Source organism: Strigops habroptila, chromosome Z, assembly GCF_004027225.2.
Source record: "Strigops habroptila isolate Jane chromosome Z, bStrHab1.2.pri, whole genome shotgun sequence".
NCBI classification, from domain to species: Eukaryota; Metazoa; Chordata; class Aves; order Psittaciformes; family Psittacidae; genus Strigops; species Strigops habroptila.
The window spans coordinates 49,616,497-49,760,675 of record NC_044302.2 but is presented as its reverse complement, the minus strand read 5'-3'; the positions used below and the strand labels follow the sequence as shown (position 1 = coordinate 49,760,675).

At 44.0% G+C, this 144,179-nt stretch overlaps 1 protein-coding gene across 3 annotated transcripts; it reads left to right on the top strand.

Annotated features, from left to right (window-relative positions):
- The first annotated feature begins 66,188 nt into the window (after positions 1–66,188).
- Positions 66,189–138,939, top strand: LOC115619837 (metalloprotease TIKI1-like). Of its 3 annotated transcripts, none has more exons than XM_030512736.1 (7): positions 66,189–66,372; positions 74,246–74,806; positions 110,456–110,602; positions 112,793–112,967; positions 126,745–126,835; positions 132,091–132,351; positions 135,653–138,939. In XM_030512736.1, the coding sequence occupies exons 1-7, from the start codon at positions 66,271–66,273 to the stop codon at positions 135,831–135,833; spliced, it is 1,518 nt and encodes a 505-aa protein (XP_030368596.1). In that variant the 5' UTR covers positions 66,189–66,270; the 3' UTR covers positions 135,834–138,939. The 3 variants fall into 3 exon arrangements, with proteins under 3 accessions (XP_030368596.1, XP_030368595.1, XP_030368597.1); XM_030512735.1 differs by having other exon boundaries at positions 132,088–132,351; XM_030512737.1 differs by lacking the exon at positions 66,189–66,372 and adding an exon at positions 71,329–71,446 and having other exon boundaries at positions 132,088–132,351.
- Positions 138,940–144,179: the final 5,240 nt, after the last annotated feature.

Below are 144,179 nucleotides of genomic sequence, written 5' to 3'. Positions count from 1 at the left end.
AGCTTTCAAAGCTGTACAGTTTTCTGATATTTCCACTAATTTCGGTTTCAACAGACATTTGGCCACACCAGCTTCCTTCGGTACTGGTGGAAGCACAGGTGAAGACCTGCATTTCTTCTCATCAGGCTTTTAAACAGAGAATGTCACTGGCATTGGAAGACAACGGTGTCTCCTCCTGCATGTCCTCAGTTCCTGCAGGCAGCACTGTTGAGATCAGGAGGATGGCCTGTGTGATTGGCAACAGCAGAGAAGAGTGGGAGTAAGTCTGAGGGTGTCCTCAGAGCAAGGCCTGTTTGAAGAGCCTTGCGAAGTCTGCAATATCATCCATATGCAGCCAGCCCCATATCGGAGCACCCACCCTCCCCTCTCCCTGATGGCACCAGAAGGTTGATGCAACGCAAGCCCTCTCTATATTCCTTCCAGATGATGCCTCCGTTTCTTGGCAGCCTTTCACCCATTTGGAAGTTTTGGAAATTTTGTTCTGGATGTTGGGGTTTTTTATTTGTTTGGGGTTCTTTGTGTTGGGTTAATTTCGGGTTTGGTTTTGGGTTTGTTTGTTGTTGGTTTTTTTTTTTTTTTTTTTGTTTAGTTTGGTTTTGGTTTTTGGTTTTGGTTTTGGGGTTTTTTGGTTTTGAGGGCATTTTTCTGTGTGGTTTTTTTCTTTTTTTTTTTTTGTTTGTGTGCGGCACTGAGAGCAAGTTCTAAAAACTTAAACCTCAGATATGTTGTGTATGCTATGGTCATACCTTAAAATGATTCAACTTGGTTATCAGGACCAGATCTTTGTTGTAGCTAAGCATTCATCACACAGTCATTGCATGAGAAATTGTTTCTTTTGTTTCTTAGCAAAGGTATGCTGTTACCATCAAATAAAATGTTCAAGAGAAATGTGTATCAATACTATATTTAGACAGGTATACAAATAATGTGGTTGCTTTTGCTACTCCGCACCCTGCTTATAAATGGTTTAATTTTTAAAAAGGAGTATAAAGGGTGACTAAGTGAGGAATTTTCTCTCAGCATCACCATGTTGAAGCCGTTTTCCCTTCCCCTTCCTTTGGTCTTTAACTGGTTCAGTTATGCAATGTAACTTTAATTATCTGAATACAAAATTTATTTCAGATTCTCGTGACTCAGATAAACATGAGCCTGCTGAGTCTGCAAACGCTACAAGCCAAAGCTCAGATAGCCTTGTAACTGCAGTGAAAAGGTGTTTTTTTGTTGTTTGGGTTTTTTTGTTAGGTTGGTTTTGGTTTGTTTGGTTTTGGTTTTGTTTTGTTTTGCTTAATTGTAGGATTTGTTTGTGTTTTTCCTCAGCAGCCTGGGAGCTCCAGTTAGCCAGGGTTTAGATAATCAAGGTTTTCAACTACACTGTCCTGGGTTCAGCTATAGCAGTCATTTTTCTCCTTCTTAGTAGCTGGGGCAGTGCTGTGTTTTTTAACTTTCAGCCTGGGAACAACGCTGATAACACCGATGTTTTTAGTTGTTGCTAAGTAATGTTTATTCCAACCAAGGACTTTCTCAGTCTCATGCTTTGCCAGGGAGGAGGGGAAGCCGGGAGGAAGCAGAGACAGGACACCTGACCCAAACTAGCCAAAGGGGTATTCCATACCACAGCACGTCATGCCCAATATATAAACCGGGGGGAGTTACCCGGAAGGCCCAGATCACTGCTCGGGTCGGGCTGGGTATCGGTCGGTGGGTGGTGAGCAATTGTATCCTCTCCACTTGTTATTTCACTAATCATTATTATCATTGGTGGTAGCAGTAGTGGTTTTGTATTATACTTTAGTTGCAGGACTGCTCTTATCTCAACCCGTGGGAGTTACATTCTTCCGATTCTCCTCCCCATCCCTCCGGGAGCGGGGGGAAAAAGGGGGGGAGTGAGCGAGCGGCTGTGTGGTTCTGAGTTACCGGCTGGGCTCAAACCATGACATACACAGTGATTGGGGGACTGTATTTTTATCATAGGCTGTACAGCCCTCCCCTGCAGTAGCAGCTCCACACAAATCTTCCACTGTGTTTAAAGGGTAACTCTCTTACATACAAGATTTAAAAAAAAAAAAAAAAAAAGGAAACGATTGTTTTTGGACCTTCTGCTAAAGTCAGCTGTGTAAGCAAAATGTGAAGGCAATATTGTGCCTGGAAAACCAACAGACTTTCTGAGTTGCCCATGCAGCTGTGCTTGTGCTGCAGACCAAAGCATTCAGCACCAGCAAGTGGCAAAACTTCCTTTGCCCTGCTGCCTGTAAGAAAGCCCTTCCCAAGGGATGCACTGTGAGAGCGGAGGATGCAATGGCAGGCCACTCCAATATTTCTGAGGACATGAAAGACATATACACCAGATCTTTCTGTTTTCATTGATGCTTACTTCATGACGCAAGTGAGACAAAGGTACGAGGTCCTCTAGAGGGTCTTTGCATGAATACATAGGAGTATCAGAGCAGAAATATCAAACTTCTGTACCGGTCAGGGTGCTACAAGAAGCCTGGCAGACCCCTGCTCAGCACTGCCCTTAGATGGCAGGTATACTCCAGGTAAGTGGTACCCTCATCAGAGACATGCCCAGGTAAGCACAGATGCAGTTTTCTGTTTAGTAGATGCTAACTGTTCTACCTGTTCTATGCTCTTGTCTATAGAGCTATTACTGTATCTATGGCTTAAAAGCAGTCCTTGCTTTGAAAACTGTACACAAGCTTGTAATACCGCCTTTGATTCTCTTTTCTACAGGGCTCTTTTATTTTCACTTTAGTGTCTCAAGCTTGTCCTAATGCAACATTTCTTCCAGAGGGGTGGATAGATTATTTTTATTGTTTGAAGGGTCATTTAGCTGCTAGGAACCATAAACAAATACCACTTCAGAATGTTGCATACATTGTATCTTGGTTTCAAAATAGAGGATTAGTGTTTGTCTTTCATTTGTGATGAGGAAGTATTAGTAATTTCTTTTGAGTATGGGATCTTAGTGTACACTTGAGACACTCTTGATCACATCTCACTACAATGCAGTACAGACAAGTATAGACATGAGCATCCTGCGTTTGATAATAAATGCATTAACATTAAGCTTTCTCATACCATATTAACCCGCTATTCATCTTTCTCTCCTCTCCTCTCCTCTCCTCTCCCCTCTCCTCCCCTCCCCTCCCCTCCCTCCTTCATTTCTTCCATGATGATACTTTCATTCCACCAGTAAGGTAGAATAAAAGGAGGATTCTGGAATTTGTCACTGCAGTTTAGGCTTTGTGGGCTCAGTGGGCAGCCAGCAAGGAGCCTACTCCTGTATCAAGCCTTCAGCTGTGGTGCATAACTTCAGGCCTCCTTTATTGCAACTAGGAACTGCCCTCAGCAAAGGTGCAGGAGTCTACTGTGGTGTCACATGTCACAGATGAGATAGAGGTAATGGCAACCTGTAGTGGCTCTGGATGCTGGAGTTTATTTAAAAAAGACAGAGATTATAGCTTTTACCCTTGATATTTTACACACTTGTTACTTGCTCTCCTGGCATTACATCTGTAACATCTCAATTTCCCTCTGTGCAGCAAGGTTGCTGCTGGCCCAGGATGCTTGGGCAGAAAGTCATGATGGTTTGTGCTGTGCCACTGCTCACAATTACCCAACTTGGGCATCAGCAGCCAAGGTCCCTGGTCATTTCCCTGTGTTTTTGCCCAATCAACTCTCTAATCTTCAGGATCCTCTACCACTTTCAGGATCTTCCAGCCAGGATCTTCACCTCTTTCTTTCCCAGCTCCCATATTTCCAAGACTACCTCTTCCTGGGAGCATTTCTATTTTTGTAACAGCTTTCCTTTCTGGAGCTGGAGACCCTAGCACTGGATTTTCCTGTTATGTGCAGGAGCACCATGGATGATGCCTCATTTCTCTCTATTCATTGGATAACTTAGAATGTGCCTCTTTTCTTTAGTCCAACTGCTACCAAATTTACAACCAGTTGGTCCTGCTGGTGGCTAGCAACTCTCAGGCTTCTGCCTGACCGTTCAATAAATCAATTACAGTCTTTCAAACGCCCTTATACTTATGCACCCATATTTGCGACCTGTGACATCATGCTACTGGCTGTTCAATCCTCACTGCTGTCATCTGACACTCAGCTACTTCACCAACAGTTTTGCTGTGCATGTGAAAAGGCTCTGTGGACCACTGCTATTATCAGCTAACAGCATGCAATTCGGCTCCATTTGGATGCCTGTCTAGGCAGCACTGCCTCACTGCTGGGCTCTTCAATGCCAAATGTGGCCTGCCTTGCCCCTTGCCAAATTCATGGGAATTCTGTCGAGGCAGAATTACAGCTAATACAAGGAAAAGCAGTGTAGCACAGCAAGCATCACAGGAGCACAGTGTCACATAATTCTGTCAGGTTTAAGTTTTCTGTCATGAGACAGTGTGTGAAACAAGGTGATGCATTTTGATTCCTCAGACCACTATCACTTGTCATAACATTATGCTCTGGAGGCAGCTAAGGATGAACAGTGAACACAGCAACAGTTGTCAAGAAGCTCAGAAGTTCCTTGGGGCTGAACTAAAGGCAAGTGCGCTTTCGTGTCATAGGATGGGACCTGAATAGTCACCCAGAATACCCTATGCAATAGGTCAGGATCAAATCTAGTTACATATATGCTGACAAAAGTAAGGTGTAACTTGATGTACAACTTGTTTTCAAGGACCCTACATCAACTCCTAGGAAGACGTTTTTTCTAGAGTCTTAAAATTTTTTTTCTGTTAAAGTACTAAACCTGTGACTTTTTTTCTACCCACCATGGTAAAGAACATCTTTTTCTCCTTCTCTTTGCAAAATACTCTTACGATTTTATGTGATTTGGAGGGTTTTTCTTTTCCACTATCTGCAGGGGGTGGCCCGCCCTCCATTTATGTTGTAGAAGACGGCATGAGTCGCAGTGACATTCTGAAAACTTTACTCTTTACTATGAAGATTTTTGTTTTCTATGCTTTTTCTATGTAATTATTTCTTTAGAAAACTCTGCAAGATACTTATTGCACTATTTTAATAGAACTTACATTTTGGATAAATGTTAATATTAAACTTACCTTGTCATTGCTCTCCAAGGCAATGGGTCTGTGCAATTCCTTTCAGGTTATTCAATACCTCTACAAGAATTGCCAAATATAGCTTAGAGAACTGCTACAGGACAATAATTCCCCATAAGGGCTCTGTCATTCCAGACAAAGGGCTTGGTTTTTCTGTAGGAGGAAAATGGTTTGCAGCAGTCTCTCCACTCTGTTTCCTCCTGTAGCTGTTCTTTGTGCACATGAAGTACAGCTTTGTCTTACACATTTTGAAACTGAGATGAACATCCTCCTGTTTAGGACAAGTAATAGGCATTTATGTTATTGTAAGTCACCAAAGGGTTGCCATTCTATGTTTCTGAGCATCAACTTCTTCATGGTGACATCTCCATTGAATGCTTTCTTCAGATTTGTTTTCTTCAGATTTCTGTTAACCTACTTAACAACATCTGCTGAAGTACCACAAAAAAGGTATAGAAAGTATCTGTTCAACAGTAAGTATTCATTTACATTGCAGATGACGGGCTTTGTCCCTCTGCCATTCCTTATTATACACCTCAGATCAAATATTCAGTTTTCCAGTTGGCCTGAGTATAATTAATGGAAGAAAGTAAGTTTTTCATTCCTCTCCATTTCAGAAATTTGAATTACATGTCAATGAAATGACATGTAAGCTCAGAGACCAGTTTTCCACCATGTCTGAAAAGTTTTGGAAGCAACTAGGAAAGAATAAGGCATATCTGAAAGTTAACCCAAGCAGTCAATTACCATAATAACATAACATCAGTGTGGCTACTTCAGTATTACAATGACTCTGATTCTGCTTTAGGATTTCTTGTTATTGCATACATTATGTTATCTCTTGCCATGTGAAGTAGCACCTGATTCATTAGCTGACTGCATTAATTTCTAGGAAACAGACTAAAGGGAAGCTGTTACTCTGCATTAGCCATTCAAGTGTAATTTCATTGCAGAGGATAATGGAGAACCCAAATGCAATGGATGTGTCATCTAGCAAATAATTTATCATGTGCTTGGTAATCATCTCAAGATTTGTTATAATTTTGAATGTGTGGCTCTTCCAGGCCTCTTTTTTTTTTTTTTCCTAGTAGCTGGTGCAGTGCTGTGTTTTGGCTTTAGTCTGAGAACAATGCTGGTATCACACTGATGTTTTAGTTGTTGCTAAGTAGTGCTTACGCTGATCAAGGACTTTTCAGTCTCTCATGCTCTGCCAGTGAGGAAGGGCACAAGAAGCTGGGAGGGAGCAGAGACAGCACAGCTGACTGAACTGGCCAAAGGGATATTCTATACCACAGAATGTCATGATCAGTATAAAAACTGGGAGGTGCGAGTTGCTGCTCAGGGACAGGCTGGACATCGGTCAGTGAGTGGTGAACAGTTGCATTCTGTATCACTTGTCTTGGGTTTTATTCCTTACTCTCTTTTTCCTATTATTATTACTGTTGTTGCTGTTGGCATGTTTTACTTTATTGCAATTATTAAATTGTTCTTATGTCAACCTGATTTTTCACCTGTTTCTGATTCTCCTCCCCATCCCACTGGAAGTGGGAAGGAGAGGAAGGGACTGAGCGAGCAGCTGCGTGGCTCTTAACTGCCAGCTGGGGTTAAACCATGACATGTCCATTTGCTTTGGACAGTCTGAGCAAAGACAATTCGGTGAAGTCAGTACCCATCAGCAGAGAGGCATTTGCTTTCTGTTGAGTTACCCTCTGACTGTTATGTGAGAACAGGGAGATGGTGTAATGAACAGAGGAGTCTCTCCCTTCAAGGCAGAGGCAAATGCATAGAGTGACATGTTTTCTCTATCATCTGAGGCAGAGCCAGTTTCATGGGGTGCATTGCTTTTCTTTCAGTACTTTGCTCCTATATACCTAATAGCAACACTCCTACACAAAGGAATAAGGAGTGTATGCACAAGCAGAAAATGAAGAACAGCTGGGTCTTGAGCAGGACTAGCTGTAGGCAGGACTTTCAGATATAACACACAGGACAAAATAATATAGCAGGTAGATGTTGTTCTTTTAAAAGTACTAAGCTTCCTTGCCAGCAATACAAGAAGGTGGAGTTGTGTGTGTTAAGACAGCAGAGACAGGATTGTCCTTTGTATTCAGTTTTAGCATGATTAGAATTTCAAGGCTTGGCCTCCCCACCTGACGAAACATTGGATAGAATCTACAAAAGAGGTACCAGGGAGATAAGAGATACAGAAAACACAAAGGACTTTGGATTCTTTGTTTGGGGGGGGGGGGATAAAAAGAAAAAAAGAAAGAAAAGAGGAAAATAAAAGAGTGCTGGCCATTTCCTTGGAGGTTTCTAGAAAAGGGTTTAACAAACACGTTGAACTGATATTCCCTGGGAAGTAAATTGAATGAGCTCCTGAGGGATCTTCAAGCCTTAGATTTCCTGCAGCACCTAAGACAGTTTCAGTGAAAACTCCATCCTCATCAAGCCTTTGTGGGAACAGGCTATCTGGGTCAACATTTAAATGCAACTCCCAAGACAGGCTGTACTATCCCAGCACTAGGCTCTCCTCTTTGCCATAGAAGGACAAATCCCCTGAATGACAAAGGCTAATCTTCAGACTGGGCAGCAGAACCTAACTTCAAGGCACTTGTTCTCTGCTTTAGTGAAATCAGAAGTCAAACATTTGATTTTGCTCTCATCCAAGTTATTGCCTCTTTTCTCCTCTGTATCCACTCTACTGCAGACATAGTATATGTGCTGGAAACAACAGCCCATCTAAACTACCTGTGCAGCCAGTGCTTTAGCCCAGATGTGTGAGGCCATCCATCACATCACAAAGAGACAGGTAGTACTGGGTCATGCATCCCCACCACCAGCATGCTACCTCTGGGCCCAGGTACAGAGCAGGGATTTCTATATAGGGGACATATTTGTAGACAGGTTGTGAAGCAAGCAGTGTTTTCTCCTTAGATGCTACGTGTTTTATCTCTTAGAATTATGTTTAGATGCTGTTTCTCACCAACCCATGTCTCCACTCCTGGAGACAATGCTGCATCAGGAAGGTCCAGGAGATGGCACTCTAAATGCTGGGAGACCTCAATCTGAAAGCCCTGCTTTATGACAAGTGCATGCCTCTTCCTTTGATCTTCATTATCACTTTCATCCCAAAGCCTCCCCAGGACAATCTCAAATGACTTATTACATGAGAAAATTTGATGGATAATTGCAATAGTAATTAAAAAGCAGGACCTGGTTCTTCTCACATTTACAACTGTGCAAATCAGGAAGAGTGCCAAGGAAGTCAGTGCAATTACTCCTATTTAAATGCTGTGAAAATGAATTAAGAATCAAGCCTACTGTATCTGGGTCTTTTTACATCTCCAAAGGAGCTGTCTAATAATTCTATAGTTTTTTATGGCTCTAGGAGGTCTTTAACAAAACTACAGAGTCACAGAAAATGGAAACTGTGAAACCCACAACAAACCTTCAGAGAGAAGTCCAACATCCAATGCTACAACTGTAGTTTCCAAGTGGCTGATGAAAGTGCCACTAGCATTTAAAAAAGGTAGATCTGACACCACTAAAAGAAAACAGTGGAGGGCCTTACTGGAACCATCGGTGACTTCATTCAAGGAACATCTAGTCTGTGCTTCAGTGCAAGGCAGGCAGGAGGAGGTCAAGGACCTCCCTTGGTTTCTTAACCATTCAGTCATAGGAAGCTCTCATCTGCCCTGGAAAGTGTAGAAACTCAGACTGCATTTGTGAAGGGCAGAGAAAATACAGTATTCAAGAGAACTTTAGTGCATGAGGAGACTGAGAAAAGCACTGGGTGGGTGCTCCCAAAGGCAGGGACTGGGAAAATTAATTAACCACTGTAGGAGAAACCATCTAAGCAACCTGGAGGTGCACAAGACCTGACAAGATGGGTTCACAGGCACTCAGGAAACTGCCAGAGAAAGTTGCCAAGCCGTTATCTGTCATATTTGAGAAGTCATGGAACTCCAGTGAAGTTCCCACTGACTGGAAAAGGGGAAACATAACCCCCGTTTTCAAAAACGAAAAAAGAAGGACCTAGGGAACTACAGACCAGTCAATTTTATCTTGATATGTTGGAAGATCATAGAGCAGATTGTCCTGGAAACTATGCTAAGGTGCATGGAAAATAACAAAGCGATTGCTGGCAGCCAACATGGCTTCACCAAGGGCAAATCATGACTGAAAAATTTAGTGGCCCTCTATGACGGGGTGACAGCATTGATGCATAGTGGAAGAGCAACTGATGTAACCTAACTGGACTTGTGCAACGCATTTGATACTGTCCCACACAACATCCTTGTCTCTAAATTAGGGAGGCATGGATTTGGCAGAAGGACCACTCAGTAAGGAATTGGCTGGATGGTCACACTCAAAGAGCTGCTGCTCAATGTCCAAGTGGAGACCAGTGACGAGTGGTGTCCCTTAGGCATTGGTGTTGTGACCAATCCTGTTCAACATCAATGTTGGAGACATGGACAGTGGGATTCAGAGCACGCTCAGCAAGTTTGCCAGCAACACCAAGCTGTGTAATGCTGGAGGGAAGCGATGCCATCCAGAGAGACCTTGACAGGCTTGAGAGGTGGACCAATGCCAACCTCATGAAGTTCAACAAAGCCAAGTGCAAGGTCCTGTACCTGGGTCTGGGCAATGCCAAGCACAAGCACAGGCTGGGCAGGGACTGGATTGAGAGCACCTCTGAGGAGAAGGACTCATCATGGTTGATGACCATGATGATGAGTCAACATGAGCTGGCAGTGTGCACATGCAGCCCAGAAAACCAGCCGTGCCCTGGGCTGCATTAAAAGGAGCCTGACCAGCAGATCAAGGGAGCTGATTCTCCCTCTCTACTCCGTTCTTGTGAGACCCCACTTGCAATACTGCATTCAGATCTGGGTCTTCCAACATAAGAAGGACATGGACCTGTTGGAGTGAGTCCAGAGGAGGGCCATGAAGATGGTCAGAGGTCTAGAGCAACTCTCCTATGAAGACAGGCTGAAACACCTCTGGTTGTTTAGCCTGGAGAAGAGAAGCTTCCAGGAAGACCTGAGACCAGCCTTTCAGTACCTAAACGGGGCCTAAAAGAAATCTGGAGAGGGTGATGGCTTTAACTGAAAGAGGGTAGATTTAGATTAGAGATTAGGAAGAAATTCTTTACTATGGGGGTGGTGAGGCACCTGTCCAGAGAAGCTGTGGCTGCTGCTTCCCTGGCAGTGTTCGAGGCCGGGTTGGATGGGGCTTGGAGCTACCTGGTCTAGCGGAAGGTGTCACTGCCCGCAGCAGCGGGGTTGGAACTAGATGATCTTTATGGTCCTTTCCAACCCAAACCATTCTATGATTCTGCGAAGACTGAAGAGTCATGTGGGGTCAAGGTGAGCAAGTCTCATGTACAGCCATGGGTGTCCACTATGTAAACACTCACGCCTATGAAAGACAACATATTTTTAATTCTTCAGCAGAAATTGTGAATCTGGTCAACAGCTAAATAACAAGTTATAATAAATTACAAAAATTAAATCTTGCCATTTAAATCAAGAGTCACAACAGGCACATCTTATTTTCACAGCAATAATAGGCTTTCATAATGCCAGAAGTGGTTTGCGTCAAAGACCTGATTGCATATTTTAGAGAATAGGTAGGTCAGACCTGCAGAAAGTGAGCAAATGGTAAGCCTGAGCCAGAAATGGTTTTCCTGGAAAAGGAGGACTCTGATTTCAAGTCAAATTCAGTGTTGAAGATAATCTAAATAGTTGCCTCAACTTGTCTTATATCTCAGGAAAATTATAGAAGAGAAAAGACCTAGAACTTACTTGTGCAGATTGCACCTAACTGGGAGGTAGTTGCCTGCAGACTAGCCATGGAACAGCTCCTACGTAAGTAATTCTCCAGTCTAAATGCACATAACAGAAACCACATGTATTAAGCAAACAACGTATGTTTCTAGCTAGGTGTTGGTACTTGAAAGTAAAAATAAAACTCTTCCATATATTTCTACAAGGAGGTTTCCATCAAGATACTCTTAAACTGAAAGATACATTGCAGTTTATACTGCTGCATTCAGATAGACACAGGAGAAGCTGGTGAGCAGTGAGAGGATTTATAGGACTTGGCAGTCTGATTCAGTGAGGCATAGGGGTTATGACTTTTGCTCTTGACGCTGATACTGTTTCGCTAAATGATTTTAGCTATTTTGTATGCCTTTTCACACCTTTGGAACCTGCTTTGTCCATTACATATTTATGTTGCAACCTGTTGAGAGACCCAGTTAACACCATCTGCTAACCACAGATTCTGCCTGCTGACTGGCTGATCTTCACTGACAGCAGACAGGTCAGTGAGGAGCTTGGTGCTTTGTCTTCTTTTGTGTATGTTTACAGCCTCCTGATAAACCCATGACATAAGTTATATTAATCCGCCAGAACTGCCAATTGTAGCGGAACCATGATACTGCTGTCTTGATTCACCAACAGCCCAGTGAATTCATTGTCCAAAGTCTATTTCTTCATTGTCTAATGGCTCTGTGAAGTTGGTACAGCTCCCTGAGGGACATTGTCTTGCAAAGTATAATAAAACCTTTGCTGAAGGAGCAGGCACTCCTTCCAGAGATCAGAGGTAGCAGCCGAGAGAAGCAGTGGGAGCTGGATATCAATCCTGCCATATAGAGCTAAATACAAAACTTATTTGCTTGACTCAACTTTCCTACAGTTGCACATCATTTGCAAATAGCTATCATTTCTTTTCTGTTGCTGCCATATGAGCACTGTCTGAGCCTGTCTGGAAGGACTTCCTGCCTCTCTGAGGGCACTTAGCCTCACCAGCCCCTGTGCTGCTGCTAGCCTAGAGTAAGCATGGAGATGTCTGGGAACCTCCCTGAATGTTGGATGATGGAAGTTAAGGATGGTGCCTGTCTAATACGGATCGCAATGCCCCTGCCTGGCATTGGGTGCCATACATGGCTGTTACTTCAGGGCCCCTCATGCACTGTCACTCAGTCTGTATGATGTCCTAGAAGACACTTCCCTGTGCCAGTGATAGTGCAAGGACTCAAATCACAGATTATCTCACATCACAGATTTTCTCACAGCTCTTTATTTATAGAGGCAGGAGGGTAAAATGAACGTTGCAGTTTACTTTCCCTCATTTCTTTGTACTTACTATTTACCCAAGGAGGTGTACTTTTCTGACTCCTGAGACAAGCACACTAGTTTTGGGTGCAAATTCACTGTTTCTGCCTTGCTTTGCTGCTAACAGACTGATTTCAGTCAACAGCAGGAGTGAGAGCAACAGGAGCAACTTCGCATCCTCAGAGTTAGCTCCAGACGTTAGACTCGTACTGTAGTCCATTCTTTCCAGGTCTCTTCTTCAATTAGAAAAATTCCTCTAGCATATTTCTGAGAAGTAAGGGATATGGCAGAACTTTATCAGTATCACATAACTGGATTATCCCAAGCTACCTGAGGAGACCAAAAATCATACAGGTGATGCAAGCATGGTGGCAGGAGAAGGCGCAAGAATTTTCTACCAGCCCTTCCTTATATATATTTCAGCTTTAGAGGATTCCATCCTAATTATTCCATATTTTTGTAGCTTTTTCTAAAGCAATTGCTAAAACAATTCACTATAAATGGAGACGAACTGTCTGTAAATATATAAACCTAGAAATGGTCCTTTACAAGTGTGTGTCTCTACGTTAGCAAATAGAAAAATAAATGGAATCCTAATATTTGTAGGCACAAATGCTCAACACTCAATATATGGTATGGTCAAGCTGAGTTTAGCATATAATTTCAAACAGGGTAAAATGGTGAGGGGCAGGAATTAAGAGCTCATTCAGTGTCCCAGATCAATTCCTTAACCTACTTGCCTTATGTCCAGGAAGGATTCTAGTGAATGGCTTGAATGACAAAAGGGAAGAGGTTGGTGTTAACATCACCCCACCCCCTACACCCATGTCCCATTTGCAGAAGGAAAAGTCTAAGGACAAATCCAAAGTGGCTGCTGGTACCTTTTCCTGTCCTGTTTGTGAAGAGCACAACATACCTGTGATACCCACAGCTTACCTTTGGATGTGATATTTCACTTTGAGGGTAGACTGAAGGCAGCATGGTACAGTTGCAGGACTGGGAAGATGCTGTTCTTCTGCCATTTGCACACCACGGTCTCAGAAACTGCATTTACAGGTATGACAGATGGCTGCTTTCTCAGTGCTTTGTGCTGAGCACTGAGGAATCATCATACAAGACTGCTGCAGTGCAATGCCAGGGCTCTGGAAAGTAGAAATTTCCATGCTTACTGTTAGCGGACAGTCCAGCTTCCCTTGGAGTTTCCTTGTGACAGTTGCCACTGCTGTAAGCTGTGAAGAAAAATGCAGGGGCTTCTCAGGTAATCTGCCTAGCACAAGGTTCATCCTGATCACTTACAGGAGATTCAGTTCAGTTTTAAAGCATGGTGTTTAGTATCCATGTGCTCTCATGAATTCTATCACAGTCATTACACACGTTGTACAACTACAGGTGATAAAATTGCATACAATTTACCTTTATTAGCAATGCTCAGTACCGATAGTGACATCTTTATGCTGTTCTTCATCTGCCACTGTTGAATAGAAATCGATCATACAGAACTATGTGTTTAGGTGTATGAATTTATCTATAGGAAGAACAAATGCTCTGTATAGAATGTCTTGAAAAGACAACATGAAAAGGTGCTTGACAAAGATAAAGACATCATCTTTTGAAATAGTGACAAATGACATTACGTGTTTCAAAGTATTCTTTTTTTACATTTTCCTGACCTTTCATTACCCTAGATATATAGCTCACTACCTCTATACAGTACCAAGTACCATTCGAGCCCTTCTGGAGGGTTAACAATACAGGGTTCATATTGTCAGACAAAGCTTCCATCAACAGGAAGCTGTGCCCAGTTTGGAGACTTCATTCTGACAGTGTTTGGCATGTTTTTCTGAGCAGGGAAAACACGTCTGAATGTTAACTAGGAAGCTGCTGTGCTCTATAGCTTTTAGTACTCGTTGGGCTAGAGGATAGGTGGAGGATATCCTTCTAAGCATCTCATTCCAGCCAAAACAGAGAGATTGCCTCCTCAAGAGCTGACTGGTAGTCAGAACCTGTACAAGATGCACTGGAGAACTTCTTCTTCCATGGCCTACACTTGAGCTAACTTACATGGAGCTGCCACTGCCTAGATCAATTGCCTAGGGTTTGAGCTGTGATTCATTTCTTTGTATCCAGTGCTGGCATTGATGTTGATTGAAACAAAAATTGTCCATGCCTGAAGGCTGTAAGCTTGGGATATCTGGCGTCAGTGACAGTGAGTCAAGAACAACTGGACAACTGTCCTTTCTTCTAACCAGGGAACTGCAGAAGACATTGTACTCCTTAGTCACAAAGGGTTTTTAAGTCACCAAAGACCAAGTTCAGAACCTCTTTCTTTGAGACATGCTGGGGCAGAAGATGAACTGTCAGATTAACAATGTCACTGCAGAGTTAATATAGTGCAGTAAAAAGGAAATAGCCTTTATAGGGACTGACAATACAATTTAAAGCTTTTTTTAAAGCTTAGAATGAACTTCAAAAGCATTTTAGAAAACTCCTGAGGCATTTAACCTGAGGGATAGCTCCAAAGAGAGATGCAAAAGCCAGCCATTACTCCTGTCACTAGAAAACAAAATGGACTTTGTAAAAACCTTTCTTTCTACTCCCAGGAAAAGTCTGAAATTAAGTCAGTTACCTTCAAGGAAAAAGGCTGCCATATGGTACAGGTAGCTCTGGCTTCTCTTAGTAAGAAATTTTTCTGTGTGAAAAGGCATGTTCCCAACTGCTTTCCCTGGAAACAGTCCCAGACAGGGGAATTTTCACAGCACTGGCAATGTGGCCACCAGTTAGTCCATCGATGGTATATCCATAGGTCAGCCCAGTTGGTTCATTATCAGTGAAAGAGCTAATGAGAAACACTTCCACAATGGCATATCAACACTGCAACTGAAATCCTGCTGCCAGCAGAAAAATCCAGTCAGAAGCAGGAGAAGCTCCACAAGGGATATGGTGAACAGTGGATGCCAGTGGGTGCATGAAGTTGGTTGGACTGTAAGATCTGTGAGCTCCAGAAGATGGAAATGCAGGGTGGAGCCAGACTTTTTAAAGAGTCTTGCAAGGACTGGCCTAGAGGAGTCACAGGGATCAAAATGGTTTCCAGCCTCATGCAGGGATGACCTCACAGGAGGAAGACTGAGACTGCAGTGACCAAGAAGGGAGGGTGGAAATAACCAACCATGTACCAAAGAATAGAGAAACTTTCTTCCTGGGCATCTCCCTGTGAGGCTGGAGAGACAAAAAGAAATTCAGCTTGTCATGTCTGGAGGTAGATCACAGAGGGTTGTCTGAACGGTCAAATCTCCTGCCTGTGATTTAAATGTTCGTGTGGGCCCTTTCCATGCTGAGCACAACTCTCCTTCCTACAGCTTAGGTTGCCTCATCCCTGCCAGACACCTAGCACAAACAGCCCCTGCTTGAGGGAAGGCAAGCAGCAGCACTAATGAGGGATTGAGTCTGAGGTTGCCATTGGCAGGCTGATGTTGAACTCTGCTGTGAAACTCTGCATGCAATTGTACAGGTATAATGCTCAGTGTGCATTTCTGGGAGAAAAGCTGAAGCATCCTCCCAGAACAATGTTAAGCAGCATGATACTCCGGGGCAACTGGTAGTCAAGCTGTGAGCATAACATTATCTCACTGGACTGTGTCTCTCCTGTCATGTGACAGTTATGCTTTTACTGTCTGTAACAATTTGCCCTCCAATCCCATTTCCTGGAGATTTTAGCACCTTCTGTTAATTTATGCCTGCACCAGAGGCGGTGGAAAGTTGTGGTTCCCAACCTGGTTTGCTCCTTCAAGCTCCACAAAGTCCTCATGGTTTGGGAAATCCTGGCCAAGCGGTACGAAGAACGGCATTATCTCTTTGCTTGGGAGGAAGCACTATATCCAGCAAAGTTCAGAAGCATTTGTCTCAGGTGACTGGAAGCAGAAAAGCTGGACACCTACCCTAATTTAGTTCTTTCAGCTTACTACATTTAAGATCCACCTTCCACAAGAAGGTTTCTGTGGACATTACCTATTTATTTGAAATGTTATGAATATGCTGAAGCCAATAAGATAAGATTACTGAGAAAGAACTGCTTGCTTTTTCTAAGAACACAATATAGAAACATTGCAGTGTTTTATACAGTAACACTGTGTCAAGTTTTACTGCTTAAACGTCTCTTTCACTTCTGCTTAATCAATACTGATGTTTACCAAGGACCCTCAGAAATCCGTGCTCAGTCCAAACAGGAGCAATGTTAGTCGGATTGATGAGACATGAGTTTTGTGTTATCCCATTGTCTTCACATGGAATTCAAGACCACATCAGTTGGAATTCAGCTCCTGGCCAGATCTCATAAACTCGAACTAGGTGAAATTGTATTTTAGCAGATGTATTATTTCTTAAAATTTCCTATGTGTCTGTCTGCCTATACACACACAAATATGTACGTACAGCTGGGATACAGGTTGGTCAGGGGCAGTGAACTTCCTCACAAGACTCTCGGTGCTTTAAAGAGCTCCCTTAAGGAGTAGGTTATGACCTCAGCTACTATAAATCAGTTCCATTCCCTTGCAGTCAGCTGGGCAGCTCTGGAGAAGCCATGGTGTAAACCCTGCTTCAACCTAGACCCAGGCCCATGCTGGTGGTGTTGGCAGTGGCCAGATCTGCTGCCAGTGCCACGGGAGCACCACTGAAGCAAGTGAAACTGTGGCAATTTACATCAGCTGGACAAATGCCCAGCCCACTCTCCCTTCCCATTGCACAGGAGAACGTACCTAGTATGGAGATAAGCAGAAAACATGGGGCTTGTGACTCTTAGCATACTCTCAACAAGTTTTGTCTCCTCTCTTTACTGCTTGTGGTATGTATTTTAAGAATCTGATAGCTCAGAAGCTTTGCCACAGGTTCAGCAGCCCCCTCTATTCATTAGTGTCGCTGTGGGAAGAAGAGGAATTTTAAAAAATGCTCCAGTCTCTAGGAGGCACATGCAGAACTTGCTAGGTTTTCTCCTGTCATCTCCATAATCCTGCTGCTACTGAAGCTGTCTGGCAGATTGTCACTGCCCACGAGAGTGGGCAGGACTGCATTCCCTGAGGTGGGATTTGGGGCACATGTGGTCCAACAACTGTTTGCAGAAGCTGAGAGAGTAATCTCACTGTGCACTGTGTACCTTTTTGGGGGTCAAAAAGAGTCTTTCCCTCATATGCTGCTGGTGCGAGCTGTTCAAAGCCTCTGTCCTCTCACAATAAGATAGCAAATGTGTCCTTAGTTGAAAGCAGGAAGGATGAGGCATCTGGTCTAATCCAGTCCAGCAGAACTCTTGTGCCCCTGGCTCTGAACAGTGTGAGATTGACAGGCAATCCCTCCTGCATCCCTGCTCTGAATGAAAAGCTGCTTTTGAGTCTCCCAATTGCAGCTACAAAAGGATTTTAGCTATGTAAAATATGTCCCCTCTTCACTCGATTTCTTTCCTCTCACTCTTTTTTTCTCTTCTTGACACAAGGTATGATCAATATTTAATTTCTCTCCTTATTACACTCTCCACTGCAGCTCTGGTTTTGTTACCATTGCTCCTATCTGCTACTCCTGGCCAAAAATCATGTGATATTCTGCAAAGAGCATTTTTGAAGTCCACTCTCATTTAGCTCTTTTCTGCCCTTGCATATTTCGAAAAACCCCCTCTCCCTAAATAGCCCCTTTCACTCGGTGAGCTGGGCTGTTTTTCTCACAGCAAAGCCCAGACAGTGAATCACAAAGGTGAGAACTGGCTCACCAAAAGCACTGACTTCAGTTTATGTCGATTACAGATGCAGTCTGATAAAGCAAACGGCGCTTCCCAGGTGAGAAGAGCAGTGGGTAGAAGCATTTGTCTGGCATAGGCCAGGCAGCTATCTGTGTGTTGGTCTGATCATCTGGAGTGCTGCAAGATGATCATTATTCATAAGAACAGCACAATACTGTGGCAAAAGGTAGCCTGTCAGAGCTTGTATATTTCCAGGTAGCCTGCTGAGTGTCAGACTCTGCTTTTTGCTCTGGCAAGGTATCCTGCTGCCTGGAGATGGTGCTGACTCACTTTTTTTCCCCTCTAAGCAAAAAAAGTGAGAGGTGAAGCTTTTTTCCCCCTGCCCTCTTCTTTTGAGCTCTTCAGCCCGTGCCATAGAAGGTTTCATTAGTTGTGCTCCGCAATTACGTTTTCATAAACATGTGTTTATGAAACTGTGCTCATACTTCCACTCCATCATGCACAAGTTCCTTGGATACTGGGATTTCAGGGATTTCCCCCCTTCTCCAAAGTATTTTTCTAGGGCTTATGTCTGGATGAATTGAGCTGTGGGGAGATGAATAATTTATTTTGCAAAAGATTAAAAGAGTTCAGTTAATATTCTTGCAGGCTTTTTAATGGCCTTTTTGAATCAACATAGTGATTTAACCGTGCAGCTAAACCACATGTAATTCTTTGTTAGTTCTGAAATATTTCAAGTTTCTTTATTCAATAGAGAAAAATTCCTGTTAGCAATATGGGATAACGGAAGTGAATCCAGAGTATTACATGGTATTTTAGTCTCCAGGAGGCACAAATCAGAAGACAGACTGATTTCCACCAGCTAAAACTATTTGCTCCATAGAATGCCTTCTAGTAATAGTCTGAGCGAAAGCCTCAGACACAAAAATTAATGAAATTCAGAAAATAACAAGAAAAGGGGCACAAAAAACCTAACTGGGAAGAAAAGATTTTCTAAAAAATCACTCTGATACACTGAGAAGGACCTAAAGTAGAATCAGTGGCAATACTTTGCAAGTAGTACGAATGGAGGAGTGGGACAGGAGTAGTAGAGAAAAAGTATGTTACATGACCTACTGTTGACAGACCTGAAGACTTCACCATCTGCTTTCATAGTTTTGTCTTGGCTTCCTTGAGCTGCCAGTGTGGATCTCACCTCCTCTTAGTGCACTGCAAACACAGAGAAAGGTTTGGGGACACACCTCTCCCTCCCCCTCACTCCCTGCAATCTCGCCATGGAGGAATAGAAAGGAAATTGTGAAATGTCTGATCCACTAGAAGCATCTCAAAGGCATGGGCCAAATGGAAGACACAAACTCCCTTGTTACCTTTTTGAACAATAAACCTCCTCTTAACTTCTGCTCTTCCTAACTTTAGCATCATCTTTATCTTCTAGTTTTCTCTCTTCCTGCGAAGTTGCCTCTCTTGGTTCATTTTGTGCTGTTCCACTGCTCATTGTATGCTGCTGAAGGGCTTGCAGCCAGTTTACTACTTCTAGTATTTGCTTTTTCAATTTATATACAAGTTTGGGGAATAGAATAAAAAGGGTGCATGTTGAGGACTTGCAACTCTATAAAATGAAGAAAAAAAAAGAAGAAAGGTGATTGATAATAGTATAAAATTTAATCAGATTTCAGGCTGTACATGCTGCCACCTTCTTAATCTCCTTCCAGATCAGACAAGGGAGGCCCCACTGGAGCACCTTTAAAACTGCTTGTGAGGGGTAGAGCCTGTGGTGCTCTTTGCTGCAAGATATTGTGGGAGCTAATCATATTGTGAGGCCACTAGTCCAAGTATTTATGGCTCAGAATTTTCAAAGGAATATAGGACAGCTGGAGAATTAGCATGCATTCATTTCAGTTGGAGGGAGGTGTCAAAATCCTTTAAGGCAGTTTTCTTTTTTTTCCCCTTTTGTTTCATGGACATCTCACTTCCCAGTGGAAGTTAACATTTTTTGAAATTTCACATATTTCAACCAATGTGCAGCTAACTTCAATCTCTTGATGATATAAATATTCAGAGATTACTCTGAATTTGAAACATCATGAAAAGCTGTTACAGCCCAGTATTTTGGGATTTGGTTCATCACTTTCAAAGAAATGGTTGAGATTGCTCTTCTGAAATTCTTTGAGTTGCCTCAAGGCTGTTTCAGTCACAGGTTGTCTTCAGGATACATGATAGGACAGTATTTCTTCTCCATTGAAGTGGTTGAAAGTTAACATTCAGAGAAGCATGTGTGAATTGTGAATTCAAGTGTGAATCCCTCATCACTGGATCACTGAAGTAATTGCTCAGCTGCCAGATTGGAGCCAGAATTGTCGTCTCTACTAATGATTTTCATAGGGACCCATTCCCATTGCTTGTTTTAAGTGCTTGTGGGCCATTGGGGCCCAGAAAGTGCCATTTGGGCTCTGACAAGCATCCCTATATTTTTCCTGTTGCAAGATTCAGGTCCTGACAGCTAATTTTCAGTCATAAACTGGCCCTGGGTTTTCAGTGTGTCAGGATCTTCTCCTGTCTGAGAAACAGAGAGTTGGAGGACGGTGAGGAAAGCCTCAGTTTTGACATGTTTGCTGAAAATTCTTATGGTCCTTCCAGGCCATTAAGCCATGGGAAATCTCAGGAAAGAAAGCGGTTCTGCACCTGTGTTTCCAGGTGACACACAGTTTTTAGAGTGTCTGAGAAAATAAAACCAAACCACCCTGCTCTAAAACTTTCTGATTGCATTTGAGGAAAAAGGTATTTTTCTGCCCAACATTCCCTCAGTAAGAAGAGCTAACTTCACTTGTTTGTTCCTTTTTTCATTGTCCAAAGATGAATACATTCGTATCTATACTGGGTGTGCTTTAACAAAGTCATGCATTTACAAACTGGTGTCTAATACAGTAAACCTTAATAATGAAATCATTATGTATGAGTAGCACCATATTGAAACCCTCCTTAACTCACTTACTAATGTTCTTCCAAAGCTTTTTTCCCAGATAAACTAGCTGTGCAAATCCTGAACTCACTTGTATTATCTCCCTGTAGGAAGCAATGCCTGAGGTGTATCACCTTTTTAATATCTTCAACTATTTCTTCAATTCCAAATCATGTATTAGATCAAGTTTTGTGACTTCTTTTTATTTCAGTGTTACTGTTATCATGCTTCTCATTGCAGGAAGCAAGAAACTTTCAGCAGTTGCAGGAGGCTTTGCAGCCTTAATAATTTGGTTGACTTATACTGAAAGATGTGATTTAGCATTCACAGAAGTAAATGAATGGATGATTTTCCCAGTTATTACGCTTTTGATTTACATGTCAAACTTCAAAAGTTTTGTCTTTGAAGTATGAGTGTTTGATTTAGGATGGCAAGAAAGATTGGCTGGTTTCACCCATTCATTGGTTATGTCTTTGTAACAAAACACATGATGAGACGAGTGACGACCCAGTCCCAATGAACTTTTCTGTATGCCACATGTGTTGTGCCTTTGTGCTTTCCTTTGAATTTGCACAACATGGACCCAAGAGCATTCTTTTGATACCTGCTGCTAACTGGAACTTGAAAGTAATTTTTCTGACCCATTTTGTCAGCATAGGTGGCTAAACCTTGCCATCAACTGAACTTGAAGCATCTCACAGTTCTGAATCTGGGCTTCATGTTCCTTCTTTTAGAAGACCTTGCTCTAGGTTGTAAACACTAGAAACATGGGGGAAGAGGAGGGGGAAGTTTAAAAAAGAATTTGTTTTGAAATGGGGTGGATGTGACTGATAGCGTTGGGATTACTTTGGAAAACGAGGAGGTCAGCACCATGGCACTGCAGGCAGGAATGTGATACCAGCTGCCAAAGCATCAGTGGTGGTGGCCAGAGAAGTGCTGAATGGCTTTAGTTGTCCAAGTCTAGCTGCTTCTGCATTTTGTGCCTGTAAACGCAGGGAAGATGGTGCTGTTAGGCGCAATGGGAAGACAACCAAGGGAGGGGAAGATATCAACAACGGCTTTCACTCTAAGTGCTACTATTTGAACACTTCTACCTTGAAGAGGAAACACTGAATAGCAAAGATTTTCAGGAGCAGGAGGTGCCAAGGGTCTTTTCAGTGTCAGCAACAGCTTCTATTAAATAGGTGTGAGGGCTTCTATGTATTTTGGGCAGTACACATAGGGATATGAGAAACAGTCCTGCAGTTTGGATTATGTCACAAAGCTGTATTTGTGGTTTCTACTGATTTTTGAGGAGACCTCAGAGTCCTACAGCCTATTGCAGGTTAAAACCTCTACATAAGTGCTCTGTGTCAGTGGAGGTGCATCCAGAGCAGCTTAGGCCTAGACCGTGGTGCTCCAGATGTGCTCCAGAAATCTCCCCATGAAGTAGCTTACTCCTTTATCCCTCTGCACTGACTTTGTGAAGTGTCAGTGCTGACCACCTAGGAGGCACTATGTTAGTCTGGATTGAATATAGGTCTAAAGGATCTGAACTCACTGGTGCTCTATTCTTCTTCTTGCAGCAGCTTCCCCAAACATCAGTGCCTTCTGCTACAGCGTGTGAGGACACTACTGACTGTCTATTCATCAGCTGAAGTACCACCACAACTAAGTTGCCATCCATCCTGACTTACTTGGCAGCATCCTTTACTGCACAGTTCCTCACCTAGGAGGACCTAACCTGTTCACCCCTGGCCCTGCGTGTTCCCTCCTCATGTCCCCAGCTCTGTGGCTGACACTATGGCCTCCCCTTCTTAGTGTCCTGTGGCCAGGGTCTCTGTAATGGTTATGCACATATTTACTGTTGTGATTTAGTAGGATTTGAGGTGCCTCTCACCTATTTAGTGATCTCAGCTCTTCTTTCTTCCCACCTTGAGCTCCACTTATGTGCCTGTGTTTATTCATCAGGCTACCTCCACAGTCCTCTGCCTGGTCCAGCAGAGAACAGTTCAGTATTTTCATGTAAATTACATTACCTAGGCAGCTGAGATACAAGTGGCTCTGCATCAGCAAAGCTGTGAATGAAGTCTGGTTTTCTACCAGAAAAGCAGAGCATGTTATGTCTCCAGAGATGCACACCGTCCATTATTAAGATTTCTACCTCTTTACATTTTTAGATTTTTCCTTTGCTATGTAATAGCACTGTCACCTGGAAAAGTTAGTTAGATCAGCCCTGCAAATTTGCTATAGATGTGTTTTAAATCTCACCTACAGATTCCTGGGGAATTTGTGCTCCTAAATCTTTCAGGGCTTGAGAAAATCTGACCAGCATTTTGTCCCATCTCAGCAGAAGGGACTACAGCTGGTCATCGAGAGCTAGGACAGAACAAAGCAGATGTTTTATTCCAGCACGTTGATGTTCCAGGCCTGGCTTGGCCTGTGCCTCTGGGGAGCAGCCTGAAGATCCCTGCACTGCTGGAGTCCGTGTTGTTTCACTTATAATCAATAAAGTCTTCTTATCCCTGGAATTAGCTGTTTTTCCCTTGAGAGAATATCAGCAAGTGGGATTTCAGTGCACAGGAACTTGCTTTACCCTGCTGCCACCAAAACCACGGAGTGTTTTACCCTTGGGATGAGTAGGAGGAGAATTAGGTCCATACTGAGCTCTCTTGAAAATCCCACTCTTTAACGAAGAGAAAAATGAGAGGTTGATGTCTGTGTTCTAAAAGCTCTTCAGAAAGACAGAATTTGAAAAGCACTGAAGAGAACAAATAGAGTGCTGCAATTGCCTGCCTGACCTGCCATTTTATCCCCAGATGACAGCTTTTCTTCTGCGAATGATACTTTTAATTGCTTGTGAGAAACTATGCCTCTTCTAGTGAACATTAACGTGACAGAACAAAGACCATAGAAAAGCTGGTAATCTGCAGTGACTGAATTTGGCAATTGTGAAGCTGTCTTTGTGTTGCAGCATGATAACAGAAAGAAATAAGCCTATTTAGTGGTTAACACAGAGACAGACTAATTGCTCCTTTTTTTTCTTTTTTTTCCATGAAGACAGTGGTTAAGTGAACAGTCATAGCTCCCATGACAACAGAAAATAATTTTGAAAGAGTAGATGTTACATCTTAAAATACACTCAAGTGAAGCACATGTTATATATTAACTATATTAATTGAGAGAACACGTGCCCAGGTGAAACTGTTCAGCTTGTTTTCTGCAGGAATATAGGCTAAACCATCATACAAGTTAGAAGATTCATTCTTCTGTTATGAAGTGAAATGAAATGGAAGGCATCCATGCTTTGAAAACCCAGTACTCAAGACAGACAAGGATAACACAGCCTCAACCCACCGAAGTTTTGCTGATAGTAGGTGCAGAAACAGTAAAAGATGCAAAGTCCCATGTTTACACTAGTTCATTAATGTTTTGGGATGCTTTATGTTGAGCTGAGGTTTTGGTCTTTTTCCCCTGACTGCATGGACTTTTGCTTAAAGTTTTGTGCAGATGTTCCTCTTTCCTCATCTTCCTTGTTCTCAGCTCTGCACACTGTCTTTTGAGGGCGGATCTGAAAGTCTGATTTTTGTAGCTCATGACTCATGCACTGAGGCTGCCTCTGGCACATGGTGCAACTGCTTCCGCGAAAGTCACCGTGTTTCATTTCCAACTGAAAAGCAAAGAGTAGAAGGAAACTACTTCTTAGCGGAGGAAGCTCAGAGTTTCCTGATGTCTCTGTTATTTCATTTGTTCTCAGTGGATAGAGGAGGGAGTTAAGAAAATCTTGCACCTGATTTCTGAATCTTTTTAGGCAGGTGAACAGCTGCCCTGGAGAAAAGTTCATTAATACTGATAATGTTGGAACAAGACTCCAAACATTAAACACTCACCTCAGACCACCTCTGGCTGATCCTGACTCTAGATTGTGGAAGTAGGCGCATGAATCATTTTTGCCTTCCAATTGTGGTTTGAATGCTTCATGGGCCAAGTCCAGCTCGTGTCTTTTGAGGTAAGGTTGCAGTAAGTGTGAAATCGCAGGGTGCAGGGGCAACACTAATGCTTTTTGGCTGGTGGAGCACTCAAAAGAAGATTTTACAGGAAATATGTGGAAGAATATTTTGTATGTGTGTGTGTACATGCTTGTACATTACAATGAAGGTTTGAAAGAAAAAAGTAAAAATCAAGAACAGCACAGGCTGTTCATTATCAAGATAAAAATCTCAAGAGAAAAATGCTTAGCTGCCGTATGCGGGAAGAAGAAAATATAGTCAGGAGCATGTATAAAAGACCATGGAACTTTTTGCAACATGCTCCATCTCACTTCTGACCTAAGCTGCCATATGCACATCTTTGGGAGCTTGGAGACTAAGTCCTCACTTGGAGATCTAAGTTCCCACTGCACAGATCCATAAATGCATGACAGCTGTACAATGTAGCTAAAATTTAGTTGTTTGTTGTTTTAGGTTAAAAAAAAAAAAAAAATCAAGAAAGAAAATTACTATATACAAAAGGAGTATATACAAACTTCTATAATTTATAAGAATTTCTTCCTTCTCCTTATTTGTTACTCACCCAGGACCTCCCAGTCTATGCCCAAGCTCACTGGGACATACAGCTAGCAGCTTGGACTGACTGCTAAAGGGGCATGTAAGAAAAGGCTACACAGTCCCTTACAAGGGCTCTGATGGACCTTTTTTCTGTTTTCTTAGATTAAAAAAAACAAACAAACAAAAAAAAACAACCAAAAAAACCACACACCTTTTTTTGTCTTGAGAGTGTCATTGTGACAATGACTTTCCTATACTATTCTTGGTTTGTGCGATGCATCTCTGTGTAGCTCTAATGTGCCACACTGCCACTGCAAGCCAACGTAAAAAGAAAGATTTTGCTAATGTTTATAATGGTCCGCTCGTAGTGGTCCCCGCTGAATGCAAGGTGGGGGACAATCCATCTCATGTGTAAACTGTGATGTACCAGCCACTGGGAAGCTCACGGGACATCTTCCTGGGCTAAGGAAGACAAATTTGGGGTTTAGTTCAAATATGGGTAGGAAGTCCAGTCTTGTGACCTTTTGTTTCTATGCAAACACAGGGCCAAAAGAGCATCAACTGCTGTGAAGGGAAGGGGTCATGATTAGCTTGCAAAGCTAGTGAGAACTCAGTTCTTCAATGGGCTTCATCTTTTACTGTCCATTACATCTTTTGCCTTTATTTATTTTTTTTTTTTTTTTGTTTGGCTTTCTGGCGCTGCCATGGCCCAGACGTCTTGGAGCAGGGAGCAGGAAGAGGTGGAACGTACTCAACTGATAGGCGATTTTTATTTCCAACACTCGAGGGCACTGTTGGTTTAGTTTTACCACGGTCCCCTGCTGGCCAGCCCGCTGTCTGGCTCTCGGCCTCCTCTGGGACCTGCAGCTTTTGGTTCCCTTAGGGTCCAGCCTGGGCTCCTCAGATGGTATGGTACCCTTCCCTGAGATCTCGCGTCCATGTCTCAGAGCATAGAATAAGAGCTTGCCAAGTGCTGTTGGAAAATCAGGCCCATTGCAGGGCTTTCCAGCTGCTATGGGGATTTCACATGGAATGTCTAAGCAGGAGTTTCAAGACTTCTGAATTTCATGCCTCAAGCTTTAATGCATCTTCAGGTGATGTCCTGTGGACTAGGGTAATCTTGTTTTTCCTAAAACCTTAGTTTTGGCCTGTTCCAAGTAATGATGTCCCTTTGCTGTGCTACTTGCATCTGCCATTTCAGTCTTGATTTTTGTCCCTTGTGGAGGTAGCTGTGGCAGTTCTTTGCATCAGGAGGAATGAAACTTCTCTATGCGCAGTGAGATGTCTTTGAAGACTTTAAACGTTGATGGGTTTGAAACACTTAGGTTTACAAGTAACAAAGGCTTTATTATGGAGACCGTCTGCGCAGGAGCAGTAGGAAATTTTGAAAATGCTGAGTTTGTATTGTCCCAGAATAAACACTTAGGGTCAATGACTGCATGCCTGGGCAAATTAAACCAATCTAAACAGTCTTATCACATTTCACTGGCTGCCACCTGGTAAGATAGACAATGTGTGTGAGAAAATGGCAGACTGAAATCTTACAGGCCCTTGAAAAGACACTCAGAGCCAATAGACACTCTAGGCATCATCAGGACCACACTGTTTTTAGCCTTAAACACACCTCATCACCTTACAAGGGTGTTAACTGCTGCACGTTCCCAGTACTAGGGAGCACTTGCTCACTGCCGACATCTCCTCTGGACTGACCACTCTGCAGTCCTTCTGTCTAGCACGGGACAAAACAACTTGTCAGATTTCTCCAATTAGTACGGCACCATCAGTGAGCTCTGTGGGCTCTGAAGAAAAGCTGTAATACCAAATCTATTTTCAGCCTTCCATTCAGAGGGCTAATGGAAATGTTGAGTCACTCATTTTTTTTCTGAAACGTGAACTGTCTCCAGCCAGATATGTGCAACTTGTGTTTCCCCCCACATCCATCCACTAGTTATTTTCTCTGTGCTTGGAACTACTCTATTCATGCACTGGTGCAGGTGGTGATTGTAGCACTAAGTGGCAAAAACCATTCTCTGGAACATCCTTACTGGACATTGGGGAACACGCATTTTTTTCTGTATTTTTTACTTCTGGTGAGCCTTAATTTGTGTTTGAAACCATCTGGGAGGCCCTACGGCAGTACACCATTGTTACTTAGTTTTATTCTTGGAGATGTAACAAAGTATTTCTAACTGTCAAGGAGGCCAACAACAGACGAGATAACTGCTGCATTATTAATGGCTTACTAGCTTTAAGCAGCAGAAACAAGATGACAAGACATATGCATTACATCTCTGCTACAGCTAAACTAGGCTTAACAACATCTGGTGTTGGGTTAACAGATGACAGATCAGCCAGACGTTGATGTGAACAGTAACATGCCAACAAGTTAGCACTATAACAGCACTTCACACTCCACTCCTTCCTGAAGCTGCTTAAAAAATTAAATGAAGCTGATAAATGTAAAGCAGAACTGAAGTTCAAACTAAAAATTATATGGTCAAGTGAATCTGGTGTGCTTTAAAACTGGAAGGCTAAATTTCCATCCTTTCTAGTGGCATGGAACTTTTCAACACTGGGAAGACAGCTAGATATTACTTACCTTGAGTGCAAGTAGAAACTTGGATACTTTTGCAGTCAAAGACTAGACCTTTTTTTTTTTTTTTTTTCTTTTTTAAAGAAATCAATTCCTCAGCCTTGGCCATTTCTAAAAACAGATATGGATAATACCAGCTTCTAGCCATGGGGTTTAAGAGTGCATTGCCCTTGAGGCACTAGTAAAACTAAAGCATGAATCCAAAATCAAGGGTTTTTTCACTGGTATATAGGAGGAAACGAAGCTATTTTGTTCTTCAAAAGAAACCAGGGCTCTGCTATTTTGAATCTCTCAGAAGATTTTGGTTCAGACCTTATGCGTAGTACAGCCCACAGACTGATTCCTCACGACTCCAAAGGCAGGGATGGGGGATCATTTTGATGTCCTACTTATCAAAGGTTCTTTGATTTCTCCCCCCTCCTCCTTTCTGTAGTATAAAGAAGATCTTGATGCTTCTGTACTCCTGGTCTTGCAGGAAGGTGGGTCTCTGCTGTCGCTTCCATTTTATGGGTGGGAGCTGAACACAGTTTGGACTTATTGACACTTCTGAAGAAACAAGGAGCAGAAGCTGCCTTGCCTGGTGTCTGGCTTGGTAAATGAGCTTTCCTCTGAAAGATTATCACTTCATGCAGCCCACTCTGCGCAATGATACTGTTCCTTCTGATGAGCACCAAGGACTTCTTACACAATTTTATCAGATCTTTTACTGATAGTATGATATTGCTTTTCAGACATTAGAATTGATTTTTCCCAGCACTGAGCTGGACCACTCTTTCCTAGACCATCCCAATGGTTGTGTTATCTGTTGTCTCTTGAACAGCTTTCACCACATTTCTGGTTCAAATTTACCTCAATTCAACTTCCAGCCTCTGCCCAAGAGGCCTTTGTGCCTACGCCTTTGCCAACTCAGAAATCAGATTTTCCCATGGTTGCACTTTGAGGATGTTGATCAATCTCTCCCTCCCTTTATGCCCCAAGAGTCTCTTGTTTTAATGCTTCTCAACTTCTAATTGTTCTCAGAGTTTTTGCCAGAAGCCTTTGCAGCTGAATGGTATTCTTCTGGAAACTATGCCCTCTGAATTGCTCCCCACTCTTTTCACTTCTTGTACCCTTTTTCACTTGCTGAGAAAGGATATGGGTTCCTTTTGTACAAGACTGGAAGAGCAATATGAATCTTATAATGATTTCACTGGGGAAGACTGCCTCTGGAAATCAAGATTAAGTTTTTTCCTTTGGTACACTATTTTTACTATTTATTTTTGTGACTTTTGGCAAAACTTTTTTTTCTGAGCCTTTGTCCAATGGGAGATAATCTTTCCTTCACAGAAGCATGGATTACCATGCTTCACAGGTATTTCTTTTGTACTTCCTGAGCTGCAAATTCACTAGAAACGCATCTGTCACTAGAGGCTGTAAAAACATCTGACTTGTAGTCATGTCTACTGAGCAAAAGCCATGTCTGTAGCTGGACCTTTAATGGCAATGTTTTCTCTTGAGACAGAAGTTGGAATAAATTCCAGTAGCTCACCCCTTCTGTTTGTAGAATAACATTGGCTGAATCTACACAAAAATTCCTTAAGTTTTTAATCATACTGCCCAGCTTTAAACATGCTAAACTTATGTCTGTCTGATGTGGTTTTCACATTTCAATCCTTTCCATAGAGCACATAATATTTCTAAAGCATTATCAACTTTCAACCTTGATGATGTGTCTGATGCTACAGAGTATGGTAAATTTGAGTTTCTTCAGCACAAGGGTGGTGAGCTGTCCCAGCTGTTTGAAGCCCTGTTTTTTCCTGCCTCAACTATATACATATAGGTATACATATATAGGTATACATATACTACATGTATACCTAGTCCTTGCGACCACCCTCCGTCACAGACAACTCTTTCTTCTGTCCCTAGTTGCATGCATAAAATGGCTTTTTGGCTACCATGTACTTGCAGATGAATTGTAACTTCAGAGTCATCACATATCCTCTTGTACTTCTTCTATTTGCGCGAGGTTCTCTGAGTCCATGGTGATACTAACAGAAACATGGACACTGAAGTTGTGTTGAACCACCACCCTGTACCAAATAAAAGCCTATAATGTTCTTCCCTCCAGCTTTCCTTTATGGACTCTTTCTCCTTTGAAGACACCTCCATGTTCAAAGTGGTCCCCTCACATTTTTAAGGACACCTTTGAAGAGGTGGATGAAGGGACACTTTGCCCGATGTGCTGTGTTAGAAATGGCTGGCATGGAGTAATAGAAATCTGAAAACTTCAGGGAGTTAAGTGGGCAGTGTTGCTTGTACAGGGACACAAGGGAGACACACGCAGCATATAGTGAGTAGAATATTGTTCTGGGCCTGACTTGATAATCTTTGCTTCAATATGTCATTTGTGGACTTCCAGGCACCTTGTAAAGTTGGAGCTTCCATGATGAAGCCCAAGGTTTGTAGGAATATGGTGGTCACAGCATGTCTCTTGGAAGACAGCAGTCTCTTGGAAAGACAAGGGCCAGGGAGCCCTGCAGGTGAATCATCCGTAAGCCTAAGTGCCTCTGACCTCTTCCTAGTATGTGGTATTCTTTTTTTTACCATTCAGCCTCCACTCTGCCCTGTGGTATAAAACTAGAAGCCCAGGGTAGTAGTTAGTGGTAGGAGGTGCAGCATGTTTGCAGTCTGCTGGGAAAGATTGTAGACCATGAGAGCAGAGATGCTTGTAGGAGTGCTAACTCTTGCGGGTAAGGGAGCTAAAGAGCAAGAGGGCTTCTGAGGGGGCCTCCTGGAATGAAGAACACCTGGATAGGGGATGCGTATCCTTGCCCAAAGGTACTGCCCAATCTCAGGTTTCAAAGTTGCTTGTGCAGAATCTGAAGCAATCCTGCCAATCTCCAATACCTGTTAAGCTTATATTATTCTAACCGTCTGTACAGAATAAGCAGCTCTAAGTCTTGCAAGAGCCATTGGAAAGCAGAGTTCCCTACATCTTTTCTCTAGAGATTGGACTCAGGTCTTCTGGACACCACCATGGCATCAACGCATATGAAGACCTGAAGGGAGGCTGCAAAGATGTTGGAGCCAGACTCTTTTCAGTGGTGCTCAGTGACAGGACCAGAGACAGTGGGCACAAACTGAAATATGGGACATTCCTCCTGAACATCTGGAAACCCTTTTTCGCTGTGAGGGTAACTAAGCACTGGCACAGGTTGCTCAGAGGAATGATGGCATCCCTCTCCTTGGAGATATTCAAATGCCATTTGGACGTGTTCCTGCGCAACCTCTTGGTGGCCTTGCTTTATCAAGGGGTTGGACAAGATGACCTCCAGAGGTCTCTTCTGACCCCAGCCAGACTGTGATTCTGCATGATTTAGTGCCACTGAAATCAATGTTTCTCTTCTGAAAATATTTATTTTTTAAAAACTGGTATAATTAAGTTATGGAAATATTCTGCCTGAAAGGTGCAGGCTGCTGTAATATGAGCACATAACACATGTAACATGTATATATTGGTTTGAAGTACATGTTGAATGTCATCCCAAGGAAAGGACAGCACAAAAACCATTCTTGGTATTTGATGTTGTAAATATATTAGTGAAGCAAAACTACTCTTCTTAAAATAGATGGGAAAAAAAACAAACCCAAACCCCAGCCGTTGCCAATGTCTCTCTAAATATATCTTTAGGAAAAAGTTAACAATTTTCTAGTGTTAAATATTTATAGGCATATGGGAACACCAGTACTACCCATCATCAAGACGGCTTTGAAAGAAGTTATTTGAGATGGCAAATCTAAAAGTTGGTGTGTATGATATGAAACGACTCAGGAAAATGAAATAACCAAATGAGGTGAAGCACATTTAAAATTATCTGCTGTCAGGCAGACTAGATCTTTCACTTGGTTTTTATTGTTGCCTCCCTTCACTTTCATATGACAAGGCTTTGCTTTCTCGAAAGTGACTGACTGCTGCACCATGACCACATTGGGTTTTGTGGCAAACATCCTTCCCCCATTGCAAGAAACAGCTGGGCAGTGGCAGGGAAAGTCTGAGTCACAGTTAACTTCAAAGACCTGTTTGACATGGACACCACAGTTCATATGGTCCTGGCAATACAAGTAAATCTACAGCAACGAGATTATGGACTGGGCTCCTGGTACAAGTAGGAAAATGGGCCCTTACTTTCCAAAATAAGGATTTTTATGGTTTGGTGAGATGCTGAGCTTGTTTGGCTGGCTAGGGCTGTAGAAAATGCTCAGGCCACACTGCATGGAGCATGAGCTCTCAGTCACCAAAAGCCATCCAAAACACCATTTCTCCTTGTAGCCGTCTGTAACTAAACTACAAAGGTTCCAGGACCAGAGGACATAGAAGAAACAGAGGCTCACGTCAGACATCAGCTGTGGTAAATGTGATCAGTAGACTGCAGGGCTAATAGCCAGAGGAAAGAGCTACAACAGGTAAGCCATTCACAGTGCAGACTTTGCTGGTTCTGTAGGATCCAAGGACTATATTGCTATGCCTTCTGGAACTCCATCCATCGGGATTATTTAAGTACGTGGAAGCAATGAATGCTTTTGCAACAATTCCGTTTTTCACTGGTGACCGATCTAAGCACAGAGTAGACTTTCTTGCACTGTAAAGCAGTTAGGTACAATGGGGTTAAGCACAGTGTAAATGCAAAGACAGATTACAGCAAAACAGGCAGTTTGGAAAGAGCTGGGCCATGTCCAGGCAATGCCTACCTGTGCTGGGGAGCAGTGGGGCAAGACCCTTAGCTGCTGGCTTTTTCCACACCCATCAGTACCACAGGGGAGGGTGCAGCCAACTCAGTATGTGCCTCCCTGGTGGAACTACTATGCTTCGCCTTTGCGGTGGCCATCACACCAGTGTGCTGGACATGCTCCCCAGAGATACATGCTGCATGTATCTCAGTTGAGCCTTTTCTCTGCAATTCAGCATGGAGACAAGCATTCAGCCTTGCCCCTGCAGAAACTGCCTGACAGTTGATGCTGGGAGTCAGGCAGCAGTGGAATTTTTCATTCCATTAAGTATTCGTACTTTCTTCCCCTGTCTTGCTGTTGTTGTTTCTAAACATGACAGACAATAATCAGAAAACAAAAGCATTTACGTTCTCTCCGCTGTCAAAGCAGTACATTCACATCCAACATCAAAGGTGGGGTTTAGCGATCATTAGTGCAATACTGCACTTCAACATGATCAAAGCAATCAGTGCCCAGATACAATAAAGAAGATGGAGCTCTGATTCAGCTCCTCTATAAAAGGCAACAATAAAGAGATCTGGGGAGAGGGTGAGAGCACAGTGAATATATGAGGGCATGTGGCTGAGTTATCCTTTTACATCAAAATCAATTCTCATTTCATATCCAATTATACCTCTGAGCTGTTCAGCCCAACATCACTGTCATCTCTGGCTTTCAATTGACATTGCAAATTGTGGAATAGAAAAAAACTACCATAAAGCATGTCTCAGCTGAAATTCCTCCTGAAGTTTGTCACTGCAGATGGGTAACTCTTTGAGAGCTGGGACGTTTGCTCTGGCCTATTGATACTGCCAGCCAACCTCATTCACATTTGGGTGAGGAACTCTTTAGCTACTGTCTAATCATTGAAAATAGCCCTTTTGCTTACCATCTGATGCAGGGTAGAAAGCTCTGAGCATAGGAACAATGGATTTTGCACTGCTGGGTGTCCATAGCCAAGGAAACAAACGCCATTGAAGGCAAGTGTAGAGATGTCATTCAGCAGGCCACTGTAAGGGACTGATTCTTTTGTCTCTTGGACTTGCACAGCTCAGGCTACAGAAGTGTACTTGGGAAATCCCACAGGAAGCCCTTGCCTCCTGCCTGAGTGGGGGCACCTTTGAAACCCCCAGCTTTGTCCTAAAATCTTTGAGACACAGAGACTCTTCTGTATGCCACGGCCACTGTCCCAGTGACTAATTATAGCAGTTACGTATTTGTTCCCTGTTCTCTGAATTCAGGTTCAAGCTTATTGATTTGCAGGGTGTGTGGAGGAGGCTGGGAGAGCTTGTGGGTTTGGGCTTTGGCGGTGGAAGGGGCTTCTGGGGCAGGGTTGGATTAACAAGTCCTCAGATGCTGGAAGTCCGGTCCCAAAGTACATAGCTTGCAACTGTGACAGAGTCACTATCTTCTCTTGTGTAAGGTAAACCCTAAGAGCTTCTTGAGCCTTTCTCTGGGAGACAGATTTTCCACACTGTGACAGCTTGTAAAGCTGTTCTAAAAAGTATCTCAGGGGGGCAATACAAACAAAAGATCAGACCAAATAAAAAGAAAGACATGCAGTGATACTTACTTAGAAGGGCAGGACACTTGTTTGGAAGCATCAAAGCATCAAGAAATATTGGCATGTTGTGTCAATAGCAAATTAAATAAAGGTTTGTCAGCTACTAGGGGAATAAGAAATGGAAGGAACTGAGTTGTGTATTGAAGAAAAGGAGCCATGGCAAATCACAGAGGATGCAGAACAATTCAGTAGCAGACAAGGGATGTTTTACGAGGGGAGGAAACTATTTTGCTTAAAAAAATGAGATGGGTAATAAAGTTTGAAGCAGAGAGGTGCTCTTCTGTGTTGGCGGTGAGTGCGAAACTAGTGCTGCTTCACTCACTCCCACAAAGCTTCATCAGTATACACAAGCGAGCAATGCAGCTCTTCATCTATATCATAAAATGGCTTCAGGTGGATAGCACTCACATTTTCTTTATAAATACCCACTCTTTTCTGGGTAACAGCAGCATAAGCTGTACTATCTACTGGAACCTATTTGACTTCACCTATTTTGTATTTCAAGTAAAATGGGTTTTCTTTCCCAAAAACTCCAAAGTCATACAGTGAAGGAATATAGTGGCCTGTGGCTCTTCAGCACTAAGGCAAACACTCATGTAGTTCCGGGGGAAATCAAGGAATGCAGTTTTATTAGCTCTGCATAAAAGGCAGTGTCTCCTTTCCACACGTTCCTGTGGAAAAGCACCTCTCCCTTAGGAATCCTTCTGCCAGTGCTGGGGAAGTGAGCTGCAGGTCAGGTAATGTGGCCCTCCAGAAAATATTATGCTCATATTATTCACTGGGAATCGTCTGCTCCACTCTGCTCTCCTCTGCAGGAAATATGAAGTTAATATTTTTATGTGATCACCTCAGATGGCCCTTCTGCATCTGCAGCATTGTGGGATTGTGTCTAGGACTTGATTTCTGAGCAAAAGCAGTAATATGTACCCCCTTGATCAGTGCTGCTGCCTTTTATGTTCAGATCCCGTGTCCATTCAAAGGTTACTGAGGGAAGATTCCTGTCCTCTTGCTGCAAGCAGGGAAGAACAGGTGGAACACTGGCACAGAGAATGGTTCTTCTTTTTCTTCTTTCACAGCCAATGTAGTGGAGCCCAAGCACACTGGATTTTTGTTGGGTAACAGTGAAGCAATACAACTGGAGAGAAAGGACCAACAGTTACCCATCTTCCAGGCAGTGGCTCTTTACCTGCTGCTCTGTTTAAGACTGTACCTAAGGCTACCTTCCAATTCAGACTTTCTGTGTGGTTTAATCTGTGCCCAAAGGAAATACAGAAAGTTTCCCTTCTGACAACCATTTTTGTGAATCTAACCACTATATGAGACAAAATGCAGTAGCTATGTGACAGCAAAGGATGTGTATACAAAAGAAATATTTGGTATGGACCTACAAATACAGTAAAGGGGTGCTTTCCTGAGGGCTTAACTTGCACATGATTCCATGTTCCTTATGCTATATGGACACAGATTGATCGTGCCACTCACCATCAAGTGAATTTGAGAGGTGTAGGTAGTTTTAGGCAGCAAGGGTGTGCAGAGCTTGACTCCAAGCTTACAAGGTAGCATGAGTGCTGCTGGTGATGCTCTGAGATAGCGTGAAGCCTTGAGCGAACCCATTCCAACCTACACATCTTCCCAAGCAGATTTTCATGTCCTCTGTGAGTCCCAGTTATCTAAATATACTGTTGCTTATTTGCATGGATAGGCAGACATGTAATGCAGACCAGGCATTTGCCTGGAACAGTAGCATGTGTTGTTCAATGACCCTTTTTCCATCTTCCCCAAGGAAAATGCTTGCAGAACTGGAAAATGGAGACAAGAGAGGAGTCCAATAGTGCTGGAGGAATTGCAGAATGGCTTTGTAACTAGGGGCTGGGGAGGAAGGGACATGGTTGATTCCACCAGAGAGCTCGACTCTTCTTTCCCCAGAAGTGTCCCCGAGGACAGTACCCTGTTGGCTCACAGTAGGCTCACAGTGGGCACAGATGTGGTCTGTGCCCCACTACACAGCACTCTTGGTCTGTCTTCTGGCCACCCTGGCTGCAGAGGCACTCTGGCTCTGGCAGTATGTCTGCCTTTGCTTTGGAGGAGAGCTGGAGGGACCTGCCTGGCCTTTGCACACAGAGTTGGAGTATGAGATGTGCTTGTTTGTAATCTCCAGGTGGATGGCAGAGAGAAGGCCACAGGGAAGTGCACGTGCGTGGGATACAAAGTTCCAAGCGGCCCCACTGAGTGTGGGAGTTGCGCACAAGCAGCAGTGGTCCTGCTGGAGAAGGAGAATGCTTTCCTCACGGAAGAAGCAGGCACCAGTTGGGAATTCTTGGGAGGCAGATGCACTGTGATGGGAGGGTGACACCACCAAGTGCAGTTGTGCATTATCTGTCAGAGCAGTGGTTTATTTGAAACCTGTTTCCAACTGACCTGACAAATTCATTTCCAAGGCAACAACAGATGGCAGCAGACAGATGGCTCAGTAATTTCAAAGCCTCTCCAGAGAAAAGGAGAGCCACTATAAGCCTGCACTAACTTGACAGTAAGAAAGAATGGGATCTTCACATCTGCATTAGCTGAAAACAGTGTTAGGAAGACATATTATGGGCTGGATCTTTGTAGTTATTCTCATAGTTTCTACTGGCATAGCTCCATGATTCTTGAACCTTCTCCTTATCTCAAAATCATATTTTAAGCCAACAGTTAAATGGCTTATTTCATAAGTGTTAGATGCTTTCTCTGTATCATCTTGGCCAAACCACATTGTTGCTTGATGCTCCAGTTTCTTGTCAGGAAAACATAGATAAAAATCCTCTACTGGTCCTGTGGTTTTAGATAGCAGATACCTTGACAGAGAATTTTTCCATACTTTCCTTCTCCCCCTTTCGTGGTGCTGGACTTTACTTTGGCTGGAACCTTAGCCCATGCAAGAAACAACAGTTGGAGGTCTTGGAATCTTTAGCTACCAACTTCAACTTAGGCTGTTTTTTTGTTATCTTTGCCTTGATTTATTTATCTATTTTTTAATTTATGCTGGTAAGGGTTTACTTTTCTTTGTTGCAGTTTTATTACCGCATGTCCCCTCCCAAGACTGAAGTGACTTTTCCAATGGTTTTTACCATTTTCCCCTTCTCTTGGATATTTTGTTGCTGTAGCTTTTTGAAATAATAAATTTTGTCCTCCCCTCTGCATTCTCATCACATGTTAGAAGGCCCATTAAAGGCTAGAACCAATAAGTTAAAAGTTATTTTACTTTACTAGACGTGACATCTTCTTACAAAGCCAGGTTGCATTCATTCTCAGTTCTGACCTGTCCTCCAGAGTACATATAACTTTCTCATCTTCTGAGAAAGCAGTCAAACATGATCAAAAGGAATCAACGGGCTGGCTCTGTCTTGCCATCTGATACATACCCATTAAGCAAAGTCAGGAAAGGGGAGGCTTGTAGCACAGCATAAATTCTGTTTGGGGTGAAACGGTGACACGAAGTCATGGACATGGATAAGCATCTTCTTTCTTACACCTGAGGTAGATCACAGCCCAAACCAGAGGAGGTAAATGCTTATGTAGTTTGTGTAGCTGAAAGGAGTACCAGACCAGTTTTTCTTGTACCAGGAAGCCCAGCCCCTCTGTACTATCGTGGCTGTACTTCAGGGGTTAGAAGGCAGTTGGCTATCCTGAACTTCCCCTTCTCCTTTGCTAGTGAGAGCAAACTTGGCCACTCGGAGCTGCTGGAGTTCTAGGGCAGGTATGGCCCCATCTGGTGGTAATTGAGCTGGACTGAGTTCAGGCCCAGAACTTCGTTAGAGTTTCAAAAGTAGGAAGGGTAGGGAGTGATAGCACATGGGTACTCCGCAGTCAGAGGGAAAGGTATAAAGCTATAGACAAAACAAAGGTGAGAGAATCCTCATTGTCATCGAATGGAAAATGACATTGGACATAGAATGAGAATGCAAACAGCATGAGGCTTATTGTGCTGTGAGAAGATACAAATGGGGTAAGGAAAGAACCAGTCCTTAGTGAACAGTAATATAAGCAGGACAAAGGGAGGGATGAGCTGAGGAGAAAAAAATGGCAATGTCCATTGAAACTAGCATGCAGAAAATGACCATGCTGAATTTCAGCATTTACCACAGGGCTCTTAACTGCTCAGAAAATCCTTGGGTGGGTACTGCAACGCAGGTCCCCCAGACGCAAAAACCTGCAAACCAGGTGTGTAAACCACCCTGAAATGAAGCATGACTAGTGTCTGTATGCAAAGATAGGCTTGGTGTAGCTGTCACAACAAGGGGCAGAGGCATGTTAGGGTGAAAATGGCAGGCTACTGCAGGCTTCACATAATGTAGAAGGAGGTTATATCTGCCTTTTGAGATACACAGATTTGTGAAAACTCTGGCTCGGATTGCCTCTACAGAAAGGATATGCAAACTGAGAAGGCAGGAGATGCTGGGAGCAATGCCACTTTGTCCCCAGCTTTCACCAAAAAATGTTCTTACTGTCCTGCTGCCTCTCATCTTTCCCCATCAGGGCTCAGCAGATCAAGCAGGATCTGGGGGCTGATGGATGTCATCATGTCCCTCTAGCAGAGACCTGGGCTCAGGCTTTCCATTGTTTATCCAAGGTAAAGTTTTGATCCTGGACTGGTAGCTGGATGAGGTGGGCAAGCTTCTATACAAAAAAGTCTGCCTTGCCGTTTGAAGGAGTGACCTATAAGATGGTGTAATGGTGGGAGATGGCATGAGCTACTGTATATGGAAAAGACGCCAGTCCCCGTATGGAAATAAATCCAGACTTAGAAGGACAAGGACTGAAAAGAGCTGTTTGTGGACTGGAAGAAGGGCAGGGGGAAAAGTACAGCAGCCTGACCTTCTGGGAAACCAACATTGCATAAATTGCAGTTTCAGCTCCAGCAAACATTCAACTGCCTTCATGCAAGCTGTGAAATTAGAGGAATAATTGCTGGATGGTTGGAGAGATTCATATTAAAATGGAGGCATTCTGCAAATATTCAATAAGACCAGATGCAGGCTTGTCCTGGGTTCAGCTATAGCAGTCATTTTTCTCCTTCTTAGTAGCTGGGGCAGTGCTGTGTTTTTTGACTTTCAGCCTGGGAACAACGCTGATAACACCGATGTTTTTAGTCGTTGCTAAGTAATGTTTATTCCAACCAAGGACTTTCTCAGTCTCATGCTTTGCCAGGGAGGAGGGGAAGCCGGGAGGAAGCAGAGACAGGACACCTGACCCAAACTAGCCAAAGGGGTATTCCATACCACAGCACGTCATGCCCAGTATATAAACCGGGGGGAGTTACCCGGAAGGCCCAGATCACTGCTCGGGTCGGGCTGGGTATCGGTCGGTGGGTGGTGAGCAATTGTATCCTCTCCCCTTGTTATTTCACTAATCATTATTACCATTGGTGGTAGCAGTAGTGGTTTTGTATTATACCTTAGTTGCGGGACTGCTCTTATCTCAACCCGTGGGAGTTACATTCTTCCGATTCTCCTCCCCATCCCTCCGGGAGAGGGGGGAGGAAGGGGGAGAGTGAGCGAGCAGCTGTGTGGTTCTGAGTTACCGGCTGGGCTCAAACCACGACAAGGCTGTCAATGCAAATATGGCTCCCATCATCAGAAACAAAGCAGGGGAACCCAGTAACTGCTCCAAAGGCATAGGCAAAAATGATGCAGCTGAAGCCAGGTTACTTTTCTAAAATATGTTATTGACTTCTTGTCTCCTGGAAATGAGATTTTCCACCAGAAGTCTACTCCCAGCCAAGAACCTTCCCTCAGCAGACAGGGAGCAGGCACTGGTCTCAGCAAGCATCTGGCTGTGAGGGTAATTGGATACTGCAGCAGAGCAGGTGTGGGACTCACCAATACTTGAGGGCTTTAAAATGGAATTGGACAGTCCTTAAAAAAATTCAGCTGTAATCTAGCCTCTAAGGAAAATACTATTGCTAGATGAAATTCTTCTGTGTGTTTAACAGCAAACATGTCATCTCTGCTGGCCAGTATGGTATTAGCAAGTCATGAGTCTGTGCTTGGAGGCCCGGTGATCACCACAGGTAGGCAAGGGAATTAATTCATGCTATATACCACCAACATTCTCGTATTAAAGCTTCCTTAGAGAAGGTTTTAAAGTTTCCAGGTGTGAGAGAGAAAGTCAGACAAGAGCTGGACTTGATAAGACACTGTTCTGTACTTGTAGAGGTTATCAATCGTCCTGCACATCATCACGTGAGACATGAGCTCTTTCCGCTTGGGAAAGGGCAAGTAACTCTTTTCCTTCACAGTTGAAGATGACTTGTTGTTACCACGTTTTGCACATATGTCCAGAACTTTGCATCAGCCTTGTGAGTTTGCCTTTTATTTTCCCGCACAACATCCTTGTCTTCCCGCATGACATTCTTGTCTCTAAATTGGACAGACATCAATTTGACAGATGGACCATTCAGTGGATAAAGAACTGGCTCGATGGGCGCATGCAAAGAGTTGTGGTAAACAGCTTGATGTCCAGTTGGAAAACTGTAACAAATGATGTCCCTCAGGGATCGGTGTTGGGACCGGTCCTATTCAACATTTTTGCCGGCGACATGGACAGTGGGATGAAGCGCGCCCTCAGCAAGTTTGCCGACAACACCAAGCTGTGTGGTTCGGTTGATACCCTGAAGGGAAGAGATGCCATCCAGAGGGACCTTGACAAGTTTGTGAGGTGGGCCGGTGCCAACCTTATGAAGTTTAACCAAACCAAGTATAAGGTCCTACACCTGGGTCGGGGCAATCCCAGGCACTGCTACAGGTTGGGAGGAGAAGAGATTCAGAGCAGCCCTGCGGAGAAGGACGTGGGGGTGTTGGTGGATGAGAAGCTTAACATGAGCCAGCAGTGTGCGCTCGCAGCCCAGAAAGCCAACCGTATCCTGGACTGCATCAAAAGAAGTGTGACCAGCAGGTCGAAGGAAGTGATCCTGCCCCTCTACTCTGCTCTCGTGAGACCTCACTTGGAGTACTGTGTACAGTTCTGGTGTCCTCAACATAAAAAGGACATGGAGGTGTGGGAGCAAGTCCAGAGGAGGCCATGAGGATGATCAGGGGGCTGGAGCACCTCCCGTATGAAGACAGGCTGAGAAAGTTGGGGCTGTTCAGCCTGGAGAAGAGAAGGCTGCGTGAAGACCTCATAGCAGCCTTCCAGTATCTGAAGGGGGTCTATAAGGATGCTGGGGAAGGACTCTTCCTTAGGGACTGTAGTGGTAGGACAAGGGGTAATGGCTTCAAACTTAAACAGGGGAAGTTCAGGTTAGATATGAAGAAGAAGTTCTTTACGGTGAGAGCGGTGAAGCACTGGGATGGGTTGCCCAGGAAGGTTATGGATGCTCCATCCCTGGAGGTGTTCAAGGCCAGATTGGACAGAGCCTTGGGCCACATGGTTTAGTGCGAGGTGTCCCTGCCCATGGCAGGGGGGTTGGAACTAGATGATCTTAAGGTCCTTTTCAGCCCTTACTATTCTATGATTCTATGATTCTATGATTTCTGACAAGCCAGGATCGGATAACTCTTTGGAAAAAGAATTATCATGGTAGATGTAGGGGAATTTTTATGGCACACCTTGAGGCAACACATTTATGCTTAAATACAAGTGAAAAATTTAATGAGCAATGCACAGGGCGGAGTCCTGTAGCAATGAGGGTTTCTACAGGGAGTCTGAAAAATGCATCGCAATCACATTCCTTATATACACTTGCACCATCACCAGTCCCAAGAACAGTTGCATGGGGCACCTCAGCCCAGCACTGCTGCCAAAGGATAGCCCCTGACTGCTCTTCTTCTCCAATGGCTAGAAGACAATGCTGAGGCTGTTTCTTATCTCATCACCAAAGGAAACTTCACTCCCTTGCAAGGAGTCCTTCTGTCTCTGGCATCTCTGCTATCAGCCTGTTTGACCCCTTCTTATAGTTGGGCCTTCTTGCCCTCCATGCCATATCACAAACTGCCACTGCTGAGCAGCTACTATTAGATTGTCCCCTTCATAGATCAAACTGGTGTCTGGGTCTGACTGGAGAAAACCCTAGTGTCGGACCTGTTTCCATTGTGATCCCAAGAGCGAAATTAAGACGCAAACGAGGTCAAGTACCATAATCCATCAATCAGTTTATTACAAAAAGACAATTACTATAAAGAGGGAAATTATTATAAAAAAGAGGATAGAGATAGGGCAGATCGGAAAAAAGGTAGAAATGAAGCAAGAATTCGGGATGCAGAGAGAGAGAGACAGTCAGCACTGTGGATCCAGCTGTGTCCTGGGGATCCCTTGTCGTTGTCGGAGGAAGTGGCAGTCCTTCAGGGTCCATAGTCGGTGTCAGAGCAGAGTGTCCCCAAGAGTCCATAGTAGCCATCAGAGGTGGGTGTCCTTGTGGAGGTGTCCTTCTGGACTTGTCCTCATGGAGAGTGTTCTCACAGAGGTGTCCTTCTGGAATTGTCCTCTGGAAGGCGTGCTTTTAGGCGATCACCTTTTCCCCTCCTTTTATAATGAGTTGGGGAGACTACCTCTGTTCTTAATGTCACATACTACTGGTCCTGGTGGACAGTTTTGCTGGTTTTGCAGCCAGCTTTTCAGCTGTACATGCCTGCAGCAATTCTTGGGATAATGGACAGCAAATCCTCAAACCAATCCTCTACATACTGGAGAGAAGAGTCTCAGCTCTTCCCACCCATCTCTCAGGCAATGGATGGTGGAGTCCCAGTTCAGCTTCTGACACCATTCTCCCATGCAATGGAGCTGGAGTCTTACCTCAACTCCTCCCACCCATCTCTGAGACAATGGAATGGTGGAATCCCAGCTCAGCTTCTCATTCCAATCTTTGAGACAATGAACGGTGGAGTCTGATTTCGGTTCAGTCTCTCACAACTGGCTGATGAAGGGGGCTTTCTAGACTCTTAAAAATATTCCTAAATGACATTTTAAACAGGAAGATAGAGAATCTGAACTGGGTTTAGTGTCAAGAGAAGAGCAAATGTATGCTTGTTTTGACCAGTACTGTTAAGGAGATGGACTGCAGCCATTCACAAATTCAGGCCTGCTTTGGAACAGGAAGGACAAGAACAGACTATTGCAATTGTTTGGGAGGCACTAGACACACCATGTGCAAATCAGCACATGCACAGACTGGCTGTGGTATGTCATGTACCCCCACCTCTGACCCCTGTGATGTAAAATGGCACTAACAAAAGCCTCAGAGAGGCTGTGTGCATTGCCCAAGGTCACACAGGACGTGTGTCTGAGCTGAAAATGGTGCCCTAATCCCTTGGGACACCACATTTCAACAATACCAGCCTTCCTGCTTAGCCTGGCTTTTTTTTTCTTAAACACTTGTGCATGTTCTCATTTCCCCTGTAATTAATTAGCAAGGAATAATTTATTCTTTGAGAGAAAAACCATTTTTCTCAGCCTGCTGTGTGTTTAGACAACTGTCAGTCTCCTGAATAAATTGATACAATGACTATGTTGAATTTTTAAATCCTTATGGAAAATAACCATTACAGCTTTTATGTGTGTGTGTCTATTAACACCTCCCCAAGGAAGATGGGAGCTGTTGGCTCTGAATAGGCACTGGACTTCCAGGCAGTGAGAGACAGGGCTGCTGGTGCCTTGATGGCATCACACATTTCCCTGCCAGCTTGCAGGCAAGGAAATTCTGCTAAGGAGCATGCTGCCTTGCACTGCCTGGGGCCATAACTTCATCTCACCACCAAAGGGCCAATGCAGCCTGTGGTGGCCCCAGACAAAGAACTGATCTGCGTGAAGTGGGTTTGAAGAGGACAGGACAGAGCCCTGCCCATGCAGCCATCCATGTGGTACACAGGGGACAGCTGCCCTTGCATGTCATTACCTTTTTTATGGCTAGGATGTTTTAAAAGCTGGTACATCATCATTCTTTCAAGGGTGTGGTATCACTGTGTGGATCTGGGTTTGCTGTTCTCTCATGCCAGTTTCCAGCAAAGGCCAGAGCTCACGCTTCTAGGTCCGCTAATCTCTTGCTTTGCAGGCTCAGCTGCCTGTGAGCTCAGCTGCGGTCGCACTAACCACAGAAAAAATTCCGTGGAACAGATGGTGCCATCTACTGGGAGTCGAGATTTTTACTTCTGTTTTTCTCACAGACGAGACCATGGAATCTAATCTAGTGCAATCAGTCAGACTCCCTTCAGGCTTTATCTAGCATCTTTGCAGCAAGATGTTCATGCACAGGAGGCAGAAACCATTCTCGTTGGCATCATTATAAGTCAGGATCTGAATTCAGCCTGTCCGTGTAGAAATTTCTAGCGGAGTCTGGTGTGGCATCTCTCCACCACAAATTAACAAATTACTCATGCAAGAGCACATGAAAGGACCAGAAAGTACTGCTTCTGGCTTTTTGACCTGGGGGAAGAAAATATTAATCCTGCTGTGGCAGAGTGGAGATAAAACGTCTTGCAGCTGTGACAGACAGATGCAGGGTGTTATGGAGGGCTGGTTGCAGGGGAAAGCACTGAGCTTGCGAAGGAGCTTTTGGAGACATTCTCTGTTGTATTTTTACCCAAGGTGTTTTTCAAAAAGCTTCGAATAACTGTCTGAAAAGGGAGAACACTCTTAGAAAGCACAGTTTTGACACTAACCTTTGCCTCAGTGCCTAAATTTGAGGAGCGGAGAGCTCTGGAGTCTGAGGAGAGACCTTTTGGAGCCCCCTTGCCCAAATACCTGGAAAACTGGATGTGTCCATAGTTTTGCTTATGAAACAGATTGACTCAGACTGCTCAGCAGTCCCCATGTCCTTCTGAACAGCAATTTCTCTTTGCTGTTCAGCGAAATACGTGTTTTCTGGTACGTAATACACATAGCCAAACATTGAGTCAGGATTTGCTGCAGCATACTACCATTTTGTCAGATCCGTAGGTAGATAGAAACCTTAACAAGCCATTTAATGCTGACTTAAGTCTGTCCCCATTTAATTCAGTGGGAGTTTCATCTCTGATTTCTGTGGGAGAGCTATGATCAATGCCTTAGAAAAATCCCTTCTGAGCTATAACTTCGTCTCTTTGCAATGTTTGAAGCCTCCCTCCCTGGCTCCATTTATTGCTAACAGCTTTTGTCTAACAAGCAAGAAAGCAATTAATTACTAATATTCTAAATGCTATCTCCGGAAATTATTTTAGACAAGCTGTTTGCTGTAGTAGAGCTGCAGCTCTCTGTTTTGCTCTCCATAAAAAGTCGTAAATTAATCAGGTTGGCTTAGGCACAGAAATTCATTAGGGCCATATAAACGCTTAAATGCCCTGCCGAATAGACCTGAGACATTTTCAGAACACAGATTAATATATGATTTGGATCCTGATTGGATTTGCAAGGCATATAGTGTATGGAGGCATGAAGATGCACTCCAGACCCTAGTTTAGCAAACTTCTATTTAAGTGAAATGCAGTCCTGTAATGGAGGAACTTGAGAGCAGCCCTTTCTAACACGCTCTGCTGTGAGCTGGGGTGAGTGGGGTTTTTGCCATATTTAGTGTCCCTTCACCAGAACAAGACCTTAAAGCTGGATTTCCTCATTAATGGGCTCTTGTTCAAAGATGGACCATTCATCCTTCTGCTCTCTGTTTCGTGGGCTTGTTAGGCTGCTTTTTTAAATCCAGCTCTCTGTCCTTGATGCTCTTACATGCCTGAAATATGACTCTGATGACAAAGAGGCTGTGTTTGGGTAAGAAAAAGAAAATGAAAAACCACATTAAATTTCTTTGACTCCAAGAGGCTTTTTCACTCTTTCTGAGAAAAGCATCGTACATTCAACAGTCCAGATAAAAACTGAGAAGCCTCCTGATGTATAAATCTTTCAGTCTTGTGTCTTTTTTAAGTATACGTGGGAAAAAAGCCCTTTCAAAATTACTTACCTTGAAATCCCAACCTGAAATGCTACTGTTTCTGGAAGAAGCCAAAAGCATCTGTAGGAAAATTGCCTTTGGAACTCTTTTGCCTCTGTTCAATGTGAATAGATGCTTAATGGGAAGAAGGCAGTGTTATCTCAATTCCCATGGTGCCAGGCTTTTCTGAGAACTTTAGGGATTTTTATATGAGACTGCTTTTCTTAAAAAATACTGAAACTTGTAGCCCATTCTTATGAATGCCCAAATGCATACTCATGTGTGCATAAGCCCCATTAATGTTCTTCCTATTCTTAATCCTTGACTTTGAGAAGGTTTTAAAAGTGCCCCCTTAAAAGGAAGAGCTGGGAAGAAATGTTGTTTTGGTGAAGAGATGTAATGTTCTCAGCCTTAGGAAGTGGAAATATACTGTTTTTCTGAAAATCATGTGTAAGAAGGAGAGGGGACAGGGCAAGAGGAAGTCAAGGGGGAGAGAAGGCTGGGTAGAGCAAGTTGGGACATGACATTTAAAATTATTTACTGCTTAACCATGATGTCAGTCTGTATGTCACAAAGCCTCTTTAGATAGAATTTTAAGTGAAAAAATGTCTGAATAGTTTGAGTGCTTTCTTTCAAGAGGATAAGTAGTCTCAGAGAAAAAAAAAAATAGAAGGGGCTTTTTTTTCTGCTAGAAGTGGTTTACTTCTGATGTTTGAGGGCTGGTGCAAGTCTTGTTTATGTAGCTTTCACATTCATAAAAATAATTTCACTGGCTCTAACAAAGTTGCTCCTGATTAGCACCAGTGTCCAGCATCCCACTCAAAGGAGAGTAAGAAGACTTAGGAGGGCAGCGTGAGTGAGCCCAGCACTGAACAAAAATGTCCCCACAGGCTTCAGAATTGGGGCTTAAAGCAAGGTAAAGCATATGTCATATCCCTTGCCCTGTCAGCCAGTGACCTCAGAAACTCCAGTTTATTACACCTTCACCCTTTATTTGCTAAAAGGAAAGGGAAAAGTTTGTCATGGTACATTAACGTGAAGGCTGTGCGTGCAAGTGGCTCCAAGGAGATTTATTACCATGGAGCTTTCTTTACAAATAGCCCTTGAAAGAGTGCTTTGGGAGGGGAGAAGTCAAACTCTCCTCTAGTACCAGATGAAATAAGCAGATGAGATTTTTTTTGTCCTTTTTTTGTGATCCAAGAGAGCTGGACTTGGGTGAGTTGCCTCACAGAGGTAGTGGTAATACTTAGCTGCTGACATTTGTTTGTTTCTTTGTATCCCTGGAGGATTTGCTGGGGAACGAGGGGGACATTGCCTCCTCCTTCCCCTCTGTGAGAAACAACTTTTACTAAATGTTGCTGGAGGAGAGTGGATCAGCTTTGAAAAATATGGTATAAAGTATCAGGAGCAATGTAGAGACTTGTACTGGTTTCAAGTGTTTTCGGGCCAAGGATCTAATTCAGCCCAGTACAGGCTGAATTTTACAAGTAGACTGAAGCCCTGCCAGTGTGGCAGGCAACAGTGCTTTTCAGCAGCAGCCTGGTTATAAGCACGTGCTAACAAAGCCCTTGTGCCCTAACTTAAAAGACTAATTAACTGTGCATCCCCAGGCCTCGTGGACCGTATGCCCTTGCTGGCTAGTGCTGCCTGCTCCGGAAGCATGGTATTCATCTCCCTTACTTGTCTTGACTCTGTAAGAGATGTGACCTTTGATGCTGCTTTCATGCAGGCTTTTGCTGAATGTGACCTCATTGGAGAGTGAGCTCTGCTCTGCCATGGATGGGGGTCACCGTGTGCTGCCCACACATGCACAGGCCAGGCTTTTCGCCACAAGAGCCTCCTCATCTGGTGGCACAAGGGGTATCAAGTGGAGAGGAGAGTGAGTACATGACCTGCTGTTTCAACAACATACTCTGTCATGGCAAATGATGGCACAGGTTGCACACACTCCCTCCCGCTGCTGCCTTTGGGTGTCACCTGTGCCCTCTCAGACGGACAAGGCTTCTCTGGAACTGGCTCACAGCTGGCACCACTTAGTGGAAAGTGATGAAGAGAGAGTGCAACAATAATATAAATCCTGTATTTGAGTTGCACAGAAAGGGACATGTAGGACTTCCTTAATCAAAGGAACAGTAGGCTGACAGTAAAATAATACACATCTCGGAAGTGTTCTCCCTTCTGGATATGATACAACATATCAGCACATCAGCACATCAGCACAACAAGTGCTGGATATGATACAACAGTTTAGAAGGGAGGCTGGTGACATCTGTCTGCTGTCCAGATGGCACCAGAAACACCACTCACAAGCCCATGTGAAGTTGTGTCAGACTAGCAACCTTTCCATGCTGTACCTGTAAATTATGCTGTGCCTGCTGATACCTCTGCACATTTGCATAATAGAAAGCGGGGAAAACACAGCTTAAAGCTTTCCCTGCCCCTTCTCCACATGACACCTTCTGTTGGAGCCCCACGCAGCCCTGTCCATTCCCTAGTTGGCCATGCTCAGAGCACCCTGGAGACCTCAGGATGTGATTTCAGGCAGGACTGGGTGAACTGGGGGTCTTGGAAATTGAAATTCAGGTTACCAGCATTGCAGGACCAATTCATAAGCATTATGTTCAAGTGGCAAATATGCCTTTTTTCAATGCGTGGCTTATGGTCTCCTTAGGATATGAAGATACTTGGCTACGAAACTCCACCTTCATGAGAAGCCCCCCTTCTTCCACTGAGTGCTTGCTCCTGTCAACCCATAGCTCTCCCCATGCACCATTGTCTCTGCCACTTCCCCCATCTTCAGGCCAGCTGGTGGTCCTTTCTGCCCTCTAGTGTCACTGGTAGCAAAGAGGAGCTATATACATCTGTAAAGTTCCAGTAAGTTCCTCTTGCAACTGCAAAATGGCTTCCAAGGATCTTTCCCATCCTTCTTCTTTGGTACTGAGAGCAGCATTGCCTGTCACTGCACACCGGCTGTTGCCAGTGTGATGATGGCACTGCTGATGACATGTCCCATGCTTCCTTCCTGAAGCTGCTACTGCCTGCAGCACCTCCATCTTCTGAGAAAGAGTTTCCGTGTGCACAGTCTGTATCTTGAATAGGGCAAAACAGCTGTTTGCTGCTTGCTTACCCTCCCCATGTGGGTTTAGCAGCCTAGGTTGGTTATAGGAATCCTGAGGAATCCAGTGGCAAAAGACAGAAGTATCATGGGGTCAGGCTCTCAACTCTGTCTCAGCAAAGCACTCGTACCCATGGCTAACTTTTCAGCTCATGAAAACCCTTGCTGGCTACTCTGCATATTTGGGGACTGCAGCAAATAAAGGCCAAGGGAGGGTAAAGCTCAAAGTGCTTTTCAGATCTGACAGTTAAAAAATGCCCACTTTCCTTCTGGGATGACAGCTCCATGCTTGCAGAATGATGCATGACATCAACCTGTCTCCTACCAGGTGCAACAATTTGGAAATGGATCTGTTTTAACTGTTACTGTGGGGGTGACATTTGCTCAGACCCCAGACCCTAATACATGACTTCTGCAGAGGTCTGTGGAAGCAGCACAAGCTGGAAGGACCTGGTGGGGACAATCCTGCAGGGATGCATTTATCTGAGGTTTGCCAAGCCAAGAGCACTACCCAGTATGCACATGGGATTGGTGTTTTCATCTCCTGCTGGGAGATCATAGGTGTGTGTGGAAACCAGGCAGACTAAGAAATCCCCTCTTATTTTGTGTCCTCCTGTTTCACTTTTCTCCCACATGCCCTCACTCTCGCATGTACTTTTTGCGGTCTTTACCTTTGTATGTACATTATCATAGGCTAGACTTGAAAAGAGGCCATTAAATGGAGATCACTAAGCAGGAATTAGATGTAAAGGACCAAGTGGTGGAGATCAAGTTTCTCATCACCATGCTTTGAGTATGTGTCATAAGGAAGGAGTGCTTTGCCTTGTCCTCTGGGACATGTCTGTGATAAATAGGTGAAGTCTGATGATCAGTAAATGTTCAAATGCTGTTGAGAAGTCCAGGAAAAAGATATCAGATGACATGGTCCTTGCCAAGAGGGGGTAATCCAACAGCTCTCTGTAATGGTTTAATTTCTACATGGCAGCATAAATACAGGTAATGCAGGGCTAAAGATGAGTTGCAGTTCAGCTGATGGTGGCCTTTGGATATGCCCAGTTGTGTCAGGAATGGCAGGTTTGTCTTTGAGAAATATCTATCTGAAACAGCTGTACTGCATGTTAGAAGGAGTAAGGGCAAGATGGATCACTTCTCTGAATGACACGCTGGCTTTTCAGTGAGGACCAATGCTGGCTGCTTTGACCCTTGCAAGCCAGGAAGGGCAAGAGTTGAATTTACATCTTTCAGAGCCTGCTACGAGAGTGTTGTGGGCACAAGGGAAGGCCAGCAGCTTACCAGTTGGGGAGCACAAACGGTGTAGAACGCATGCTGTTTGAGGTTCCTGAGACAATTACCCTCCCTGCAGCTAGTGAATATCATTGTTCCATGCCACAGGCAAACAGTTTTGATGAGGTTTTCCTGCTTTCAGAAACTTGTTGGTGCAGGATTTGATCTCTCTCATGGAGGTAGAGAGGACTTTGGATAGTTAGTTTACATATTGTCTTCCCAAGCCCAGAGTCACATAGTCCCTGGTGACAACCTCAATTTTCATAAAGCAGGCACTGATTACAGCTGTAATCACAAAGAGGAATGTGAAAACTGGATTCATCAAGAACTCAAAACCATACAAAACAAATTCCACCTTTAGTTATTTTTCTATCTGATATTTTCAGGCCTGTCCCATGATTTTTCAGGTACCAGAACTGATGGTACATATATTGTCAACACTAAGTTAGAGTTTAGTGATTTTATTGCTGCTGCCAGGCTGATGGTGTGTGACGCTGCAGCTGCAGCCCTGAGTGTAGCTGCCCCTTTACTACACAGCCCTTTGGTAGGCTGGTTGAATCTTCCTCCTGAATGACGAAACCAGTTTAGCAGCTGTGACTTTGATTTCAAACACATCCCTTAGTGCTTGTGATAGTCAAATGTGCCTTTTGAGCAAAAGCAAAGTTCCCTTGCTTCAAAAATGGCTTCAGGGATTTTCCTTTCAAAGGAGCAATACCTACAATGCAGCCACCTGCAAAACTCCACCATCTTAGCTGAAAGTCTCACTTTGATTTCCATAGGAGACTGCTGCTGTGGATGACCAAAAGTAAAAAGTATAAATTTATTTGCAGTGGATAGAGGAGTTTCTTTTTGCAACATCTGTGAATGATCAGCATCAGGATTCTGTCTGATTGCTGGATTGCTAGCAAATCCAAGTTGAAACATCTGTGCAGCAGATATGCATCGCTGCTGATCCATCTGCAAAACACATCAGATATCATTTGATTGACTTGCACTTGATTGGGCTGGGTAACCAACTAGTAGGAAAAGAGAAACTATACAGCACAGTAAGAGTTGTTCCCTCTCACCCCTCCATATTTTTAGCTCTACCTTTTTGTTCCTTTGTTTACATTTTTGCAGTTGTGTTTCTGACGTGGAGCAGTTATGGTGCTGAATATGGATAGGAGAATGAAAGCCTGCATTTCAATAAGGCGGGAACATAGCTGTCCCAGGCAAGAATAACAGTACCTGTGATTACCATCACCAAAAGCATAAATGAAACATGTCATGAAATCTTCCAGATACTGCTTTGAAATCTCAGCAGGAAAACGGGGGAGGATTTTGAGTGTGTTTCTGTAACAGAGATTTGAACCTTTTTAGGTGTCTTCTCCTTTGGCTTTTAGATCATGTCAAATCAAACACAGCTGTATACTAGAGTTTGTTGTTTGAAGATGAAGTCATATTTTCTTGCTAATCTGTGATTGCTTTTACACTGATCACCCCCACTCCTCGTTACTTCCTACTGCCCTCTTTCCTGGGTAATGTGCAGAGGCAATTATTGCAGTCTTCATCAGAAATACTTTTGCTCTTCTGGCTGTTTTTTAGTGACCTCTGGAAGTGCAGACATGCATGATGATGATTAAGAAGATGAATTTTTATTTTTTAATGTGATATGCAAAGCAAGGCATCCTGGCTTATGACTTTGTATATCTAGTACAGCAACCACTGTATCATTCAGTACTGCAAATTCAGCCTGGGCCTGGGGCTGGTCTCTGTCCTTCCAGTAAGTAGTGAAGCATTCAGCCATTCTCATTTCAGAAGAAGGTCACCTAACAGTGATGAGAGGACAAAATAAAAATCTGTCTCATTCACTTACCTCTCCATTGCTTCTGCATCACCATGGGAAGTGATAGCAGCATGTTGCTGTGAGGTCTTCAGGCAGATGTTATTACCCAGGCAGCAGGTAGTAAGTTAGAAGGTGACAGCTTTATACTGACATCTTTCTGACTTCAACTGCTGTTGATGCGCCATATCTGGAGAGCCAGCAAACAACCCTCTGCTGAGATCAAGTCATGCTCTAGTTCCTTATGCTGCTCTGAAAGCAATGGGAACAGAGTCTTTCTGCACAGGCGGTATTGGTAAAACCCCAGCATTTCTGAGACGGAGAGAGGTGAAGGCTTGCTCTAACAGCCTTGTGGGGCTTTCTGGCTATTATAACTGACAGAGGGGATCTGCCACACAGTTTAAAATCACAGCCATCGTCCTTTTAATGGTCTTCCTTCTGCAACTCAAGGAAAGCTTGTTAGTGTGATAGTTCAAACTTCCCAGTATGACTGTGATGTCTGGATAAATGCTTTTCAGACTGCCTTTCAAACCTGGTAGGAGCAGAGCAGTCATTCAGCAGCTTGTTGGCCTAGCAGATGAATCACCTCTTCTGTAGGCATCCCCTGCATGAGATCATAGATGTCTATACGGGAAAGGAAATCTTCTCATTAAAGGCTGTGGCTCAGGTAAGTGTGCATGGGCTGTTTTATCTGTACCATGTCATTTGGAGGAAGAAAGGTCTTTCTACATCAAAAAAAAAAAAAAAAAAAAAAAAATCTGCCCCAAAAAACCCAAACAATAGAAAGACACAAAGTAGGAGAAAAGCATGGATCTCATCAATGTGTATAAATATCTCATCTCCTGAAAGGAGGTGTGAATAAGTCAGAGCTAGTCTCTTTCCAGTGGTGCAGAGTAACAGGATCCGGGGCAGTGGGCACAAACTGAAACACAGGAGGCTCCCTTTGTGCATTGGGAATTCATTTTACATTGTGAGGGTGACTGAGCGCTGGCACAGGTTGCCCAGAGAGGTGGTGGAGTCTCCCTCCTTGGAGATCTTCAAAAGCCGTCTGGACACAGTCCTGGGCAACTGGCTCTAAGTTGGCTCTTCTGGACCAGGGGGTTGGACTACATGAACTCCAGAGATCCTTCCATTGCCAGTAGGTGATTCATGACAATAAGTGAGGGGATGTCTTCAGGCTAGTGTGATGCGAGCATGCTCTTCACCTGGGTATTGTGAGCAGGGTCCACCAGCTCAGTGGCATGAAGCAATGAAATGCCTTAGCCATAATACTGTATTAGTAGTGGTGCTTACTCTTGGGCAGCTCCCTCCTGTTAGAGGCATGAAAGCACATTAGCAACTACCCACATTTAATGACCGTGTTAAAACAGGCACTGGAAAGTTGATATGGGGTTATCTAGACCTAACACAACTTTACAGGCCAGTGCACTGGGCAACATCTCTTGGTGAATGATGTGGTTTTGCAATGCTGTCCTTGTAAACAAAGAAGGAATGCATTCCAGCATTTTCTATCAGGAAAACACAGACATATTTCTTTTGCTTCTGTCCTTTATGCCTGGTTCGACTGGTACATGACAAAGGTGAGATTGCTGAAAGTGTGCCCAGCTCAGATCTAATAAATCACATAAAAGTAGAAGAGTAACAGAACTGGTTATGTCCCCAAATAATAAGCGGTAGTAAAAACCTGTTACTATCTATTAAACTTGAAACACAAACAAAGATTTGGTCACTTTTGTTTTAGAACTAGGTACTTCTGCAGTATAAACAAAATAAAAAGCCAGCAAGAATGTTTCCTTTCCACTATGCAGGGGTAAATGTGCTCCAGATGCTTACAGTCCGTTGGTAACAAACAGCAGTGTGACTGACCATATGGATTTTGAAATCCTGCCTCTTACTGATTTAAAGAATAAGTAATGATGAAATGTCCAGCAACTGGCTAGGTGGAAACGGCAAATGGAAGATTGTAATCCAGGCCTCAGAGATGGCTCTCACTATGCTTCATTTGGAGGGAATTTTTGGAGGCCGGACCCAAAACCAGCTCCTAATATTGAATGATTCATTCTCTCAATGTACTCATAGACATAGGGGCATTTTTCCAGTGTCTGCCCAGTCTGAATCCTACTCACTTTTTTGAGCATGCGACACTTGAAATCAAGATGAGCAACATTACTGCTGGGACAGTTTGCTGCCTATGGAGGTCAACCTTGGCTCTGTGAGAGATTCTGGGATCTTTTCCAGCAACAATAATCTACTCTTGAGGAAGAGAACAGGCACTGAGAAGAACAATACAAAGCATCTGAAGACATGGAGTTTCTGAAGCTGATCCAAAAGTGAATTTGGCCTCAGAACACATATTACGTGAGATACAAATGCCATTTTGGGTGGGTTTTCTCCTTTCTGCTGCCATAACAGAACTAACTTGGGATTCTGGTGCCAGGGTCAACCTAAGCCTCTGCATAACCAGTTGCATAGCAAGATCCTACCTGAGATCCTTTGTTCTTACTGTTGATATTTAGGAACTACCTTTAAGCTAACCATGTCCCAGACTTAGCAGAGGCTTTATGGCTGTAAGACATGCAAGAGCGCACGTGGAGAAGTGTGGTGACTTTGGCTGAAGAAAAGCCCTCTTACTGCTGCTGAGCTGATTACTGGAGCATGGATTGTCCCATATCTCCAGTGGTAACTGATCTCTGCTGCACTCACCTGTGTTGTTCACACTTGTGAAGATGTAGCCATAGTTTTTAACAAGGCGGGGAACTTTTTGGTACTATAGTTATTACATAGTAATTTTGGCATTAAAAAATGCCAGTTCCCCTGGGGGAATGCTGGGAAGACACTGGAATGCTTACCGACATAAGGCAGAGAGTTTGTCTCACCTAGCTTTTACCAACTCAAGGTCAACCTTCCCATGTGAGCTACTGTGAGCCTCTGGACCATGCTGTGTGTCACAACACAGAGGTAGTGTCAGAATATTATTCCTCTCAGCCAAAAATTTATTCCTGAAATCAGAGGATTTTTTTTCTTGGTCCTTATCCTTGTTAAATGAAATGGGCATTACTAGCTCCAGTGAAACTATGTGAGCTCCAGTAGGCCTGCCCCCTCCTCTTCCTAGCTAGGTTTGCTTGGGGAAATGCTTGAATTAGGGCAGAGAGTTTTCTCATGTAGGTGGGAAAGAAGTTTCAGGCTGTCTCTGAGAGGTAAAAAATAATGCTCTAACTTTGCTGTACATACATGTTCTCTGAACTGGGACCAGGGATGGAAAAAGAATCTCTGCTCAGCAGTGAAATCCAGCTTCAGAGAAAGCGACCACACAGCCTGCAAGCAGCTCTGCACAATGTCTCACTTGAATGAAGAAGAATCCAGAAATCCACAGTGCTTTTTGTGAAGCAGCCGTCACAGAAAGGTAGGCAGAGGAGCAGCCTTCTGTCTTCAAGAACTTTGAAAGCAGCAGCTTTCTTCAGTTCTTTTGGGAAAAGACACAGGAAAACTTGAGACATGCAGGGATCCACCTGTCTTCCACTACTCCAGTGTACAACATGTCACGAATAGCTGGGAAAACGCAATTGTCAATAGATTTCAAATAGCACTGGCCCATCTTCTTGCAGGTTGCAGGAGTGATGTGCCTTTAGAGGTAGGAACTAATTCACCTGGCAAACTAGGTATAACGGCCAGAATACTAAATATAGCAGTGGGAATTTCTGTATGAAGGAACAGAAGAGTGTTCAAGTCAGACTAGATGGATTTACTTTTCTGGATTTACTCTTGTTTTATTTAAGCCAAGCATAAAAAGCTTTCTAAGACTGAAATGCCCTCATGTCTTTGTGTATTCAGTTTAAGAGGACATCTTGATGTAACCTGAAGCTAGTCTATTTGTGAGAAACACCTCAATATAGACTTGGATCAGGTAGTAATTCAGCAATGTTGATTTCAAGTACAGTATTTTGCAGGAGGTGATCGCTTGATCACATCTGGTGATGTAGCTAGGGTAAAAGGCAAATATTTAGGTGAACAGGTTCTTGAGCTAGTTAGCTGAGTAAACATGGAAATTTTCTTGAAGGGGATCTGACAAAGCAGGTCCATGGAAATCTGCTGGAGTCCAGCAAGAAACTCACCCCTGGGTGGATACTGGGAAACAAGAAGGGTGCATTAAAGTCAGGATGACTTGACCCCCAGGCAGGAAGTGACAAGGTATAATTGTGTCCACAGTAGCGATGAGGAGAATCCCAGGAAATAGGGTGTAAATTATCCCATTTCCTCCACTGGGGTTTGGCCAAGGATTATCAACCCTTTTGCTCAGGAGAGGTCCTGCCACGTTTTTAATATCTGCGAGGCCCATGCCCTGTTGCTGTCTCACACAAATGCACTGAAAGAGTACTTCTATCCTTAGTATATATATACTTAGCATCATGAATCAACGCCGGCCTGAGTTCTCCAGGAAGAACAAATAGCCAGCCCTCCAGCCTTTACTGAGGGTGTCTCTGTAATTTATGGAGGCCCAGAGGCATGTTTCATGAGGAAGTGTGATCTCCTCCCTGCGTTTAGAGTTACAGCCTGTAGGCCACTTTTAGAACCGTCCGGGTGCCAGCACAGGAAGAACATGTCCCTGCAAAACTGAACCTTATGGTCTCCACTACAGGCATATTAGCTGCTCCTCATGAGCACATGGAGGCAGTTTCCTTGCAGGATGACTTTTAGCACAGGCCTGGAATTGTCACTGCAGAGTTACCCCTCTTGTTTTTAACATCACCACCTCGCAGAGGGATTTGTCATGGGGGATGTGGGACACATAGTCTCCTTTTGCTATTCTGACACACCTATGATTCACCATCAAAACTAGAGTGGTGGCATCTTCCACGCTCCCCTCTCAAGGCACTGTCCTGTCTCTCTGTGCCCTACCTGCCACCCCCCATCAGAGGTCTATCCTTTAAGTGATGATGGGGTTTTTTTAGAAGTTATTATCTTAGTGGGAAAGATTGACTTGACTTGAGGTAAGCATATGGTTAGGAAAACCCCTTGTATATATAACTGATGCTTCAGTATCCACTGCAGTTTAGTCAGTCTGCAGTCAAATTCCACCAGTGAGTAGACACTTCTGGGAGCCCTAAGCAGCCAGCCTGGGGCTAGAAGTGATTTTGCTGTGTGTGCAAGGCACTGAGCCCAAATTCACAAGCCCTGCCAGGCCGGGTTGGCATTCTGGTAGCACTGCTAAGCAGGATGAAGAAGCAAGAGCCTGGGAGAAAGAAGTCCTTATCAGCAGAGCATCTTGGGGGTGTGCTAAGTGCAAACAGGCAGGAAACTTCTCCTTTGCCAGGTAGGTCCAGGAAAGCAATCATGTGAGTGATGCAATAAATAACAAGGCAATGCAAAGACTGGAGGCATGGCAGAGGCAGCAAGGCTGCTGAACCGGTGTGCACAGCAGCCATGGGGTAAAACAGGTGGTGAATAAACCCATGTTCTGGTGTCAAAGGTTATTTTTGGCATTCAGAAAAACTCTTGTACCCTAGTCCCAGAATGCAGGATGGGTATGTTGGGCTCTTTACCCTTTCTTAATCAGGAACTGAAATTCTGCTAGGGTGCATTTGTCTGGATTCTCATTCAGGCAACAGCCATTCAGAGGCCTAACTTTACAGGACAGGTAATGAAAATTTTGTTCAGTTTTAACAAGTTATTCACAGTCAAACATTTGAAGAAATGATGTAAACTCTTCCCACCCTCATTTGCCCATCTCGATGATCTTCTGGCCTGAGAATGACCAGGATATATCTTACAAGACTTGGCATTCAGCTGAAGATATTTTATTACATTTTTAGACAGTTAGGAAATGCTATTGTCTTTGATGCCATTTCTCCCAAAAATCTTGCTATCTTTAGAACACAGTCTCTGTACTGATGATATTAAAACATTTTCTCTCCACTGCAGTTACATGACTGTCACTCCATCTCGTTGCTGTCCCTGTCCAGAGACAGCCTTACACATCTAGATACCCATCATTCTTGCTTTGTTGTCAAATTGCTTGACAATGGAAAGACCCACAGTCAAGAAGACAGCAGAGTTAAAAAAAGAAAAAAAAAATTCTCTAACTGGATTTAAAGTGCTATCTGTAACTTTTCTTAATGCTCTATACTGAACTGTCTGGCATCTGTAAATCAGTCAAATAGGACCAGAAAGTGAGAGTCCAGAAAGACCTAGTAATTCTCTTGCTCCTTCTAGTAGAACTGGGTAATATAGCTTCCTGTGCTGAACCCAGATGGTTTTATTCGCACATATGGCTCTCTTGCCTTGTGTACAGAGCTGGCTCACTATGGTACAAAATGCTTGGAAGCAGTATGCATGCTTTGTGTGGAGTCTATATATTGCCCTGCTATTGGCCTATGATGTTGGCAGCTATTGAGCAGGAGGACCCAGGGACAGATGGTTCATCATGTCTAACAGATATTGTGGCACCTACTGAAGCCTGAAGCCCAGTAAAGTGGCCTGAATTTAATGAAGATGGATAACAGTGAAGACACCAGCCTATGTGTCTAGGAAAAGTATGGTCCTATCCTTTAGAGTACACCCACAGAAATCACGATGCCATCTTCTGGTCAGAATGTCTTTACAGATCAATAGAGGAGTAGGAGCAAAGAACAGTATATCCCAAATCCCTTCATCTGCAGAGAAAGAAGACTGGATTCAATGTTGAGTGCTCTTTAAAATCCCATTCAGTATCTTGTGCAGATCCTGCCTGTGCAAGGGCACACACTTGGGCTGCAGTCCTGTGCAGCCAGAGTCAGGAAAGTAGCTCTGACCCTTTGTGCGCAGTTTCAAGAAAGCAGACGAGATAAGCCTATGGGTGAGCTTCTATCACTGATAAAAGCCAACCCCGTGGTTGGGGAGGATAAGGGTGTAGCAGCTAGCTCAACTACTTTTCAGCTGTGGAAATGAAAAGGTCTGGGGGATTCATGGAAGTCTTGCTTTGGACCTTGTGTTTTCCAGGTATGGGATGTGTCCCTGGCTGGCTGAAAGGAGGGCAGATGAGGTGCACAGGTCCTTCTGCTTCATATGTTAGAATTAGGCTATTCCATCCAGAATCTCACCTTCAAGTGTGAAAGTTTATGGCTCATCCTAGCAAATGCCTTTGAGGTTTAAAAAATGAGGCTTTGGTTTAAAATAGTTACAGATAGTCATGGCACCTAGGTAGAAGTCCTGTCGACCATTGCAAGTCAAAGGAAGAGAGTGGAGTAGCTTCAGTGCATGGGCTGTGGGTCAAGGGAAGAACGGGCTGGCTTGTTAATGGTTTGGTACCAGGTTCTGGCTTGCTAATGGCATGGTACAGAAGGCTCAGTACCAGGTCCTTCACCTGATGGGGAGATAGCTTGGAGAAGAACTATCTCCTAAGGAACTTTCCTCCTAAATGGTTTTACATGTATTCAGTATTAACTACATAGAGCAATGGAGGGTTCAGTTTCCTTTGATTGTTCTCGTTTGGGTTTATTTTCCACACAGCAGTGTATTTGGCTAGACCTCAGCCTCAAAGTAGAGATCTGTTTCAGCTGTGCTAGTGTCCAAATGCTTGAAGTTAAGTATGCATCCAAGAACTCTCCTGGTCTGGAGCTTGAACATACTCCTGCTGCTTTCATGTCCCTGGCAACTCACTTACTTGAAAGACACTACAATGATGAAAAAATTTGGTTTACATCATGATAGAGGGCACAGAGGAGGTAATTTGGCCTCTGTTTGAAGCACATCTTTAACACAGGATTTTGAGAGCAATCCTATGGTCACTGAAGTCCTGGACAGAGCTCTTAGTGGAGAGGGAGCAAATCAAATCTAGACTGGCTAAGAAAGTTACACAGCATTTCCAGCAGAAATGGTCACCCTACCTCGTAAGGGTTGAACATTCTTCCAGCTCTTTGAGATTACCTGTTCTGTGAAGCTAGGTGCAATAGTCATGACTAAAGGGCTGCTATTAAACCCCCTCCCCAATCCCAAATGCTGTTTCAGCAAATAGATTTGGCATTAAAAATTGTCAAGCTAGAGTTGTGCCATTTCTGGGAACAAGTAGACAGTACATTTATTGTCCCCCCAGTTCTCCATTTTTTTTTTTTTTTTTTTACCCCAATGAGAAAGTGAAATAATTTTCCTCAATATTTGGTGGAGAAAGAAAATTCCCAGTTGGCTGAAAGCAAAGCAAGTGCTGACTAAAGGAAAATTAGCAGTGAAATAGAGCTAGAATAGAAACTTAATTTAAGCTCTGCTGCACTGCTGGGCTGACAAAAAAGAAGAACCTTTACAGTCAAGTAAAGGATAATCACTGACAGGCCCATATCCAGATATGTGATCTCCTAAATTGTATGAAACATTTTCAGTATGCTGTCTTTAATTTTCCTGGGACATTTTACAGTGTGTGAAACAAACTGCCTACGCACATCTTTGAGGGACCTGAGCACTAAATGCGTTGAGTCAGGGACTGTCATTTGCTGTGCATATTTATATAGCAAATAACCCAGCAGGATCACCCAGTGGCTTAGTGCCATACAAGGATACAGTTGAGTGCTTCTCAGAAGTCAGGCCTGAATGGGCATGCACGACAGACAATTCTGTGGTGCAGTAAATGCCTGACCTGGGCTCCATCACCCCATGGAAAAATCCTGCCCCGCTGAAGTTTGTATCAAAATCGTGCAGTTTCCCTTGCACTGGAACTTCACTTCCATGATGCATTCTGTAGGTCTGTTCTGCCTTAGTGACTGCAGGGAGATGTTCACCATGTATGCATCTGTTTATATAAAAAAAAAAAAAAAAAAAAAACGGACTTTATATACTGCAAAGACAACATTTTGTAAGAAGTTCAAGTGTTGGCTACACTGTCTTCAACCCTGACAGTTTTGCTAATTTTTCTTAAAGCCAGTTAGAAAACCAGGACAAAATGTTTTCTCTCGGAAAAAAAACTCCCCTCTTTGTGGAAGTCTTTAATTACAGCTGGTAAAAAATCAGGATAGGTTTTCTCCCCCAAAGATGTCCTGAAAAAGATTGTGGTAGTTTAATGAATAAGCTGAATTCAATGCATTTCTACCTGGTCTAGATTTTCTTCACTTGTTCCACAGTGAAGTTGTTCTTCCAGATATTTCCAGATATCCAGATATTTCCTGGATGACATCAGAAATCTACCTATGTAAACTGGAGGTTTTACACCTTGTGGATACCTCCTGAGGGGCTCAGGCTTTCCAGCTGCTTCCCAGGTAGATGCCTCTGCGTGCAGGACCAGGATCCACCTGGGTTTCCAGGGCTGATGGCTCCTGCATCTTTCCTCCTACCCCATGAAGAGCTTGAGAAGGAAGTTGGAAGAGAAGAGAGACTGTTGTATCTCTCCTTTTCAACATCTAAGCAGGTGTTTTTCAGCCAGCAGGGCTGAGGGCCATGTACAGGTTAGTGACAGTTCCCAGAGAGAGAGACGGACTAGCCTGCAGGGACCTACATTTCCCTTCCAGTGCTGCAGAGCAGGTTTGGCCAACTTGCTTACTTGAGATTTCATGGTGCAGCCATGCTCAACACAGAGCAGCACTAATGCGTCAGATGCGAGGGTTAGCGATGGACTGATTGAGATGGAACATACCTTCTGGTGGACAAAATCAGTTAATTTCACTCAGACTATTTGTGCTTCGCCATGGAGCTTCGGTCTGTTTCTGCTTCTCTAGTTGCAGTATGATTAACAATGTAACTGAGCCGCCTCTTTAAAACACCTCGAGGTATATAGTACTTCCTATATGCATGAGATATGGGGTCCCTATTTACTGAATTCAATAAAATAACACATTAATGACACTTATTTTGACAATGCTTTTAATTTTTTCCTCATAACATTATGAACTAGTAGCTGAATAATTCACATTATTTTTACCATTTTGTTAGCATTTTATTCTCACCTTTTAAACAGTTCGGGTTTTGATAGCACTCTTATAAAGACTATTTTCAGACTGGGGAAAGAGGTTTGTAAGCTGCCCTTTAACTTTTTCCAGCCTGGCTTCAAATGATCCTCCCTTTTATTTCTAAAGTGCTGGGGCCTGGTGCAATTCAGAGCTCCCTGTTCTGGTCATGTACTTTCTCTTCACCTCCTTTCAATGCCTAAGAGATTTATTTTTGTTTAGCTTTCTCTCTCCATTCAAATTGAGATTACTATTAGTAAGATGCGTTTAGAGAACAGAATTCCACTCTTTACTCTTTATTTTTGGCTTCTGGCTGACTATACTTGATAATTACATGTAACCACTTCATTTTGTAATATATTCCCCATATTTCCCTTCCAGCTGACCTAACACTTTCATACAGTAACATACTACAAAGTTCACTAACCCTTTTTATCTAGAGGCATAAGTGGGGCTCTGTGTTCCTGAATCTCTGAAGTCCACATCAATCCTAAGCAAACTTCCTTTCAAATGCAGATAGATAGAGTACTTTTTCTCAACTTGATGAAGAAAGCTCCTTTGCCTCCTTTACTATCTGCTTTATATTTTTTCATAATTTTAATGTGATAAATCCTTGTGTTTAACTTTTATTATGTTTAAAATCTATGTTGAATTCAAAACCAGCCAAATCCTGTTTGATAGTAGGTAAATCTCAGCTGACCTGGCGGTTACTGGAGTGTGAATATAATTCTGTCCAGAAGTCTGTGCAAATCTCTTTTGTGGCAGCTTCTTTCACTCAAGGCTTGCTGTGTTTGGCTGTACAAGGTGGCTTACTTTCCCATTCCCATTTCCTGACATTGTTAACATTAGGTAGCAAAGGCACCATGGGCAAGCTGGAGGTCCGTTAGGAGCTCGTGCACTGTACGTGCCCTGTGCCATGTGTGCAAATGGACACATGCCATTTAAATCAGCATATGCAGGAGTTTTGGACTGTGATCCTCTGCAGATCTGTCAGCAGTAACACCCACTTGAGGAGGCTTTTGCCTCTGACAGACTCTCAACTATTTCCATATAACCACTCTTATGGCCTGGGAAACTGACTAACGTTAAACATCAGCTGACAAAAAAAAGCCCCAAAAAACAAACCTTAGCTATTTTTCACACATAGCCCAGGTCATTACTTGGTCCCACCTGTAGGCATACCTAAAAGCTTGACATGTAAGTGTGAGCAACTGTATGACAGCTGCTTAAACTCTGCCATTGTAAGAGACATGGCTGTGGAGCCTGCCCTTTCACTTATCTTGAATTAACTACCAACCAGACAACTCAGGTCACAGACTCTCTGGGGCCTAAGGCCCTGATCAGAAAAGCATTTAGGCGTGTGCTGCAGTTTATCCTTTCTATGCAATGTACATAAGCACATGCTTAGCCTTATGCACATGCTGAAGTCCTACTCAAATACTTTTGCAAGGGACTGGGATAAACAAATCCCAGCCACTCTATGAACAGAACTTTATTAAATAAAAATGTTGGTTTTATCTCTTAGGTTTCTGTTGATAGGTCTAGGATGTGGCTTTCTACTGAAACATTGCAGTGAAAGTATAAATTAGTTTGAATGTCTCTGTCAAACATTCCCCTTGTCCTTCCTCGTTCCCTATTTTCCACTAACAATTCACCACAAAGAATGCATTTCCCACCAGACCAAAAGTAAAGTCAAGAAGCATCTTAATCTGCATTGCCTGTATGCCTGTGAGCTGTGTGTTTCAGAAAGTGTTGTTATGTATTTTCCTACTTTAGAACCTAAAGCGACTAAAATCGGTCATACAGAGAGTAGGAATTTAGTCTGGCCGCACATCTCTATGCTATGAAAGATTTATTCTTGTTCCCTATAGCTTGATCTAGATATTGTATGAATGCTATCTGGCTTCCATGCCCAAAAATGCATACCAATTAAAATAGTTAGGGATAATAAATGCTGTATATAGCACAAATGCCATATTATTTGTCAGGTAATGCTTTTTGTTCTAAATGGTTGGCATGACCTAACAAAAAAAGATGCATTACATATATTACCAATGTCATTCTCCTCAAAATCCAATGTATTCAGAAATATTGTAATGCATATAAGACAAGGCAAGACAGCGAAGGGTTTTGCTTCTGGAAACCTTCTTCTACAAGCAGTCACTCTGCATCGCAAAACTAGGCTATCCGACCAAACGTAAAAAATGACAATTTCTTCAAGTTGGTGGGAAGTTTGCCATTGACTCTGAACCACAGTTTAACCTTAGGGTTAAATTTAATCTTAGGGACAGATATTTGAATCTCTGGCATTGCAAAAGATGAGTTTAAAAGTAAGAACAGGCTAAAGCTAAATAAACAATCACAATTTGAGTCAGCAAAGAGCCTGAAGCAGTTGGTCTGCAACTTGCCTGTTGCTTTGTGCATGGTATTTCCACACACAGAGCAACATTATCAAGAAATTAATAGCAGCCTTTTAAGACCATCTTTGTTCACACAGTGTACCCAGCCCAGGGGCAGGTCAGGTCCACCAGCTGTTGAAAAAGAAAAGGCAGAAGCACCTCCATTCTTCCCACCAGAAAGTGAGCATAACAGCAACTACTAAAGTAGAAATGGTAAAAATTCTGTTACTGAATGCTGAGAGAAGATGGAGAAATGCGTTTTGGAGGACGGTCTGCAGAAGAGCAGCACCTTATTCTGCTACTTAAACTAGTAGATGCCAGTTCACAGAGTAGCGTAACTTTTCCCCCTGTGTTTGACCCCGTTATCATTTTATTTATGCCTTTAACAGGTTTTGGTTTCTTCTGCATTTGGAAGTCCTTAATTAAAACAACTGGGGATGGTGCAGGAGGGAATGTACCATGCAATAGCACCATACACTGTGTGGGCAATAGAGAGTTAGTATTTTAACTTTGAAGGTTTTCTTGGCTTAAGCCCTAAAGGTATTAACGGTTTTGCTCTATGTGAATTATACATGCCATGTTAAAAATGTCAGTAAGATCCTATTACGAATAGCTTGAAGGCTATGGAAGTTCGTTCTTTGAATTTGCAACAGCGTAAATACTGGCACATTTCTGGCCATGTTCAGTATTTTTCAGACTTACTAGCACTATGTACTTTCGCGAAGTTTTAAATACCAATCTCCTTAGCAAATATGGCTGAATTTTACAATTAAAGTTGGTAATATGTCTCTGGTGCATTTTTGATCTTAAGAGTGTACCAGCAGTGGACACACAGTTTTGGCACAGGACTTCTTGAAACAAGAAGACAAGAATGAGTCAAAATAGCTCCTCAGCCCGAAGCTGACAGACAATAAAGAGACTTGAGGAGAAAACACAGCAGTTTTCTACGTAGTTCAGGAGAGCTGCAGGCTGGGCAGAGACCGGCAGGCAGGGCAGGGGGCAGGCAGGAGGAGGGAAGCAGAGGCAGGCAGGGCAGAGGGCAGGCAGGGGACGTGGTCGCTGGGCTCCCTTCCTCGGGCCCCGGGTGCAGAGGGGTGCGCCGGGGGCTGCCGGGCGGCGAGCGCAACCACCCCAGCACCACGGGGCCAGCCCGGGCCTCGCCGCTATGCAGCTTCTGCCTCAGCCGGGAGGAGGCGGTGGGGCCCGAAGGACCCCCCCCTCTGCCGCCCCACTGCCCGCCCCCGGCGCGGCGGGCCCCGCGCCCTCCCCTTCCTCCCCCCGAGTCCCCCTCCGCCCGGCACGGGACCCTTTAAGAGGAGGGGGCAGCGGCGGGAGGGCTTGGCCAGGGGACGGGGCCGCTCCTGCGAGGGCTGTGGTATTGGGTCGACTGTCCAAAAAAAAAAACCAAACCACCAAATATAGGGGGAGGAAAAAAAAAATAAAGAAAAAGGGGCAAAGGGGGAATAAAAGCAAGAATAGGGGGAAAGAAAAAGGGGAAGTGTGGAAGGAGAAGAAGGAAAAAAAAATAATAGAAGAAGAAAACGGAAGCCGTCCCAACTTGTGCCAAGTGGGAACGAGCGGGATGGTGCGCCGCGGCTGGCTCTGCCTGCTGTCGGGCTCCCTCCTCCTGCTGGCCACAGCGCGCCAGAGCCGCGGCCCCGCCGCCTGCCCGCTCCGCGGAAAGGTAAGCGCTGGCGCGGGGGGGCTCTGCCGCCCGCCGCGCCGCGCCGCACCGCACTGGCCTGCGGGGCCGGCAGCGTGGGAGCTGCCTCTGTGTGTGTGGGGGGTCCGGGTCGGGACCGGGGCGCACGGCGGTCTCTTTCCCTCGGGGAGCGGCCCTATCCGGTCTGCGGCGGGAGCGGAACGGGGCGGGACGGGACGGGACGGGTCGGGTGGTCTCTAGGGCTGTGCGCCAGGTGGGGCGATCACCGCTGGGTCCTGACGGAGGGGGAAGACCCCGGGGTGAGCCCCCAGGAAGACCCTTTGCTGCGCCGTGCGGGACTAGCTACGCCGCTCCCAGCGGCACGGGCTCTCCTGGACTGACTCGCTGCCTGCATCCCTCGCTGGAGGTAGAGCGAGGGTATACCCCCTTGCCTTGCTGCTGAACGCCGGCGTGATGGAGCAGGTTCAGACCAGCAAATGGCCGTGCCCCTGAAGTGGAAGGACAGTTCTAAGTTGTGTCAGGTTTCCCTCGTCCTCTTACCTTCACCAGCCTGGCTGTACTAACCAGGAGCAGCGTGGGCTGGCCTGGCTCTGGAGGGTGGGAAGCACAGCTGAGAGTCCCCATTGCAGGTTAGGGGTGATGTTCTGGCCACTGTGGAGCTTGTAAGTAGGGTGTCATTTCCATTAAAAATCAGACATTGATTAAAAAACAATTATTGTTGAAGTTTCAGAGGAACTTACTTTGTTCTGATGCATTCTGTTAGTGTTAACATACCATGTGTGCAGTCTGTTGGCATCTGCTTGGACCTAGAAGCAGCCTGATCGGAGGTGCTGTGCACCCGAGAGGCTCCTAGGACATATGTCTCACCATTTATGTTCATCTCCTGCCGCAGGCAGGGTTACCTCCTCCAGCACATCTGTTAAGAGAACTGGAAGCCCTTAGAAGTAAGTGCAGACTTGCTGCACTGGGAAGGTGCCAAAGCCACAGTGAGCTCACTGAAGGGTAGGTGTGAGAAAGCTTTGCAACTGTGAAGAAGGTTTGTTCTGTGACATTTCTCTCACCGGCACACACATCTACATATAGCTTCTGGTCTAGGGACTTTGCTGCCTTCAGCTGAGCATGCTGCCCCCGATGCAGAAGTAGAGTCTGAGGTATCTCATAGAATTCAGGGCACTGCCAATTCAACCTTATGCCAAGCTACGTATGTGCCTCACTGGAGGTGTCTGCCTGAGCTTGAGTTAGACAGAGCTTAACTCTGCTGGGAGGGATGGTGCCTTACCAGTTTGCTTCTGCCTGGAACCAGTTTGTCAACTGGATTTATAGGTGGCCAGCCATCACACTGCCATAAAGCTAGGTCAAGCCTCTGGAGTGAGTGCCCTCTTCCCCTTGAGGGCATGAAGTGCAAAAGTGTGTGAGCTGATGCAAATAAATTGCAAGGAGCTAGTGAGAGCAAGAAGGAAGAAGGGGACAGTCCCTGATAGCCTGAGCAGCAGAGGTCCTTGCAGAATGTGTAGTTCACCGGTTTGGTGGGACACACAGGGAGTTTTCCTCAAGAGGCATTGACTGGACTTCTGCCAGTTACCAGCAAATCTGGATGTGAAATGTGTTAATGGTATCTCATTATCTGCTGATTACTCTCCCATTAAAATGGGAGACCACCTGTAGTTCTGGTATTGGCAGGCTGTTTCCTAGAATCATTAGGATGGTGGTGGTAAGCCGTCTAGGAATGGCAGCGTCTGCCTTATTTGCAAATGTGTTGGGTGCCTCCTTACTAACATTTACACCAAGCTCTTGGGGAAAAATATTCCTCCTTGGCCCTGCATCATCAGGGAAGGCTTTTTTGTTGGTTTTTATCTTAATTCTTTATGGTATCTCTTATGTCTCTAGATTACAGGTATACCTTTCTTCTTTTTGTCAAGTTGCCTAAAGCTTCTGTCATGAAAGAAATATGTGCATCAGTGCCTGAGAGAGAGAAGCTGCTATTTTAAGGAATGAACATACAGTACTTCAGAGGGCTTTCTCATCATCACTCCAAATTATAGTTAAAGCTGCAACCAATAATATGTCCCATCATCCTTTTTTTTGTTTTTTTGTTATGTATGTATATATATATATAGGAAAAAAAAAAAGGCTTTGAAAAGAGTTAATCTGAAATAAAGCATGCTGGAATTCTTTGGGTTATATTCCAGTTACTAAGTAATGTGTGCTGGTGATGCTTTTATTTTGTTTAATATTAGAGTGTACTGGTAAATTTAAAGCCAGAATCCAGGGATTCACAGCTGAATGTTTGTGGTTGTAGCTGGTTAATGTTTTATGATGCATTGTTTCTGATAAGGGGCCAATTAATTTAAATCGCTACCTTTCCCCATACATGCACTTCGGCAGAGCAAGTGATCTGTCTGCTCCAAACCCTTGGCTTTTTAGTTAGAGGTTTTATTTTTTTTTTTCCTTCTGTCAAATGGAGACCGAATGTGTGTTCTTTTGATAGTTGTAGCCAGTGCAGTATTTATCCCCAGGCCAGTTCTGCTTACAGTCTTAAGCTGAGTTTGAGAGTGCCAGTTAATGCAAGTGGGCAAAAGCTCAAGAGAATGACTATTAAAAACGTGCCTAGCATTTCTGTGTGCATTACTGTAGATGCATGGGGCACCTTACGTGGCAAGTAAAGGCACAATCTTTGCCTGAATTAGGTATAAATGAACATGACAAGATAGAACGCCAGGATAGATAAGAAGGAGGGAGAAAGCCATATAGGGAAGGTTATAGGGCTGCCTGCTTGGCTGAAATACTGCATGCCACACACTCTGCTTCTGTAGCAAGCAGGAGGAAAAAAGAAAAAAAAAATAATATTGCAGATTGAGAAACAATGCAATCCTGGTCTGAGGTTTGGGAGATGTGGTTGTGGGGCCAAGTGGTGCGTATGAGGGTTAGGGGTCCTGAAAGACACTGAAGCCACAGAGGGCACCTGCCTGTACAATGAGTTACACACTTTGTGCTGGAAAATGTATAGTCTGCATAGATGAGACGGACAGAAGACGGGAGGAAGCAGAAATGATGTAGAAAGAAGCAGAGCAGGTGTAGGTTTCCCATGTCTGGAGTTCACATCCAGTTGCTCAGTTTTTGGACAGCAGTTTTCCTTCCCCTCTGAGACTCCGTTCCCAATATCACCACAACCTTCTCTCATCGATTTGTTTGTTTGTTTGTTTTTAAACTCCCATGCTTTTCTTCTAGACAGAGCGCTGCCACTAGTTGCATTCTTTGTTCCTCCTGGTTTTTGCTGCATTATTTTCTGTATGTTTACCATAATTTTACTCTTGACAGTACATCATTCAGCCCAATTTGAGCTTGTTTCTCAGAAGAAAGATGACGCTTTCTCTGATCCTCTTTGGCACCACTCTTCCAGCAGAATCATTACTGCCTCACCTGAAACTATGTATGATGTCTGACAAATGCAGTAGTATTTGTGTATTTGAAGACTACAGGTTACATCCTATGGTTGATCTATAAATCATGCTGGAAAAGCAATCTGCTGCAGATAGTTAAAATGAACAGAATCTGAGGGTTGTGGGGTTTTTTTGTTTGTTTGTTTGTTTGTAGGTTTTTTTTTTTTAAATAAACCTATTGGAAAGATAATGAAACTACCTCTCAGTTAGAGCCTGTGTTTTGCTGAAGCAGGTAGAAGGAAGGCAGGAGGTCATGGGAGTTTCCAGTGCCACCAGTGGACAACCAGGTACGTGATTTGAGAGCAGGTGTTGGGATATGAGCTCTGGTTTCAGCTACTGGTCTGCAATACATGACTTTACTCTCCCTGTCTTCAAGACTTTTTTGTTCTTGCCTAGACCCTTCCTCAACTCCTGAAGGAAAACTCTTGATGTGCATCATGCTTTTTGATGATTTTGGCAGTGCCTGAGACTACTGTCCCCTCATCTTGGGAAAGCATTGTCTGGCCTTTTGTGTCCCCATTGCATCTCTGGGCAGGCAGTGGAGTTTGTCCCCTGTAGAGCCCTTGTTGGGAAGGGAGGCTTGCTTCCCAGTCTCACATTAGAGATTAAATCCCATAGGTCCCAGTGCATTGTCTCTGTAACAGTGTCAGCTTGAGCAGCTCCTTCTCCTTCTTCCTCATTCCCATGCTGGCTGAGGCAAAGCCTTTCTCCTTTTTTGTTCCAAGCAGTTTTTTTGGCTGGGCTGATATCCTTAATCAGTTCACAGCCAGCTCTTTTTCACTTGGTGGGGTGAGGTAGGGGAGAAGGCACTGCGCTATAGCACTGAGCATCCAGAAGAACTTTGATCTGGCACTGTGTAGTGGGAGGTTAAACTTGAGGTACAAAGGAGGTCTGGTACAGCTACTGTGACACTGCCCCAGATCTTGGTGTGGCAGCAAACTGGGAGAGAGACCTGTGTTCTCTTACATGACTCCCGCTCTCTTCGTTAGGCTGCTCCTCCATTTTTTTTTCCCCTTGCTCCTAGTTTTTCCCATCATGAGTAATGCAGTGAGTACCACCTGTAAACTGGACAGTGGAGAAAGAAATATTAATCTTGATATATATTAATCTTGATCTATATATAAGTGAACCTCACTTTTTGTTGTTATGCTGCTGAAAGTGAAATTCCTGGAGCAATACAACCCAGCTCTCTTAAGCCTCCAGACACCACTCTGACTGTAATTTGTGCTAGCTTTAAAGCACCTCTTCCTGGTGTAACAGCTGTGTAAAAGGATCCTACTGCAATGGAAAATTGGGTTGTAGCACATTTAACTACTGTATGCACTCAGGGAAGCGAGGTGAGAGAGGCGCTGCCAGTGACAGCGCATACTGCAGTGCTGAACAAGCCTCGGCGCTGCTCCTGTGCTGTCTCACAGCCACCTAGAACATTGTTTAACAGATTCCCTTTTACGGTCTTGGGGAGAAATTATACCCTTGCTTTTCCCTCTCTGCAGCTGCAGTGAAACATGTGTGAGCGCCAGGAGGTGACAAGAGACAAGACAGTGCCAGAAGGTACAGCAGGGGAAGAACAGACCTGCTCAGGCACACCAAGGACTTTGCCCCATCCCCTCTCATGGAAGGCAGTAGCAGGCTGTTTGCAGGGGTCTGGCATGGAGGTAAAGCAGTGTTGGAACAGTGTTCTGCCTCTTGATGGAAAAGGAGATGTCAAAGGAGTGTTTGGGACACTAGCATGTCTCAAACAGCTGTAATGCCGCCTTTTGCATGGAAAGTGAGCTTTGTCAGCTTCTGTTGTAGCATGACCTGGGGATTATACCTGACTGAAAGTGTCTGGAAACTGGATCTGCAGGGTCTGATTGATGGGAGGTTTCCCATAAATGGCGGTAAACTGAGACCTGTTGTCTGACCCCCTCATGCTGGCTCCAAGCAATTCTGAGATGCGAGGTCTGAATGGCTCTTGGGATGGGTTGCCAAGTTCATGACTGCTCTTGTTGGTGTGGAAGTGTCAGCAAGAGTGCCCAGCCACTCTGTTTTGTAAGGTCTCAGACTCCAGGACTGTTTGAGAAGCTTTGCTAGGTCTCATCCTACTTCCTCTGCCCATGCTGCAGGCTCTTTAAAGGGAGACTTTATTTACTCTGTGCCTGATGGCGTGTGTGATTTCCTTAGTGGTACCACTAATAGCTGGCAGTATTACTCTGCTTTCAGTATCCAATTGTGAAAACTGGGGGAATTTACAGAGGGAAAAAAAAGTAGGGGTGCGATGCCAATAATCTTACTAGCTGGGCTGTGTGCAGTAGTCAGGAGCAGCACTGATGATTCACATTAAAGCCTAGTACCATTTGTCTAGTCTGGAGCCTTCCGGCCAGGTTTATTCAGGAGCTGAACTGAAGTTTTAAGCTGGCCGGCGACCACTTGTTGCTTACAAAGCCTTCCAGTTGTGGTTTTCTTGTGCACTGCCTCATACATGATCAGACTTGTGCAAAGTGAAGGAGCGCTGACCTCCCGACCTAGTGCCTGTCCTAGGTGTCTTGTCTTTTTGCTTGCTTATAGATAGCAAGCAGCAGTTCTGCTCCTTCCTCCTGGAAGCTGGCTGACCGCTGCTTCAGTTAATTTCTTACCAGGTGGTGTGTCTTTCCATTTTTCCCTCCTGAGTAATGACAGGAGTGAGCCCGGTCTCATTTCCCACTTTGTGTATTCATTTCCAAGTGTTTTTCCTGGGTCTGTGTCAGATTCATACTCATCTTTTGCCCTGTAATTTTTTTTCTATCTGGGTGCTGCATCATGTTTGTTCTCCCTTCTTCCCATGGTCTTCAGGAGAGTTTTTATGGTCTGTTATTCAGAAGTGCATTCCAGGGCTGTGCTATAGGATCCAGAGTGGTAGCATGGTGTTACCAAGGCGTGAAGCGTCCTTCAGATACTCAATGTGTCTGAAGAGCCCTTTAGAGTATACTTGGTTTGTCAGTCTGTGCTGGTAAGCTGGACTTGTGGTAGCGCTTTGCTGAAGTGCTGCCTCATCTTGCCCTGGGTTTGACGTAGAGAGCTGCTGGAGAAGGTTGTCTGGGATGAGCCATTGCAGAGCAGTCTTTTAAGATTAACCTTTCTGACCCTGGGTCTTTAGTATCAGAAATTTATAGGCAGTGTGCTTCCAATAAATTCCTCCAAGCAGACTGTTCTGCATTTGGCAGTTGGGTAGGCTTCTTAGATCAGCACGCATGCACGCTTAGCCTCAGAGCTGAGGTTAGAGTTATCTTCTGGCTAAAGGCTGACCAGATGTTTTGAGTGCATCAGGAATCCTGTCCTCTTATTTAGGCATGCAGAGGCTACCTCTTCCTGTCTGTGCAGACAAATACAACAGTTTGTGTTCATCACTCCAGTGAGGACCATGGCATCAGTGGGGTGCATGCTGTAGGTGATGGAGTTCATGCCTGCTGCTGGTCTAAAATGACTTGGCTGCAAGCAGGATCCATTTTGCCGTATCTGCCCTCCTGCCCTGTGGGATTGCTTAGGGTTTGACCATAGCCCTGTACTCTGGTAATCCTGGGGATGTTGTGAGGCACATTTTGCAGTGAAACAAACTTGAGGTCTAATTCTGACTTTGTGATGGTTGTGGTTTTTGAAAGATTAAAAAAGCTAATTCAAAGAAAGAAGCTTTTTCCTCCTCTGTGTCTAAAGGAGTATGTCCTGGAACCACAGGCTGTGTTTGGTCTGCAGAATTTTTTCCCTTATTTTCCAAGGTACTGCATGTGCTTCTGTGCTCCTTAAGAAAGTGGAGAACTGGGCTGTAAGGGGTCTTGACTGTCTGCGTGTCTGCCATATGCTACATCCCTGTACAACTGTATTTCTACCTGCTCCAGGAAGCCTGCCTGCCAGCTGTGTTTTGTGCTACACATTTGTTTGGTGTCTCGCTTAGACTGGAAAGTTCTCCTGAGATGCTGTAGCACCCTCTGACTAAGTGTCACAGCTGTTTCTTTGATTAAAGGTGCTTGCTATGCTGAGGTGAGAGGCATCAAGGCGAAGGTGATTGAAACCCTGATGTCCTGCTCTGCTACAGCAATGTGATGGCAGCTTCTGATGTCGATAAAAGGTGGAAGTTCGATAAGCGTCTTACCTGGAGCATGGCCTGCTTGGGCTGTGCTCTGCTGCTGGTTTTGGCAGATAACCGGGTGATGAGCTGTGGTGGTGTTAGTGTTGAGAAGACCTAGTGTTACCTTTCAGAGGAGAAAGCCAAGGCCAGTCTTACTGTGTTTTTAGTTGATGAAAATTGAATTTTGACCTCAGGACCTGGGAAGAAGGATGGTTAAAGAGAACTCTGTGTGAGCAAAGGCACTTTAGGAAAAGTCCATGCTGGCAAGCTGCTGAGCCAGGTGACCTTGGCAACATGTTTTCCTTAAGGCCTGTACTGCAGTGGTCCAGTATAAATGTCTGTACTCACTCAGCTGTGTCTCCCTCTCCCCTAGCAAAGTGAGCTGAACTCCTTCCTGTGGACCATCAAGAGAGATCCCCCATCTTACTTCTTTGGCACCATCCATGTCCCGTACACACGTGTCTGGGATTTCATCCCAGAGAACTCCAAGAAGGCCTTCCAACAGAGCCACATTGTGTACTTCGAGCTGGACCTTACTGACCCCTACACCATCTCAGCTCTCACCAGCTGCCAGCTCCTGCCACAGGGGGAGAACCTCCAGGACGTGCTGCCCCTTGACATCTACCGCCGGCTCAAGCGGCACCTGGAGTACGTCAAGCTCATGATGCCGTCCTGGATGACCCCAGACCAGCGGGGCAAAGGACTGTACGCAGATTACCTCTTCAACGCCATTGCTGGCAACTGGGAGCGGAAGAGGCCAGTGTGGGTGATGCTGATGGTGAACTCTCTGACGGAGATAGACATTAAGTCACGAGGTGTCCCTGTCCTGGATCTGTACCTCGCCCAGGAAGCGGAGCGGCTGAGGAAGCAAACGGGTGCGGTGGAGAGAGTGGAGGAGCAGTGCCACCCACTCAATGGGCTGAACTTCTCCCAGGTGAGATGGAGTGGTGTGCAGGGTGCCAGCCTGGCTGCTCAGGTGGATGTCACAGCAGCGAGAGCATGGGCTGAGGCGTGGGGTAAGTGTGCTCTACCCAGACACTCGTGTTTGCTCCATGCAGCCCATGCCTTTGCCCGTGCCCTCAGGACAGTTTGCTAGCTGTAGGAGCTAAGGTCATGTCCTGAGTTCATTTAGACCTGGCCTGGGGAGACCCCTGTCCTCTTCCTTGGGCAAGGTCCACCCTAAGAGGCGCTGCACTTTTTTGCATGTCTGCTCTCTGACCCTGGCTCAGGTGCCCTGCAGGAGCCCAGGGCAGGCTGGGCCTGAGTGTCTAAACTGACTTTTGTAATAGCTAGGTAAGAATAATAGCTAAGTAAGGTGTGATCACTTGGGGCAAGTAGAGGCACTGTGAAGTATAGAAAGCTGAGAAGTAAGCACTGAGGACATCCTCTGCACTGGGAAAAGTGGGGTTTCGTTTTGGTGTTTGTTTGTTTTAGGGTTTTGTTTGTTTTGGGTTTGTTTTTTGTTGTTGTTTTTTGTGGGGGGGGTGTTTGTTTTGTTTTGTTTGTTTCTTTGGGGTGTTGGTGGGTTTTTTAGGGGATTTTTCTTTGGGTGGGGGAAGGGTTTTTTCCTGTTTTCCTTCTTTGGGGAGCAGGCAAGCATCAGGACAGCTTCCTGCAGGGACCTCCACAGGCTAGTGCAGTCCCTTTTGCGAGTGCCTTTGTGTTTGCAACCAGATGGAGTTTAGCGCCATTGTTCATGCAGTGTCACACCAGGCAAGTAGAACAGCCTTTGTGTTGTCCATGTATTGGATGGGGTGGTCCTCTCTGAACTAAATACACAAGGGAGCAGCATCTGTCGCTGTGTCTGTCTACCTGTCTGGTGGGACCACAAGCAGACGTAAAGTTGCTCTCTGGCCTGGGGTACCTCTTTTGCAGCGACGCACTAGTTTGGGGAGAGGAAGTGGTGTTTGCTTAGGAATAGGTGAGACCTGCTATTGCAGCATGCCCTGCTACCCAAAGGTGGGAGGGCCTTTGGTTATGGGGCAAGGGAGTTTCAGCTGATGCCTGAACCTTTCCCCTGCATCGTGAAGCATGGCCTTACCTGGTGCAGTCACTTGCTAGAAGGGAAGGGGCAGAATGGGAGGTGCAGCCCAGCAAAAGCAGGGACAGTGGTTCAGAGCAGATGTCAGAAGAGCTGCTATCCCAGTCCAGTCTTGGTGGAGGAGCACAGTGCAGGGAATAGAACGGCAGTCCTTAAATGCAGGCAGGGCATCTGCACTCCTCTCTTCCCTTGTTTGGAAATGGGCAGCTTTATTCGCATCTCCAGTCTTTTGAGTAACTGTGCTTTAAGTCTTTGTGCTGTTGCTGCTTGCTCACAACCAATCTAGGAATGAGTTGGGAAGTCTCATCTCTTATACCTCTTATCTGGTTGAGATGTTATTAACATTATTGCATGTATTTTTCCTTCTGCTGACACTACTCCTCTGGTTTAGTATGGTAGAAACCAGGGTGTAAGGGAGGGTTTGGATGTGCTTTCTCCACTGTAAGAAAGTGGTAGGGAGGCTGAGAAATATAGGTTACAAATTATGTCCCTGTTAAGCTCATGCAACTGTTAACACTTACTTTAGGCCTTCACACATCTTTCTTAAAAGAGGTGCTGTAGCTGTGCTGTTTTGATGTTGGAATAAATATCTGCAAATGAGCCAGGAAGCTGCATGGGGTGGGGGACATAGAGCTGCAACATCCAGAGTTGCCCAGCCTGATGATACTTGTTGTGAAAGCCTAGCTGAGGTGGTCAGGGTAACCAGAACTGCAGGAGAAACTTTCTCCTGGTCAGGAAGATCAGAGCCTGCGATTACCTCAAGGTGGGTGGAGACGTGCAAGTCCATCATGCGAACTGCAGCTCCTCCTGCACCTGCTCATTTTCAGGGGACAGAGCATGCTGTGCCTTGTGGGAACAGGTCTGGAGCTGCTACTGCACCACAGATTGACACCCTTGCTTCTGCCCACTACTAGATTTCCAATACATGCAGCGGGAGGAAAGGGAGAACCAGAGGCAGGTGTTTTGTTTCTAAGGCAATTTCATGGTTGCTTCAGAACCTGACTTGTGACCTCTCATGGTTGACAATTCTGTAGATCTTTGATTGCAGAGCCTTCTTCTCAGTTTGTTCAGACAGTTGAGTTAATTATGTGTTTAATATAAACCAAAGAAAGACACTGAAATAGGCTCTTTGAAAATTATTTCCTTTGGTATTGTGCTGCTATCTGGTAACGTCCAGTATCAGACCACTTCTGTGTCTGCCTTTCAAGTGGGCGAACACACAGGGACAGCTTACAAACTCCTGCTGGGGAAAAAGGGGGCGCAAAACCATACGGAATGGTCTAATCCTGTGCAAGAAATGGTTTGTGGTTGGTTTTTCAGTTTTCTTTTTTTTTTTTCCCCCCAGCAGAGTCAGAGATATCCATTCTCCCCACATTTGAAAAGGAGATGCAAAATTAGACCCAGTTCAGAGTCAATTTTGAGCTCTTCTTGTATCCCCATTGACAATTTCCCACCATGGTGGGGCTTTCTTCACCCTAGTGGAGTGTAGCCGTGCTTCTGATTCAGCTCTCCTGGTGGCAAAAGGGCCAGTGGGAGTGCCTGAGGCCATTGCAAATTAGTTTCCTGACCTGTTTGACTAATCTGTCTTTTCACTGGTTGATTCATTCATTCTTTCTCCTTTGCTACTGGATTGGGGCCTCCAAGGCGTATGGAAGTGCCAAGTAATTCCCAGCATTTTACTAACGCCCTGGAGCACTTCCGCAATCAAATGTGGACCTCAAGTCAAAGCTATTCCCGTAGGCACCCCAACTCTTGGGATAAGTTCCTGCAATAGCCACTTCATGACTTCTTTGGCTTGATCGCTCCCACAGCAAAAGGCTTCTGGCCACCCTGCAAAAGTGTCAATCCCTACCAAAATGTACCCACACCTGTTTTGCCCAGGTATTTCTGACAAATCTATTTGCCAACAGCCTCCTGCTTCCATTCCTGATTGCCATCTTCCCTTTTGAACCTTTCTCTTTACAACCGGATGGTTTGCAAACCTAGTCTGCAGTTTGCAGTTGTCATTTTAGCTCTTTCTAGTGTTTTGACCCTCCGTTTCTCTTTCAAGGGGCCACTAATGCTTCTATCCTAGTTTGTTTTAAAGACCTTTCCCCCCCACCCCACCTTCTTTGATGGGTAGTGCCTTTCTTGTTGCAATGCCCTGTAAGGATGCAGGCCTCATTCCTAGAATCACCTGGGCTTCCAGCAGATAAAAGGCTGTGTAGCTATACACAATCTGCTGCTGCGGACTTCCAACACTGGAGTCAGTCCCTCAGACCTCCCAGCTGTTCCTTTCAAGTTATGCATGTGCCTACATGTTTGCTGGATTGGAGGTATTAGTGCTCCAGCCTAAAGCCTGTTCAGCTTTCCTGTTGGCTCCAGCTGTGCTGTCATGAACATCAATTTGGTATTGGCTCAGAAAATGAGCCAGCCTTGGCCAGTGCTGTGCCATTCACTTGTAAACAAGCTGTGCTTGATAGAAAACTCTATTAGCTTTTTTTGATTTGAGAATTGTTTTCTCCCGTGGCTTTCCTGCATCTAGACCTTTCCACAGCTCTCTGTTTCTACCTGAGCATCTACATAGAATCATAGAGTAGTTAGGGTTGGAAAGGACCTTAAGATCATCTAGTTCCAACCCCCCTGCCATGGGCAGGGACACCTCACACTAAACCATGTGGCCCAAGGCGCTGTCCAGCCTGGCCTTGAACACCTCAGGGATGGAGCATCCACAACCTCCCTGGGGAACCCATTCCAGTGTTTCACCACCCTCACTGTAAAGAACTTCTTCCTTATATCTAATCTAAACTTCCTCTGTTTAAGTTTGAAGCCATTGCCACTACAGTCCCTAAGGAAGAGTCCCTCCCCAGCATCCTTATAGACCCCCTTCAGATACTGGAAGGCTGCTATGAGGTCTTCACGCAGCCTTCTCTTCTCCAGCGTGAACAGTCCCAACTTTCTCAGCCTGTCTTCATACAGGAGGTGCTCCAGGCCCCTTATCATCCTTGTGGCCCTCCTCTGGACTTGCTCCCACACCTCCATGTCCTTTTTATGTTGAGGACACCAGAACTGTACACAGTACTCCAAGTGAGGTCTCACGAGAGCAGAGTAGAGGGGCAGGATCACCTCCTTCGACCTGCTGGTCACGCTTCTTTTAATGCAGCCCAGGATACGGTTGGCTTTCTGGGCTGCGAGCGCACACTGCTGGCTCATGTTAAGCTTCTCATCAACCAACACCCCAAGTCCTCCGCAGGGCTGCTCTGAAGCTCTTCTCCTCCCAACCTGTAGCTGTGCCTGGGATTGCCCCGACGCAGGTGCACTTGGTTGCACGCAGGTGCACGCAGGTGCCCTGACCTTGCACTTGGTTTGGTTAAACTTCATAAGGTTGGCATCAGCCCACCTCACGAGTTTGTCTAGGTCCATCTGGATGGCATCCCTTCCTCCTCAGGTGATGGGAACATCAGGGTGTTCTGCACATGAACTGGAGCTGAAACAACTTAATTGATCCTGTTTGCATCTTTGGCTGCTGGAGTCTGTGGCCCAAGCTTGGTTTTGTTTTCAGTTTGTATGTAGGCACACCTGCAGCCTCCATGTCTAGACATCAGGGACAGAGAATAGTGGCTGGCGGGAACCAAAATAGCTAAGGCTTCGCATTTCTATTGTCATAATTAGAGTTTAATTAAGATCTTATTAACTACGGGGGAGTTCAGCGTTCTTCCCTTGGTGAGAGTAAAAGGGGAATTCTGATCTGCTGTCTCTTCATTCAGAGGGGTGGAGACTGTTTCAAAAAGCCTGAACTCTGCGGTAGGGCTTTGAAATCCCAAACCATGGATTTTGCTGTGGCACCAGTTTGCATTGGTCACGTGCCATTGTAAGCTCCTTTCATTTGCAGTCTGCACGCCTATCAACTAGGTGGATTTTTCCACTAAAAATGCCTTTTGCCTAGCATATTACATAGCAGAAACAGAAGATGTCAGGTAGTAAACATGGCTTTGTCTCTCCTCGCAGCTCCCACAGATGGCTCCTTGCCTGTGGCTAGCTCCCAGTGTTATAGTGTGAGCATGCCAATACACCTTCCTCTTTTCCCAGTTAGTGAGGGCTGGGTGATGAGTTGTGTATGCTGCTCTGAGAGCGCTCCTGACTTGGTTACCCCACTATCCTCTGGCAAGTCAGCACTAGGCTGGTGGGCTGTTTGGCAGACAGTGCCAAGTGTCTTTCCATGACACTTGAAGTCCTTTAGCTTTGGGTGAAGAGTACTGCTGCTGCAGAAGAGCACTGCCCTGTCAGCAGGCTAAGGAGTCCTGGGCACTGGAGGCTGCTCAAGGGAGAAGAAGGAAGCTCTGGACTGGATGCTTTTTGGAGCAATTCAACCAACAGTAATGAGTGTGGAGCAGGGAGGAGATCTGGACTTGTGTTGCTCAGCTTGTCAGGCAGTCAGGTCCCTCTGTGCTAAGCTGTGGTCTGCACATTCTCAGGTCATGTGCAGACTTAGAGTGATCGGTCAGGGTGGCTTGATGCTGTGTCTCTGTCTGATGCCTAATCCTAAGGGCTCACCACTTACCAGCCACTAAAGACCACTGAACCTTAAGCATGGGAATGTAGTTGCCAGCTTTTCCCTTGGACAGCAAGGTTGCAACCAGACTGGACAGCCTAAAGGCACATGCCTGCAAAGCCGTAGAAAACAACTTCCTTTCTTGATCTAAGAACGGGACTGCAGTGCCGTCACCGTCCCATGCAGCAGCTGTAGGACTGTTCCTTTTCGGACCAGGCTGGATTGCCAGGTCCATGGGGATCTCACTTGGCTTCCGCATCCCAGTGACAGAGTTTCTATCTCATGGCAGTGTTTCTGAAGACTAATTTTTATTTTTCTTCAACAAAGCTGGACATGTTCAGACCAAAAATAGCGGCCAGCTTCAGCTTTCAATGGTTTGATTTTGTGAAGGTTTGTATTCCACCGAAGAGCCTCTGCTATCAACTTTCTCTACTTTGTGCAGGTACTGCAACTGCAGTCAGTTTGTCTTTCAATGTTCTTTTTGTTAAATGAAACAAAGGGAACCTGCTGAGCTGTTCCCAGTGGGGCACATTTTCTGAGTTTTAACTGTCCCTTCAGCTCTTCCAAGGCCTAGCAGCATCTGTCATGCATTGTGGCAGTCACACATATGCTTGGTGCAGTGGTATTGTCACTTCCTCATCTTCCCATGTTTGTGCAGTTTGTCTATGGTTCTTTCAGCAGAGTGATTTTTCTGAGAGCTCATGCTTGGGGGATGCGAAGTCCTTTTTACCCTCACTGTTTCCCAGGAAAGAGAGAGTGTTACTCTTGTCATACAGTCCCTGTCTGCTCTGTGGTGAAGATGCACTGCAAGCCAGCAGACTGTGTTTGTTTTAAGAAGAGATACAGATTACACAGCACCTCTGCTCTTTCCTCCTAAATTCTTTGCTCCCTGACCTTTGTTTTATCTGCAAAACCCATTAATGATAGAGTTGAGTTTGTTGGGGTTTTTTTGCCTTCTGTGTTGTTGACATGTATGTCAAATGCTGTACGGTAAAGAACTTTCCCAGCAGAGGTCTTAGTAGTTTACACAATTGTTTCTCATTGTCATTTACATTTTCAGGCCTACTAACTACCATTTCTGTTTCCTATGTCTTCAGCGTGTAATGTGTTTGGTTTGTAGTTCTCTAAATTCCTGTTGCCATACACTTTTCAGAAGTCTGCTCCCTGATGCTATTGCATTTACTGAGTAAGCTTGAAAGCTTGCAAAAAGCTACCACAATTTTTTTGACAGGATATGTTTTCCATTATCCTTGTTGACTTGCATTTTTGTATAAGCCTATATTTCCTATAATCTTCTTGAAGGCTTTTATTAGCTAGTTTGGAAAGGTTGACTGAAAGTAGGATGAGGCTGAAGCACAATTTTAAGATGTCTATTGCTTTTTCTGTCCTAATGCAGAAAGAGGGCAGTAGGAACAATTCTTAATTGTTTTTGATAACAGAGGAAATATTGGGTCCCTCAGTAAAATTATCAGGCAGCAGGCTTACCAGGTAGATGTACGTCTACACAAGACATCATTCAGTTCCAGCATGCCTGGATGAAGGATGCGCATACACCAAGACATGTGAACAAAGGGATTAGACAGATGGATGAAGCCTAGTCTCACCAGGGAGTCTCATACATGTCCCAAGTGCCATCTCTGGCTCAAGACATCCCTCAGCCCCTGACAGGTTGAATTGAGGGGAGGTGCCAGGGAAAGAGCCACTCCACAGGTGTTCTGCCATCACTGGAGAGAGGGTTCTGGGCTTCTGTGCAGGACTTGCCTGGTGCCAGGCTCTGCTGAGAGCACTGGTCACTGGTTGCCTGCTGTGCTTCCTCCTGGTCATCCTTCTCGCTTTCAGAAGATTGATGCCAGGGCAGGCTGGGCTTCTGTATTAGTGTTATTCTGTATTGCCATCATCCCTGCGTGTTCTATGCCCTTGGAAAGAGGCAGCTCTTCCTGCCGCGTTGCCAGGTGAAATGGTGCTCTCAGAGTGCAACAGCCCTTTTCCTCCAAGGCCTGACCCTGGTGCCTGTGGTGGTCCTGCATGCAGCGCCTACAGCCTGGGTTATGCTCTGTGTTTCAGTGCATCTGCCCAGTCTCCTGGAGCATGCAGGGTGGGTGCTCAGAGCCTCAGCCTGAGACAAGTGGCAGTCAAAGTTGGTGCTCAGACACAATAGCTTTCAAGCTCCATTGGCTCACTGAGAGCAGGAAGTTGGCTTGGAAGTTGATAAGGAACAGGTCAGCCAGCCTAAGCTTGGCAGTGTCCCTACTGGCGCACTTAGACATCCACATTTCCTTCCTTTTCATGAGGCTCATCTTTTTTTTGAGTGTGCAGATGTCAAATGTGAACACACAAGCACGTGGGGAGCAGTTGGCTGAGCAGTCTGAAACCAGAGAGAGGTTTATGAAGGGATCCATCCATGCGACTTTAGAACAGTCCTGTCAATTAAAACCAAATGTTTAACAGTGTTTGGTTTGCAGTTTACTGTGATCACAATACTGTCATTTAACTGTGTAAGGGAAGATTTAGGTAGCTGGCCTTGTGCATTTCTCAGTCCCTTTACTCTGTTCTAACAAGATTAGCAGAATTGCTAACTTTGGCCAGAACTCAAATTAATCTTTGGCAAAAAAAAGGAATACGTTGTTTCAGACTTTACTTACACGAAGGGTCTGGTAAACGCATTACAGGAATGTTCTAGCAAATATTTTCTTTTTTTTTTTTTTTTTTTAATGGCAATTCTGTTTTTTTTAATGGCAGTTCTACTGCTATTTTTAATGGCAGTATGTGGTTTTATTTTGATCTGGTTTGCTTTCTGAGCATGGTTCTTTTTGCACAGAGGCAGTATCATCAGTGGGCTCAGTGCTAGGGCCTGTTTTTTGGCTTATTTCCTCAATCCCTTAGTTTCTGTGTGGATTACTTATAATTTATTAGTGTGTCCCACTCCCCTTGTGTCCCCCAAACAGTACCATGTGGGAAAAATATTTATATGACTTTATGGGCAGTTAGGCTGTCAAAGCTCAAATTAATTGGGTTTGCAACTGTGCATCAACTCGTTGCAAATAAACCTGCAATTTCTATCCCCAGTGCTACTTGATGGGTATGTCTGGTGGTGAGGTATCATCACACCAGCCATTTGCAATAGCTGTAGTGAGACATCCCACTGGGACGTGTGGCTCATGCCTTGTTGCAGTCTTGAAAGTGCCCCAAGCACACTTAGCCCCCTCCACATTTCAGAAGTGGCACTTGGCTTACTGAGTTGTCACACAGGATGAGCCATCCTACTCCCACCAAGGAGATGAGTTTCATGGTGTGCTCCACTTGCCTGAGCAAGGAGTCCACTCTGAGCGTGGCTCAAGCCTATTTTCACTCACTCTTGAGGCAAGGCAGCACGGGACTGCATCACTACAGCTCCCTTGCTTTGCTTCCCTGGCACCTTGGGGCATTTTGAAGAGCTTCCTGCAAGCTCAGAGGAAGTGTTTGGACTTCTTGTGGTAACGAATTACATAAATAACACCAGAAGCTCTGAGCTACCAGGATTGCTGCAGGCCTACAGTGATGTGCTGCTGAATGTGTCCCAGCACAGGATGTTGTTGAGGACTGTCCTACTGAGCCCTGGATTTCTCTGATTCAGTGTAGGCCAAATTTTCAGTTTTTTCAAATAAAAGCTTTACCTTTCCTGGGTGTCCTGGATTAACTGCTTAAAGATTGTAACTGCTGTCAAAATTTGAGCTTGTGTCTGGACATTGTCCTAAGCATCTTCCTGCCTCTCCGCCTGCAAACCTTTCATCAAGCCATTGAGTCCTGGCTCCCTGGTACACCTGAAGAGCCAGGATGAAAAGCAGGTTTTGTTGTTGCTCTGGACTTCTCTTCTACTTTTTTTTTTTTCAGTGGGGAGCTGGCTAAATGTCTCAGGTGCTCAAAGTCCACTGGTCTTTTCCTACAGTTCTACCCCTCTGCTGCACATCCAGAAGGGCAGGTAAGTTATGTCAGAATCCAGTAGCAGAGAGAGGGATAAAGCAGCTTAGCTTTCCACAGTTGCACAGAATCAGCACAAAACTAACTCTCCCAGGTCTTTCACTAGACGTCTCAGGGCTGTGCAGCTTTGGGAAGTCTTGACACTGTGGTTGCTAACCTGCTTGACCAGGGCTGTCCCAGCAGGGAAGACATGCCCTTAGCCAGTGCCAGACTGATAGAGGTTGCCTTATTTTGGCCAAAGCAACCTATTCTGCTGAGAATGTGCAGCAGTTTGACCACCTGTGTGCAGTGATTAACCTCAGCTTTGTGCTATCTCATATCTATAGCCATACGAAAATTCCCCCAGACTTCCATTCCTGGGAAGTTCCTGCCCATGGAGTTTCAGGGTATCTCCCAAAGTGAAAACATACCAAATTCCTCTGTAGCTATTTAGGAGAGGAACTAAAGTCCTGTCATTGTTGGTATGTCTGGTAAAATTCTCTCTGAGAACTTCTAAGGCTGAGATTTCTGTACTCAAGCAGCTGCAGATATACAGAGGTGAGGTGTACCTATATTCTCCTTGAGACTTGGTAGACAGGTACCATACCTTTCAGTTTTGCATTGGTGAGAAGTGAGCAAGCAGACCCATTCCTCCCAGTCTGGCTGCTTGCTCCCAAGCTCTCACCAGTCCATGCTCTATGACAGCTTGAATATTTCAAGAAATTGCACGGGCACTGCATTTACAGTTTCCCAAGTGCATTTTCAGTTTCCCAAGTGCCTGCATAAAGGCTTGACCCTTCAAAATGCAGGTATGTAAGGAGTGGTTGGGAGCTGCTGACGGAAGCATTACTGCTGAAACAGTTCATACTGTATAGCTTAAGTCTAGGCTCCTGGACAGTCTCTGCTGCTCAGCCAGTCTACAGTAACTTGTTAGGCTAGGGTAATTTGATCACAAGTTTGTGTAAATTTATAAGCCTGGTTATTAAGATAAATAGGCTATTGTTACAGCTGGAGTCCAGTGGGATGAGTTGCATATTTGGAATGTTTAAAAATAAAGTAGCTACAGCCATGCATTCTAGGAAGGATGAAATGAAGAGGAGAAGTTGACACCAGATGTCATTTTATTTGCTGTGAAGCTGTTGGTAAGTCAAGACATGGAAAGCTTAAGGTTGTAGCTGATGAACAACACAAGGGACAGAAGTACTTGTTACCAGTATTGCACAATGCCTGGGTGAGCAGCTCCTTGAAACTACCAGAACAGATGAAGGAGAAAAATTAGGGATTTCAGGTATGTTTTTGTAGCACTGCAAGAAACCTATTCACCTATAACACATAGTTGAATAACATTATCTAGAAGGTATTACAGCTGGCTTGGAGTCATGCAATTTCAGACCGCATCCAGTTAATAAAAATGAATTAATCACTGAACTAAACACGATGTTTGCCTTGGTACAAGGAATTGTGACTGAACTTAATCTCCTATATGAAAAGGGAACATATAGTCCCAACCAATAATATGTATGATTGGCACTTTAAAGTGGCGCAATTTCCCCAAACTGAAAATAATTATAGGCCAAATAAAGTGGGAGGAAGAATTTAAGCATAAAGATGTGAATGATAACAGGGAGTTGTTCAAGAATCCTATATTAGGTCCCTGAGAAACCACAATTCTGCATTTGCAAAGATGAATTCTTTAGTTAGTAAAAAAAAAAAAAAAAAAAAAAAATCTGTTTTGGTTAACAGAGGAGATGAAAGCAGCAATAAAAAAACCCAAAATACAATAAATGGAAAAACAGAGGAAGCAACGTGGACAAGTAACCTATGAGAAAATGCAGACAACTGATGAGAGAAATGAAGCATACCAATGAAGAGCCTTTGGCCAGTGGGTTTGGAACAATAAGAAGGGATTCTTCAAATGTATCAGGGATTCATGAAATCCTAGCAGTGGTACAGGCTCCATCTTGAACAGGGTTGCAAAATTGCTGCTTATGAAAAAGAAAGGGCAGAAATAACCGGTAACTGTTTCGTGATGTTTGGAAAGGAGAACACTCTGTATTCATAACTTTGTCATAAGGGAATGTTTTCTGCTCCAGTAAGAAATTATTTTCAGTAGTTAGGAAAAATGCTGTCTTTTTTTTTTTTTTTATTTTTCATACAAAATGTACAAAACATTAACAGTGGTTAACATACAGTCCAGAATATTTAGAGACTAAGCCAAGGAGCTCTTTGAATCATCAATATGGGTGCTCAAAAAAACTTCAGGGGAGTGGAAGGAATACTGTATCAGTATTATTCTGGGACAGTGGATAACTTGTCAAGCTACCCAAACTTCAGGTTGCTCAGAGTATAAAAAGGCATGATAGGTTCTCAGCTGGTAAAGAGGTGGGAGAAGGCAAAATGATGCTAGCCAGTTTCCCTTGAATAGGAAACTGGCCTTGTCAGACCAGTGTGATTTTGTGAGACAAATTGTTCATACTGTCTGGGAAAGCTACAGCATGTCTGCACAGTAGCATTGTAATGAATGTTCTGGGAACAATCCAGTTTCCTTTGCCTAAAATTTGGTTGTTATTTTGGGCTAGTCCATTTTGACATTAAAAGCTAAAATTTTCAGGCTGCAGTGAGTCCTGGCCAACTGGCCAAAGCAAGAGTTGGAGCTCATTACCATTCTTGCAAAACTGTTTCCAAAATGTCATTGTGGTGCCACTGTTACAGATAACATTGTGGATAGGTGGGAACGTCTCTTCTGTCCGCCCCATGTTGAGTGAGGATTGGGAACCTGGCCAAATGCGTTGCCTTACTCAGGCAATTTTCAAGCTGGTAGCTTTTCAAAGACTTTACGGTGTTTTGAAAACCTGTCTAAAACATACCCGTTCCCTGTCATGGTGGATTAGGGAAGCCAGGTCACCTGCACAGCAGCCCATTGCCTGTGGCTGCATAATATTTTTGTAGCTTCCCAGTCAGCTTATGGACTTACTGGGGAAAGTCCTTGAGAGAAAGCACTGGTTTTTTTTTTCCAATGCTATCATGTGTGATTATGCACATGCAATAACTAAGCAGACATCTAAAATGTAGAGGAATTATGTCCTTTGGCAGCTCAGGAACCTAAGTGGATTAGAGTCTATGTGACTGTGAGACAGGAGACAGAGGTGTTAACAGACATCATTGTCTTTAAGACATGTGTGCTGGTCTATAATTGATGCTTGTATATATTCTTCTGCTAGGGATGTCTCTCTGGAAGGATCCACCTTGCAGACTTTTTGCTGAGCCCAGTGCTGGTGACTGTGGTTTTGAAGGGAATATGGGGTTTTTTTCCCTCTGCGACTAGTCTTGGTGAAGCTCAGAGCCTGGCAAAGAGCTCCCTCTGCATGCTGACCAAGTTGGCCAAAGGTGAAGCAGGTAGACGAGGGAAATTTGAAAGATACCTATAGCCTTGTCTGAATGGATTTTGTGAAAAGTGAGCTGTTGTTTCTTGATGCAGAGCTTGTGAAAGTCAGGAAAGGATTTCCTGAAGATATCATTGAATTTCCAGTCCCTTTGGAAGAAATGGGGAAAAGTCTAGGAATAAATTCTGATGTTAGTTCTCTATACAAACATGGCTGTTGGCCTTATGGAGAATACCTCTCTCTGGAAGGCCAGCTGGTGTACACTGAGTTTACAGATGCTCCCCTCTGCAGGTGGTGGGACTGAGCTTCACATTTTATCCCTCACTGCACACTGCTTTCCAGAGATGGGTCACATCTAGGGAAAGCACCAATTCCGTGTATCAAGCATGTTGTACGCATTTCTGTAGTGTAACATTGCAGGGTACTAGTTCTGTAGTCACATGCCCTTGTCACATTGTCTTACATCCTGAAAACTACTTACTCGTTCAAATGCTCAGTGATGGCAAATCAGCATAGATTGATTGGGTTTTTTAGAAATATACAAGTTTTTCCACACTCAACTCTCTCTTTCTAGTGTTTATATGGGTACCCATGCATACAGTACCTGAGTTTTGAATAGGGACTGAATGACATGGGCTAGAACCAACCCAGATAATCTCAGGTCATTAGATAACTGTTGCAAGTGACCCTCCTGTCTTCCTGCTGTTTCAGGTTAATCAGCTTGTCCCCACTGTCCCTAAAATTTCATTCTTGCTCCAGTTTATGTGGTCAAGATATAGCATTAAGAAAATAGCTTTATTCTCAGTTCTACTTTCCCTCGTCTTGCATTGTCGTCTTCTTCCTCTCTCGTCATCTTCACTTAAATTCAGTCTGGGACGGACTTTGCTGCTGATGCAGAAGCCAAATGCAATGTCACTTTCTGCTCACATGGTTGTATGCTCAGCACCAGCTCCCAGGGTGTGTGTGCAGCAGGAGAAGGGGTGAGGCAAAAGGATGGGATTTGACTCAATTTCAGACTGTTTTTCTGTACTTCATCCCACATCAAGGACTTGATTCTCTAGAAACAGTCAGGTCTGGCTTGTCTGATGCCCTGACAATATGTATGATCCTACTGCTGTCACTTTACCCATTACCTCTGAACTCCACAGGCATTGGGAAAATCAGTCCAGTTCCCCTTAAGGATGAGCAGACTTTTATCTTTTCCCCCAAAATACAGGGCTCATGCTGTTTTTTGGTGTAAGCATAAAGGGGCAGAGCTAGAAGTGAGTTTTAACTGTATTCCTGACAGGCTCTTTTTTCCAGTTTAATATCAACATTTGGCCATTTTTTTTTTTTTCCTCTTATTTCTTTTTTTCTGGGAATACACAAACACATTTATTCCCAAGACAGTTAGACAGATCTAATGTGAACTGGTGGAGTGTCTGAGGACTGACTCCAACGAAGCACTTTGGCCTCCATCAGGTCTTGGGTTTAAAAGCAAAGGCAGCAACTTTCCTGGACCAGTGGGTGACAGACATCAGCTCTGCAAGACAATCAATGCCAAGCTCTGTGCTGGAACTCCATAGACCTCCTGGGGGTCAGTGTCTGTTGGAGGCTTTCTCCTCCAGCACCAGGTGCAAGCATGCATGATGTCCTGGCAGACAGTTGCAGAGCTGGGGCAGCAGGTCTCACCACTGTGCTCTTGTGCTCAGCGTGTGTGCACCAGATGGTGGTCCTACCTGCCAGATATGATTGAGAAGGAAGCTCAGATTCCCACCCACCTCCCACAACCTTGTTACACACTACATGGAAAATGCCCTCTGTGCAGGACTGTGTTCCTGGTTGGATTCATACATCCGTGTGCTCTGCAGTTGCACAGCCAGAGCTGCAGCGAGGCATCAAGAGGATGTGGGGAGGGGTGGGATAAGGCTTAGGTTTCCACTCACTGATAGCTCCTTGTGCAGCAAAAAGGAATTCTCTTTCCTCCAGCTGGGAAACAGAAGACCAGGTGAAAAGGGTTCACCAGGGCATGTGCTCTACATAGACAATGCCATCCCACAGAGGCTTAAAGAGCTTCCCAGGGTCTGCAGTGGTGGGAGCCGCACAGACACTTATAAACTTGAACCTGGTAGAGGGAGCAAAAATGTAATTTGATGCAAGGCTGAGAACAAGGCAGTTGCTCTAGTGCTGCTGCATTTGCTTTTTACTTCCGCCCCAGCTGAGGTTCCTGGTTTCTGTGCTCACCTACCTTTTTCAAGGACTTCTGCAATGAGCCAGGGGTTGTCTGCATTGCCTTTTTATCCCAGGCGGAAAACACAGTGCTTCTCTTCAGGGCCTGTCTGTAAGTTTTTGCTAAAGCACACCTACTTCTCTCACTTCTTCCCTCTCTTCCTTCAATCCATCGGCTTTGAAACTGGGATCTTGCACCTGATTAAGCATGATCTTCTTCAGCCCCAGTATTTCTGCTTGCAAATGCCTGCGTCTGCATTGCCAGAGTGTGACTGTGTGCTTTGGCACGTCTGGTCCGCTTGAACTCAAGTTTGTTTTCTGTTCCTACTGTTTCTTAATCCAGCTTGGCTTCCCTAGAAACTGGCCAATTTATCATTCAGAATCTAGACACACGTCATGTAATGGAAACTTGGAGTCCCACCAATGCATGAGTCTTCACCTTAGGTATTGTAAGTGTTATGCAGGGCTTTCAAACTTCCTGTGGATAACTTACTCTGTGTCCAATTGTATTTGCCCTGGCCAAGTCGTTTTCCTCCATCCACTTCAGTCCTTAGAGGTGACTTTATCTTGGTCACAGAAGGTTCCAGCAAAGGATTTTATTGATGGGCTTTAATAGATGAGAGTTAATGCTGTTGGGAAAGCATCTTTCTGAGAACTGTACTGCATTTACCTTTAATGAAGGCAGAAACTGTACTTGCCTCAGACAGATTTGGATAGAAGCAGTTGTGACTTATCTCTACTGTGATTTCTAAGAAGAGTGGCAGTGGAAAATTAAGGTACTACCTTGTTGCTAATACTCACAGGAATGAAAATCTGGTAAAGTCTCTAGGTGTCACAGATATTGGTGTTGAAGCCAATCCATTTCTCAACCTTAGCTCCTACCAGGAAGATGACAACTGCCATCTTAGTGAGCAACAGCAGAACTGTGATAGGAAACAGCTCTGTCCCAGCATGAGTCAAGCAGCAAAGGGATTGCTCGGTTAAACTTCGAAACTGCACAGCATGAGCAGCCATGGGAAGATGGGTTGTGAAATGGTGGTGCATGAGTGGAGAAGGCTGAGGTCAAATTTCTCAAGGACAGAGACTACTAAGCCTCAGAGGTATCGCAGAGTCATGAAGTAAGTGAGAGAGGGTGCACATGAGACCAGCTTTTAGTCTTGGCATCACTGCTTTCCCTTCTACCTCTCCAGGCTACGTGATTGGAGTTCACATGCCCTGTAGAGTTCTGATTGCACTTAGGTGTTTACGCTTCAGAATATCTGCTCATGCTGTTTCTATCTGATTTTCAAGTAACGTGTAAGCTTGCAGAATTTGGCCCCAAAGCTCTTCAAGGTCTCTGGTCTTTGCTTACACCAGGCTCTGCTGCTGAAGTGTTGCAGAGATGAGTCACTTGTGCTGTGCATCATCTGGCAAATGAAGTGGCAACCAGAGAAAGCAATGCTTAACTGCAGAGTTAGATACACTGCTCATGAGATAGGTGCTTGATGTTCTCCATCACTCTTCATTTATCCCTTAAAGTTTCAGATGTCCAGGTCTTTTGAGGGCCCCCTTGGAGAGCCTCACAACTTGTCCTAGTGAGACAGTGAGAATACCACGTGGCTCTGCTAGACAATGCCTTCTTGTGCTACTTTGTGGCTAGGCAGGGCTGTCTAGATTCAAGGGTTCAAGAGAAGGGTGTGTTGGGATCAAGCAGTACAGTTGTGGTGTTGAAAAACAGCCCATACAGCAGAAATAGACACAGGCGTAGCCCATTATGGTCTGTATTTGAGTGCAAGCTTATAATGCTGTACAGGAAGCTGGCTGGAGAAGTGTGCCAATGATTGCCTAGTTGCATCAATAATTATTAATGGTGTGGCCTATGATAGCAGAGTCCTCTTACTGTGTAGTTGGCAAAAGTCTTTCTCACCTTTCCATTCTCTTGTCTTGTCTGGCTGTCCCTGATTTGCAGTTTGCTACTCTGTGGACTCTGTTGAATTTAACATGCAGTTCTGCACTCCATCTAATCAGATGTGTCAAGCGATGCTCCTGTTCCGCTTTCTAGATCAGTTCCCCTCTCCTGGGCTAGGAGGGTTTACCACTGCAAATTGTGCAACAAGACAAATTTTATTCACTTAATGTGCTTTCCAGTGAGCAGTGAAACATGAAATTCCTAGACAGAGAGTGAACAGAGCAGTTCCCGCTGTCCCAGCTCAGCCTGATTCTTCAATAACAGCTTTGCATTCACTGCTTAATTATAAAAATTAGGAGTCATGGTTCTACCTAGATTTCATCCATGGGGTACTTAAGAAATGAACATAAGAAACACAACATGCATAAATTCACTTCCACCTGCATGATCTCTCATTTTCTGGCTATCCGAGACATAGGATACCTGAGCTAGAGGTACGTTTGGGGAGGGATGATTGCTGAGGGATGATGACTGCATTACAGCTATTCTGTTGAACTTGGTTAGCACAGAGAAGATGCTATCAGGTAGTCACAGAGATGAAGGAATTGATTTGTTTCACTGTCCTCTAAGAATGAGAGGAAGCTAGCCTACATTAGCAAGGCAAGAACAGATAATCTTTCCAGAGCCAAATACCAAAAGCAGTCTGGGTTTGGAGGTGCAAAACATGTAGTGGATTTTTTAGTTGCAGAAGACTCCTGAGAGTAGGTCTGGGCAAAAGACAGTATTTGGGTACAGCAGGCAACTGCAGGAGGCAGCATACCACTGGCTACCAGGGTCATCTAGCAGTTATAGCCTATAGAGTTCTTGGTGGCTTGTTATTCCCAAATCTAGGGATTGCATTACTCAGAAAACCTTGCACCTATCTAGCCATATTGCTGCTCTTGTAAAGAGCCACATTTCAGTGGCTTTCAAATCAGAGAAGGATCCAGAGACAGCATGGTGGAAAATGCATGCAGCAGTATGCAGTCAGAAGCAAGGAAGGAAGAAGGGATCAGAGGAAGAGCCAGATATACTCTCATCAATGGTGTACTGTTAAAATAGATCATTTTATCTTCTACAGGAGAATGAGGTGTGTAACAGACTGAGCCCTTCATCTGATATGTCCTTCAATCTTTCAAATTAGAAGTGGAAAACTTCACTAGAAATGAGAAGCAGCCCAGGAAAAGGGGCTGGCTTGGGACTGCACCTACGAGAGAATTTCCATTCAACCATCTTCTTCGTAATGTGATTTTTGTGGCTGCTGATCTGGACCTGCTGATAAATAGTGTTACCTGTTCAAACATGTCCAAGCATGGGAATTATGCCAGCTGAATTAAATGAATGTTTGCCTCTTCTTAAACATCTTCCAGGTTCAGTACCCTCCTAGGTTGCTGTTTTGTAGTTTTTACTTTTTCTGCTGCAGGCAAGCAGTGTAGCATTTCACTAGGCAGCTGGGGCATAATGTGGTTGCAGAAGAGCAGCAAGTAGGCTTTGAAGTCTGAGCAGCAGGTGAGCTGGTAGCACAGCTGATGCATGCAGCCAAAGCCTGGCTAGCATCTTGTTCTGGGTTAGACAGGAAGGAGAGTTGAACAAGATGCAGTCCCCTAAAGGAGTGAATCGGAGTATAACACGTTCTACTGAATAATTAGCGCACTGTAATAGGTTCGGAGGAACAGCATGCTGACATATCCCTCTTAAGTGTTCACGCATAATCTAGGCTGTCCTGGGCCCTGCACTGAAGACTAGCATGCTTTGCAAGTGCCCTACCTATACAAAATGCATCTTCCCTTGAAAAGAGAAGAGCATAGAGCACATATGCTTGGATGTTGTAGGACTTGGATATGGGAAGTGTGAGAGGAACGATCAGATGCTCCAAACGCATTCTCTGTTTGTTGGGACAGCCGACTGCATGGTCTCCATTACCTCTCTCTGTGTTTGTCTCCGCAGAGTGATTACTTCTGACATGTACCAGAGAGTTGCCACCAAAACAAAAGGAGGCTGAGCACAAAGGCAGAGCTTGCAAGACAAGATTTAGAGTAGAGGCAGACTTTGGTAATCAAGACAAGGAGATGGAGAGCCTTACTTGCAAAGGGTGGCTGGAGGCAAGTTTCTGCAAAGAGGTCCTGTGGGCTAGAGGGGAAGCCATTGCTGTTGTGCTCCTGTGGACTTCCATCTGTCTTGTTCAGGATGACAACATGATGTAGTACGCTCCCCATCTCACCTATGCATGTTCTCTGAGCCAGCTCTGTGGCTGCACTGTAGTTCCTCATTGGCAGTTCTGTGGAGGGCTTTGACTAGGTTTGCTCTGAGAATTTGAGGTGGACTTTCTTCTACCAACAGTTTTAGTGAAAGGCCAGGGAGTCCTCAGTTTGAAAAAAAAAAACCAAAACCCGCAAAACTGTTAGATGTAGTCTTAATGGTTTGAAAGAGACAATTTCTAGGACTGTTTGAGGTTTGATTGGTTGGTGTTTGGTTTGGTTGGTTTGGTTTTTTTTTTTTTGGCAAAAGAATTCTTTTCCTTTGCAGGATGCCATGGCATGGTATGTGATAGAAAGAGTGCTCGGTATCTCCAGACTGAAACCTTACAATAGGAAGACCTGACTTTAATTCCCAGCCCTGCTACTGCCTTTTCTGTGCCTTCTGTTCATTGTATGACATCAGGATTAACAGTGCTGTGCAGAGCCATTATGAAGATGTTGCAATGAATACACTATTCCAGTACTGGGAAACAACAGTAGTAAAGGAGTTCACAGGAACAGAGGGGGTGGTAGTATGCTGCTTCTGCTGTCGGCTTTCCAAAATAAAGTATACCCTGTACACATGCTTTAGTCACATTCTAGGTTCAGTTTTTTAAGGACTCCTGAGAAGCTGATCCTTCCTAGCTTGAGAATCTGGTTTCCTGAGTAGTAACAAATCTATTCCAGTAGCTTTTTTAGAGATTGTTTTTACTGCAGAGGAAGCTGAGGAGACATGTGAGGTAGTCTCTCTGCTTTGAATAAAGGTGGATTTAGCCCCCCAATAAGTCTAGATTTTTCATATGCAGTAATGATATTGTAATAAAATAGATTTCACATGTTTTCTTTCAGGAGCTAAGAATGTCTTTTTGGAATGGCAAAAAGTAGAAACATGCTTCAGGATTACAACAGATGTGTTTTTGTGGATGGGTACAAAATCTGTTCTGTAAGCAACAGCCAAATAATTGCCTAGGAGAAAAGGAAATACTAGAGTAGGGTTGTTTTGCTTACTCTTTTCACTATTCTCTTAATGTGTGTGATAACCTCAGGTGATGCTGCTCTTGTTTGTGATGTTTTCTATTTTAAAAAATGTTTTCCTGTTAAATGATTTAGTGAAGTTGGATTTTGTTGATTTATGTTTGTTTAATTTAAGTACAAATTTTATTAGGAATGACAGTGGACCGGCATTGCAAAGACTCTGCTGTAGCATGTCTTAACTGTGTTTTGCCTCTTAATAGATCTTTGTTCCTCTAGGAGGAATTAGATTGTCGTGTTTGAGGAAATTATCTTCTAAAACATAATTCCTTTAGAACATAGTGCTGCACCATAGTGGCTCTCTACATAATTCAAGGGCGGGGAGGGGGGGTAGATGATGTCTCAGAATTTCTTTATTTTCAGGGCTCTGATCAGTGTAAATTGAATTATGTTGGACACTGGAACAGTATGTCACTCTTCTGTCACCTATGGGCATGTTGAGTAATAGCAGCAGAGTAAGTCCCTTCAGATTCAGGGGGCATCTGCCAGATGCTTCTATATGGTCTGAACCTAATGTTCCTGAGTGCTTTGTCTCCTGTGGTTAAATGAGTGACGCTGGGTCATGGTAACTTTCAGTTCAAGCCTGTGGTTCATGTTTGTGGGTTTGTGCTGAGTGCAGGGAGTAATGCCAGTGACTGCTGGTGCTCTAGCAGATGCAAAGCTGAAGAGAGGAGCATTTGGCAGCATGTGCTGAACACCATCTGGCAAATCAGTGCAGAAGTCTCCTGAGAAGTAACTTGAAAGTGCTTCTGAAGTTCCTGTACATTTTCCTATAGGCTTCTTGCAGTGTGAAGGCAGAACTTGCACCCTTTGCTCCCCTATGTGATGTTTGCCAGATAAGTAGATAGTGTTGGCTGAAGCAGATTCTAGGAAGTGCTAAGTGGATTATAAGAACAAGTCCAATTAGTCTTAATGGGATTTGGACTCCTATGTCCTCTGCATCTGAAAAATCTTTGCTCATTAGGGCTGTCTGGGACAGAAAAAAATCTCTATGGTTCTGGATTTTTGAAGGAGCTATTTAAAGCACCCTTGTTCTTTCCAGTGACACAGTTTGTAAGAGGATGTTAGGTCTGAATCTCCTGACAGTTACTTTGCCTGTATTGTTACATCAGTGTCACTGGAGAAGGAGCTGTGAACAAGTCATTTTTCCAGCAGTTAGGGAAGTGCAATGTATCTGCTCAGATTTCTGGGGGTGAGAAGATTCTTTGCTTGTTGTTGATCTGGCTTTGCTCTCAGCCTTGTTGCTATGTAACAAGGATGTAAAGGAAAAGCGTCAGCATGCTTTTTGGCCTAAAGCAGAGGTAAAGGTTGTGGCTTGCTTTCCAAATGCTTTGTGGAGTATCTTTTCCATGGATTTTGCTTACAGCAGAGAGAGCAGGATAGACAAAGACAGGTGCGAACAAACATCTTCCAGTGATCCTGAGTGGTGGGGTTGGTTTTAGCTTTTGAAAATAGGGGATTGATGTAACTCAGATCGAGGGAAATGTGAACGTTTTGCACATAGAGTTCACACTTTATGTTATGATGTAGCATTGTCCTTGCAGGAAACAGAACAGGATGGAGCCTGAATGGGAGAAGACAAGCTATAATCTTGAGTTCTGCAGCTTAAATGGTCCTTCAGCACAGTCCTGGTAGCTTATTCTCTCTAGATTGTTCATAGCCCCAGGCCAAGGAATCATATATTTTCAGCTATGGATTTTAATATTACAAGTAAAAGTGGGTGAGAAAAGGTTTCTTTTTCCACTAGAATTTGCCAGGCTATGGAAAGATCTCCCTTTTTGAATTGCAGTGTATGGCTGTAATCTCAATTTTCTGAGAACTGGAGACCTAGAAGGGCTTTGACATAGCTGAAAATCCTTTTGGTAGTTCTAAAATGACTTATTTTTAGATTGTTATCCCATTATATTTGTTTGTGAAAGTTAAATTTTGTTTTTGGGTTTACTGACTTCCAAAGATTTGAATTGGGCTGAAAGAGGAACAGGATTTTCTATGTGCAGTCTCTTTATATGCAGATATATAATCACTTAATCAATTAATACTTACTCACAGATTGACTTTGGAGAACCAGTTTTGAAAAACCTCACTGTGTCTTTCAGAAAGCTGGCTAGATATGCCATGTGCTGATTTCCTGGGCTTGTTCTGCACATTAATAGCTTTGATTTCGTTCTGCCCAGCACTTCCTAGAACATGTTTTTGCTTGCTATCTTGGCGCTCATTAAACGATCCAGCTGTTGTATACAGATTCTTCTGGGCTTTCAAGTCATTGGTTATGTAAGGCAGTAGGGAAAGAAGAGAATCAACCTGTGAATTGCCCTGAAAGTCAGTGCTGAGGAGGGCAATATGAAATTTATCTTCTACACTGGAAGAAGACTTCTGGGTATATTTGGAAGTTCCAACAATTTTCTGGAGAATTTGAGGTCTGAGTAAATGCTGCGTCACAGGATCTTTTTCGTCTGCTTTTGTCTCCCATAATTATGTGAACTTTTATGATTTAGGCGAAGGTAAGAGCAGCTGGTGCCATTCTAGTCAAGGGAAACATGCACACGTGGTAAGACTAGGCATGCTGCAACACCTTGGCTGCAATTCCCATCCTCTACCAAGATTCAAACTTGGCTTTTGCTTCTGCTTTGCAGCCTCTCCTGCCACCCCTCTCCTGAAGGAGCCTCTCCTTCTGCATCCTGCTGATTGCTTCTGACAGTGTCAAGCTTCTGGCCACTGAGTTTCTTGCGTGTGGGAGCTGGCTTTGTGGTAACATGGCAAAATGTGGGCAAACTGCTGGTTACTGTTATTCCTTCTGCTGTTCAACCTGCTGCCCTGGTTCCATGCTACATGGCAGCACTAGCATCCAGGCGCTTTCTTGGGGCACACATTGTCATCCTGCTTTTTAACTGTCTTCAAGTAAAAACCTCAGGCAGCCTGTACCAGAGATGCAGCTTCTGGTGCTGCTGATGCTGCTGCAGTTGTGGCTTTGTGTGTGTGTGCATAAATGTCTAAGCTTGCTAGTGTGGGTGAGGTCTTGCAGCTGCTGTTCTGCCTCAGCAGCATTAGGCTGGCTGTCAGTGCTGGGTGCGTTGCCTACCATGTCTGAATCCCAGAGGAAAGGTGAATGTGCTACATTTGTCTCTGTTGGAGCTGTCCTGTGCTGGGGAGCAGCCTCATCTGCTCTGTAACAATGCGTCTGAAACGGCCTGCGGACTTCTCTCAGCACTACAGGTTTGTGGCCAAATGGAGTGTGTGTGTGCACATGAGCATGCTAAGGTGGAGCAGGGGCATGATGGGAGGCCAGATGTGTGAAGAGGATCTGAGAAAGACACGGGCAGGGTTTGGCAGAGAGATGGTTTATCAGGAAAGATTGGAGTACTGGAAAGTCATAACTTTTCTTGTGTGACTTGGTTTTTTGTTTGTTTTCTTTTCCTCTGCCATGAAGACTTGTGGATGGGACCCATGCGTGGCAGAGACTGATGTCATCCCTTGGCTGCAGTCTGGTGTTTAGTAACCTTTTCTGACTGCTAGAAATATGCTGTGAATCTGTCTGTGCTATAGGAACGAGATGAGTAGCCTGTGAGCTCTGTGGATATGCATAAATGGTTTCTGTTCAGTAAGTAAATTAACAGGTAATTTAACAAGGACACTTCGTATGTTAAGTAGGTTTATAAAATAAACTGATTAATTAATTTAATAAAATTGAAACTGAAGGACCAATTAAGTGCCTGCAGTGGGCAGTTATTAAAATTCCTGACTGAGTGGTGAAGACCGTACAGTGACCTCAAAGAATCTATTCCTACTTCATTCCTTCCCATCTTAGCTTCCACGCATAGCTATAATACTTGCTACTGCAAGTTGAACTGATATCTTCTTGTCATCCCCAAGCTGCGGACTACAACTTGATGGGCTTTCCCTTTGTTAACCACTTTTTGTAGGCAGTGTGAACTGTGGTGACACTTGTCTCCTTCCCTCAGGCTTCTCTTTTCTGAATTAAGCTAGTTTCTTCATCCTTTCCTGTAGCTTATGTTTTCAAACCTCTGAACAGTCTTCCTTTTCCCCACTGGACTCTGAATTAGTTTCTGTCTCAGCAGTGTCCAAAATTGGATGCAAGAGTCTGGCAGACACCTCTAACAGGGCTGGATAGGACAGGTAAATTACTTCAGTGTTTGCGATTACATTCTTGGAAACTGCCTTTTGCAAAATCATCATGTTGACAAATTGACAAATTTTCCAGTGCCCTGCCACCCACAAATCCTGTGTGATAGCATGGCTACCTTCCAAATAATTCCCCAGATTTATTTGTCTTATTGATTTTGATTTTTTGCTTCCCATATTCTCATTTGATCCATCTGAGATTATCCTTTAATTTTACCATAATTGCTGTGAAATATTGCTCTGTTTCCAAAGAAGTTCTGAAGACCCTTTTGACCTTGGAATTACAAACAACAACAAGAACAACAACAAAATGTATTTGTCATAATAAATCTCTATGTATGGAGATAGAGAACCAAGAGTTCACAATCAGTTTTGTTATTTTGAACTCCGTAGCAGAAAGGCACATTCAGTTTACAGTGAGAGCCCCTGTGCTGGGAAGACCTCATCAATTAGCTTGCTTAAACATATTGCCTGTTTGTAAGTGTAAAAAGTCCTTTGATTTCAGTGTCCTTTTGGTTTGGAAGCTCCAGAGATACCACGGTCTTGAGATCCAAATTTGTAAAAATGTTGCAAATGAATTGTAATTGCACATTCATGCCATTAATGTAGTAAATCCCGTAAGCTTTTGCTGGATAGGAAATATGTATTAAATAGTGTTAGAACGTACTGAGAATAAAATGAAATGTGGAAGGATTATGATGTTTTAGTGCACTCAGCTGTACTAGTTTGTGCAGTGATCCTGAACAGAGTGTTTGGATTGCTGTATCTGACTTTTTGCAGTGTTGCAGAGGTCACAAGCTGTGTGTGACTAGGGACTCTGCAGGCAGTGATACAGCTATGGCTAGTAGCACAGGGTGGTACATGTTACACAGAGTGGTACTAGCTAAAGTCCATGTTTGGTGTAAATTGGAATGAGGAGTAGCAAACGTTTTGGGAGCTCTATCCTAGACAGCTGCAGCAGTGTGCCTGAGATCCTCTCCAGAGGAGGACGAGGAAGACCTTTGCAGCTTGTATCTTTAGTGCCAGCAGCCAGCCCATGGTCCAAGTTTCTGGTAGTTCTGGTGAGCTCTTTTCGGCCTGCTTGGTGCATACATCCAGTTACTCTTTACGAAAGGGAACCATGGTAGCATTTGGGTTCCTTGGTTTTTCTCCCCTCTAGAGTGTGTGCTTTCTGCAAAGGCCTCTTTTGTGTTTGCTGTAGTGCTTGCCAACATCTTTTAAAAACACACCATTCTCCATTATGTGTTTTTTAGAGAGGTCAGGGCTGAGGATGAATACCTCATGACAAAAGCTAGAGGTATTTTCTTGTGTCAGCAGTTAGGAATTTAGAAGACTGTAAAAAAAAGTTTACAGAAGCAGACATGGGACTTCCCTGCTACTACCTCCTCCCACCCCACTCAAGTAGCTTGTAGATGTCTAGCTGCCGCTCAAAACCATCAAAAAGCTTCAGAGGACTTACTGGGTTTAACCAAAACAGTTACTGCTGCAGCTGATGCTTTGTGCTTATGTTCCTTTCCAAATGAAGGAAATTGTCTGTACAGATTTGTGCTCATTTGAATCCAGCTCTTTTTATTTGGCTGTTAAACAAAGGATTTGCTTCTAAAGTAGGTAAAGCTAGGGAGTCTAATGAGTGTAATAAGAAAATGCAGTGGGCAAAAAGTGTTTTAAAATCGATTTTCTGGTGGCCAGATTTCTGCAGAAATATTCATCGCACCATTTTGCAGCAGAGGAGCAAAAGCTGTGGAGGTAGGAAAGGGAAATAATAGAGAAGCTCTTCAGGATTTCAGAAAGGCTGAAGCAAGCAAACATTTTAGTTAAAAGCCAGTGCTGTTATGGACCATCAGGAAAAGAATAGAACTGTTGTTGATTTAACCAGCAAGTTCTTGATAAGAGGGGGATGAGAAGATGCCTGGTAAAAGTAACTATTTCGAAAACAGCAGGACACACAGACAAGGTTTCTGAAGGAACTAGCACAAGGTTACCATGAACTTCTGGCCAGCCTTTTTGAACATTCATGGGGAAAAGTGAGATACAAGAAAACTGGACTAGGCAAATGTAGTAAAAATCATTAACAAGATAAAAGCATGTCCTTGGAAATTGTTAAGCAGAAAGTTTGCATTAAAATAATTTTGAAATGTAACAAAAGGTCAAGCATGGCAGCACTTACACCAAACAGTGTTTTTCAGCTATTTTAAATTGAAATTGAATTAGCCTTTTCTGGTGCTGGAGAATTGCACGCGACCTTGTGCAGTGCTGTTGCAACAATTCCACTGACAGAGGAAAATTATGCTAGGCTTAAAGTGTTAATTATTTTTATTTCATGATTGCTTGGGTCTGTTTTTTGATGATGGCTTTTAAAATGTACAGTCATTTCATGGTCTATCATCCTTGGATGACTGGTCTGTCTGACCAGAATTTAAATAAATACTGAGGTGCACCAAATATATCCTTTACATAGTGTACTGAGGGTTGGTCCAGTGTCTTTTGAGTATTAGGAGGTCATTCAAGATAAAAGATTGTATTGACGGAACTTTGATGGCCTCCAAAGCAGAATTACATGATTGCTGAGTAAACCAAAAACATAGGGCTGGATTAACTGAGCCATAAGTAAAATTGTCTGTATGTTCCTTCCTAGATGAAAAATAGAAGTTCTAATAATATTTTTAAGGGCCTCTGAAGAGGGGTAATATAATCTGAGCAGAGGCTGGGTGTCTAGCAGACAGACTCACAAGGGAATTATGTTTTGGGTCGGCATTTATGTGATTGTCTTTGTTGTAAAAAGAGAACCTGGAGGGGTGTCCCATGTCCCAAAGCTGCAATGGTTTGTTAGTTTCCATAGCCAAGGATAGGGAACAAGGGAGTTATTTGCCAGTGCGTACAGCCTTCAATTCTTGGTTTACTTGATTTGAAATGCTCAGGAACATATACGCAATTACATATACTAGCTGTGGGCCTGGTGTATGACTCAGGTTTACACCTCTCAACCAGTGCTGCTGCTATTTTTTTGTTTGTAAACTCACACTTTCCTTTGGTACATATTAGACAAGCAGGACACTTGTCAGCTTCACTGCTGTCCACTTCACCTGAAAAGTCTCCAGGAAGGGATTGTACAAGGGAGTTGCAGAGGATTTGGGTAATGGGTTTGGTACTAAGCTTTGACACTGACCAGGGGGCATACCGAAGGAATAAGTTGTCTCCCTTGGATCTCACTTTAACCATTTAAAGATGGGTGTGGAAGTACCTCTTTCCTCAATGCTTCTCGTCACCTGATAGATCATCTATACTGTCTTTTTAGAATAATCTGATATGTCACCATTGCAACTTGAATTTGATATTGAAACATTGACACCTATTGCTGTTGATTCTGGGAGGTACGGACAGCCTAGTTATAAAAAACAAATGTGATGGCAGTTAGCGTATAAGTATGAGCACCTAGAATGTGAACATCAGGAACGGACCTCATCCTTCTCCTCCCCACCTTCGGTCCAGCAAAAAACTGGGAGTGTTTAACTGGGTGAGTTTTGGCTGATCTTGTTTGATCTCTAGCCCAGCAAGGGCGCTTTCACTGATTCTGGGGCTTATTTGGCTAGTCATGCAATCAAGTTGAATGCAAACAGGTCACACACAAACAAGCAGAAGGGGAAGACAAAGTCTGGAATAAGGGGCTTGGCATGGTAAAGGAAGGGAATTTATATAGAGCTCAGCTCTGTGCAGTAGGAAAAGAGGCTTCAGCCAATGTATCAGAAACAGCTCATTATGGTATGAAATCCTACTTCTAAGTGTAGAAACAATAAAATGAGATGCTAGCAAGAGCATTATCCTTAATTGCAGCACCACTCAGCTGGAAGTCTGTACCTGGTTATGACTGAATTTTTTGGACAGTAATGTGCACGCACATGACAAAAGGCTTTAATGTTCTCTAACCTTGGAATTCACCTCTGTAATCACAGTAGTTTATAGATCTCCTCTGGGGTTACAGAGATCACAGTGGGGTTGATGTGCAAAACTTCCAGGGACTTCTGAAACCTCTTGGGAAATACAAGTTTCCTATTTAATAAATTCCAAATTGCTCAGCAGGTTCTGGAGGTTTGACCCCATTTCAGGTTTTTTTGGATTTATACAAGAGTTTGAAATGCTGTTCTGAGGCATAGTGATCTCATTCCTTGTTTTATCTGTCATGAACAGATGTTGTTCTATGTAAGGTTCCCTAACAAAACGTTGTTTGATGTGGATGTGAATTAACTTTCAACATCAAGTGTGTTTACAACATAAGAAGTATGACATGTTCTGAACAGGAAATCTGTGTTGTCCTAGTAGGTTTATGTTTATTTGTTTGGATGGTGCAGAGCCTAGAAGACTAGCATTGTTGAGAGCATCTCATGTCTGGTATTGGTTGATGAGTGATTTTTTGGATGAGTGTTCTTAGGGCAATGTCTAGGAAGATTCCTACACCAGCAGGGCTTTTGTGGGCTTTCCTTCCAAGCTGAAATATTGCTGTGTCTGGAAAAATTGGGGAAGAAGTAATATTGACATTTCTCTGTCTTCACTGAGTTCCCTGTCCTGCTCATATGTAAGGAGGCAAAAAAACCAAAGATGAGCTTGAGTGAAAAAGCAAGTTAATGCCACTGGGATAAGAGTAACTACTGGAAAGGAAGGGTAGATTTGGAGCTAGAGCTGCTTTGAAACTCAAATGAGAGCCAATTTAGAAACAGAATATTGGTAGCGTGTGGTGGAAAAACACACCAACATGGGGCTGCATTGTGTATCGTGGCATTCTATTGTGTGTAGTCTTTGGGAAGGGCTGGGTTGAGCTGCCATTGAGCTGGGACAGGAGCCAGTCTGGTGGAGTTCCTCACTGTTAATGACTGTGGTAAAAGTGTGTTGCTTGGCTATTTGAGAATGATACGCTGCAGGGCAGCAAGTATTAGATGTCCTGTTGTAAAGAGGCAACTTTGTCTCAAGAATTGTTTCTAGTTGGAAAGGTTAAAGATGAAGACTGGTCAGAAATACCAGCAGGGCAGAATTTTTTCTGGTGTGGTAAAGTGAGGAATTTGTAGGAGCTCATTAATAAAAGAGATCATTTCTTCTGTGTATTGGATTTTGACACAAGTTTCTTATTGCAGACTTTATTTTTCGTGTATACTAATTTTGGGGTAGCATTTGCATCGTTTCATGTATTTAAAAAACACCCTATAGGGGTGTTAGTGAAGGGTTGGCTTGTGTATTTCTATATAAATCTCAGATAACAATCAAAAATTTCAGAGTGTCTTTTTGTTTGGTTCTGGAAAAATACACTTCAAGAATCTGGCACCAGGTGAGTTTGTTGTCAGCAGACCAAAGACCAAATTCTTCACTGCCACTGCCTCTGCCAGCATCTTTGTGCCTCCTTTGATGCAGAGTGTCATCTAAGTGCCTTGGATTATAGTGCTAGGGAAGACGTGCTCCCTTTACTTGCATGCTGGCTTTTCAGACAAAAGCCATAAATAAAACTAAGCCCATGGGAAAACTGTAGCTGGCAGGTAGCCTAGAATAGTTTCCTTTTCTGTTTGTTTCAGTAACTTGTACTGTTCATCTCTTGTCCTCTGTGTGAGTTCCTTGGATAACATGTCTCTTCTCATCACCTGAATCCAATCTTTCTCACAAAAGTCATCCAAGTTTGGGAAGTTGCTTCCTTTTTCTCTCTTCTTTATAAAAGCTTATTGCAGGGGCCAGAGGGAACATCTCTTCTGCTGCAACAGCCCTGAAAGTGCCTTTGGCTAGTCTGGAGGCTGCAGATGATGAGTTAAATCTCCTGCTGGTACCCTCAGCCCCTGTCAAAATTGAACTACTTCTGCCTGTGTGTGCAGGCTGGTGTTTGCAGGATTCCTTGTGGCTCAGGTTCAGGTTTCATCACCATTCATTCAGATGGGTTCAGGTTTCCAGGCTCTGAGAATTCTAGTCTCAACCTGCTGCCTTGAAGGCAGCTGAGGTGCAAGCACTGGACATCTAAGGAGCTGAGTCACATTGGAGTGAGGAATATCGCTTTCTTCTCAGCACTTGACCATTACCATGACAAAGGAGGATTATTGACTTTCATAGTCATGATGCCTTTGATTTGAGGCTCACTTTGATTTGGGGCAGTGGTGTTCGCTGGCCCAGAGAAGCAATGGTCTCCTCCAGGTGAAGAGCAAGGAGAGAAACACGCTTTTGAGAAGGATGAGGGAAAGAATTGGCTCAAGAGGCTGAATGGAAGCTGTAATGGATGCAGTTAGTCACTGGGAATGGCCCAAAAGCTGCCTGTGATTCCTTAAGACAATTAAAAGCAAATTGTCTGGCTGAGCGATCCCAGAGCAAGGAAGATGCTCCCCCAGACTATAATTCAAGGAGCTGAATGGCCCTCAAAAACTGAGAGCAGAGAGGAGGAAAAAAAAAAAAAACAAACAGAAGATGAGGCAAATGATGGAACAGATGTGAGCGCTTTTGTTGGGAAGACTTGGAGGCTAGCGGAATGGCGATAGGCTAATTTGAGGCACATAATGCCAGGTTCCTTTCATATGCAGAACAGCACTTTGATCCAATGTGGATGAAAGTGCTGAAAAGTGGAGAGTGTGGCAGGGGGTCTTTTGTCTTTGACAAAAAAGGCATCTGCCGGACTCTAACCCCCTTTTCCCCACCCCTTAGCCTAGCAGGCCACTCCAACAATGCTAGCAAAGGGGAGAAGTGTCTCCTGACAGCTGAAGAAATCTCCAGGAGGAGAATGAGGCTTGCAGCAATATGTATACCAAGAGAGCTTAATCGATTTTTTCCACAGTACAAAAAGGGAGAGGGTTGGAGGAATACAGAGAGATCACAGTGGAAGTGGGAGGTGGGAGGAAAAAATCCCTTTCTAATAAACTTGTTACTTTTGTTCTCCAAATACATCTTTTCAGGAGACGCTTTGATGCCAGTATGAATACACTTAATGGAGCAGAGTAGAGTTAGAGCTGCTGGGGGGTGGGGGGGTGTGAAGTAAGAAAAAGTAGTTTTGCAGGGAGGATGAATGTGATTACTATGGATCTCAGCACAGGAAAGATTTTGGTATTAGTAGAACAGCTTAATGCAAGAGATACTTGGAAGACTGATGAATACTTTCTGTACTACCTGTTGGAGGAGCACAGCTCAGTGCAAATTCTTGGTTTTGATTTTTAAGCAAAACTTAAAATTTCCCTTTAAACCTTTCATTCTTTTCTGTTGTCTTCTTTACTTCTTGGACTTACTAGAAATGAAAGGACTGCAGGATTGAATGTGGAGCTAAGAAGGCAAGCAGTGTTTGTGCCAAGCAAATACAGCAGTTGCAGAACAGCTGCTCATCTCGTCCCTGCTTCTCATGCTGTGTTGACTTTCTTACAGCCTTTCACATCTGGTAAACAAGACTGGGATTTGATCTGCAGAGTTTGGCTGTGGTTTTCCTAAAGTATCGCTTTGCACCTAGTCTAATGTTTTCTTTGAGAAATAATGACAGGTAAGAGTTATCAACTTCTGACCAAGACCCACCTCAGCAAACTAAATCCTTTAAGAACAGTAGGTTAGGAATCTTCCTTCTCTTGAGATTCTGACAGTGTCTATCCATTACTATTTACCGAAGATAACCTTCTCACCAGGGCACAGCTTTAAGCAACACCTGGTTCTGCAAAGACCTCCTCCCTCTTTACCCCCACACCTCTTCTCTTTCTGCTGGGGAGTTACAATTCCCCCAAGAAGTTACAGAAATGGAGAGATACAGCTATCACATTCCCTTGAGAGGCTCTACACATACACTGACGCCAAATCGTAATCCTGTGTAGTTGTTCAGTAGGTGTGCCATGATCCCTCTCCAGCAGATGCCTCCATTCTGTTGAGTCCAGCTGATGTGGAGAGTATTTTTGGCAACAGCATCTCCTGTCGTCCAGCTATGCAAAACTACCATAACTCATTAGCGAGGGTGAATTGTCGAGGACATTGATGCTCTTTTGAATTCTGCCCATTTTGTATCCTGACTTTTCTTGCTCCCAGTCCTTGGACGGTGGTTTTGAATAGTGCAGAGGTATTTGAGCTGCTGCTGCTGTCATCAAAGGATCTGAGACCACCTCAGTCCCTCATAGTGCCAAGGTGAAAGTCGTCTCTCTGAGTAGGCTTCAGGCGGTTCTTGTGTGACCTCCTTCTCAGGTGCTAGCTATGTACAGTGATAGGATGCAGGTCTAGATCCAGATGGAGAAAAACATTGCTCATGGGGAAGTCTGATCTGGCAGGGAACAGCCCTCTGAAATTCACCATGCCAAAGAAAAACAGCCCATGCAGTTCACAAACTCCCTGCCAAAGCTGTCTCACCAGGACAGCTTTGTGGCATGCCAACAGTAAGATTAGAGATATGAAGGGAGGAGGGGCAAGTTGCCTCTATTCCTGTGTAAATGTGTGTGGTAATCCTCTGTAACTGCAGGTAGTAATTGCAGTTTTAAGCCACACTCTTGAGACAGACTTCTTGATCCATTTGTAGTTTACTGTGTGCTAATTTCCTAAGGCCAGTGGGTTGGCACAAGGAAGGAAGATGCCTGTGTGGCTTGACCTGGCTGCTAAGAACTGGGCCAGGCCTGTTTGGAGAAGAGACTGAATATGCTTCACCTGAAGCACAGGTGGGAAGAGATGTGCATGGAGCAGAGGGCAGCATGCAGAGCAAGTGACAGCAGGAGTACGGGCTGTGGAAGTACAGCAGAGAGAGGAAGATTTTCTTTGTTCTCATGTCTCACTGAGCAAGCTGGTGTTTTCTCCACAGGAACTGGTTACCCTCCACTGATTTGTGTTCAGATGAAAATCAAATGGTGAAGATTGCAAAACCTCTTTGATGTACTTCCTCTACATTGAGGCAGCACTACCTGACCAGCTTAGGAGACCATCACAGGTGTTATTCTTGCTCTGTGGACAGGGACTGTCTGGTCAGTGTTTCAGAGGCTGCTGAGTCTGGAAAGGGCCATATTGGTTTAATGGTAAATTGTCCCAGCGGATGCTCCAGTGCTAGTCAAATAACTTACAAAATAAGCCATTTCCATGAAAGTGTTTTTGGCTGAACTGATTGTACATAAAAGATTTTCCTGGCATAACCTAGCAGTCCTGGCTGTAGAAATCCCACATTTTCAGCACGGATTTGGCTTGTCTCTCAGTAAATCTCGTCTGGTCATTAACATCCATTAGAGCTTCTCTGTGTGGAAGGTAGAGCCAAACAAATAGCAAATGATGGCTTCAGAGTGCAATAAACCCCAGCCTACATGCAAACTTTTGTTCAGACATAAAGTAGTTTCAATTTTTTTTTGTTTAATTTACTTCCAAATTAAACAGAGTTCCTTTGCAAGACAGCCACTGGTTAGTTTGATGTGACTTACCTGAGTGAGTGAAAAATACCTGGAGGTATTTTTCTAATCAGGTACAGTTTTACCAATAAAGTGAATTCTTGCCTTTTTTAAAAACATGAGATGGGAGCGAATGTTGCTGTTCGTGAGCACCCTTCCAGAACTAATGCTAAGTTATGTGATTTCATATTCGGTTAAATACACAGTGTTTTGGATCCAGACAGGCAGCTCTAGCTGTAGTGAGGAGCTAACTTCAAGTTTGGTAGGACCTGAACCTTTCTGTAGGAGATGGATTGTTGTGCTTGGGAAGGGCAAATTGCCCCTGGTCATTCCCACATCTGCTCTGTCCTGTAATCCCAAAATTTGGTTCACATGATCTTAATACTTTGAGAGTATGCTTACTCATGCGTGAGTTACATGGTGTTGGTGAATACCTCCAGTTCCAGAATGCTTTAGATGGTGTTTGAGGCAAATATGCAGGAGCCTTCATCAGGCTGCAGGGAGTCCCAAAGCTTGGAAAATAACCTTCTCAAAATGTAATTTCTGAAATGTTTCAAGACCCCAGCAGTATCTCTCGTCTTACTTCCTTTACAAATAAAGAAAGCAAGCCAGGAAGTAGTAGGAAGGTTTGTTACAGTTGTCTATGGAGTGCAAACCAGCAGTAGCTTGTGTTCAGGAGAGATTGCAGTGTTTTACTTGCCACATGTTGATGGAAAGCTGCTGCTTTTGCGGGTGAGTAGCCAGCTCTGCACCCCACCAGTGTGCCTGCTGGCATCCCATGCTCAGCCTGGGCAGTTTCTGCCCTGAATCCTTCCTTGGCTCCCTGCCTTTCTGGGGCTCAGTGGCCACCTGGTGCAGTGGCTGGAGTAGCAAGGGGGAGGTAAAGAGATGCTGTGTTGCCTGTTTGGCTCCAGAGACCCCTGTCTAGTGTTGCTGCAAGCTGCTCTCCTGTGCCTTTTACGTGGCAGTCATCCTCATGGGATGTGCATTGCCCCAGGAGGGAGGCAGCTGGATTGGCAGCTCTGTCTGGGTCAGGCCCTGAGGCCGCTGCCCTGGGAGAGCCATACTGTGCTGGAGGTGAGGAAGCAGCAACACCTGCAAGAGACCTCTGCTGATCTTCTCCCTTTCTGGTCAAGGGAGAGGCTCCCTGGGGGTAGAAGCTGTGGCATCCACTGTGGTTCAGCTGGAGGCAAAGGGAACAGGAGTGTTTGCATTCCCAGGCGAATGTCAAGGAGGAGGGAGCGCAGCAGGCAGTCAGCTGGTGGAGAGTGCTGGGCCGCTCACCTCAGACTTTGCTGGAGGGAGGATGGCAGCCACTATCCTTCCCCAGCCTGCTCCGGTGAGCCATTCCTGCTGGAAACAAATAGGGTATGTGGGAGAAGGAGACACAGAGGAGGAAATGATAGCAATTAGTGTTCCTTGCAGATGAGGAAGAAAGGGCTAACAAGGAGAAGCCATGAGAAGCTGTGGAGATGGGAACCAATCAGGCCCTAGGGCTCTGTGGTGGTCAGCAAACTGTCATCTGGGGGAACAAGATTGCCCCCATTTCAGGCTGCCCCTTTGAATCCTCTGTATTAATCATATCGTGGGAAAAACCTCCTGTAGTTATGTGTGGTGAGTCAGTTCCCTATGAGCAGGCCTGAGCTGTGAGTACCTGCAGACCTGGAGGCATGGTTGGCAATGAGTGAACTGGAGCATGAGCAGCTTCAGAGAGCATTTGGCAGGTGGCTCTGTATCTGTCACCTATTCAAGGGGCGAGATGAGAACTCACCAGGAACTCTGTCTTTTCCTCCCTCTCCCCCTTCCTCAGGTGGTCTTTGCTTTGAATCAGACTCTCTTGCAGCAGGAGAGCCTCCGAGCAGGCAGTTTCCAGATCCCCTATACGACAGAAGACCTTATCAAGCATTACAACTGTGGAGACCTCAGCTCCATCATCTTCAACCATGACACTTCTCAAGTGAGTCCTGCCACCGCAGCCCTTGTACTACGCACATGTCCCCATAGCGCTAACCCCTGTCTCATGCTCATCTCTTCTCAGGCAGGCCCTTTGCAGGCAAGTGTGAAGGCCATGTTGCTGGTTCCCTACACATCTGCTTTCCTGCACCTCCTGTCCCAAGAGTCTGCGTCACCTCACACCTGTCTTGCTGCACAGAAGCAGCCAAGGCGCGCCTGGCTTTCCTTTTTGGACAAGTGCCATGTTTGCTTTAGTGTCAAAGCTCTATGAGTTAATCCTTTATTTTTTTAAGGATCCTGTGGAATTATGCTAGCTTAGATACGAGCAAACTTAGTGCCAACAGAGAGCAGCAGCAGGCTTTTTTGTTCAAATAGCGACAGAGAAATGTACTTATGACTTGGACACTTGTGTAAGGCTGGGCAAGTTGCAAGCTTTTAATGTCCCCTATCAGTATGACTGTGTAGCGTGGGCAAGGCCCAAAGGAGAGAAATGGAGTGAAACAAGGAAAAGATACATTTAGACTGAATGTTAAGGAAAAGAAAACCTTCTGCGGCCTCACAGACTTGGTTTATGGAGACAGTTTCCTAAGCAGCACAGTGGAATGCAACGCTCTGATCTTTAAACCTCGAGAAAATGCCCAGCAGAGACCAATTTGGCCTGTTTGGGCTGTTAGATTAGCTAACCTCAGACTGAGACATCAGGTCTCTCTGTTGTTGTCACGAGGTGCTGTCTGACATTTCATCCACATCAATGGAAACAGGCTCTAGCCTCACAGAGCTGAACAAGTGGATGTTGGTACCTGGGCTTTCCCGGCTGAATAAGCATTTTTCTATGGCCTTTTGATATATATGGTTTAGTGCTGCAGAGCTGGAAATACTGTCGTACTAACCCTTGCTTCTCTGCCACTGAGCTTTGATCGCATGCTGTTACTTTCCTGTCCTGCCGACCCTTCAGCCTGCAGGTGCAGGCAACCTGGTCATTAACATTGTTTAGCTCTTACGCTGTGTACATCATTCATTGATTTCAAAGGGCTTCTCAAAGGAGGTCAGCACCAGAAGAGCATACGGTTGGTGCTTCACTATTCTGCTGAGGTGTTACAGACTGCAGACAGCTGGCATTGCCTTGAGGTCCTTGGAGAGAACAGCTCTTGCTAAGACATGCATGTCTCTGAGGGAGCAACTGCCCTTCACTTTCACGAGGGGCTCCACTGTGGAGTACTATCCCTCGCAGTGGAGCTGAGTAGTAGTAGTCTGCGACGCACTATCAGCCTGTGTTTTTAAGCAGAACTTCTCTTTAAATTGTGTTTGATCCCATGTTTGCCCTGTAGATGACCCAGTGCGGGCTAAGAACTCTTTCAAAACAGTTGGTAATAGTCTCTGAGTGGCTCCAGAGCTGCTTCTGCTGCTGCAGTCTTGCAAGGGAAAGCACCTGGTTTAGTGGCTCTGCTCCCCAGAAACCACTGCTTGCAAGCCCTTTCCTTAGAGGTCCCCATAGCTGCAATGCCCAAAGCTACTTGCTAGAAAGCCAGGATGGCTGCAACTCCAGGCCTGTCTTTCTCTCCATTAGCAGGAGGTCATGATAGTGTGCAGCCACAGCCGCCTTGGGGACCCCAGGGGAAAAGCCAGTATTTTAAAAGATACCTTGCGGACAGGGGAACTGGAGGTGGTAATACTTTCTTTCCTGACAAAATCTGGCCCTCCTTCTTTTGGAAAGTTTGGGAATGTTTTTGTTAACTAGTTCAAATTGCACAGTTCTTTGACAGCCTGAGGGCTGGGATAACAGTCAAACTCTCTTAGAAGAGTGTAATTATCGTTATAGTTATGTCATACCTATGGCAATTTAAGGAAGAGGTATGTAGCTAAAGATAGCCAGGGGCAAATATTTACTCTCTTCAGTCAAGAAATCAGGATTTTGGATCTACAGTGTGGTAAATTGAGAGTATTTGTTGACTTTGCATAAAAAAAATTTCAGCTGGGTGGCTTATGAAATGATACGTTAAGAGAAATGAAGCACTATGCATTATTAGAAGTTTGCTGAGTCATTTCTGATCTTTGTTTGGGTTTTGTTCTACTGGATGTGCCTTGAGGGACAAAGCAATCAGCACATTCAGTGATGGAGCAAAATGCCTGTGCATGATGGCTGCCTGCGAAATAAATGCCCCTTTCATGAAGACATTTTTTTTTCTCTGTCTAGGTCCCAAATTTCATTAATGCTACGCTTCCAGCCCATGAACGTATTACTGCCCAGGAGATAGACAGCTATTTCCGTCAGGAGCTCATCTATAAACGAAATGAGAGAATGGGCAGGAGGGTGAAGGACCTGCTGGAAGAGTACCCAGACAAGAGTTTCTTCTTTGCATTTGGAGCTGGTATGTGATTGAGGTGCCCTTCAACCTGAATACATTCTTCCCACATCTTTTAGAAGTTTTCTACAAGTGCTTGTTTCAGTTTAAAGAAGGGTCAGTACTTCTACCATGGTGGGCACAGAACACAGCTTTGCCCTTATCGTTGTACCTTAGTAGAAAAGCTTTTTCAGTGTAGGAGACTGTTTTATTTCAGGATCAAAGAGCTCACAAGTGTATGCATTGATTGCAATATTTATTAGTTACAAACTTATTTGATATATGGTTAGCCAAAGATACTAAACGAGCTACAATGCATTCACAAAAGGACATACTTGTTTATGGTGTTGCCAACCGAGGGTAGGAGAAACAGGGAACTGAGATGAAAGGTAGCAAGTCAGAGGTTGCACCAGTGCTTGAAAAAACCTTTCAAGAACATATCCAAAAGAATAACATGCCAAATTGTGTGAATCTAAGAGGCTCATTAAACGCCAGGGGAGAGGAAAGGCACTTTCACCTTTTTTCTTCCTGCTGCAGCATCTTTCCTTTCACTGTGCTTCCACTACAAGGAAATTGTGTCTGCCACTGTTTTGGAGCAGAGCATTGGGCCCAGTTTTGGAACTGACAATTTTCTGCCTGGTAGTAGCCAGCAGGAATCTGTAGGCACGTCCAGCAGCAGTTGTGTGTTAACCAACTCAGTGAGGTTAACACCCACACTTCAGACTAGGGCTGGATGGAAGGTGTAAACAGGATTGGTTTGCCAAGATTTCTATTCTTTGTTCTAGCTCCAGGGAAGGGAAGTGAGGATCAGTGTTTGAAAAGACAGGTGCTAATTCCCAGAGAAGTATAGTATCCCCTCCACCATGAACTGTATGGGCCCTAGGAAAGTGGAAGAACTGAAACTCATGTCAGGATCCATGTGGTGTTTTCTGGTCTTAGTGGCTACTGCTTTAGTGAGGATGGAAGATCTAGACAAGGCAAAGAAAGTATTTACCTAAACACTCTAAAAGCATTGGTATTTGAAGTCTGTGTGAGTCTCCTCACTTGCAGCAGAGAGTTGTGGTTACAAAGTTATCATAACTAGGGTGCTGTGTGTGAGGGCAGGGAGGTAATGAAAGGTGACTGAGAATGTCTGTTCAGGCATGCGTGAAGATTGTAATGTGCTATCTTCCTGCAGCATCATTGCTCTGTGCTACTCTCTGCCATGAAGGGCAGTGAAGCAGGCTCAGATTATGTAGATTTTTGTCATGTTTGTCTGTAAGCTAAGACCAGGGCTTTGCTTCACTGCACTGCTGATGTTCTGGTTGCACTTGTTATTGCTGGACTGATGTTCCTGACCAGTGCATATGTCAATTCTGAGTGCCAGTTGCATCAGTTGCAGGTAGCCAGTTTTCTGACAGGAGGCTAGTCACAGATGTTTGAGCTCCAGAAAATTATTCGCAGCTGAGTAATGAGCAGTCCATGCAAATGGACGGATGTGGATGCAAGCATCACTCTGAGTCTGTCCTGTCCCGGAAGCAGGATCCTTTGAGAAAAGAGAGCCTTTTCCTCTCCCTCCATACACACACTGCCTACCAGCAGCTGCATTGAACAAATCGTATGTCTTTAAGGTTCTTCTGTGTCATTTGTCTCCTGTCCCATCAAATTCCTTCTCTTGCCATTCTTCTGCCCCAGACTGTCTTCATTGTCATTAGTATGCACAGCTCTGCCCAGAGCCCAGAAGCACTGCAGGAGCAGGACACATCTCTGTCTTCCCCAATTCTCTTGTTCTCAACGTTCATGACAGTCTTAAAACCTGTGCCAGACTTTCTAGATTCTTGCTTTCCTCCTTCCTCTTATTTTCCTTTTTCCAGTTGCCCCTTTCTTTTTCCCCTGATGATCTCTTCTTGTAGAGCAGAGTTAGGATTTGCCCAGCAGTGCTGTAGTGCATCACTGCCTGGAGCCTTAGGCCAATATGAACAACCTTGATCTGTGGCTTATGTGCACATGGCTTGATCTCTAAGTACCAGGCATGCTCTTCTTGTGCTTTTCCATCATAATTTTCAGTCCAGACAAGTTCCCTTTTTTATCTGGGGACTCTAAATTAACTTTGAAATTGCCTCTAATTGTCTTGGATAGCAGTTCGGGCTCTGTTCTCATGCTCTTTGCTAGCCTCCCACTTTTAGCAGCACTATTTCTCATTATACATTTGTTTACTGCATGGGAGTTTCTTTTCTTTTCTTAATTGTCTAAATGACAAGTAACATCACATAATATAACGCAGAAAACAGTTCTGAGGTCTTCTGAGTGCACATTACGAGTGCAGATTTTATTGTTTTCCAGCAAGCTAATGTAGCATTTTGCTTATACAGATTGGTGTATGCGATAATTCTGTGGAAGATTTGTTTTTATGCTAAGCAATGAAGATGAACAAATGTCCTCAGTTTTGAGCATTGCTAAAGTATTGTACTGCTGTTAATTACTGGAAATTGGTTCCAGGAAAGTGCTTACATAAGGCAGGTTAGAATGACCTGTAGGAGAGGAGGAGAAAAACAAAGGCTATGGGAACAGGAATAATCATCACAGCATTGTGGTTTTCCATTTTCTGGCCATCAGTGATAAAGTATCTTCCAGGAATGGCTGATAAACTGCCATTTATCAGTTTTATAAACTGCCAGTTATCAGGACTATGTTGTGTTAAAATGGTAGTAGGATATCGAAGAGTCTCCAGGTTCTAAGAAGGAGAGGACTTTGAGTCGTTTCTTTCCAGATTTTTTCACCCCATGTTTTTTATTTTTGAAAGGGCTTGGCTTTTTCTAAGGAAAGTTCATTTTTTTCCACTAGCCAAACACCACTGAAAAAAACAGTTTTATCATCAATTATATTCAAACAAGGTCATGTTTTGTGGGTTACTGTGGTATTACAAATACCCCCTCTTGTTATTTAAACAACTAGTTGTATTTTTATTTTAAATGGGGGAAAATCATAAACGATTGATGATTTATTTTATAATCAAAGTAGATCAATGTGATTTAGAGATGTGTAATACATTGTGCAAAATAAGCTCCTGTCTCTTTGCAGGTCTTAATACAGTTGCATGGCTACAGATGTCCATTTCTTACATGGAATTACATGTGCTGATTTGGACTGTAATAAATTTGATTGTTAGATCCTGCATATTTTGTGCTTTCACTACATTTTAACAGATCAGACGAACTCCTCCTATATTCTGTTCAATATGTGTCACAGTCAGAGCTCATTTTTAGAACTAGTTTTTTTGGGAAGTAATTTAAGCTTGCACAAAAGTGGAGAGCTAAAAAACAGCAGATCTTGCTGAAACTATCAAAAAATCTTTGCTTCTGGCCAACATGCAAACATGAAAAATTTCAAGCCAAAATAAGTCTGAGGGAATTAGAGGAAAGTATGGGAAAAGAGAGATGGTAATGCCAGCAGCATTCCACTAGGTTTACTAAGTATTTTATCCTAATTGTGGACAGGCCTTTTTGTATAATAGCACTAGAGTTACAAGCCAGTCCTACTCCCTGTTGCCAGTGAAATCTCAAAGCCAGCTATAATCTTTCACAAGCAGTCTTCCTTCTCTATGCATTTTTAATTTCTCTGAACTGCACAAGGGGCATACAGGATCTGAATGCTAAACCAAAGTCAAGCACATGTGATTCCATAGCTTACCTAACTAACTGGTTAGGTAACACTATAGGTTTTTTGTTTGTCTAAGAGGTGCACATTGACATAGAGAAGGCTGCATTGTCCTGCTGTATTGTGGAGTTTTACGTCTTGTACATGTACTAGAAGTGTGCTGCCTACTGGATAAACCTTCACTAAACCATGGAGTATCTGAGGCTGACAGGCACCTCTGGAGATCATCTGGGCCAGCCCCTTGCTCAGAGTGGGCTTATATGGAGCAGTTTTCCTAGGAGTGAGTCTGGTAAGGTTCTTTGTATCTACAAGGGTGGAGGCTTCAGAACCTCTCTGAGTAACCTATTCTAGTGTTTAACCACACAGTAAAGAAGCTTTTTCTTATGTTTAAGTGAGTTTTCCTGTACATCAGTTTGTTTGTTGCCATTTGCCCTTTCATGAAGCACCACTGAGAAAAGTTCTGTTCCATCTATTTCACAACCTTCTATAAAGGAGATATTGATTATACTCTCTGAGCCTTCTCTTCTCCAGGCTGAACAGTCCCAGCTCTTTCAGCTTCTCCTTCTATGACAGATGCTCTAATTGTTCATCATCTTTATGGCCCTTTGCTGGACTCTGTCCTGTATGTCCACATCTCTTTTGAACTGGGGAGCTCAGAGTTAGACATTGGCCCAAATATATGTCACCAGGGCTGAGCAAAAGGCAAGGATCACCTCCCTTAATCTGCTGGCCATGCTCCTCCTAACGGAGCCCAGGGGAACATCAGCCACCTTTGCCACATAGGCACATTGTTGGCTCAAAGTCAACTTGATAACTACCAGGACACCACATCCTTTTATGCCAAGCTGCTCTTCAGCCAGTTGGTGTCCAGCCTATCCTCATGCCAGGATCTACTCCTGCCCAGGTACAGGACTGGGTTTTCTGAACTTCATAAGCCAAGATTACCTCATCATAAATCCATCCTGACCACTCCCAATCATCTTCTTGTCCCAGACACATTTGGAAAATTTGCTTCATCACCTTCCCCAGGAATAGAGTGTGGCTGACCAGTTTGTAGTTCCCCAGATTATTCTTCTTGCCCTTCTTGAAGATAGGAGTGATCCTTGCTTTCTTCCAGTCCCCAGGGACCTTGCCCAATTGCCATGACCTTTTAAAGACAATGAAGAGTGGCCTTGCAGTGACACTGGCAAGTTCCCACAGTTCCTCTGGGTGTATCCTATCAGAACTTGTACATGTCTGGTCTGTTTGAACGTTCATTAACCCTATCCTTCTTCACCCAGGGTGAACCTTCTTTGCCCTGGACTTTCTTCCTAGTCATAGGAACCTGAGGTACCTGAAAGCTGGTTTTACCAGTAGAGAAAGTGACAATGGCACTGAGTACTTGGCCTTTTCTATACTCTTTGTCATCAGGTCTCCTACCTCTTCAGCACTGGGGTGACATTTATCTAGTCTACATTTTATTGCTTAGGTATCAGTAGAAGCATTCCTTGTTTCCCTTGATGTTTTTCAGCAGATTCAACTCTAGATGGCTTTACTTGTGCACGGTCACTTTTATTCCAGGATGAGCATGGCTTGTTTGCTTTAGCTTACTTATCGTTTCTGTTGAAGTGGCTAAAGAATAAGAAAAGAATAAATAGGAATAATTAAATAATAAGAATAAAGAATAAGGGGGGGAGGGGGGAAAGCATGTTGGTTTTTTATGCAAGAGGAAGAATACTTAATGGCATGAGAGTCTGACTTTATTATGACAGGCAAGGCCTCAGGTAAAGCCAGAGTTTCTAGGAGCCAAGTTAAAATTCCCTCCAGTCTCTTCTGCCTCTTTGAACAGCTGACAAACTCCAGAAGAGCCAGCTCATGAATAAGAAGTACAGAGGGATTTAAGGTGCCTTACATCCCTGTGAATATGAAATGACTGACTTCATCAAGACACTGGCTGATATGAGAACCTCAGAAGCCGGTCCTCTTAATCTTATAAACACTGGCAAATTCCTTTTTCTCTCAGAGCTTTTTTTTTCCTTGCTGCTCCTGAAAAAACATTGTTCTGAGACTTTAAATTATAGTGGATGTTGGCAAGCCACCATTAACACTAAGAAAAGAAAGATGATGGCGAAAACTTCTGCAGCTACTATTTCTTCTAATTACTAAAGGAAATACGGAACGTGTTTATTTAGCATTACTCAGACTATACGGGTTCAAACCTCCAGGGACTGGTTGGTTTTTTCCCCCCGTCTTTACCTGCCTGCCCCCCACAAGAATTTCAAGAGAGAATTGTTATGAACAGACTGATGAACCAATATCCAAATTAGCAATCCATCTAGGAGTGCCAGATCTTCACTGTTGTCCTCCCAGCAGCTGAGTCAACTGATACTCACTAAACTAAAATTAACTCTCAGATGTTTGATGTGTGATCCAAAAACAAGCAGAAAAATAACTTGACAATCCAAATAGAGGCATAATTGACCCTGTCTGGGCTGGCAATGTAACCTATCATCTTACCCACCTGGACAAGGAGAAGAGAGAACACCTATGGTTATCCCAGAGTCTGCTGTAGTCCTCCAAATGGCTTCCTCCAACTTCTCTAGGTTTTGAGGCAGTCTTTGGGCTGTGGGAGACTAGTCACTTATGTGTCAGCCTTACGTGCCAAATACACTGGATCCACAGGCATGTCTGGTGCCTTTTCACTTGCACCCTACATAAAAAAAAAAAAAAAAAAGGGCAAGAGAAACTGGAATTGTGCTGAGTCTCTGTCCTGAATGGTGTGTTAGGTGGTGCTGCTTCCAGGTAGAACTGTTCACTGTTACTGCTTGAAATGTGCTGTTGCATCTGGCATTTTTTGATGGGAAATTATGCAAGGGGCACAAGATTTATTATCTCTGAAAAATAAAAGATTGGAGAAAGGACCTGCCACCATTGTTTGTAGAAATAATCAGCAGTTCTAAGCCCAGGATATCTCTGTTGTCTTGTGTAGATGTTTACACCTGTAGAATAAAACCAAATAAAAACCTCCCATGGGAATACGAAAGTTGCCCAGGTAAATGGGACAAAAGTTTATCCTTGAAATTCAGCAGGAATTCAGAACTCAGCATGGAAACTTTGTCCCTGCCATCAGTACAATTAGGACTGGAGATGTGGGTGTACACAGGGAACATAAATTTATCTGTGCCTTGTATAAAGGATTTCAAAAGTGTAATGAGGAAGCTAATAAAAAATCCACAAGAAGCTGAATCTTGGCAGATCTAGAAGTGTACGAAAAGGGGGCAGTGGAGGAAGGGGACAGGAAGATAACATAGTGATAGAACAGATTAAATGAGTCTTGTGAGGCCAGCTCACTTCTCCCTTGGACACAAAGGCTGATTGCCTGCTTGCTTCTCTTGTCTCTGGAATGCAGCATAATTTTTGTCTCTTTGGGTGGGAGGAAAGGCTGAGTCCCTGAAGGTGTGCCTGTACCTCTGTAATTTGAGAATGCCAGAAACAACCCAGCAGCTTTGAGCCTGTTTTCCTTAGTAGCCTCTTTGAGTCTGCAGAATGCTAATGACTGGATTTATTAGGACAACAACCCCTGAAGGGGATAGATAATGTTGTGTGGAGGCAGGACCCACATCCAGAGCCCCAGGGTTCACATGAAGGGCACTCCTTCTGACACCTCTGACACATGAAATGAGCAAAGCTTTGCATTTCTGCATTAGTGGCAGAAACTTCTGTTCCATCATATTAATGCAACTGCCAAAATCAGCCAGGTCAAATAACCGCATGCTGTTTCTGCTCAGGTACTGACAGTCTGGTAATCTTCAGCTTCTTATCAGTGCTGGGGTTAACCCACTGCTACCATTATTGGGCAGCTACAGTAGGAAAACTTTTATCTTGTAAAATATGTTCGAAGCTAGTGGGTTTTCAAGTCCTTAATACCTTTGGAAAAGAAGCAGTGGTGTGGAATGGGAGCAGGTCCAGTGGCAGAGGTGCCTGCGAATCCTGCAGCTCAAGCATAGCACTGGTATTTCCTTCCCTTACTGCTAACATAACAGTGGCTTCTAGCACTGTCACCTACCTGAGAGTTGCCTTCCCTAATGAGCCGAAGGCTTTAACAGTGGAAAACTCTCAGTAAATGCCAGTGCAGATGGAGCCCTAGTGGCTAAGGCTGGCTGAACAGAAGCAGTTTCTTGTAACTCAGTTTTTACAAAATGGGGTTGTAAACTTTTGCCTTATTGTAACTGATACAAACTTGGCCTTATAATAGGTGGAAAATATTTATCTGGCTTTAATTTGTGTCATTATCAGGAGATTTGACTTTGTTCAAAGGTAAAAATGGGAATTCCTGGGACTATGATCTTGGTCTTTTAGTTTGTGTTCTAGTACCTGAGCTTTTCCTGATTTGGAAATACTGTTAGGAGCAAGTAGATTTTTATTAGATTTAGTGTTACACGTTTCCTGTTTCAGAAACTGTTTCAACTTAGGTGGCAAATCGTAAAACCTAGCTACTTTATCAATGACCCTTGTTTCCCATATGTTGTTTAGATTGTCTAGTGTAACTCCACAGGACTTCCTTCTTCTGATTCTGGGAGAAGGGAAGTGTGAGCTCACGTCACATGGGTGCACATGCTCATGTTTGAAAGCAGAATCTTTCTCTTCAACAGTGTGTACAGAAAGCATGCATCTAAAGGCAACTAATCTGCAACTTAGTTGATCGCATCACCCACTTTGCTTCTTTTGCTTTGGGTCATATTAAATATTTTGTCTAGCTTTCTTTTCCTTCATAACTTCACTAACTGGGTAAAATGACTCCATGTTCTGCATCCCAACATGTACTTTAAAAGTATACCTGTGTGCATGCGTGAGGCAAAGTCATGAAATTTGTCCGCGAATTTCACATGAAATCACCAAGTATAGGTTTCTTCAACGGTGCTCAGCTGGGAATGTTGCCACTGCTGGTGTTGCCAGATTGTATAGGAATTCCTCTGCAGTTTTGCACAGGATCTTTTGTAAACAGGGTTTGGTAATAACTTGGTTACATAAAGCTGAGGGCTGTTTATGTGCTTGCTGTGGTATGACTGCCTCCCATATGGCTTCCAAGCTTCACCAGTAAGACATGGTTAGAGTTATCTTTCTCTGCTCACCATATGAGAGCAGGGTGAGGTCACTTTGTGATATGTGTGAAAAATGACTTTGCCTGTCTCTTAATGTCACAGAGCATGAGCTGTCTCCTAGCCTTGTGCCAAAAGGTTAAACTAAGTAGGGATTTCAGGATAAGGAGAAGCATCCTTTTTTTCCACAGGTTTGCTTCTATTTCACTCCTTTAGTTCATTTCAGGGAATAAGAGACCATGCAGTGGGATGAAGAAAATTCCTCTGTAAGAGTTCTTGCCTGTGGGGACACTGTGGATGGGAGTACCATATGAGTACTTTCAGTGTCTCCATTCTTAGTCATTGTGTCCCAAGAGCTGTGTCTTCCAGGAACTCAGCATCATCAGGCACTGATGTCAATATGATGTCTTTGTCCACCTCAGGGACTGATGAACCCTAAAGTGTTCTGGACCTGTAGGAGGAATAGGATGTCTGTTTTGCAGTTTGGCTTCCATCCAGTGAAATTGTTTGAGACAGTACTCTGCATCTCTAGATTATTGGCTGGATCTTCCACACACTGAACTTTCAGTTTTTCATTGCAGATACCTGTGGGATTGACTTGGGCCATGCATGTCCCTGCTCTCCAGGCCATCAGGAATCTCTCATGCTTGTGTTTGCATCCTTTCAGGGAGCACTGGCAGTTTTGAACCCTTCTCCATGGGTTTATTGGGCTCACAGACTGCTATTGGAGAATACTTTGATTACTGAAGGGGTACGAGAAGAACCCAATCTTGGGAGGCACATAGAGAGGGATGAACTGTCCTTTGTACCTCACAGTTAAGTGATAATTTTTGCTGAACTTTCTCTTTTTTTCATGGGTAGCATAATAAACCTCCTCATGTCATGGCTTTGTTACAGGCCAGTAACACTAATCCAACCATCTATAGGTGTCATATTCACCTTTCTGGAGCATGTTATATGAATTTATCTATATAATACTTGGAAGCAGTGTAAAAAAATTGTAGCAGATGACCATTGCCATGGGCATTTCCAGGAATTTTCCAAATAATTGTAAGTTCTGTATATCTAAAGCATTCTTGAAAATATTTGTTTCAGTGACCCATAGAGTCTCTGGCACCAGAAGTCCTGAGCACTTCCACCCCAACCAGAGATAAACATCCTTTCTGATCTCCCCTGAGGCTAGAATTATTTGTGCCATTTTGTGGTTGCACTGTTACAATCATGTACTGTAGCTGTTCCCACCACTTCTTGGAGGTCAGCACTCCAGATCAGGTTTCCTAATAAACAGTTTTGTTTCTTCACGTGTATGTCCAGTGATTCATTGTCTTGGGACATTTGTAGGTGGTGAGGTCCTGGCATGCTTCTAAGGCACATGGGAAGTGCTCTTTTTCTACTAAGGAAAACACAACAGACATGAAGAATTATGTGGGCTTGGGAGTTTCCTTTTAAATGACTCTAAAGAGAAGGCCAAGACAATTTGTGTGTCAGCTTGGAATTGTGGATTTTGTTGAAATTCAGAGAGTGACATAGTTTTCCACAGTCTCACAATCTTTCTTCATATGAAAAAAGAACAGAAGCAGAACTTCTGTTAAGCAGCATTTCCTTGTCCATTTCGCTAGATGCAGAAAATTTTCAGCCTCATGACGGCTCAAATTCATGTTCAGGAGCCTTTGCTGAAACCCACAGTCCTAGCACAGTTACCTAGGTGAGAATGCCTCTGTGTGCACTGGCAACAAAAGCTGCAAGCAGGGGACATGGATTTCATGGCAACAGTAGTAGCCTGTATTCTGCAGGATTGGGTACTGCTACCGAGGAACGTCAGGTGCTATCGATGCATTTCCAAATGTGTGGACTAGTCTACAAGTGCATATTAGTCAAACATCATTGTTTGAGCATATTGCCTGTTGCGGTCCCTGCATGCCATCTCTTTTCAGTGCAGGTTAAAGGCTGGTGTCTTACTTACTCTCCAGTAGAGTGCATGGCTGAGCTGGCGCACACGACAGCTTCTTAGTTTCTCTTTGAGCTTGAACACAGAAGAATAGAGATTCATCGCTCCCCACCCCCTGCCAGAGTAAATTGACCTCGCAGAGGCATCTCTTCACCTAGTGGTGTGAAGATAACGCAGGGCTGCGTACAGAAAGAAAAGAGAAGGCTTTTTGATGGGGCAGGGCCCAGGGCTTTTCTTTTGGGAGGCGTTTAAGTGTGTTAGGCTAAAGTAGAAAACAGGTGAAAGAGGCCTACTCCCTGTCATGTGACTTTGGGCTAAGTGTCCCTTGCAGCATAGCTGCTTGATCTTAAACCTTGGAGAGTGAATCTTGCTCATGTTTCTTACAGTTGCTTTCGATGATCAGGTCTCTCACACACCACCAGGCTCTCTCTGTGGCAGTTCCCAGGAAAGAGACAGAAGTGCTGACTCTAGAGAGGCTCCTGGTGGGGTCCTGTACCTCAAACCCTCACCCTTCTGTCTTTTTTCATTTTACACCTAGCTCAGGTTGAGCCTGTAGGTCCTCTGGGCCTTAGACCAGCTCTGTCTCATGAAGCACACATGGTGTACCATTTGTGTAGTGAACACTGACATCTCTTGATTCTTTTATATGCCTAGCCTGAGTGGTTCCTGGTTGATTATGTCTTCTGAACAATCTAGTATCACAAGCCTGTTTGTATTTGTATGCATCTGTTTCACACTTGTCTATTCATTTGGTCTGTTCTCTTTTGCAAAGTATTAGCACATCATTTTTCTTTCCCATGCAGACAGCACTCATTGCATTGACAACAGTGAGCAAAGGCTTCCTGTAGAAGGCTGTACACGTGATTGTCATATAAAAGGTATTCTTATCACTCCATCAAATTAAAAAGAAGATTAAGGCCCAGCTTCAGGAAATCGCTCAAGCAGGATGGCTGATTGAAATGGGATTCATCCATGTGCTACAGTAATTTCCCACACACTAGTCTCAGTCACTGCTCTGAGCAAGCATAACTGAAGATTGACAGGGGGTAGTATGTTTGGTCGTGTGATGTGAGCAGCTATTCAGTAGCTCACTCCTGAAATGCATGAAACTGTAAGCTCTTAAACTGACATGAAGAAAATTATTTTACTACTATAGATTGCTTATCTTTGTCTTGTTCCTTTCCTCCTGAAGGTCTTGGATTAGGAAAATATTAGTTCAGAGCCTTGGCTTTTCACTGCTGAGGGTGGGACTCAGCTCATCCAACATTGCCCGCATGAGACGGATACCTAGTCTGAACTTGCTATATACACTGCCCCTATCCTCATTAATAGAGATGCACTTTCTAAGACTCTAAGCTGTCCTACCTCATCCTTGTTACAAGGGGTGGATCACCTTTGGGAAGCACTCCTTTCTCTACTGTCTAGAAGCAGGGGAGGAAGAGTGAATCCTCATTCCCTTTGCACATACATTTCCTCTTTGTAAAAGGTGGGAGATAGGTCTATAGGGTCTGGCACCTTATAAACTTTCTGTTGGCCTTCCAGTGGCTAATTTTACTCAGTTAAAATGTTTAATTGCAGTCATTCCTGTTCCCTGATGCAGCTGGTCTTTTTGCTGACATGAGAAAATTCTCATTTAACTGCACCTGGGCCTGGACCACTGGCAAAAAACAGATACCAACTGTGCTAATTTAGGTCCACGTAATGGCCCATTAACTTTACTCTTTCTGAAGGCAAAAGTTAGGCTGCGAGAAAATCAGCTACTTGGTGAGAAAATATGATACCCCGTGAGCATGCCTTGCAGCGTTTGGTTGAAAAGTTTCATTTGAGCTGGATTGTTTGCATTCTTAGGCTCTCAGGGAACCTTGATCTTGATAAATGTCTGTGCTCAAATGATACCATCCCACTGTCATGCCTTAATCTGGTAGTTCATAAGCCCCTTGGTGTTATGGCACGAGAAACTGGAATTTTGTGCTCCAATTCATTGGATCTATTTTGGAGTGAAAAATCATAGATCTGTTTGGTATAGTCCCCTGTTAATCTCATTACCATTGGACTTCCCTTTCTATCTCCTTGCTACTAGGATCCTTCTGGTGGTTTTATTGCCATGTACTTATGAAGAATATTAGCAGAAAACAGTTTTTTTTCTGAAGTTATTTATCAGTTTTAGAACTGCTTACACCTAGAGAGGCAAGGGAGCTCTCTAATAAGACTATTTCTCAAAGCCTAATTTTAATTAATGTAGGCTGTTTAATGAACAAATGTTTTCAAGAAAGCTAAATCTATGAGGGACTGTACAAGGCCTCTGTTGTCCATCTGCTTCTCAGCAGCCGTGTTTAATAAGGTGTCAGAGTGATGGTGGAAATCAGTGAGCATGCAGATCAGTGTGCAGAGCATACAGTCCTCCAGAAATAACTCCTGCATCCTTTGAGTAGTCGTTTACTCACTATGATACTGAATTATGGGCTAACCAGCCACCACATCTTTCTGAAAATGGAGTAGAGACATAAATCACAAAATTGGGGCAGACGTAAGCTAGGTTAAGTCCACTCAAAAATTTTGTCAATACAACTGAAGTGGTGTTTCTGTCCCCGATGGCTTATACAAAGGAATGAAAGGGGTTGATCTAAGTCTTTGGCTTTCAGAGCTATTTTCCATTCTCTGCAGTTGGATGATTCTTCATAATTTAAAAATTGTTAATGATGTTGGCTGACATCTCAGATAGTGCCTTTATGATGCCAGAGTATGTTAAAATGATGCACGCACTGTGGTCAGATTCTGACCTGGTTTGCACTGCCACCAGTTGTAGACTCGGTGCTGCTTCTGAACAAGTGTCTCTCAACTGTATTTCTTATTGCTCCAAGAAATCAAGAGTGGCCAGATAATGCAACAACCTGTGGGACCAGAGTAATTTTAGTCACATTTGCATTTAGAGAGGCAGAATGTGGTAACTGAAGTGACCTGGGGCAAGTTAAGCAATCATTTGTTAGAGATCTTCTGTTTCTGGTGCATGTTGGTGGTAAGTGATGAAACACTACCTGCCCTGAGTGTGGCATGCCTCCTATGATGACGAAGGACTTTGTTGTTCTTTTCTCTCTTTCCCTGTGCTGGTTGAGTTCTGATGTAATTTTTCTCTTAACTGCAGGTCACTTCATGGGCAACAACACAGTGATTGATGTTTTGAGGAGAGAAGGGTACGAGGTAGAACACACTCCAGCTGGACAAGCCATCAACAAGTAAAGCGTGCTTTTATCTAGTGAGCAGCCATTGGGAGGATGGGTAAACAATCGTGAAGAGCTAGGGGCAGCTGGAACTATCCCTAACAGTGAGCTGGGCTCTGTCTTTCCTCCCCACCAGCAATTTGCTTTTCTCTTCCATGAGGCAGTTTAGAAACAGGATTTTATTTGTTTTGGATTTGGTTTTTTGGTGTTTTGTTTCTAGGGTTTTGTGGGGTTTTTTTGGTTTTCTTTTTTTTTTTTTTGGTTGGTTGGTTTTTGTTTTGGTACGTTGGGGTTTATTTATAAAATAAAAATATTTTTCCCCAGTTAGTTTTTAACTCTTAAAACAACAACCGTAGAGTATGCATGCTTGGTTCATCATATCTGGATGCTGTCTTATACCATATAGGGTTCCAACCTCCTCCTTCCTTCAAGTGTTTAACTGCCCTGCCTTTTAACACTTTCATTCTTTTACACTGCAATTTTTAATTCTTTCTAATTTCTCTCAGCCTGGAATCTGACTGACTAGAGTCCACCAAGCCTCTTTGCAAGCTGTCCCCATGACTTGTTGCTCTCATGTCCCCTGCTCTTTTCTGCATTTTTAAGCCAAAATACTGGTTCATCTGGTTTAAGCCAATATTCTGGTTCATCTTGCAGCTGTCCTTTGGGATACACCCTTACTTTTTATGTCTCACTGGATGCCTTTATCCATCTCCATGTTTTCAGTAACTAGAGAATGCCAAATAATCTCCTCCATGCTCTGCTGAGAATTACATGTGCTCTTGACTTACCGCTTCCTAGGTAAGTCTTGACTTGCCACCATCCTAGGGTCTGCAATCCTTGTCTCCCCCTTCTCCAGACTCTTGGAATCCCATGCTCTTGTGCCTCTTGGATATCCCCACTCTTTCTTAGATTCACTGCTAAAAGACCACAGTGGAAGAAAGGTTTTATCCCAGATATGGTACTTTTTCCCTTTTATCCCCTTTGCCGGGCATCAGACAGGCTGTCCCTCACTGCTTACTTCTCCACCCTTCTCCCCCACATTTCTGAGATGGGGTCTCAGGAAGGATGATCACCCCTTGTGCAGAGTTCTTATTTTGTGGTACAAAATAGTAACAGATGTTTTTCTCATATTCTGGTTGAGTCATACTCACCTTTCTCTTTGCACCATGTTTGCTGCTGTTTTCAGACCATGAGATTCAAACTCCGGCAGCTCATGTTTTGCTAGAATTCCTGACATGGACATGTATCATTAACTTCATGTGCACTGAAACAAATCGAGCCAAGACTCATCCTCAGGAGCACATGAATGCAACCCCTAACCCTGTTGCCACCAATGGGCAGGTAGTTTGGCATGGAGAAACTCCCTATGCTTAAGCACAAGACTTAATGATCCTTAACACTTAAGTCACATTAGACAATCCAGTGTAACAGTGTTTATATGATAATCAAAAAGCTGCCTGAACTGAAATTTCTGTGGTGGTGTTTTTTATCCCCCAGAACATTCTTAGCTTAGATATTCCTAAAAACAGCCATAGCAGCTTGTTAAAGCTTAAAGGAAGATAGCTTAAGACATACTTGAGAATAAAGAAGACCCAACACTGCTCCGTAAAGGTATAGCTGTAAGGAAATCAGGGGCAGACAACTGTGGAAAGGAGAGCTAGATCTCACCCATCAGAGAGGCAGGTGTCAATGATACTCAGGGTAGTCTGGCACCCAGTTTTCTGACCACATCATAGGTGTTCATTGTTCAGCCAGTGACTCTTGTGCCTTGAAAACCCTCAGTTTGACATTGGTTGCATCTCAAACATTTCATTAGGGCTACTGGACAGAACATCTTTCCTGGAGTCTTTTAAAGCTGGGTGAAAAAGCTAAATAAGATGGCACTTTAGTGTTTTCTTTGAGAAAAGGTGTTTCCATTTCTGGATGATTTTAAAAGAGATTTAAAAATATGAAACAAGTTTCAAGAAAAATTTGAGTTCTAAAGGAGAAGAGCATTTGGGGTGAGGGAAAACCTGTAGAGAAGAGTATGTCAGAGTCTTGGGGGTTGGATGATTGCTATCCTGGGCTTGTTCTAGTAACAAATACCAGGCCAGTCTGTGTCAATAAAACCATATCCAGCTACTGTCCTAGACAGCAGTGCTACACTCAGTCCAGTCAGTATCACCGACTATTTCACAGGACAAAATTCAGAGAGGAAAGAACTGGAAGTGGTTGAACTGAGAACATTCAGGTGGCTGTTCTACTGCCAGATACAGTAGGGGATCTTAGTTGAGACCTAAAACAAGAGGATGAGGAATTCTGCAGTTGTCTCCCTTCCCTGCAACGTGACATTGTGGAATAGCAGCACAGTCCGCTGCTTCATGTGCTCAGGCTAAACCCAAAGACCCTTCTGAGGTATCTTGTGTATCTGTGAACGAAGAAAGATGAGGGATCATTAAGCATATTTTTCTGTAACGGGCAAACTGCCAGGTGCAGTCACACAATTTCACCTGCAGATAGGTGTCCTGCCCATCTGCAGGGGAAGGGGATGAGTGCTAGTAGTGGCGTCTGGAGTCTGAGGGCTGCTTGTTTGTGGTATCAGCAAAGCAAGGAAGGCAAAAGAGGTGCTCCAACCATGCAGTAGTGCAAAGGACAGTTTATAAATAGTGCCACAAGTTCAGTCAGGCTCCTACTGTCTTATTTTGGGCTTTAACTCTTGTTTCTGATTTTAGAATGCATATATATATTGTAAAATATTAATCACATAATCACAGTTGTAATTAAGGTGCTTCCTGACTCCTTCCTTAGCTGCTGTGCTGGAAGCGGGAATTGGCCTTGGGGACGAAGGACGTGCTTTTACATCTGTGTGCCTTTCCTGGACAGTCTCTGGAAGAATTGCTTGCAGGAAATGTTGCAAAGGAGGTTATGCATATGAGTGTATGTTATTAATAGTGTTTTGAGGTTGCAGGAGTCAGAATAAAGGACTGGCCATGCAGCTTGGGGATAATCTTGGCTGTGCCTTTGGCAGTGTTGAGCTTCAGCATAATATGGCCATGGGTTTGGTAGGGGAGCAGGCAGCAAGGCAGTATAATCTACAGAGGGGGGCTGGCGCCCATTCTGTGACTGTCACAATTAAGGAACAGGCACAGTGAAGAGACATTGGGGAAAAGGGAAACACAAGCAGAGGACCTTCAGAAAAACCAGATCGGGTCACTGGAGACAACTGGCAGGGGGGTCACCCTGTAAGGCTGTTAAAGAGTGGATGATGTGAAGATGTTGTGCAGGAGAGCTGAAAGGTTCAGAGACAATAGTGAGAGTGAGAATCACAAGGATTTTGAAAGAGATTGATAGCCCTAGAGCCATTTGTGCCACTCTCTGTCACATAAAGTGTACTGCATGATCAGCCTGTGACTTTCCTTGCAGGAAATAAGATAAAATTCTCTTCATTTTCCATCTACTCTCTCCCTCATATTCCAGTTTACAGCTTCATTTCTTCTTCTCTAGGATGGACCCTCTTTATTCTCCATCAAAGAGATATGCCCACAGTGACGGGCTAGCTTGAAAACTAGCTTGAAAACTGCAGCCTCACTGAAACATGTCTCTTTCTGGACCTCTTCCTTTCTATGCCATTGCAACGGAGAAAGGAAATACACTATGGTTCAGGGAAGATTTCACTGATAGAAACGAGGTTTCTGCACAGTTCTCTGTGGTCCTCTGTTACCTTTCTGAATTTCAACCCAAGCCAGTCTTCAATTTTGTCTAGTTACAGAAGACTCCTGCATCTCTTCTCTTCATGAAGTAAACATAAAGATCAGCCAGATATTTGTACTGTGCTCTCTGGATCCACAGAGTGAATTAAGTTTGTCCAAGTTGCTCATGAACAAGTAAAGAGGGGGAATCACTTTGTTCCAAGCAATGAGGAGAAGTGTAGGCCAGCAAAGCCATGAGTGGATAGGAGACTGCAGCCTGCCTGCCTGGTGTATAGACGAGGAGATGTTGCTTGCTCCAAGTATAATGGATCAGAGCTTGAGTAATCAGGGTGGAGCAGATTGATTGTTTTTTCAATACATCATCTTTGCACAAAGCTGGGTAAGAATACCCTTAGAGCTTTTCCTGGGGCTCGACAGTGGTCCTTTGGGCTTCCAAGAATTGCCTTGTGAGAGAGTTTGTGCACGCACATAGGCTCACAACAGTATCTTGCTAGAGCTGCTTTGAAATCTGGATAACGCTGCCAGTCTAATACAGGATCTGTGCAGCTAGAAACCTGAAGGCCTGACTCCTACTCCTTATTACTTGCTATGTGTGCAAAGCTCACTTCTGTATTGTGAGCAGAGAGAGAGCTGCAATCGCTCAGCCTTCTCCCCTCCATGTGGACCTCAATACTTGTCTGATACACCCCTTTAAAACCACCATTTCATGCTTCTTGGTGTGCTTATCTGAGTGGCAAAACAGCATTATCTCCTTTTGCAGATCAGCATGGAGACAGTGAATACGTGGATTAGAAGTCAATGCCACAAAAGTGATCTGACCTCTGGTCTTTTATGTATCGGACGTGTCTCCTCACCCAGTGTTTTATAAAGGCTATGCATTCCCTGCTCTGTACAATCTGGCTTCATGAAAGAAAAGATGAGAGAATGGTGAACTTGGCACTCCCACGGCTAATCTGCTGCAGACTAGATGGCCCAAAGGGTTGCTTATGGTATATTGAGGCATTCACTTCAAAGACCATAATCTGAAGATGCATTTCTGCAGTCATGAGCTAGTCTGTGGACTAGCTCATTACTTTTCTCCACTAGTGGGAGCTGTTGATCTAGGACTGGCTCCTTCAGCTAGTGTGCCTTGGTTGTCCTGTCCCTGCACCTTTCCCCTGCCTTCCAAGTTAGTTGGCTCTGGGCAGGAGTTGCTGAAAGGAATAATCTGGTCTGTATTCTGCAGTGCACCAGACTAGAGGAGTGTAGTTCGACCTTCTCTGACTTTAAGGGCGATTCCTTTTTTGGCTCTTTCTAGACACAATAATGCAATGTTATTCTCAGGAGTTATTCCAGCCTGAGCCAGACTGCATTTCAGTTCCAGATTACCTCTTTTCCAAATCTTTTTTCATTAAAGAGAACTATTTTGATCAGAAAATTGACTCAAAGAAGAGGGAGCAGGAATACAAGGCAGAGAAATAAGCATCCAGCCAATGTCGGGGAGAAACATGTGGTTTATTTGTGCCTTGATGGTATCTGTACCAGGATTCTGCCTCAGAAGCCCTTTCAAATATTGTCTGTGTTCCCTCCTTCTTCCAGCAGAAAACACGCCAAAACCTTGTTAGCCTTTTCATCATCATCACTGGCACATGGTCCCTACGTTGTGTCCCAGGAGCTCCCACTGCCACTGCATCCCCCGAAGGAGAAGGAGGAGGAGGAAGAAGAGCTCCTGCCTCACCTGCTGCTCCCTGACAGTATTGATGTGCTGGAGAAGGTAGACAGGAAGTACAAAAAGAAGAAGAAGCAGCAAAAGAAGCAAAGATTGAGACAGTTTAACGACCTCTGGGTTCGCCTTGAGGAAAGGTAGCTGATGGCTGGGGAGGGAGGAGGGTTTGTCATGCAAACTGGACTTTAACTTGGACTGCTTAATCCAGTATGTCAAGCTTCTGCAAGCGCTAGATATACACTGATGGCAGGATCTGACATTCTCCCTCACTGTGGTTCTTGCTGAAATATTTACTCAAGGCTGTTTGTGCTTTTAGTAACAAAATAGCTTCTTCTGCATTAGGTTAGGTTTCTGGAAAATTCAGCATAATACAAGTGGAAGCCTTGTCTACACCATTTTGCATTTGGTCTTGAGGGGTTGTGAGCATATGGTGGTCCTCTTTATCACAGGCAGCTGCATTCAGTGGTAGATGGTACATACCAAAGCCTTGGACCTTTATCCAAGACCTGCTGCATGTGTAGAAAATGTCATATCTGGCATATGTGCTCCTTGCATTTCGACAGTATTTATGCAGTATTTCCAGTCTCTGTGTTCTTCCAGTCTTAAAAATTATGTGAGCCCCATGGCATTACTGAAGATTTGGAAAGGGGGATAACAACCTAATGGATGATGGAGTTAGTATAAAAATGGAGTGTGTTGTGAGGCAAAGGTTCACACAAACCCCCTTGTTATCATCCTGAAGAGTTTACTCGCCTACGAGAACTACAGCAGCCTGCAAAAAAAGCCAACTTGTTCCTCAGTAGCTGTAGTTGCTATAGGCCTGTGGCCGAAGGTGTACCTTAGTGATGACCTCCTGTCAGATAACACTCAGGCCTGAGTCTGCTCTTTTTTGTACTGTGTCCCTCTGTGTCTCTGCCATACTCAGGCTGAAAGCATTTTATTTTTGTGGTACTTTGAATAACCAGACAGGTTGGGATGATGGAGAAGAGCTTGCAGTTTTTGAAATTAAGCCTCTACATTCTTTTTTTTTTTCCTCTGAAGAATATTTGTCCTGTTCCCCAAGATACTGAGTATATCCGAGTTCTCCTGTGCCCCTCTTGTCATGTCGCTGGGTCCCAGCTGTGCCACTGGTTTGAGTAATACATTGCGCAGGCTGGCTCCAGGCACGTGCAGCAGCTGTTGTTCTGTTCCAAGCATTCAGCCATTGTCAGACTTTTTAGACCAAACTCACATTCTTCTTTAATAGAGTAGTTTTGTGCCCTGTCTCTGCTCCTCCTTCCAACCTGAGTGTGAGTAGTCTGGAGAGAAAGGGAAATAAATGCATATGGGGGTTTGCATGCCCACAGATGGACCTACACACAGTTCAAGATTCACCAGTACAGCAAATGCAAATATTGATCAGATTTGGTTTTGACTTTTAGTTTATCATTTACTTTACAGTTCACAAAAGCTGTTTGTGAACCATTTTTTGGGGTGTCTGTTGACAATCTGTCGAGTTGAAATGCTAAGGGATGATCTGGAGTCTTTATGATCCCAAGATCTCATCCTGCATGCACTCTGACACATGTAGTTTTTCACACACAGCTGTCCTCATCAAGCTCAGGGAAGTCAGTGAGCATCCTGATCTGACATATGCATGCACTTGCGGCATCAGTGCCTTCAGAAGAGGGAAGTTGGGAGGATGTGCTGCTGTGGCAAAGCTGGAGGTACATTAGGGCTGCATACTGGATTGCAGCTACTGCAAGGCAATAGTGAGGTAAAAGCAAAGCTAATGATGACATCTTGGGAAACTACTGCATAAATATGGGAGCACCAAATGCTTCCTTTACTTTCCTTCTTTGGTGAGAAGTGGCTGTTATCCACGCACGGCCCCCACCCATGTCTGTAAAGGGGGTGGATCACGACCCTCCTCTCCCTGCCGCGCCGCTGCGGGCTGCCTGGTCAGCCGTGGGCCGGGCTGACAGCCCCACCTCGTGGCACAGCCGCGACGTGTCCCCACGGAAACACGGCGCAAGCTCACACGGTGTGCAGGGCTCGTCTCACCGGCAGTCTCAGCCCTTGCGCTGCGCGTCCCCCCGCCTGCCCAGGCACAGGTAAACCTACCAGGTTTCTTGTGCGTGGACTATTCTGTGAGCCCGGCAATGTGAAAAGCACAGCGGAAGTAATTTCATACAGTCTTGCAGTGGGCTTGGCAGCATTGCTTTGGTTGTATGCATCCTGTATGCATCAGCTATCAGCTGTATTTCTTTGATATGCTGCCAGCTGGCTTCTCTTCAGTTATTGTTCAAACCTTCTGTGGCACCTTTGGGTATGGACCAGTAAGTGTTTTAATAAAACATACTAATTGCCTTCAGTTGCCCAAACCATTTTTGCTTAATGCAGATGGCCAAAATAAAGCAAGAATAGGGAGTGGGTGGAGGAGAAATTACTCTGCTTTTGTATTTGGCAGGTAGATTTGCTTTTAATTTTGGCCAGATTTGTCTTCTGGCTCACACAGCACCATGAGGCCCCGGGGTATATGTCAGCCTTATAGCTGTGGGGTCGAGCATGGCTTTCAAGCTTTGCCAAAGAGAGCAACACCTTTGTGGTATCTGACCCTTTTGACTCTTGACCTGCCATGGTGTGGGAGCTTCCTCAGTTCAGGACAGTTGGTATTAGTAGCCTGGAGCATACAAATTTCTCTCCTCCATCATGTGTTGCCATAATGGGAGTTCAGCATCATCTAGGCTCTGACTCAGTTCTTGTTCATCACCACCTCGGAGTCCTCAGCACTGGGCGATACTCTGGGATGTGGTGATCTTCTCCCAGTGACTCTAGAATGCATTTCTGGAAACAGCTCTTTCTGTCCTTAAAGCATGTCATGCAACCACCCTGTAATTCCTGACCTGTGGAAGGGAACATGCAGTATAGGAACTAGTTAGGTCCATGCTAAGATGCACATACTGAAGCATGGCTGGAGAAGATGGATTGATTCAGCTGAAAGCAGATGCCTCACTCCTGCTGTGTTCAGCAAGTGTCACTGCAGTGACACTCCTCTGCAACAAAGCTTTTTTGGTTCTTACTTATTTTCTGCTTAACTGTAAGGCACTAGGAGTACAATTGTCTTACCCTCCTGACTGCCTGTGTGGGAGCAGTGGGGAGGCTGGCTCGGTGGACCTGAGATGCAGCCTCCTGAATCTCTTCCCCATTCCCCCTCAAGACTGCTTCGCAGTTCAGCTGGGCACCCTAATCCACGTGGGCTGAAGTCGGAGCTGCCCATTTGTGTAAGGAAGGGATGAAGCAGCACTCTGCCATTGAAAGGCATAGTCCTAGTATGAGAGACCATTCTTAGGAGCCCAGAAAACTGACAGTGGGCACAGAAGCTGATGACCTCCTGCTCTGTGGGCACTGGGCAGTTGTGGGCTGGGTCTGGACTGACGTTCTTGTCTTGCCTTGCAGTGCCACCGACCCTCCTCCCCGGATCCGCATCATTAATGGCTACATCACAGTTGAACCCCAGCCCCGGGGCCACAGACGGTCCAGTCATGCTCGTATGGACACTGGCAGCACTCACCAGCTCTCCTGTTCTCTCTCCCTTACGCTACTGACTTTGACTTTGCATATGATAAGGCTTCCTTGAAACATAGGGGGAGTCAAGGTGCAGGGCTCTGCAGCTTGCAGTGAAAAAGAAACTTATGTGAAAAAAAACCCAAACAAAAATAGAAGACTCTGAGTGGGACACCTGTTCTTTGGGTGTTCTTAAACTGTCTCCTTTTCCTGAGTCTAGATCATTAACACTAGTAACTGGTTTGACCTGCCCAATACAGGAGAAGATATTTTAATGAAAGTGTTATTTATCCTTCTCTTGCAGAAGAATGATTTCATGTTATCCCATAATGCTTTGGGGAGATTATAATGTCGCTATAACATAGCTGTTGTTTAGCTGTGTGAGCCCAACTAAATTACACTTTTTTCACCTTCAGTGCCTTGTAAAACAATTTACACACCACTAACTTGTTTATTAGAACAGAATATTTTGGTCATATGAGTGCAGCTGGGAAAGAGAGGTTGGTAATTTATGTCTCTAATGGTAATGCTTTTAATTCTTGCTTGTTAGGGCTCCAGATTATTACATATAAAGGTTCATGACAACACCTTCTACAATAGAATAAAACGGTAAAGACTTGTGAACAGAATGTTTCTGCTGTCTGTTTGGTGCTGTTGTAAGATAGGTACACCCGAACCTCCAGTAGCCAGACAAGTCTCATACGCACAAACTAATGTACATTTAAGAAAAACAAATAGACTGGGGAACTTCACGGTCATAATGTTGAACACTTTAAAAATAAGTTCTCAAGAGGTGGATTGAGAAGCCTAGATGCAAGTTTTCACTCTCTTTCTAATATATTGTTATTACATATCTGGATTCACTTTTGGGGAGAAAGGGCTTTCTTTTCCTTAGTTAAAAAGATGCACTGCAGGCCTCACAAACTGAGCACATACATGTGTATTTACCAGTGCATCTGAGAGGGCCACCAAACACACTAGTATCAGACTGTTATCTGCCACTTTCTAGCCTTTGTATTGTATTGCTTCTTCCTCGCTTCCCCCTGTGTAAAATAGCTGCTGCATAAAGTAGCCCCAGGCTGACTGTTCGCTGTGTTCCCTCTTCCATGGTTACTCCTGAGCTTTGCCTCTGTGAGGGGAGCTGAGTTGAGTGGAACAGCCACCAAAGTTTTTATTAGGTTGGCATGAGGGAAGAGTAATTATAAACCACTCACAGGTAACAGAAACCTGAAGAAGCACTATGGATAATTCAGTTCTGGCAGTGTAACTGATTTTGCAGCCTCTTTTCAAGTGCCTGACTGTGTCAGGGAAATAGAGATGTCTTTCAAGACTGATGGATTGTGTGCCTACAGAGGCTGCATCCTGGGATGCTTTCTGCAAAGTAATCGAATTCTTTCAAGGTATTTTTGAGGGTGTCAGGGGTTTGGTTTGATACCTGTGAACTAAACCAGTGGTTCCTACTCTTCACTTCCAGATCAGTCATTGGTGACTGGCTACGGCACACCAAAGTCTCGAAACTGTGACTGGTGTGGAGAGCAGCTGCACATGCTACTTATTTGTTTACAGTGACCACTGGGAAGTGCTAGATTTGGGTCCAGTTGTTTCTCCCTAGTTCCAGAACAAGGAAGGTTTGGCAGAAGTGGGGCAGCTAGAGGATCCATCCTAATGCCCAACGTCTGCTCAGGTACCACCCTTCTCTGGGCCACAAAGCATCAGGAAAACAAGCATTCTCATCATGAGCCTGGAGGACTTCACTGTCCCTCTATCTGTCTCTCCTAAGCAGCTATGGTAGCTTTTGCTGCCTCGCAACTGGGATTCAGTCAGGCTTGTGATCAGTAACGGAGTTGATTCAGAAGTCACTGTGAAGGTGCAGGTACTTCTTTCTTCAGTGCAAGGGCTGAAATCGTGCTTTGTCTCCTGTGCTAGGCGCCTACACATCCTCGAAGCGCTGTAACAAGGCATTCCTTGTTATATCTTAACATCCTGTTCTCCCTTTTCCTTTCCTTTGTACTTCCTAATTAGCCTGTGCACTTTGCTGTTCCCCTCCTTGCTTAAATAGTTTTCATAAATCATGTCTCCAATGTTCTCTGTGAACAGATCTGTTTTGAAGTGATTGGGACTCTTGTCATCGGTTCCTTTTGGTCAAGATTTCTATTTCTCTGTTGGGATGCCTGAGATTTGTGAAGTTATTAGCTGAAATTAAAAACCTATTCACTTCAAAATATACTGGTTTGATAATACAATTCCACACACCCTTCAGATTAAATTGTGATGTTGGAGAATATACGTTATAACCATCACCGATGTTCAGCAGTGTGTTGTGAATTCTTGTGAATATTCGTTGCTTGACTGATCTTGATTAATGGACTACTGTGTTATGACTTATATGCTTTTTAATTGTTATATGTACATAGGTAGGAAAAGGGCTTCCTCACGAATTCCTGCTTCCTGAGATAGTCAGCACTTGCACTTTATTTCTGTTTCATGGTGAAATGGACCAGGCGTTAGACACCATTTATTTTTAGCTTTGTTGACCTTCCAACAGCTACCTCCTGCAATTTCACAGCTTTTCCTTTCTGTTGCTGGTCTCTTTAATGCATTGAAGCTTTAGTTTATGACATGATATTTGTTTAGCAACAGAGATTTCTTGCGAAGGATTGCAGGAGGCATGACTTCACTCAATGTGCTTTTATACACAGCAATGTGTTCTTATCTGTCACAGCTTTTCTGTGAACTGTGAATGCTCCACAGAGAGCTGATGATCCAGTGCCAGTTTACTTTCAAACCCTTTCAGATTAGGATATGAAAAATAAAACTACTGAGAGAAAAAAAAAGTCTTGTTCCTCTGATAGAGTCTAAAAATGTCCACATCCCTCCTAAGCGATAATTACAACAATATGAGAGGGGATGCATAAACTGTGCTGATTAGCTCAGTTTAACCTCTAACTTGTCTTAAGGACCTTGCACAGTTTTGCTATTTTAAAGGCGCAGTAATATGAAAGAACACAGAATAATGAAAAAAAAAACCCAACCCTTGCTTAGTGATTCGTATTTCTTTCTTTTCACTTTGAAACTTTGGAAAGAGGGTTTGGGTGGGGGTTTTTTGTCTGTTTTTAACCATTCTATAGGAAAATCATACTTCTAAGAGATTAGACGGAAAAAGTGCAGGAGTTACAGAAGGCAGGTAAATAAAAAGAAATTAAGAAATCTAAGTGCTTTGTTTCTCTTTTTTCTCTGCACTCCTTTTGTTCCCTCTGCAACAAGGCTTCAGAGGAAAATACAGAGCTCTTCAACTGGGGAAAAAAGAGCCGGGCACTGAAAGAGCAAGCCTGCTCTTGAAACACAGGGTAGTTTTGTGGCTGGTCTGTTCTCTTCCCGGTAGAGTTGAAGCCACAGTTACTCCATAAGTAAGACAGCAAGCTAGTATAGGTCAGTGGGTTGTCAAGGTCCTTTTTAATCAGCAGTTAAAAACACTGTGACATAGTCAGTGTGAAGAAATCAGGCTGAAATATCTTATGTGGACAACCAAGGAATGTGCCTTAGAAAATGTGTTTTGCAAATCACTTGCTGTCTAGAAATGGGGACAAAACATGTCATTTACCCTTTATTACAAAAAAAATAAAATCATGAAAATTAATTAGAGAAAAAGAAAGTTATCTTGTTATATCCATGGTGAAACTGATTACTATTTTCTGCCCTTCTACTCTGCTTCATCCAGACTGCTATCCTGTAAGCACCAATGAATGCACATGAGGTTTATTCAGATCAGGTCTCAGGGTGAAGTTAATTTACCTTTCAAGATCACAGTCCTATCATGGTGCAGGTTTGCCCTTCTCGAGAAGACTGTATGTATCAGTAAAAAAAATCTCTATCACAATATATTAACACTCCTGGCTGCAAGCAGGACACAGCCAGGCTGAGTGAGTTGAACAGAGGAAAATAAGAAGGACACTGTTGCAGAGGATTTCCTGTGCTTCAGGATAGTAACAGCCATCCAGCATTTATAGTCTGAAGACTGCTTTGAAGATACCTATGGTTTAGGCAGACAGTTGAGGCTCCTGCATTTGGTTCCCTGAATCTTTCTGAGGTGTGTCCCTTTCTTTATCAGTATATCCAGCATGTTTAGCTGTACCTTATCCAAGATCTAGGTTTCATAGTGCTCAAGGAACCCGTTATTTCCTGTTGGTATCCAGGGAACTGGGCATCAAACAGTTCAGAAAACCTTCACCCTGTAAACACTATTTGACCATGGCTAAATTACCTCTGATTATACAACTTGTATCTCAAGTCACTTAATCCTTCAGGTAACAAAACCCATGGAGAGTTTATTCCCTCCTACACTGCAAAAAAGTGAAAGCTTTGAATTTTAAAGTGCCATTTGTATGTGTCTTGATATAATTTGTCTGTAGATGCATAAGTAATTGAATAGCCAGGATGACAAATACTTTGCTGTCACAGCTCTCTCACTGATGCTTGTGACAAATGACTACAGGTCTTTTCTGCATTATCTCTTTTATTTTGTTTATTTTAACACCCTCCCATCAAGTCACCAGAAATTTACACAGCTGAAGACAAGAAACAAAGAAACAGTGTTTTGCTGTTTTTTCTTGACAAATGTTACTATTTGTGCTTTGTCTCAGTTCTCCCTACTCCTCCGCACCCCCACCCTGGCTCCAAATTAGTTTGTGCAGTTTTAGGCAGTACCTAAAGGGTGTATGTCTTCTCAGCACGGCACAGTGGGCCAGGTTGAGGCTGGTCTGACTAGCTGCTGGTGGAGCCAGTGTCCCTGAGGACTGGGACCTGGTGCTCCCTTTGTGGAATTGCGCCAGATAGTATAGACATACTCACAGAGACAAAACAGCCTGACCCTGTGATTAACAGGGAAACAAAGCTGCACTGAACACTTCAGATAAAAGAAAAACAAACATAGAGTGTTCATTTTCTTCTTCCCCCTTGTAGAAACCAACCTTCTAATTTTTTTTAAGCTCCTCTTATTCATTTAATGACTGTTCATTATAATCTTACAAACATTTGAGTAGAGTTCAGTGGAAGGAGGTGGCCCCTTCTAAAGGAATGGTGGCAATGAGATATCTTGATTATGTTCAATTTAGCAATGGAAGAAGATAAGCCCCTGTCTTTTCAAGTCATGTTGCAATTAGATGTGCTGCTGCACAGAATCACAACTTTTGTTATAGTGATTATCCATCTTTTGCAAACATCCCAGGAAATGCATTTTGTATGTCTGATTTGAACACAGTGGAATGTTATTGTAAGTATGAAGTTATTGGCCCGCCCCAGAGTTTGCTACTGGGCAAGGAAGTCTTCTGAGACCTTCCAATGCTGGGTGCCTGGCCTTAGTTCCATGTGGAAGGCACATGAAGTTTTGTGCTGGACTTTCGTTGCGCACTGGGTAATTATTTACCTTCAAGGATATAAATAAAATGTAGCTTCAAGGATATAAATTTACACCTAAGAGGAACAAACGGACAAAGGCTATTAAAAGAATTGGAGCAGAAATTCTACAAGCAACAAAATCTTGAATATCAGGCTCCTACCCTGTCATGAAAGATAAGAAGATGTGTAACAGAAGTACACCAGTTCCACATCTGTACTTAGCAGGCCACATAAACCTGCCATCTGTCTTGGGGCTTTAAAGTTTACAAGCACTTAGCTACTGTGCAAACACCCCACCCATTCAGAACAACTTAGGCATTTCCATTACTAACTAGACAACCCATATCCAGGCTCCTGTGAGATGTGCGTGTACACAGGCTGTCTTCCCCACATTACACTTACACTGGAATGTTAGCTTCCTATAGATGCCATGCATTACTATTTCTTTTCTGCAGTGTTGTGTGTGTGCTCTGTACTTACATTGCTCACCAGTAAATTCGTACTACCAAAGGCTTTAGAATATAATCATTAAACTAGTGCTTTGCGAAGGAACTTGTTCTCTAGAAGATGACTTAGGAGCAGTGTCACTCTGATGAAGTTTCTTCATATTCACAATGATACTAGAAAATATGAAGTCTTTACCACCAGAAATCACCAAATGTAGCCTCAGATCCATTCATATTTTGCTGAAGAGTCTAGCAGAAAGGAGAGCCTCTTCAATCTTGCTCCCACTTTTTCAAGCTTAATGCTTGAATTGCCTGGTTGTGTGGAGTTGAAATAGAATGAAGTTCCTCTACTCAGCTAAATTCACAACACTGTTTATTTATTGATTATTGTGGGTGCAGTTGTCCATTATCTGCTTGTGAGGTGAAGCCATAATGCTGGAGTTGTTTTACAGTGTAAGACTCAGATTTGTGGAAAATCATTTGTTTTGAGAATTCTGAACATGTCACTTGTGGTTAGGCCAAGAACTGGATAGCTAGAAATAAATAAAGGCAAATAAAACAGTTTACAGGAGACCTGACAACCTCTGTCTCAACAGATCAGCACCTAGACAGCAGGAACTGAAACCAATAATCCAGGAAACATTCAGGTGTACACAATAATTTGCCCATGAAGCCAGGTGTCAATGATGGACTACAGTACAGTGATCCGTTTACAGCCTAAAAAAGGACAAAAATACCCCTTCCAAAATTTCAGTGGTGGCTGGTAATAGGCTAAATATTCTTCAAATACCCAGTTCTTTACTGAATTCAGTAAAGTCTGAGTGTCTTCTTCTAGTAATGTATTCAAGATCTGACTTGGAATTTCCTTGGGATTTCCTGAATTTCATTAAAAATCATATTTGTTTTGAAATTTTTTCATGCTTTAAATTTGACAACTGCAACTCTTGATGCACTGGTTCTGATTTTTAAATTCAGAGTAAGTGTGCTGTAGAACTGAAGGTGTTTAACACCAGTCTTTTTGTTATTTAGAAAAACATAATGCATTAGAGGTCTCTGGCATCTCTGCCTTGCTGTACATATCCTGCCAAACCTATCTGGGGATCTGTTACTTCATGAGATGAAACGCATGAACACATGTTAAGCAGTATTATAAGTGGCGACCACCTCTAGCAGCTCCAGATCCTGGGGGTTCCTCCTACTTGAGAGCTGGACTCTGGTCCAGTGACCCGCAGGCCTCTGTGCCGGACAGGTGGACATGGCTGCTGCTTTCCCATTCACAGGTTCAACCAGTAGCAAAGCTGAGCGCGTATGCTAAAGACAGACAGGTTGGCACACACACACACATACATACATGGACAAAGGACACTGACGTGTCAGTCATGCACACTGCCACAGATGAGGCACTGCCTTTAGCAGCACCCACCTACCGGACTGTTTTACCAGTTGATGGGGTCAGCAGAAAGGACACAGACACCAACAAAAGAGTAGGCTTATTTTACTGTTTATGTCAAGGTAATTGCTGCAAGGATTTGGAGAACCTGTCCCAGCAACTGGGAGATCCTATGCAGTGCATCCACCCGTCGGTGAGGTCTCCAAAGTCGCTGCGAGAGGATCCAGATTTCATATAGTTAAATAAACATTGGCAAAACTTCGGGTGAGGAAACATCTGGTGTCACCCTCCCTGCTGGATTCTCCCCAAAGCCTGGCCAGGGCTTAAGGAGGAGCCCAAGGAAGTATCTCTGTCTGTTTTCTGAACAAGACTAGACACCTGATTTTCTGGCCTTGCAATGTGTCTCTAAATAAAGAAGCATCATTCCGCTGGTTACTATTACACAGTAAGCATTACAACAAAGCTTTTATAGATCAGCATAAAAAAATATATATATATTCATACTAAAGCAAATGGGTAATACATTGCATATGCGATTAATACTATGCATCTTAGATATATACATTGTTGGGTTGTGGGGTTCATCTAGAGGTCAACTTTGGTTCAGGGCCTATTGTTCAGACCTCAGTACTTCAAGGACTCACATAAAACATAAGCAAATAACAGCTTACTCTTCAACTGGCAAAGATAGAAGTTCATTACTGAAACCATGTGCAGACCCTCTTTCCCCCTATTCCCCATTTTTCCTCCTAATCCATAAGCACACACAGAGTTGCAGCTTGTACTGGCATAACCCACCCCTCTGTCCATCCACCCCACCCAGATCCTGAACACTTTCACACAATTCACAGGTCTCCTACTTGCCATCTTGGCCAGCTAACAGATCCGGAACTCAGATACTCGTCTTACAGGTACTCCACACTCATGGGTCCCCTCAGTTACCAGCACAGACCTTTTGCCTACTTGGTACCTCTGCCCAGATCGAGCACTTCCTACTCGCTGGCTGGTCCAGCTTGAGGTTTGCCAGTGAAGTACACCCACCCCTGCACACAACAGGTTTGCAGAAGATACAGACCCTCTTCTGCCCCACAGCAACTGGTGCCAGGCACATGCGCCTGTGATTTGAGGTTCCACTCCAGTCACTGGAGATGAGCCCCTCACCTGCCTCAAGGTTACTGGTATTCGGGAT

Bases quoted from the DNA above. Each gene is read 5' to 3' on its own strand.
- LOC115619837 (XM_030512735.1), top strand. From the start codon at position 66,271: ATGGTGCGCCGCGGCTGGCTCTGCCTGCTGTCGGGCTCCCTCCTCCTG. The intron at 66,373-74,245 runs GTAAGCGCTGGC...CCTCTCCCCTAG, and splicing joins CCTGCCCGCTCCGCGGAAAG to CAAAGTGAGCTGAACTCCTT. The intron at 74,807-110,455 runs GTGAGATGGAGT...CCCCTTCCTCAG, and splicing joins ATGGGCTGAACTTCTCCCAG to GTGGTCTTTGCTTTGAATCA.